Source organism: Fringilla coelebs (assembly GCF_963513975.1).
Source record: "Fringilla coelebs genome assembly, chromosome: 7".
NCBI classification, from domain to species: domain Eukaryota; kingdom Metazoa; phylum Chordata; class Aves; order Passeriformes; family Fringillidae; genus Fringilla; species Fringilla coelebs.
The window spans coordinates 19,003,800-19,147,978 of record NC_140035.1 but is presented as its reverse complement, the minus strand read 5'-3'; the positions used below and the strand labels follow the sequence as shown (position 1 = coordinate 19,147,978).

Here is a 144,179-nt window from a genome sequence, read left to right as displayed (position 1 = left end):
ACTGGAAACTTGTTACTACTGGAGCCCCAATTAGCTGAATTACTGTGATTCTAAATTTGAAAGATTTCTGTAAGCAAATACTTTGTGGTAGGTATGTGTATGTTGGTGCTCCATTGTGCTACAGAGTGAGTGCTCTGCAATACAGAGAGATCTGTGGAACCCTGAATGTATGTAGCTGTCTGCATCAAGCACGCTTGGCCAGCATATGCGAGGCACTAGGCACAGACTGATGCATTTAGGAAGTATCTTAGCCCACTGATAAGGGAAAAAAGGCCTGAAACTGAGAAAGATCTTTCCTGGTGATCTGGGAAGTTGCCACTACCTGCAGTCAAGACTGCACAGTCCTGTGATGCCTCAACTAGCAATCAAGGAAGACTCTGCTGTTCAGGAAACTGCCCTTTCTTAGGTAAGCTGAATGAGTGGAAACAACCCCTCAAATGATGCTGTACATCTGAAGGGACCAAATCTGTCCTAACGTTTGGTGTGCAGACAATTTCAGCAGAGGCCTTTCCTGTGCATGCAGAAGCCCTGCTCTTTCACCCACTGTACCACACACATCAGTGGTGCTGTTGGAGGAGGCCGGGCTTCCCTTGTGTGCACCTGCAGCACTGACACAGCTGTGCCCCTTCAACAAACCAGTCAGTACTTACAAAGGTGGCAGCTCCACAAAAGTAAGGAAAGCAACCAAGGTAAGGAACAGAAGCTGGTGAAGATCATTTCCTAGCCCACCACTCTCCAACTAATACTCATCATTCTAATCAGCTGTCAAAAAGATTTTTGAATAGGAATAAATGCCTTGGTTAAATTAATGTAAAATTCTATGGTTAATCATCAGTTATTTAAACCACTTCTACTGAAATGGTGATGGATATGTTCTTTTTTTCAGAAGGTAATACAATCGCAAGTGGAGGTGGAAAAAAAAGGCATAATTAGTTCTTTGTATTAAATACAGTTGATAAGCAGAGCAACAATATATTCATAAATGACAAAGGTCAGGAAGGAGCTTCTTTTGGGAGAAACTTGTATCTGTCACAGTTTATTGTAACATCTACCACAAGTTTCACTGAAATATGTTCTTGGTTATTGTCTGCGGCACAATAGGACTCCTTCCTTTAGTGACTAGGATCTTGGAGAAAAGCAGATAGAAAGAAAGTATAGATTACAGTTTCAATATTTAAATATTGATTTTAAACAACAGTGTATTAACTGGAGAAGTCATTCTCCATGTCCTAAAATCTGCATCTGGGCTGGGGCGGGGGGGGGGGGGGGGGGGGGTTTGTGGGCAGGCAGGTTTCCATTCACTTTATAAGAAGTCACAACACTTATAAAATACTGCAACAGTAGAAGTACGTAAATAGAGCTGTAAGGGTAAAAAGGTTATCAGGATACATCCCTTAATTCCAGGCAGCAAAACCCAATTTCAACTTTTATACAACTCCATTAACAGAATCACTGCCGCATACCCTATTGAAATCACACAGCCAGCACTGAAATGGCAATTTCTCTAAGGAAGTCTGTATTTTAAACCTTAACTGAAAAGTAAAAGAAAAATCTGCATTATTTGCTTTAATCTTTTTAGCCTTTTTACATTTCAGAGTGATAAGTAGTTGGATGGCTCAGGAAACTATTGACAGAGGGACTATCAATAACCTGCAGACATATGTATATGATATTTAATTAATATTATTATTTAAGGACACAGAAAAAGAATGACTCTTCATTAAAAATTACAATGACTATGTAAACTATTTTATAATTCTTTTTCCTAAATGGCAATACCTTTGTGAGCCAAATTAAACCAATAAATTGTATTTTTTTTACTGGCTCTTGTGTTCTAGCATTTCTTCTCTTACCCTTCAGCTAAGGACATGAGTATGTGGCAGCAGCCAGCAAGTATCATGTCTGTGACAAGGGTTTGCTGTTCAGGACAGAGCTGCTGAGAAGGCCAACTCCTGCCTGCACAGGAGCAGGCTGTCTCCTTGCTGGAGCACAGGGCCCAGCCCAAGCTAGGTGATTGTGCTGCTGCTCTTCAGTGTAACATTATCCTCTTTCCAGGCAGCTAGGAAACACAGAGAGCTAAATTTTGGGAAGGGTGCTACTCCAACAGAATGCACTCACTGTGTATTGGATGTCTTGATGGAATGCTCAGTGCAGAGCTGGACTGGTCTTGCTGCTGCATCTGCCTCACCAGTAAAATGTCCCAGCCCTGGGTCTTGGTGACAATATTCCCGAACCATTCCAAAGTCATTTGCTTACATCTTTCAAGCCAGACCTGAGTTATTAGTCTTGACAGTAGATGGTGTCATTTGGTGTCTCGTGCTGTATGCTTCTCTGCATAGTCCATGGCAGCTGCATTTTCCAGCACCCTATTCCTCTAGGCAGATATAACCACGATACTGTTTTGGGAAAGCACCTGAGTAACTGGTCTGCAAATACAGCTCCTGCTCCAGCTAGACTCCTCTGGGCAGAAGCGTGTCTGGGCCCAGAGTCCCTTCAACAGGAAACAGGAAGGCTAAACAGGGAATGAGGAGGATAAAAAGAAACAGCTGCATAGTAGCATGAGTGTTGTGAGCTGAATGTAATGACAACTTGTCAGCTAGTTTGTATGAGAAGCAAGGGACAGCTTCACTTCATATAACTCCTGCCTCATGAGAATCTTTCTGCAGAGAGGTGGAAGTACTTTCAGAATAGCATTTTCCAAATGCTATTATGGGCTTCTTTAAGTCAGAAATTATTTGGCTTCTCAAAGTCAAGAATAAAAGGTTAAATTTCTCTTAGGATCGTACTAGTGGGAGCAAGGGGATCAGTCCTACGCTTTCTACTCTCTTTATCACATAGGAAAACCTTAATTCAAAAGGTTTGTGGCCCACACTAAGCTGAGTTGCTAGCTCATCCTGCAAGCGTACATTGGTCTGTATCTGTTCCAAATATTAACAATTCACAGGCTGCAAAGACCTGCTGAAATTACAGCTTAAATGTTTAACAATTTGAGCTCTTCGTAAGGTCACACAGTCTATTAAAATAAGGTCTGGACTGTAATTTTCAACTGCAATAAATTTACTGAAGCCTGAGTAAAGGGACATGCAGGTTTATTTCACTGCAACAACTAGATGCCTGGCTCCTGATTTTCAATTCTAATTCTATCAAAATATCATGCTAATCTTGACTCTTTTCTATTCCACCACTCTGGAAAAAGCTAACTCTGTTGGAAGATTTGGGAGCCCTCTTTGGAGATTCTTCAAGCACTTACACAAATCTCCATAACACAACACACTCAGGCATTGCATTATCAGTCAGTTAATTTCTGAAGTTACTAGCAAAATTACACTAAATTTATTAATTTGACATTTTTCATAGTAATATCACCATCCTTTGATTTAGTAATGTTTTAATAGTTGAAGAAGAATTAAGAAGTGGTTCAGAGAGGAAGATGTTCTATGTCGTTTCCCCTGAAGCACTGAAATTACAGAATGAACTAACAAGACACTCCAAGAAAGTGAGTGAGAGCCCACATCTTCCTACATGTCTTTACAGAGCTTAGAAAAATACTGCAGAATGCCAGTTATTCTATCACAACAGAAGGACCAAGATTCTTTGTCAGTGTTGGGAAACACTCTCACGTGATTAGAAACCTAGAAATGTGATCACCACCCGTAACTCCCAGCTTCAAATTGCCACTAAATGCAAATACTACTGTGAGAACCTTGGACGGCTGTGCGTGTATAATGTCCTACTGCTGGCTGGGAGGAGCCAGGAACAGAACAACAACTCAGTCAACCTGCTACTGCTCTGCGATGCCTCTGTAGGTCATCTCACATGGCAGGGAACAACAAAGTACACAGCAACTTGAACACAGCTGAAATCTTTGTCATAGCTGTCTTTGTTCTTCATTGTTTGTGTCTCGTCCCATGAACTTAGTGATTTTGCTTAAGGAGTCACAATTATAGAATAGAGTGGTTTCAGGTCAGCTGCTGTGGGAAAAAGTTTGAGAACCATTAGAGAATGGAGATACATGAAATAGAATACTTCTCAGACTTAAAAGCAGATGATTAATTTTCTTAAGTCATGGTAGTCTTACTAGGCTCTTAATTATGAATGCCTGTTTCATATTTGCTTCTGTAATTTGTATCTTGTTCCTTCCCAAAGGCCAACACCAAACTATTCACCTTGTTTACCCAATAAAATAAGATTCTTTCAATTACCTCCTACCTAATTGGAAGCCTAGAAGCAATATCATGTTTACATCTTCTAAACCTTATTGCTTTCAGATCATATATATGCAGGCCTCATTACTCCTATTATAGCAGACTACTAAGGCTATATATATATAAAAAGAAAGAAAGAGAGAGAGAGAAAGGAAATATACAATAGATGCCAAATAATGAATAAAATGGAAAGTACCTCTTTAGAAAGTCCATTTTATATAGCAAACATATATTCAACATATTAGTTACTTGTGTGCTTAGTTAAACAAATAATAGAAAATTGAAGTGACAGTGTGCAACCATATTTTCATAATTTACACAACTACTAACAGTGATTCAGGCTTGAGACTGTTGATCTGAGAAAATTAGCAGTGAATTACCTTTGCAATACAGGAGCATGAACAACATTCTTGAGATCATATACTGAGATAATTTCATTATTGACAACTTTTTTCATTTGTTGCTCTGTGTAGATGTACACAAACCAAAGATTTTTTACACCATATTAAAGGATTTTTCCCATCGAAGGTGTAATCTGTATCATTCATGATTCATGTGACTACTTTCAGAAAGTAAAAATGACAAAAACCACACAGCAATGCAAAAATATATTCTACAGAGTCCAGTGGAAATAAACATTTTTTTTTCTCATCTGACTTAATCAGAAGCTGGTTTGCTCAGGAAGCTCAATAAATTAAATCTAAAGCCTTGTTTATAACTATGCTGGCCTTTTTCACAGTGCCTGGGTAGAGCTGTACAGTAGGTGGTGTGATACTGTCACACCATTATGAAGCAGTATAACACACAGTATCTATTTATAAAAAATGAAATATTGAGTGTCACTATGTACAACTGATGCTTGAAGCATTATCTAGCCAGAGATGGACAGAACCAAAAGACCACCATATAGCTAAATAAAGATGGTTTGTTATACTTTAAAACTTCATTATGACCCAGAGTATTGGGGCATTTCTAACCATATTGCAGTGTGCTTGCAATATTTCTAGGAATAAAAACATCAGTGAATATTTCTCAGCTGCTTGAGTGTACTGATTTTGGATGTACTGGTTACTTACCAGGAGTACATCAAAGATGCAGTGGCATCCCCTTGGTTTAAATGAATTAGCAAAACTGCCTTTGCAGAGGGTTCACAAACAGTTCACATCCATCCCCACCTTGCTAACCATTTTGAAACTTTACCTAATTAAGTTTCTTTTCAGTTGTCCTCATTAACGAGTGGACACAGTATGGAACCAAGGCAACTACAGTCAGAGGCATAGCTGCGCTCTTACAAAAAGAGAGAACGTAGAACAAATACTCAGTATGAGTAGGTATCTTAACAAAATTATACAGCTGCAGGGTAGCTAAAGAAGCAGCTATACACAATACGCGGAAACTTATCTTGCAGCTATTTTTACCTTTGCAGCTCATGATGAACATTTCAGAATTAATTCCAAGACCTAAACCAAAGAGTGCACCTAAATTCCTCACCAGTCCAGCAAATGGAGTTGTGTCAATGTTTATCCAGTCTGGGTTAGCACACCACTTCTTGGCCTTTGGAACGGACCATAGCAAGTCAATATCAAGAAGCTTGAGGGATAGATAAAAGCCAAGGGCAAAGATGAAAAGAAACAAGTTTGTCTTGATGTACATTCTCAAGCTTGCTGTCTGAATAGCAGGGGTATGCTCAAATGCTTCTGCCACAAGAATGCCTGTGGATTAGAAACTCAATGTTACAGGGAACACACTTTACTTTGAAGAAGCATTTTCTACAGTGTCCCTATAGAATTTGACTTTTAAAGACAGAAGAATATATCAATGTAATAAATATCTACGTGTGTGTCTATATATACATATTTATATATTTATACATACACATATACACACACAATTTACCACTTTTGCAGTACATTACAAAACCTTTCATCCCACTCAAAACTGCCACTTTGGAAAAAAAAAACAAACCAAGCACTACATGGTTTTGATATGAGGCATACCTTAAGGCCTGACTGCATCTCCCAGATGACAACCTATCAAATATTAGATGTAAACTGGAACATTCCTTTTCCAAAAGAGTCCCTCACTCAAAGACTGGCTCCAGCAATGCAGAATTCAACACCAGTTCTCATACAGGCTTTGAGTGTTGAAGGAAAAGACACAGAACACACTTATCTTCTCTTGTACTCATTTTATCCTGGTTGTGAAGAGGGAAAGCTGTTATCCAGGGCTGCCCAGGCTGCACTGCTTTCATGAAAGAGAACATGAGCAGGAAGCCCCTGCTCAATGCACTGGTCACCCTCCTTAAAAACAGATCCATACCACAGATACTGCTTATAGTTTGCACTCCTTGAATACCAATTTATAATACGCTTAAGTAACTCTGAAAAATGTACTTTAGCATCTTAAAGCACCCAGGGGAGTTTGTCCTGCTATTTACACTTATTTTCCATTTTGCCCCAGGTCTCTGTGTTTGTCCACATTGTACACATGCTATTTTGTACCTGGACACCATTTGAAAGGACCCAAATAACTTCCTCCTGAGAGGAAAGGTCAGAGCCATGTAGGAGCAACTTCCTCTCTGATCTCTTCCACAGTTAAAGATCAGATGCAGCCAGTACAAAGCAGTCAGAGCTAATCTGGGGCAGTGTGGACCCAATACAGTCAGCATAAACTGGCAGGTGGACAAGGGCTCACTCCCTTCACTGTGAATTACATTGACAGCAGGTACATTCTACCTCACAAATTTTACCTTTGGACTATTATCAAATCCCTGATTTTCCATAGAGTGGAGAGCACCACCAGGGCTGCAAGATGAGTCCAACTACTAAAAATCTCTTGTCTTCTCTCATATTAAAAAAAAAAAATTGCATATAGGTTAAAAAAAGAAAGAAAAAATAGCAGCATTACCAGCAAATACTCCAAGAACAACTTGATGAGGGAAATGTGTTGCTATGAATACTCTTGAGATGCACACACTGATCTGGATAATCCAAAAAATAATCCAGAGGAATGACCATGTTAGTCTAAGAGGGAAAAGGAAGATGCTTAAAAATTAAAACAAGATATTTCATCTACTTATTTACCCCAAGACCCATCATGTAAGGCTCATGCTTTCACCAGCACAGGTTTACTAAGTAGAGTAGTTTAGAATCAGATGATTAAAAACTTGAAGTCAGTAGTAAAACATTATCAAGTCTGGTTACAGGAGCAGATCTCACAAGTTTCAGGTCCAAGACACCTCTGTGGTTTAAGCGATGAAAGTCATCAATGGCAGATTAAATTAGGACCAATACCTTAAACATATCTCTCATCATGAAGTCATAACTATATGCAAAACTTAATTATTTCATGACAAAATTCACACAGTGCGAAAACAACCTTGCAGCCTTAGAAAGAACATCCACCAAAGTAATTGCAGGACTTTCCCATAGAGCTGAGCAACACATTACAGCAAATTTTGTCAAAATTACATGCACTTGCTTTAAAACGGGTGAAGGATAACCATCAAAGCAGTAAATTTATGTACTAACCAAAAAAAATCCAATGCATAGTGACAATTATAGAATTAAAAATTTCCAGCACTGAAGATTTAGGACTAATTCAGAGATATTGTACGCAATGTCTGTAAGCTGAATGTATGTAATTGTATGCAATGTCTGTAAATAAATACCAGACTATACAAACAGATAAATCCTCTTAATATACTTTTTCTTCAGCTGAAGTAGATCATAATAAAGGGTTGTTTTTTCACAAAATAGACCAAACTGTGAATATTTGTTTAAATTAAGTCCACTCAAAACATAGCATATATTTAAAGAAATATCTGAATATAATGAGTTGGAATCATGGAAAGACACTGACCTGTGAAGGGTAACAGCTGATTTATCTTTCCATCTAACTGTGTAGCTAAGTGCTGCTGTGACCATTACGTACCAAACGCAGGATGATCCCATGGCATGTCCAGATGGACTTCCTAGTAAAATCATAAAGGAAATATTCAACTCAAGAATGAAGACTGTGACATCTGTCATACAGAAAATGTCTACTGGTAGTTACTCAGGCACCTAATAATTTAGAAGGGAAATGGCTAACAAAGGCTGAAAGAATGGGAACTGCTTCTAAAAAGTTTCAGATGGTTCATCTATAGGGAATCCATAGTACTTGTCTGAAATAAAAAAGGTAATAGCTTATTTTATATTGGTGTGAGTTGGAATCTTGATAGGAAAACATATTATTTTCCCATTACTTGTATTTAAAAATTTTAAAAAGCGCCTAGGGCTGTCTTACAGCTGTAGCATGGAATGTAGAAATTATGTATGAATATCACATAAAAAAAGTTCTAAATGAGCCTCCCCATAATCAACAAGAGCAGCAGAAATTTAGCTCTTTGTAACATTCTAAACTAAAGGACCAGTGTAACTTCAGATAGCAGTTCCAAACTGCTTTTTATCTGCTTCTGCAATTACCATGGTGTTAACAATTGTCAGCTGTGTCTCATTAGCAATATTACGATGCAGGTAATTAACATTTTGAGTAGTTTTGTAATAATTTTAGAAATGCATCTGAAACACAGAAAAAAATGTGTGTATGCTTTACTTTGATTAATTTTATAAATTTTAAGGTGCTGTAAAATTAATCAACCAGATGAAAAGCAGATTGTCAATGAAACTGGAACATGATATGATGCTCTAATTGCTGTAGACACAGATAAAGCACGCAGTAGTCTACCTACAGCAGTCTATAATAGGGAACACTCTCTCATATAGAGAACAACACTGAATTCTTTTTAGTCCAGGTTATAATAATATATGTCTAATTTGTTTTAATTTAAAAAGTAAAATTTCAATTTTACTGGAAGCAGTATGAAACCACAGAGAAGTTCCTACAACTGTGAAAATCACTATGAAACAAGGTATGATGACATGATGCAAGGGAAGTGATTCCTAAAATTACTCTGTCACTTCCTTTCTCATGTTCACCAGATTTACATTCAACAAATCAAAATAGGGAAAGAAAAAATTAGATCATTGGAATCTGTAAATATGCGACCTTTACATCTTGGCTTTCTGTGAAGACAAAAGAGAAGGGACAGGGTTATTTCACTATCAGAAGAAATAGTTTTGGCTCAAGAATGTGTCATGAGCCAGCACTATCTAGTAGTGTGTAGAGTAGAAGAATATTTCAGTGAAGTAGCAAAGCAAAAATGTCTAGACAGGACAAGCAATGATTTCTAACTGCCTGCATTCATTTTTGCTATTCTGCTTGGCAGTACATCGAGAGTCACTCTACCAGCTCTTTTGTTAATTTCCTATCAGACGTGCACTCCTAAACCTCACAATGGAACAAATGTCACTGCTGAGGAAACAGTAACATTTTATGTCAGCAATGGAAAAGCTTCTCTTTGTTGTCATCTAGGAATAATATTTCATAGCTTATCCACAAATTACCTACTCAAAACAGCATAAATTCCACCTTAAGGTTTATATTCTTAAAGTTTTACAAATATTAGAAAATAAATGGCTGCTGGGTTTTAGTTCAGTTAATTCCAGAAATACAAACCAAATTCAGGTCCTAAACTGTTTGCCATGTAGTCATATGAACAGCTCCCTCAGCTTTCTCTTTTGCTGAGACATGGAGTCTGGGGTCCAGGCTATAATTCTCCTAGCAGTATTTGGAGCTGCTTTTCTCAGATCTGTGGCTGCTTCTCTTACCTTTTAATAAAAATTGCTATTTTAAAAGTGTGTGAAGTACCATGTAAGCTCATACAATGATTGTGTGCATATAACACTTGCACTGACTATGCCTCCTGTTGCTAATGAGAAACAGGTCAGTGACACTCTTAATGGTCCAGCCTAAGTCTGGAGGGGCGGAAAAATGTGTTCATTATAAGTGCATAGAAGGAATAAATATGACAGTTGTACCGATTGGACAGAAACAGGAATGATCTTTCAGAAAGACAGTAACAAGAAGAAACGCCTTCTGGCTCGATGAATCAAAATGTAACACACTGACTGTCTCCCGAGCGAGGGCTCGGATCTACAGAGCACTGAATGGGCTCAGTTCTTTTGAGAAGATCTGAAGGCTTCAATACTTTGTGTTAGGTCACAAATGAAGTAACTTGAAAGAGACTGCAGACATAAAGACCAGGCATCATTAAACCCCACCTCATACAAGTGCTTAAGCTTCGTGCTCACAATTATAATGGGATGTAATGCAGGGTACTGTTAACAAAATACAGCTATGCAAACTGCTCAAAAGCTTTCAGTGGCATTGACAAGATGAAAAGCACATCATTTCCACAGTCAGTATCTTCTTGCACAACAAATTAGACTAAATTCAGTTAGCTCAATTCAAGTTCATCTTATTGCACATATTAGGGTTGTGCAAGTTCATTTAGCTTCATCAGTATTGCATTTGATTTCCACAGTAAAGATAATGAGACATAAAAAGTGAAAATATATTGAATAGGTACATTTCAAAAAATAAGTTTTCCCCATATATTTGTACACATATTCCCACACACACACATTCAGTGGCAGTGTCTGGTTCTTTTCCACTTGTGATATATTATGTAATCGATTGCTGAGACTATTGTTATTTACACTGAACCATATACTTAGTTTGAATATTTGTTGCAAGCCCACAAACTCAACAGCCCTGGGCTCTGTCCTCGGAACACATTAAACAATGTATTTCACAAGTTTTATGAAAATTTCTTTCCAATATGCCAGGTCATTCTAGTAGTAGTTATTTTTAAAGCAAGTCACCCTCCCTTGCATCTTTTAAAGGCAATGAAGGAAATACTCTTGTCATACAGCAAATTCCTATTGTATTTCTTCCTTTTCCTCTACTTGTTTTTGTGTGCTATTTTATAAATGAGCTCTGAGATTTCTGTATCATGTAAGACTTTCCTAAGTCCCATTCTCTTCCCCTTGAAGCCACTATCCCTACCAACTATACCAAGGAAATCGACAACATTTCTTACCTGGTCCAGTTTCACATGTTATAGGAAACTGTTCAAGGCATGGACTTGACTGATTAGGATAAATCATTGTTTCTTGCACCCACCAGTAAGGGCGATGGCCAAATAAAATCCTGACCCAAAAAAAAAGAAAAAAAAAAAAAAAAAAAAAGAAGAAGAAAGAAAGAAAGAAAAAAAAATAAAAGAAATTAAATGAAAATGTTTTACATAAGAAGGCCTCAGCAAAGCATGATAAATAATCTTACAAAGAATATGAAGAGCTATATTTGCAAAGCTACTCTATAATAGTTCTACAGGTTCTTCTCATCTTATTACAACATTATTTCAAACATATCTTAAATATCTTCATTGTGAATTCCTATTTTATAACTACTAGGGAAAATCTACTAGTACATTATTCACAGAAAGTTTTCTCAACTTGAGATACATCTAGTAATTATTATTAAAAATACCAAATTTTAAAACAAATGCAACTTCTTACCATTTAAATATGAGGTTGAACCAGTCACCAATGACAGCCACCCATATCATTTTAGTACCAACCACTTGGTTGAGCTGAAACCAAAGAGGAAAATAAATTGAAAATATATTCCGCGGATCACCAACATGTGACATAAAATTAAGGAAATCCTGGTAAGCCCTGTAGTCCCTTTGTAAATGCTGAATGATAAGCACTCCATTGCTGTGAAGGAGATCCATCTTAATGGATTAAACTATACTTGAAATATAGTAAAGTTCCTTTAATCTGAAGTTTCTAGTGACAGAGAATGAGAATCATGGAGGGGAGCTATTAAAAAGTGAGAGAAGGTGATTGACGTTGCCTTTATATTATATTGGCGTGGTCTACCCAGCCATTCCTGAAACACGTGGCTCCAAATCTCTGGGAAAGCATATGAGTCTGCTAGCACTGGAAAGCTTTTTTGTTTGCAAATTTTAATTGTAGGAAGCTAAGTGAAGTACATGTTAGTACATGCTGAGCAGTAGCAAATTGTGAGGAAAGTTTTGTGGAAACAAAATGTGTGACTCCTGCAATCCTTTGTAGGAACAGCTGGCACATGTTTGCTTAAACTTTTTCACAGTTCATTTCTCAGCAGGATGGACATCTTACTAATGTGTGTACTTCATTAAGTGTTGCCTGTACAAAGGATAGAAAGAATACACAAATTACTGATCTTCACAGAACTGTCACTGAAGCTGTACATTTCAATTTGAAACAGAACTTGGATGCACTAATACTTTGCACAACACATTTTTTCAGTCAGGGAAAATGCAACCAGCATCCATATATCAACCATGCTGTCGAGCTCTAGATTTATTTTTAAAGCAACAATATTCTTAAAATACTGAAAAACAATTGTTTCCTTCCTACAAGAGACCTGTTAATCCAGGGCCCAATGCAGATGATGCTCAGTCTCTGAGTCATCTTTCAGTACATTCTTGGGCATTGCTTACATGACGCCAGTCCTACGCCCCTCTGCCAGGAGGAGCTGCAGTCCCCCCTTTTTGCTGCCAGCCTGGCAGAATGAGACCTGCTTACAAACCAGAGCAAGGTTGGGAACAGATAATCAGGAGTATTTCCCTGAACTATTCCCAGCTCTCCAGAGCCAACAGCAAACAGATTCTGCCACACAGCAGGAGTTTAAAAGATTACAGCAGACAATATATTAGCATATCAGATTTATCAATATTAGTACTAATAACTGTAGCATAGAATATTATGGTCATTTGAGGTGGCTTCATAAAAAGAACTTTTTCTACAAGAGATTAAATGGATACTAAAAGCCTGATGATATCAGCTTCTGATATCATCAGAGGAAAAATTCAAGCTCTTTATCGGCTCTAATATTATGATGTATTCATATTTTATATCAAATTATTATCTGTGTATCTAAAACAGTGTGAGTCAGAAGACAAAAGCAGCTCTATATATGGACTGCACACTTCCCTAATACTCTTTCCATGCACTTCAAGCTAAACTGCACAAGCTGTGGAGACAAAGATATGAACCACTTAACTGTTTTTGCTGAAGAGGGGCTTAATGGCTTAAGAGGGCTTCATGATGTGTGGTCAGGGAAGTCACATGGAAACATTAAGTAGATTCAACAAATAAGGCGTGACAATTAAATGGACATAGAAGATTTCCTGACACAATCTCACATTTACTTTAACTACTCCCATTTACTTTAGCTAATAATAGTCTGGTTTCAGAATTATTTTAGCAGATTTAAATCCTATGTTTATTGCTACCAATTGCATTAAGCCATATAGAAAACCTTAAAGTTAAAAGTTTCAATGCGCTGCTTCTGAATAACTACAATATTTTTCTATGTACAGACTGAATTATTCACTTTAGTTGAAAATATTTGAGGATGTTTGTTTCTAGCTAAGTTGTATACCTTTACTATTTTCTAGAGTGTGCAGCAGGACAACTGTCATAGAAATTAATGGCTTGAATTAATTTTCTGTCTCCCAGTACTTCCCCAAGACCATACTTGTTTAGAAATCTCTCTCTAATAACTCTTTGTACCTTATTGCTAAAGAAAACATTCTTTTGCTACATTTTTTTACTGCAAAAGTATCTTGCCTTTAAAGATAAGTAAAACTTACTATAACAATAAAAAAAACCACTCTTTTAGACATGTCTGGGTTTAGTATGCAGAAAATCTGAGGTCTTCCTCTGTTTTCCAATCTAGTTTAGCAAGAACAGTTAGCTTCAAACGTGAGTGCAAATGCCAAGTCAGATGGCAGCTGAAGAACAGACATCTTACTTCTAATATTTGGTTGAAAGAGCAACAACTATAATGAGGTTAAGTTTAAATAACTATTTTTCTATTAGGAAAAAATATTTTGCAGTACATAAGTTTCCATCAAATACAATTTAATGTCCTTAGGAGAGTCTACCAAGTAATAAAATAGGTCATTTTACAGTCCCTCTTTAATGGCACCACCGTTAGTCAGTGGTATCCAAAAAATTGCCTCTGACACAGGATGTGCAGAAGCATTGCAATAATTGCAATAACTTTTTGCATGTTTGCTTGATTTATAAATTCAACCCCCCCCCCCCCCCAATATTATCTATGCACTAGGACAGTGATGCATCTGCTCAGGTTGAACTCTCCTTCAGACAGAACCCTTCATTTGGCTCTCCAAAAACTTCATAAATTTAATGTTTGAAGATACATCTTGGCAATGTTTCAGTAAAGTAACCTCTTTTGGTATAAATGCTGAAGACCTCTTGATTAACTTTCAGGATTTTGCTGCTGATTCTTATGCTTAGATAGAGAAAGATAAGCACCTTAGACATAATAAAGACTAACAGCAAGAGAAAAGGCTTTCATTTTCTCCTACATTCTTTCTGAGTCTTTCAGAAGCTCCCACATCCTCACCTTAGAGATATCAGAGGAGTCATGTTTATAAAGGATGTTTAAAACATCTCAACAAATCCACAATATACAAAAGAGACAACAAGGAAGTTTTGGAACAGGTAAATGTGTTTCTGTGGGAAAGGCAGTTCTCACTGTGCCTGGAATCAGCCATGATCCTGCTCCATCCAAGAGGAAATCAATAACTGACATGCTAGTAATCTCTTGTCCTGCCTGTCATGTTACACCACCAATAAAAGTCTGAGACACTAAACACCTTCCAAGCTGTAGTAACCAACAAAAATGGTGAAACATGACTTGAAATACTATATATAATAACTTGTTTGACAAGGGAGAAACACTTCCTCAATAGACTTCCCTGACTCCTCTATGCAAAGCACTGCAAAAAGCTTCTGTAATCCCCCTAGTGCTTCAAACTCACTCAAAATAAAACTATTTGCTGTATTTTAGTATGGGGAATTCCAGGGAAACCTAATGATCTATACCAAATGGTCAGAATGTGTAGGCAACTAAGTTTTTTAATTGAAGCTTTTTCTTGTTTGATATTGTAGAGCCAAGGTTTGGCCTTCACATAGATTAGTTCTTAGCTCAAAGCAAAAACCTTTCAAATGCTATCTGTTCATATATTTTTAAATTTATTGATAATTTCTTGATATACTGTGTTTTCCAAGACACGCAAAACCAGACTTCATATATACATACGTGTGTGTGTGTATATACATATATATATATATATATATATATATATATATATACACACACACACACATAAAATGTAAAAGCAAGAATCATGCTGGTGATCCCCTGAAAGGAGGATAAAATGTTTACAGCTGCCTTGCACCTACATATTAGAGCAAATATTACATAACAGTCAACAGATGCTTTTAAGTAAATGTTTGCAAGGCAAGGAAAAACCACCAAAGCAAACATTTTTTGAAACGCTGTTAATGGAGGCTTATGTAATGGGCCTAACTTTCTGGTACATTATGCTTAGTTAATTGAACAATAACATGAATTTCCACACCAGTATTTCCATTTACACTGGAGCAACTACAAGGATTAACAAGCAATTTGCTAAATTCACCAGCAGACACTGTATGCAACAGCTGACAGGTATTTTCTCAGGTGTGAATGTTTTCCAAGTGGAACACTGAAAAGATACACCTTAAGTTTTGAATTAGGAAGAGAAGAATATTTCAAGAAGCTTGTGTACTGTCTCATTTTTTACTTTGTTTCATATCCCACACCCTCAAGCAATCCTCATTGGACCCAGGCTTTTTTAGGGTCTCCTTCTCTTCATTCTGCCACCTTAATCTGATCTTTTCTAGTTAGTAGAGTCATTACTCCTTGCTATACAGTTAACTGTGCAAGCACACAAAGCCAACAAAACTAATCCGTGCATTATAACAATAACCAGACCTGCCAGATCTTAATATTTGTTTACATTAGTAATGTAAATTAGTAATGTAATTATATTTCATTCTGTTTATAAGTGCAACAGTATAAATTATATAAACAGTGCATGGAATACAATTCTGGCATGCCTATGAAAAAATCACATCTAAGGAATTTTACTTACTTTAAGTATGAAGAACTACCTTTTAGAAATTAGAAGCAACCTAGAGAGGATAAAATTCTTTCAACTTCCATGAACTGCAGGCAGAAATGGAACTGAACCCATTAGGACAACAGTCTCCAACGCATTTTTCCAATTCCCTTTCCAATAAGATTCCTGTCTTACTGTCATTCTCTAATCCCTGAAACTAGCCTGCTCTAATTCTTAAAACTAGCCCTATGCCAACCATAGCCCAGGGAGTCAGAAACCTGCCACAAGTAGCTGAGTCAGTTTATTACTACCAGCTTGTCAATTCTGTGCTCCTTTAGAATGTTGTCATAAGCTGCAGTAGCTCTTCAACCCTGAGCTAGACTTTTCAGCTGCCTCTTACCCAGCACTAAACTGCTCAGGATGGACTTTCTGTTACCAATAAAATGAAGCAGCAGATTTTTGTTGGCAATATTCTGCCCTTCAGTTTGACACCCTGCGGCTGCTGCTGTGCCCCTTGGAACCTTAAGTTGAACCAAGCAGCCTGGGCTAAAAAGGACACCCATGAGAGCTGGAAAATGCAGAAATAGCATAATTAATGTTCTCCAGTCAAGCTCATGGTGTTAAAACTAGGGTAAATCATTGTTGAAACTTTTTTCCATCCATGACTACTGCATGGCTTGCTAGGACAAACATTTAGAAAACAATAATTCAGAACAATTGTCTGGGCTAGAGTTATGGTGTGTTGGCTGCCAGCACTTCTGTCTATGGTGCCTCTTGAATCAGACCCAGAAGAGGACTGAAGAAGAATCTGACCTGCACTAGTTTGGGCCATGAGGCCGCATTCCTGTTTGTAGCTGGCAAAAACCATCAGTTTGAACTGAAAATTAGGACTTGCCAAAATCACTGTGCTTCCCTGAAACACACACTTGGTAAACTGATGGTGGACAGTAGTGGGAAAGGTTGAAGATAGGTTATGGTACAGTTCATGTCTCTCAAAACCTCTAAATTAATCAGAAAAGAGATCAATTAAGGTATGGATTCTGCCAGTAAATGTCACAGGCATTTAGTCTTTGGTGGGTGAAAGGGTAAAACAAAGCAATAGGATTAATGAGTCTAGAAAAACTTCACTGATTAAAAAAAGATACCTAACATTTTGGAGCTAGTGCCAGCTACTGCGGGGTGAACCCATTATCTGTGTTATCCAGTTGTAGAACCCACCAAAAGATTATGGATTAGAAAACAGGACTTGTTTAGATTAGTTTACCTTGTATTTACAAAACTCCAGGGCCTGGGAAAATTGTGTATTCAGAAAGTTATGAGCTCAAATAATATAGGCTAATAATGTCAGGAGCAACACTGAAACTTTATATTAACAGCATGCACCTGGGTAGACAAAAAATGTTCCTTAATAAAAAAAGCCATAAAGTATAGGTCCATAGTGCCCAAAGTCATACGTGGCTAGGTAATCATCCTTGGACCAGCCCAACTTCAGTACATTTAAGTGTGAGGCAGGTACGAAACAGGGGGCTATTAGCATTAGGAACAATGCTGAGGAAATGGTGAAATCTGGAGAACAGTATCTCCAAGTTAAACAAGAAAGGAATTCAGTGGGCTAAACGTGTTTATAAAAGAAGTTTGTACACGAGTAATGGAACTAATGGTTGGAAAATAGTAATTAGTACTTTTAGACATCAATCCTCAAAATGCTAAATATACAATATTATGGGATTATCTAAATAGCACTTGCATAAACTAAAAGTTTAGGAGTAATTCATTAGCTATGGTAACAAAATTATTTTAAAAGTAGCTTTCATAATGAACTGCAGGCTGTTACGTTGGATCACAAACTAGCGCTTATCAAGAGCTAAAAGGGAATATAAACAACTGGAGAAGAACCAGTCACACTGTCATAAAAGAGCAAACTCACTTTGACAGACGTTTATGGCAAATGTTTTACTGCGTACAGGCAGGGATACTGCGTGGTGGCTTTGCTCGCACCAAAAAGGACTGCAATTACCCCTGCAGGTCATTCTCCTGTCAGAACGAGCTTTATGCGCATTTTTGAGAGAATTCAAGCCGGGCGAATTAAAAGGCTATTGGGAAACTCACAAAATTTAAGATCGGTTACCGCAAGCGTGTTCCATGAGTAAACCAGACATTGGGAACAAGCTGTGGCTTCAGAGGAGCGTCAATGAGCCGCGCTGTTCGCTCAGCACCGCACCAGCGGCTCCCCCCACCGGCCCTGCAGGCAGCAGACTCCGACACCGCACCCCAACGAGCAATCCCGAGGGGCAGGGGCGGCACTCCCGGCGGCCGCTCCCTCACGGCACCGCCCCGCCCGGCCCGCCCCATCATGGCGGCCGCGCCCCTCACGCCGGCCACGCCTCGCGCTCGTTACCGCAGCAACGGCCCGGGGCGGGGCTCAGCCAATCAGCGGCGCGCTTGCTGCGGGGCGGGCGGGAGCGGCCGTTGGCGGCGGGAAGCGGCGCGGCTCGGACGCGGTGGGTGCGGGCTGGGGTCGGGGCCGGCGGGCGGTGAGGGGGCGGCGGGAGAACCTCCTCTGGCGCGGGAGCCGAGCGCTGGGAGAGTTGCGAGGGAAACGCGGCTCCCACTGAGCCGATAGTGACAACAAAAAGAACTCGCGCGAAGAGGTTTGAACAAGAAGGCGGGGCGGTAAAACCAGCCCCGGGCGTTTTGCTGTGGGTTACCCCTGCTGCCATTGCCCCCGTGCCCTGACGCTGCGGCTGTTCGCAGGGCTGGTGCAGCGCTATGGGTAATGCGCCGGCGGAAGATGAAGTTGCGCTCTTTGAAAGAGATATGAAAGAGTTTTGGATCCAGTTTAAAATCAGTTATGGCACTGAACAGAACAATCAGACTTCAGCGTTGAGAGATTTGTGCAAGGAGACTTTAGAAGCTCTTTCAGGTACAGAGGCTCTATGCTCCTGTTAACTCTCCTTTTTGCAAGTTGCCATTAAACTTTTTCAGATAACAGAAGTAACTTTCTCTTACAGAGAAATGGTCCAAGAAGCTGAAAGAAGAGGACGTGTTGATTGACAAAATTCACGAGTATAACAACGGTACAGTTATTTATTGTGTCCAACCTTTATAAAATTAACTTCATATAGCTGAATAGTATGTTTAACTTCACATTTTAAAAGGTAAGTAATAACATCAGAATGAAGACAGGATTAAACCCAAACATAATGGGTTGATTACAATATAAATTTACAATGTAAATTTCAAGTCAAAAGCAATTTGTTGAAAAACTTCCTTGATGAGGCAAAAATATAAGTTTTTGCATAGAGCATAAGAATTTCAAACAATAGTGTCAGAATTTTTTGACTGCAGTATGAAAAGTAAATTAAATTGCTTAGTAAAGCTAATTATTGTGAAGTTATGTCTTTTCCATATTAGTAAGAGAATACTGTCAGCTCATCAGTCTAGGATTAACTTGGCTGAATTTTGTAAACTTCAGAATATCAGGTAAAATGATTGCAACTCTCATATCAGTCAGTGTTTCCATTCTTGGCTTTCTGTCATTACCTATGGGCAGGAGCCACCATCTTCATGCTTTGAAGATGTATATAGTGCTGGCACCAGAAACAAATTTCATCTCCTTAGAGTATCAGAGCAGCTCCATACTTTGTAGCTTCTCTTAGGAATAACATTCACTTTAAGTTTCCATTTGATGCTCTTGGTATAGTTAAGCTGACTTCTCTCTGCAGCTATGATAGCATGCATTCCACTGTGTTTTATTAATATAAATAATTTCAAACTAAAGTTTTAAATAGCAGGGACTTACTTAATCAACTGTATATGTTCATATTTTCTTGCCTCCTTTCAGAGGTTCTCCAACAGAGCAAATACATAGCAGAAAAGGAAGAGCAGTTGACAGAAATAAAATCAAAGCTAAATCAAGAACAAGAGCAGCAGAAGAACTTGACTGACAGCATCCAAGAGCTTAAAAAAGAGTTAATGAAGAAAATGGAAAGTAAGTAAGAAAAGGCTAATAAATAAATTTTCTTAATTGAAGGAGGGGTTGTTTTTAACACTTGCTCTTTGTGGCTTTTCTGCTGTTCTAGATGGTTTTTTATGTGCTTGTTTTGCCTTTGATACTTACATGGACTTTTAAATTCTAGTAAAATCTTCCAAAAATAAAGCTGCCAAGGAGAAAGTGGAACAAGTGAGCAAGATTAAAGCATTGTTTAAAGAGCATCTTGCCCTGGAGATGCGTAGAATTCCAGGTAGGTTTCTGTAGCTTCTGTGGTTTCTGTGTGCACTGATAGAATGTGGTTCATGTTGGACTGTGCAGTGAAGAGCACATAGCTTACACACTTGATCAGTTGGATTAGCCCAGCTACTACATTTTTCCCTCAAATGGCAAAATATGTTAAAATGCATTTGTCTTGCAAAGAGGCCAGGGTTGCTTGATTTGCCAGTATTCTAGGAATATTAATTGAAACTTAATTTTGTATTGTGATTTTTAATCATCATTGTGACTCTGCAGCAGAGGTTAATGGTGTTAATTACTTCTGTTTGTATTTATTTTAGATGAGCAATTACAGTTTATATTCAGACACATTGACCACAAAGATCCTGATAAGCCATACGTGTGTACCCTTTCCATAAATGAACAAGGGGACTATGAAGGTATGTGAATTTTGAGTACTTAAATTAGAGGACTGAATCTGACACCTCTATTTGAAAAAAGGAGAGGAGTAAAGTGCTGTTTAATTGTAATCTTTTATCTTCCAATTTCCAAATGAAAAATTTTGCAGTGGTGATATTATTTCTTTAATTATGTTTGTCTTGTTAACTTACATGAAAATACCACTGCTTATATTCACTGCCCTCCATTTGTGGAGATGCTGTTTACTTTGTATCAAGCAAAGCAAGAGAAGGCCCATATATAGAGATGAGGATGCTTCATTTGTAGTTTGTTTCTGCTACAGTTTCTGCCTGTCTATGCTGACAGGCATATTTCAACTTGTTTCAGAAGCCTAGAGGCAGAAAAAGGGTGACATAGGTGAAAGAATAAAACTTGAAATCCAGCATTCCCCTTTTATAAGGGCACAGCCTTTTGGATCTCAGGCTGGTTTGGCTATATGGATCTTACTTCATTTATGGAATTTGAGTGCTGGATAGCTTCTAGACAGATGCTACTGGGGCTCTGCCATGCCTCTAGGTATGAACTGAACATATTTCTGGTTTTACTAATTCAGATTTAAACTGTTGAAGTTAAAAGTCTGTCATATGCTGGGCTACATCAGTCTACAATCTGCTTGCCTGCAGAGCAACAAAATGGTTTAGGAATATGTTTCAGTTTTTGAGCAGGATGTGGATTCCTTGGAATTGCTGTAACAACTCAGGCAGGAGCACAGCACTGAGTGGGAGGTCAGTAAATCAAAAAACCTGTTAAGTTCTTTGAGGCTTTCTCTTTGCTGAAAGAAAATTAGGCTTCTCAAAAATAATACAGGAGGAAGTGAAAACATAAAAAGATAACAAACTACACTAGTATTTTGTAGGTGCAGGGAAACACTGGTATGGATTCATTCTTTTAATATTAGTCTAATCTTTTGCAAATTTGTGTCATTCTAGTGACTTCCTGTACTCCTCCTCTGGACTGTATTGCAGAGTTACAGCTTAAACTGAGAGAAACTAACAATTTTTCTGCATTTATTGCCAACATCAGAAAAGCTTTCACTGCTTTATCATATAAACAGTCTGCATGAAACTGGTTTGTACCTCTCTTTCTGTATGTAGAGCACTCTTACTCCCTTCCTGTTGTTGAAATGGTGTATTTATCCATGTCTGACTCCTAATTTCTAAATAAAGATAATGAAAGCAGTATTTTCAACTACTGTTATCTGGACACATTTTGGATCATTCTTCAGACATTAGTATCACCAACTACTGCCTTAACTGAATGTCTCTGGACATGTAAGTTTTGATCCATTACATGCATTGATGATGCAATGGTTTGTATTTAGCTGCCCCAGGGAGATAATCAAAATAAAGTAGCTTTTGTAGTTTGTGTATCTTTTCCAAAAGCATTGATGTCTCTTTCAAGTTTCTGTGTAGTTGAAATAGGCCTGAAACCTATTTAAAAAAAAAGTGTGCTGAAGCTTAGCACTTACTTCAGTTACTTGTGTCATAGGTCATTGTCTTGATTTTCACCCTAACTTGTATACTCTACAGTGTTAGCATTTCTGTTCATGCATGGTTGTTTTTCTTCTGGTCTGTTAAACTTTGTCATTGGAAATCTTTTGACATGGAAAAGCCTGAAGTATAATGTATTAAAATATGAAATATAGTGGTGACAGATTAATCATGTGTGTGTTTTGCATCTTATCAAGAAGACTATTACTACTACAATGCTCAGCTTTGATTGAAAATATTCTTTTTCTATCCTGTAAACTGTTTGTGTTTTTACAGAATATTTAAAAGGACTGTTGCAACAAGAAAGAAAATGCTTCGTTTAATAATATCCTATAGTTCATATAAAGTCTTGACTTAGTTCAGTCCTAGAAGTTCTAGTGAATCAAAAACTGATATGTATGACCTAGTCATTTAGGCATGTTTAAATCTGGTGATCTGATCTGATCTGATCAGATATTCTTAGTACAGTTCGGAATATTTCCCAGTCACATGTGAACTATATTTTAAATTAGTTTAAACTATAGCTTGATGGATGCACCACAGACTACACCCTCAATTTCTAGGAGTACAACTTCAAAAAAAAAGTAAAAGAGATAATCTTCCATTTCTTCTTCCCTATAGGGCATAATTTACTGTTTTCTAAGTAGTGCATCATTTTCCTTGGTGTGCCCTATTGATTTTTTGTGTTGCAGCCAGTTATACACAAAGAACAGTAAGAAAGGTAGAGGTGCCAACTGATTACACTGCAATTTTGGAACAGAATAACAGCAGAGAATTACTAAGCATTACTATAATGACATCTCAAATAAAACAAATCCTCAGTTTCTGCTTTGTGTCTTCTCTCAGGACAAACCCTATGTCCTGTCTGAGAATTCTGTAACTGGCAATGGTCCAAAGAGATGAGGGATGGGAGCCTGACTTCAGGGGTCTCGTTGTTCATTAGTGGATTTGCTTCCTTATTTCTTTTAACTAATTGCTTCTACCACTAAGAGGTAGGCATTTTTATGGACGTCAGTACACTAGCCAGGACTTTAAAAAAATGTATTGAGCCAGCAGTGCACTTCCCACTTGTGTCATCTCTCCAAGGCATTATGGCTGCTGTTGGCCGCTCTTCCTTGTACAGAAGCCCTTCCCTTCCAGCTTCTCACTAATGGCATTGCCCTCATATCCAGAATGACTATTCATTTTGAAGCATACCCTTGCCCTACTTCACCTGTCTGTGCCGAGCACCTCTGAGCTGCTCTGAAAGGAAACTTCAGCATGTTCAACCAAATAGTTCACAGCTGTAGTATGAAAGCAAAAAGATAGGCAGAACACAGCCTCCTCATTTCCATTATTTCAAATGGAGCTGTTTCATCATTAAGGGTATACAGATTGCTCAGACACCCTCTGAAACGTATGTGATTTGATCATGTTCACAGGAGAAAGAAACTGAAATGCCTTTAGTAATGAAGACAGATGTTCGAACTTAGAGCCATTTTCTTTTCTTGCTAATCCCAGGTATAAATAGTTGGTGACAAAATGAATTTGTCAAGATTGCTATGCACAGAACATAAAATATGTGACAACTACTTTATTGGAATATACATTCTTACAAATTATTTGCTAGAGAATATAATGTGCCTGGTTGTAAATGTCCTGTGCATAAGCCTAAAGCAAGAAGTTTGGAATACTTATTGTGTGTAATAAAACCTTTACAATTCCTTTTGGAGCTAGAATAATGGGCCTACTTATATTTGCCAGAGCAAATCAGACAGAGATCTTACTTCTACTAAAAGAGAGCCGGGTGCTCCAAAAGTGGGTTAAAGCTAGGAAAGTGTACACAATAGATGTGCTTCTTTACTGCTGACTTTAAGTACATTATAAGGACAGGGATAACTGCCACACAATCTTCAAATTTGGACTAATTGAGCAACACATTTAAAAGTTTTTGGAGAGACTGACAGAAGCTAAAAATAGTGTTTAGTCATGCAAGCTTGTGGTGGTTTTTCATATGATGTTTTTATGGATGTATATAAATAGTTATGCACTGAAATGATTAATTGAAATAAGATAAAATTAGCTTCAGTGTGATGTTCCTCCTCTTCAGTCACAGCATGTTGAACAATGCAAATTGCTACTGACTCACCTGTTTTGTGACTGATGGATAACTGTGTGGAAACATGCTCATTGACTGACTTGCACTAGCTACTGGATCATGGGCTCAATTCTTCATTATCCATTATCTTCTACACCACAGCTTCAGCTGGAATAACTGGCTGGGCAGAGAAACAGGTCTGTTAGAACACCAGCTATGTATCACTGTTTTGATTTAGAAGCATGCTACACTTCATACTGATGACAATTGCAACATAGGTAACATAGGAATCCAGGCTTTTAAGAGAAGACTGCATACATTAACCTTTTGGCTAAGTGAGGAATAGGCCAAAGGGATAGGTGACCTCATGGGTGGTTTACTAGCTAAGTTACAGCACAATACATTAATGTAAATGCTTACCTCATAGGCAAACGATTAATACTTCCCATGCAAAGCTAATGAGACAGTTTTGCTTGTTTAATTCACTGTATGACACAACCTCATACTGAAAAGACAATGCAGCAAATTGGTAATTTTAATTTTTTTAGTATTGTATCAGCATGACTTACTGGCCTGTATTTTCCTACACTTATTGCAAAGGTAGATAAGCAAGCCATCTGATAAACTCATGTTTCTAAAGGAAAGAGGAAAATCCTCTTCTGGCATGAAATTCTCAATGCTGTCAACTATAACTCTGCAGCAATTACCCATCATTTTAGGCTCCAGCCCTCTCTAAGGTTAGTCCACAATTCTGACAGTCTGCTTGGGACTGTAGTACACTAGGGATCACCTTTACTAAATGCTGTGCTAATGGCATCCCATTAAATAAAAATATGAAATCCACAATCAATGTGAATGCAATTTACACGAGAAAAATGGTTTACTGTTCCCAACTGCTCCTGCTGTTTCCCTTTGCTGTTAGCAACCCATTCTTCTCCCAGATGATACAGTTAGCAGTCTATAATAGTTACCTGTCAAATCATACAGAGGAGTTCTTCTATGAAAAACAGCTGTGTTTGTGCTGGATGCTTGGACAAGTTGCAAGAGTAGTGCAGACCATCACAGCTTAACTATACACAATCTCAGTGGTTTGCATGCTCCCTAACAAAAAGCCTTAGGAAAAAATGAGATTCAGTTAGTAGGAGATTGGTATTCAAGTGGAACAGTTATTTTAAAAAGTAATGTGAAAAGGCTGCTTCTAGCCTGGACAGCAGTCCTGGCTGTTATTTACATCCACCCAGTCCAGGTGGTGCCACAACTTGGGTCATCACTTCCTCAACATTGCTGAAGGACCAAATGTTAGACCTGTAAGTGAGCTAGACTATTCACATGCAAATTATCATGGGACAGTCTAATCATATTTCAGTTCCTTTTCTGGAACTGAAATACCATTAGACTGTCCCATAAAGTAACAGCTATGGGCAGTGATCTCACTTGGGAGATATTTCCATGAGAAACCACATATAAAACTGAGAACCAGGAACACCTAAATGCTTTGGATGAATTAAGTTTAAATCAAGCCTAAGCAAGGGACTAAACAAAAGTAACTATGAAATAGCAAGCCTTTCTGGTAGGAAGCAACTCTTTCAAAGATACCTTAGGAGACCAACAGTAATTATAATTACCATTACTGTGAATTGAAAGGTGAGGTTATCTTCATAATAGGCTCAGAAATAGGACATAAAATTGCTAGTTAGATTAATGTGAGAAAGCTGACGCAAGTTTAATTAAGGAAGGATCACATTTCATCTTTGGATTTCAGGACTTTTTTTGTGAGGGGAGGTTGCAAAAAGTTGTTGTAAATATGCAAGAAATATGGCAGTTGTACAGGGACTTTACTTGGTTGTTCTGAAAAATTGAGAAATAACCTGCACAGTATTTTCTAGGGAGAGTGCCTTAATGCTTTGAAGTGTTTAAAAAGTAGAAAAAACCCCACCCACTATGGTGTTCTTCACATATCTGTGAAAGAGAATTAATTTAGGAATGTAAATATATGTTGCCAGCCAGTAGCTCAAAAGAGTACATTACCTTTTCATCTGATCAGTGAACTACAGCAGTAACATTACAAGGAGGTCATGTTGCTCTTAAAAAAACCACAATACTCAACTTCTAATACAGTGTAGCACACAACCCTGCATTTAAGAAATCCCTCTACAAGAATCATCATTGGTTTGGCAGACTCAGGGCTGGAAAAGCTGGACATAGAACACAAATTGGTATCCTGTTCTGTGAAACCCACTTAAGCCACTAAAGAAGGTTACTGGCTGACAAGAGTAGACAGTTTAAAATCTGTCCAGGGGCAGGACTAGCTGCAGCAGAATGGATCATCAAAAACCCCAGTACAGCTTAGGGAAACAAGAACCCTCCATCCACACTAGCAGAGCTGAGACTAACTTCCCTCCACACAAGCTCCCAGCCTCTGTCCATCACAGCATGATGAGCTACTGACTCATGCAGAAATTTGCTCATTTGGCACAGATACACAATTTGGATTCCCTTCACTCGCCTTCTAAATCTACAGGAATTAGATGTCACTGCCTTCTAACTCTCCTGAAGCAGCAGACCTCCTGCTGTTCTCTGAGAGCCACTGTTTCCTGTACCAAGGGTCCTTCACAGACTTAGAGACAGAACATAAAGGTCTTGCTCTGTATCACAGATTTTGTTCTGCACACACTGGCTCTCCCTTGTGCTACATAAGTTGAGGAGCATTTGTGGCATAGGGAGCAAAAGACATTAGACATACCACTGGACAATATTCCACATAAGTAAATCTCTTCATAAGTACCTTCAATAAACATGAATTGAAATGCTATATTGAATGTAACAAAAGAGTCTCTATATATTATCACAGAGCTGTATTAACTACAATTGCTAAAGATCTACAGTTCTTTAACACAATGCACATCCTATTTGTAAAAAGGCTTACTTCTCTTCCAGTGACAAAGCTTCCAACTGATGTGTGAAGATCCCTATATGACTGATATTTGTGTTATGAGCACTGTTGCCTAAATTTCGTGCTGAAGTTACCAGAATTTTTTCAGGCATCCCATTTCTAAGTACTTCCTCATCATCTTTTAATGCTGCACCAGAGCCTGCCTGATAATGGTATTTTGTAGTTTTTACTTTGGTGAGCTGCAGCTTTTCCTTTGGAGAGCCACTCCTAAGAGTGGCTCTTTTCTCTCATTTCCACAAGAGGGTAGTAGGTGGTGCTTTGCTGAGTGACAGTTTCTCCTAAAAGAAAACATCTGAATGTGTCTTTCTAAAGAAACTCTGCTCACCTAGACTGAAAAAAGACAGCCTTTCCAAAGTGGGCCCAGCTGGACATTCAGGAGTTATTACCATGCAAAATTTTGATGTTTAAATCCTAGAAAAATATCCATTTTTTGGTAATGAAAATATTTTAGTTTGTATCGAGAGAACTTGATCTTCCAACACTTCCTATTACAAACAGTTTCATACAAGAAATAACATAAAGTACTGCAGTGATGAACACAGCAAAGACATAACAATCTTTGAGCTACAACAAAGGAAAACATTGTCTGCATCTCATAGGAAAAAATCAGAAAACAAAATCTACATTTCTAATACTTATGTTTATTATGAAACAGTCTCCAAATTAAAATAGCCCACAATACTGGTTGGTTCCAGAGATTTTATGAGGAATAATTATTCTCCGTATTAGAAAAAACCCCAAACCCAGTCAAATAAAAGACAAAATAACTTCCAAGGTTCCACACCATAGCTATACATGAAAGGACTTCTAGCTAGTGCATCACTGTATCCAGAACAGAGGAGTTCCTACACATCACCACATTTCTGAAAGAGTTGCTCAAGCACAGGATTGTCATGAAAACACAGGTAAAAATGTGTCTTCTGCCTCACCCTGACTTGCAGCAGTCAACATGCACAGTATGGTATGAGAGCTTGTGTAAACAAGAACAGCAAAAAGCTGAAGCTCAGCAGAAGCCAGAAAATGTGTTTTGTTGCACCCATTTTAAGTCATGTAAGACAATATTTTTTGCCTTTTGTCTGACACGTGATCACTGACATGACTCCAAAACATTCTTTCATGGTATTTCCTTCAGTTTTTTAATTGAAAGCAATTTCAAATATTGAGAAGTCTGTAGAGACACACCCAAACACTGTGTTTTCATTGCAACTACAATCAGAAATCTTAATAGTGTAAAGGCTGTACATGTACACCACCTTTCCAAACCTCCACTAGAGCTTTTTAAAAGAAAAGGGATAAAAAGAATAACGTTATCTTACTGTAGGTCTCTGTTCCAAATCAAAACCAGTCAAAACAAGTAATACAAACTGGTTTTGCTTCATGGTTTAAAGGCAACTGTAGTTTGCAGAACACTGAAGTTAGGCCTAAGAGGGTCTACATTACAGGAAGGGTAAAAAGTATTTAATACTCCTTTCCCACAAATGTCACAGGAAGTAGACAATAGGAGACATACAAAAATGAGTTGTAGCAAAGAGATTAAGAAAATACCAAAGCATCGGCTGTATAAAACCAATGGCAGCCCAAATTTCTCTGAGATACAGAAGGCTGTGGTAAGGAGGAAATGAATGAAATGGGCATTAGGCTTCCCACTGGAGCACTCTGTGTAAACCAGGGAGTGCCCCCATCAACCAGCAGCGATCAGCAGTGGCGTGTGCTGCAGGGTCACAGCTTTCACCCTCATGTCCTGTTCAGAACCAGGAAGTGATTTTCACCTGCATCAGACACAGATTTAAGACAAGAATCACTTCACTGTAAGCAAAGCTTTAGTGCATGTACTTGGTCTCAGAAAAAGCATTTGGCATTGGCAATCACATGGTCACAGAATGGTCACAGGTTGAGGCAGGAGATATGAAGCTGAGACACCTGTACCAATTCTGCTGGAATCATTAAATAAATAACAGATAGAAAAAACTACAAAAGGGCAACAAGGAAACAGCATGGGGCACTTTGGTATTTTAAAACTAGCACTACTTAGCATTGATCAAGACCCAAAAGACTCCAATGTCCACCCTTGTTGTTTGATTAGGAATTTTTACCGTTTTCTGCAATGTTGTTCTTTATGAAAAACAACCAAACAAAACCACCAACCCACCATGTATTTTTCTTTTGATACAAAATATGCCAATATGGGAAACACCACACAAAGGGTAACCTGAATCTTATTTTACGGTAATCTGGGCTGTCCAGGAGAGAAGACAAACTCTTACTAATAAACTCTAATTTTCTCATTTTTCTACTTTAACATCTCAACCACTGTGTCATGTACTGTACTATAAACAAGGAGCATAGAACTCAAAGACAGAGAGGTTATAGAGTACAAAATCCCATTTCCAGAATTACTAAATTACAATTCTACAAAAGGTGTGATTATACAGAACCTTTTAAGGTCTCACATTTACCATGAACCATGCGAATAATTTCAGTCAATCTTCTAAAATATGTGCAATCAACCTCTAAATACTCGATGACCTCCAAATGCACCTTGCAAAGCTCTTAATCAGAAAAGCAATCAAATTCAAATGAAAAAGGAAATAATTGCATGGCATTTTCTCTGCAGAGTGGAAGATGAAGCCAAAGTTTTCGCACCCATTTGTTGAAACGATGAATTAAAGCACACTGCCATGTCTGATGACTAAATCACTTGCTCCTTCACACTAGAGACAGAGAAAAGTGTGAATTCATAATTTTTATAATAAACCTCTAGCTTGAAAGATCAGACATTGTTTAGGAAAGGTTGGTGAAGATCTTAAGGCTTCCTCTTACCCTATTCCCCCAAATGTGTCATTTGAATCTCTCTTACCTCACTTACTTTCCAGACATACCTGTATGAAGTTTATCCTAGACTGCTAAGAACAGACTCCAAAAATCCAGGATTATAGGAGCTAAGTATGTCATTGGGTGTTAGCTGAACCAAGATAACTGCATACATGCTTTAGCATATCACAGATGCAACTGAATTTAAACCTCAAGGGAAGGGTTTCAATCCCAGATGCACCATTTAACAGTGGGGATCAAGGGACCTTGGCAGGCTTGAGAGGGAGGCCGATGGAAAACACATGAAGTTCAAGCAAGCCAAGTGCAAAGTCCTACTCCTGGGTTGTGGCAATCCCAGGCACTCTTACAGGCTGGGTGGAGAAGTGATTGAGAACAACCCTGTGGAGAGACTTGAGGGTGGTGGTTGGTGAAAAACTCAACGTGAGCCATCAGTGTGCACTCACAGCCCAGAAAGCCAAATGTGTCCTGGGCTGCATCCAGAGGAGTGTGGGCAGCAGGGCAGGGGAGGGGATTCTGTCCCTCTGCTTTTAAGAGACCACCCAGAGTACAGCAGCCAGCTCTGGTGTGCCCAACATATGAAGGACATAGAACTGTTGGAGCATATCCAGAGAAGGGCCGTGAAGTTGATAAGAGGATTGGAGCAAAAAGCAGAAAAGTTTAGGTTAGCTATTAGAACAAAATTCTTTACTTCAGGGGTGATAAAATCCTGAACTTGCCCAGGGAAGCTGCGGATACCCCAGCCCTGGCACTGTTCAAGGCCAGGTTTTATAAGGTCGAGCAACCTGGTCTAGTGTGAAGTGTCCCTGCTCATGGCAGGGGGGTTGGGATTAGATGATCTTCAAGGTCCCCTCTAACCCTTAACATTCTATGATTCTGTGATACCCTAACAGCATATGTAGTGATGGTAAATCATCTCAAGGGTTGTAGCCTTGACTCTACATCAGAATGAACATTACAGAGCATTGCTGAAGAGGACCAACAGGGACTAAAGGCCTCTGGCACAGGGATTGTTGTTGGGGACTGCTCCATGCCCTGCTATCACCAACATTGCAGCATGTGGTCTATGTTGTACAGGTTCACAGTTCAGAGCAACATTCTGTTCTCATGTGAGACAAAATATTTTGCCAGAATGCCATTTTTGTAACCATCTTTGCAGAAGGGAAATGGTTCATGAAAGAAGTGTGTTTAAACTGACATTCTCCATTACCATTTTAGCAGGTCAGATTTCACAAATTATAATCTTTATTTAATTGATCCCAGGATGGTTTTATTTTAAAATCTTGGAATCATCTTTGCAGTAACTACTACACAGCTGCAAACACCATGGACAGGATACTTTCCATTGCAATCAGTGCATTTTCACATGTATGACCTGCCCTGCAGAAAACTGCATGAAATCAAATGCACAGGAGACATGAAAAAAATCTGGGGACAAGGAGATTTAAGTAAGGCTCCCTTGCTCCCTCAGATATACTCATGGAAAACTAAGCTATGCAGATGCTGGATTACAGGTTTATCTGGCTTTTTCAAAAGATGCTCTGTGGGTAGTAGAACTGACAGATCTTTTGTGATTTACAATTTCTGAGTTTTCTTACCTTTATTCTTTACTAAGTTGAGGTACTATTTCCATTCATGCCATTCCAACCCTGCTTTTAGCACACCTCCTTTTTCCTAACACACAGGAGTTCCTATGGATAATAAGAGTTTTACAAGTTTTCAAGAGTGACCAGTAGAATAGGACAAATCTCAGTTTTCAAAAGAAAGAAGTGACAACACAACTTTCTTCAATGAAGTCTATATAAAATAATCTTTAAATATATTTTATGGCATCAGAAACCATCTATATTTTACTATTTGCATAGGTGGAAGGAATCAGAAATGACCTCATGGCTCAGGTTTCCAGCTGAACACAGCACTCCAATCCCTTTGTATATAGAAGATATGCTTGAGATTTTTTTCCCCTGTTTTTTTTCCATCCTTTATTTTTTAACTTTAATCTATATATGTGTGTGTCTCTGTGTGTGTGTGTGTGTAAGTCTTTGGTCTATAAGCACATTGGTTCTGTGTGCACACACAATACTGTTGAACAGTAGGTTGCATAGAGCCTGTTACCCAAGAACCCTGCCTACTTTTGGCACTGCTGTCACAAATCACAGAAGAGTGTCCTGCAAGAGCTGTATGATCCTTAGCATCCTACCTCAAACTTTGATCTGGAGACTGGAAGAAGTATGTATATTATGTTTAAAAAGATGTTTACTTAGGGTGTTATTATGTCTTCTTTGGAACACTATTTGTAAATCTTGGATGTAAAAGGAATGCAAAATTATTTTACAAATGCCCCCTAATTTTATTTGTAGAGGTGATGAAATACTGCTGAGCATTCAAAGGTTGCTGTGAATTATGCTAAGTGAATTTTGCTCAAGTTCTCACACATGTAAAATAAACTAATTTTAGTACTGTATGACATTCTGCCTTCTCTCTCTCCACCCTGCCAAGGCAGTGGCAATAATTTTGAGAACAATACCTAGACTGAGCTGAGTCCGAGGAAGAAATGAACTTTTCATCTGCTGTTTTTTCCATTACACCCCTGCTCTCAATCAGGTGAACGTGCAAGAACAATTTCAGGCGTTAAGTCTGGATATAGAATGGTGCATTTGAAGAAACACCTTTTTACATGGAATCTCTGCAAAAAGCTAAAATCTGTAGAGGTCAAAAATTGAAAGGTCAAAAAAATGTAATAATTAATTTATCCAAAGTGCTGACAACGCTTTTGGGTATTTGCACAACAAATCAAGTCTACTTCTAATGCAATTAACCATCAAATTGAATTTTAAATTACACTAAAATAATATCCCACAATTACCACTTCCCCCCCCCCCCAAATTATGTTGGAAGAACAGTAACTGTGATTTGATAGGCAATTTCAAAACCAGTACTTTAAAACACAAAGATAGCAAAAATATCTGAAGCAGATCTAAAATCTATAAAGCTATGTTCTATCTTACTGTAAGTAACAAATCAAGCAACTATTACTTATAGCAGATTCAGCAAAACCAACAGGGATGGACAGAAGAGATCTGAGCATGATGCTCTCCGTTACCGAGAATTCAAGACACAAAGTTTGAGAATGGATATTCCCTTTTGTCCAGAAGTTCCCAAAAGAATAAAAAATAAATAATATTTCAGACAGTACAAGTGAAAATACTGCTCCCATTGTGTCAGTTACATACACATACAGCATGCCTACGTATACAGAATGGTGTGCTGTCTTCGTTCACAAACAGGAAATATGGCAGTGCGCTATCAGAATGCTTTGATACTCCTAATTTTTTCTGATGCTGAAATACATGAATAAACTGCATTCACAACTTATAATTTACTTCCAGTAGCAAACAGTTCATTCTGTTAGTGTCTCACGATTGAAGTGAAGGATTAATGCTCCTCTGAGGAAGTGGCAGCAGTAAGATACCCATTTGTCCCATTGGCACCGCTGGTGCCATTGGTGGCGACCGTGCTGTGCGGGGCCTTTGAGCGAGGTACTGTTTCTTCCTCATCTGAGCTTGACTCAACGTCACTTCGGGCATCCTTTGCTACCTGTAGAATGTGGGAAAGAAGTAGGCAGTAGGTGACTGTAAGGAAGCAACTCAGCTATTTGGTTCAAGAGAATCAGAGAATTCACACATTTTTTCAATTTGAGTTTTGAAGGCAATTTCAGCTCTGGCACACTTCTCTGCCTTTGCCTGCCTGCACTCACTTCAAACACAGATGTCTGCACATACGTGCAAAGGCAGGGTGAGAACTCAGGACTACTGCCAAGTGCTCAAGGCAAAGGGTTTTGCACAGACTGAAGTAAATAACAATCCAAGCTCCCAAATTCAACCTAGGCTCAGCCCCCCTGCCCTCCTACTAACTACAACTGTCCTTCATCTGGAGTGCTGCTCTTCAACCTGGTAATACAAAATGTTCAACCCAACTTCCTGCCCCTTACTTCCCAACTCACTGGAGACCACATGGCTCCAGGGAACAGTGTTGTGTGCTCCCAGGAGGAGACACGAGTACTGCCTGAAATAAAACTCATCAGGTAACTCCAGTCTCTGACTTCAGACAAGTGGTGAGAATGGCACTTGCAATGTGCCTATAATAAATGTGACTATGTCCACATTTATTCCTCTAAAACAGGAATAACAGTTCAACTGTGTGCCCCATTGTGTCACTGGAAAGGTGTTTCAGAAACAGATGGACCTTAGTTGCTAGGGATTTCCTGCTAATTGTCAGTTGACTTCTTTGAAAAATCTTGAAAATCTCAAAAACTAGCAAGAGTCCACCAAATGTAATACAAAAAAAAACCCCCAGCATCAACAGAAAGAGGTCTGAAGTTTAACCTTCATGCAGCTCTAAGGATGCCATTTCATGGCTGCTTCTACTCCTGTTTGTATAGCTGAGCGTCCCAATTTCTTCACGATCGATCCACAATCGATCTGCTGGTTGCCACAATCAGGCAATTACAGCTGACTTCACTACAGCAAATGGACATAAAAGGGGGCAAACACATGGTGAGTCTTTTTCCTGAAGAACTAAAAATACTTGAAGAACAGGGCCACTGTGTAATTTTTTGCTTCAGTAATCCTCCTCTCCTCTGGAAAGTCTTTTCATCTCAGAAAGAGCCATTTGCCTTTGGAGCTCCCAGTGTTGCCCTTGCAATATCACAGTACCTGAGTGACACCATTCTGCTTGGAACCAGCAAAAAAAGATAACAGTTCCCATACAGCTCCCAGTAAGTAAAGTTTTTAATGCCAATGTCTAGCAAGCCCACAATTCGGACACAGTCCTGTGAAACTGGACTTCAGCTGAGGTCAGAAATTTGGTTCCATACTTTACAGAGCTTCGGTTAATAGGTTACTTCAATGTCTTTCATATAAAGGAACTTTTATATTGCAGCAGTTGCTGGTGCAGAAATACAGTTAGAATTATCCCCTTATCAGACAGGAGAGAATGGGCTCAGCACACAGTGCTGAGCACCTGTGATCTATGTGATGGCAGACCAGGTGACTGAACAATTCTGCTTCAACTTAAATTCTCTTAATAGATTCACTGCCAATTTTTCTGCTAGGGTCTTGCCCCAAAGCCAAAAATCAAAATAAGATTCTATGCTGTAGCCAGTTCTGCTAAACATGGGATCCGCTCCCTTTGTTTTTAAAATGCAGCAATGAAGCAAGGTCTTGGCACTTAAAACCTGATATGAATGCAACACATCTTGCAGAACTTAGTACTTATCTGTAAGATATCTGCAATGTGTAGTGAAAACAGTTCTTATTTTTATTGTAGACATAGAAAGAATGGAATTACAAGTAAGGAAGTTAAGATCTGAAGGAAAATTAATCCTCTGTATATATGTCATACGTATCTATCTCTAACCCGGTCACTGTGTTACTCCAAGTGTCTGACTCTGCTTTAACTCTGTACAATCTCAATTTTCTCCTGTGCAATTGTTAAAACTACAAGGTGAAAGAATTACAGTCTCAAGTGTGTATTCTGAATGCTGACACAGCAGATGCTTATCCTGCTGAGGTACATAAATATATATGTGTATACACACACTATCTGTGTCTGTCTGTCTATCTATCTATCTATCTCTGTATGTAAAAAAGGTGAAGCATAACAATACCCAGATACTACAGATAGAAGTGGGTTTGAATGGTTTTAGGTGATGCATAGCCAAGAAGTAAAAAATAGCCTTTCAAAATAGTCTTTACTTAAATATATAAATACAAACAACGGATAAATACCAAGCAGAAACCACAAATTAAAAGAACCAAAGCAACCCAAACCACAAACACCAGTGTTGTCAGAATAAATCTTTTGCATAGTAAATTTAAAGAAACTTACGTGCAAGGGATTCCACTTCCCAGCCTTCCAGCACAGCACAAGGGAAAGGATAAACAAGCAGAGTAAGAGAGAGGAGGAAGCAGTCTTTGAAGGCACTGGTATAATTCAGACAGGACAGCTGAGGCTAATAACTTCTAAAAGCAGAGCAGACTAAAGCGTGCCTTCCAGGCAAAATACAGCTCGTGAATGCACTGTCTTTCCCAGATGGAGTGGCAGATTCTGGGCTCTGCCAGTGCATGGCTGAGCTCCCCAGTGCATTCATAGATAGCAATTTTCTGGAGAGCAATCCCATTCACTTTGGGGTCAGTCACATCAATGTGCTCTGCTCTTTAAGGGCAAAGTGTCTTGACTTTACATGACCCGTAAAGATTACTTCTACCATCTGCTCATAAGCCCTGTGTCTGCACAGCAACTGTAATGTATTTCTGGGGCTGACATCTTCCTGTCAAATGTACCACTGGCAGCAAGACACCAAAGTCTAGCCCAAACAGTCTTACTTTGGGAATACTAGAAAGAAAATACAGAGCTCTTTGCAATACCTCATTAATACCAAAACCCAGCAGAGGCTGCAATCAGTAACTCTGCCAGTAGCAAGCACAGCAGAATTTCATTTTGTATTATTATTGCCATCACTTCCAGCTGTGAAATGAACATTTTGCTAATAGCTACTATAAAGAAGAAAAACAGAACTGGTAGCCCCAAGAAAGCAGTTTACTTGTTGGATTTCTTTGATCTGATTTCCCTGATGTAGTTTAGTTCAGTGTACCACATTGTAAAAAGGAAGTGCAGAAGCACATATAAAGACAATCACTGTACAGAGTATTATTGACCTATCTGACAATCATTAGGAGTGGGAAAAAGTTCTAGGAAAGAAAAGAAGAGTTCATCTAAGACAAGATGTGTCTTCACTAGTATGTTATGGATTAGAAAAAAAAAGAAACGAACCCAAACAAAAAGTGACCTCTATTGATAATAGAAAAATGAAAATCATGAAACAGAACCGTGTTGTCTTACCTTGCCCTTTGAAATAGCTTTGTAGGCTGCCTTTATGATTAGGTAAGACCAAAAACAGTGCAGAATTTGAAGAACCATAAGCAGCACATTGAAGACCCACAAGGCAGGAAAATTGCCCAGAGCTTCATACAGTTCAAACAATGTTGTATTTAATATCCTAGAAAAAAAAAGGGACAGAAAAATAATGACAATTTCCTTAAGCCAACAATCTCAAAGAAGTTATTTTTAAATCAAAATGACAAGTACTCAATTAGATGGGGTCCACATAGCTGGTTTTCAAAGTAATAGTGACTTGGACTGAATCACACAGGTGTCTCCAGAGAGAAACAACATCAAAGTGTTGCTTTCAATATTTAACTTGATTTCTAAACTTTGCATACAGAAAACAAAGGTCTTCAGTGTGCATTACTTCTCTACATCTATAGAGCTAGCAGGTGTTGGTTTACCCAAATAACTCCTTCCCTGATTGATAACAAAAATTACTGCCCCCCATATTAGCCACTGTTTTGCACTAAATTCGATTTGCACACCACTTATGTACAACCAAGAGCGAGGCTTGGCAGTTACATCCAGGACAGGTGGGCAATGGGACAGTGAGGGATGGGAGACCTTATTGCAGCCTTTTAGTACTTAAAGGGGGCTTATAAAAACATGGGGACAAGCTTTTTAGTAGGGCCTGTTGAGATAAAACAATGGCTAATGGTTTTAAGCTAAAAGAGGGTGGATTTAGACTAGATCTAAAGAAGAGGATGCTTACAATGAGAGTGGTAAAACACTGGAACAGATTTCTCAGAGAGGTTGTAGACTGCCTATCCCTGCAAACATTGAAGGTCAAGTTGGACAGGGCTCTGAGAAATCTGATCTATATGGAGATGTCCCTGCGCATTGCAGGGGGGTTAGGCTAAATTACATTTAAAGATCCCTTGCAATCAAAATCATTCTATGACTCTAAAAAATTCAGGCAGTTCTACACATTTGAAACAAATTTTTGAGAATCAGCACTTCAGATGCAGGCAGTAAACTGATGTTATAATGACTTCTGAAGCTTTGTGAATACAGCACTAACTTTCTGCTCAAATACCCTGCCACAGCAGGTGATTTCAATCTATCTTAGCAAACAGCTTGAGAGCAGAGTGGAGAACAGACAATAGAAACAACGGCATTTTTAAAAACACATAACGATCTAGGAATGGCTGTTAATTAGGGGAGAAAAATAAGGCCATATAAGGATTTGTCAAACTTCATCCATTTCCCCTGCGGATGCAGAAATTCATTAAAAACTCCGCTGCCTTTCTGTTCTTTGCTCTCGTTTGAGCTCAGCCACCGCCGGCAGTCCGTCGCTAGAGGGCGCCTTCAGCCCGGCCAGCGCCGCGGGACCGGGAGGGCCCCGGCACCGGCACCGAGCAGCGCACAGCCCCGCGGAGACATTGGGGATATTGCTCTCAGCTTGCTAATAAACAACAACATTTGCCACAGCCCCTTCCAGCAACATACAACATGCTAGTATGAAATATGTACAGACAACAAATCGGGAACACAGCATTTAGCGGTAATGATACACACCGCCCGATGTGTGTCACACCATCGGTCAAAAATCAACCACTGATTTCTGATGCACTGGACTTAATACTGTAGGGGTATTTCATAGTACTTCTACCTTTTCATTTTTGCCTTCTTACAGAAGTTGAATGTTTTATAACCTTCCTATACAGCTGTGTTTTTTACACTGTCTTCTGTTTATGGTGTGAACACCACAAAATGTTTTCCAGTTTGCAAAAGCCCCATCATATTATTGCTTCTGTCAGGTACAATTCTTCAGTCTCAGCTTTGTGCAATGTGTTCTGCCAGTGGCAGCTATATTTATCACACCCCACTTTACAGTTCAAGGGGACAATCTCATCATATCAAAACAGAGGTGGAGTCAGCACTGTTCAACATCACCAATGCTTACTGCAGTTCTAACCATTATATCAAATTCAAACTTGAAATCAACAGCTCCTCTATATAAAGTTACCATTGTTTACACTCAACTGTTTCCTTTTCTAAAATTTTAAATTCTCCAGAATTGGAAATTAAGCTTCTGCAGGTTTTTGTTTTATTAAATGGACCAAATTCTTCTCTGGGGACTTCCACAGAAGTCAAGTTAAAAAAGCAGCATTAGACTTGAGTTAGTCCACTCTTGCAGAGGTCAGGAAGAATGCAAGGCCAAAAAGAGTGCTTGTGGTATCAAAACCAGGTGCATGTGCAGATGACTCAAATATTGTGTGTGTGATAGGAAAATAAGCCTCAATGAAAAAGCAGACTTCTTTCTAATCTGTTATGTCTGGCAAACTAAGGACAGGACTGGAATTCTCCATTAAAGCTGCAAAAAGGATCTCAGTAAATGCCCAGCAATGCTAAGAGGGTTCAGCGGTCTGATGCGCCGGCTAGGTACTCACGTGGAGATAAGGCAATGTCTAAGTACCTACAGAGCAGAAGCTGAGTGGAAAATACAGAAAATTACAGGAAAAATAGAGGTAAGCATATAAACTCTTAAAATAAATAATTATTTCATATTAAAAGTCTGAAACTGGGAAAAAATCATAAGGTTATGAGTCAGAATATAAGGAGAAATTCTACTTGTAGAGACTAAGGAAGAAGGGGAGGAGAGACAGGTTAGACCACTTTCCATCAATTTCACTGCTTCAGGTATTCAATGGAAGCATTTTAATCAACTACACAAGTAATGGGGACTGGAAATAGCACGAAAATAGATGGAGGAGAAAGTGCCTATAAGACGTATATGCAAATAAATATTAGATTCAAATACTCAGAAAAGCACTTAAATCTGTAAACCCACTTGCTAGGACTTTTCAAAGCTCTCCAGTGATTAAATCCCAGCTTTTCATAATGAGTGGTGGAAACCTTGATTCTTGGGTATCTGACTTGAAGAAGCTGGACTTGATCTCACAGGGGAAAATTACTTGAAGCTGCAAATGCTCTACCTTTCTGAAAACTTCTGTCAGCATTTCTCAGATCTTTGCAATCTGAAACAAAATGTTAGCTTCTGCTTTTGAAAGTTATTTCTGGACTTTTTGTTTTCTGAGCCCCTGGAAGATTTTGATAGCTGGAGAACACAACACAATTTCATGGAAGGTATCCTTTCCTGGTTAAATGCATTCCAAGGAGGGTTGTGCACCTGGCTGTGTGAAGCACTCAGTTTAGCATCTTGAATTAAGCAGTATGGCTGATGAAAGCAAATAAAAATAAATTCACCACTTAATCTACTCTTATAGAAATCTGTGGGGTTTTTTTCAGGAATGTTGCCGCAATATCTGAGCCACTGGGAGAGGTAATCCTGTACTTGCTGTACTACCACTCTAATTAAACACTCAGAATAAAATGAACACCTTTTCAACAACTACTAAACAATCACCTGCAACACACCAACAGTAACACAGGTTTTTTCTCTAGTCTCTAGCTCTTTATCTAGCCAGCAAAGCAGTACTTGGGACACTAGAGGTAACAGACCCACACTCATTAACATTACACTCCCTTGCCACAACTTAGTGGGCCCAAATCCAGGCTCTTGGGTATCAGCTGCTAATTCTTGGCAAGTTGACCCCTTGTCTTGCACCAAGGAGGAAAGGAAAACCTGGAGATGAATGGAGATAAGGAAAGAGAGGAACAGGTGAAGAGTAAAATCCTTATCTATATTGTTTGAGAACGGACAAAAATGTTCTATGATTGCTTCTGAAAGGATCCTGAGAGAAACAAAAAGAGCTGAAAAGACAGATCATGTGGAAGGAGCAGGTGTTCTTCCAGACAAGCAAGAAATTAGTGATAAGCTCTGCAGAATGATGCATAGCAGGATAATGGGCACTATTATCACATCTAATGGGAGCAGAAACTGTGCAGCTGAAGCTAGTGCTACTCTAAGTTGCCTTCCTTTCTGCAGCACTGTCCAGGGTCCAACATTCTGCTGCAACATGCTGAATTAAAATCACTTTCTTAACACAGAACAATAGATGGAAGTCTTAGATATGACCAAGGACAGCACAATATGATACCAGCTTGTCTAAATAATTCAGAATAAATGTCTTTATCCCCATTATGTGTATATTAGACAACAGTATTCTATAGTGCACTGTAACACCTGCATTGGCACACCTTTTGGTATTGCATACATTACCAAGAAAATATGTAATTACATTTATGTAATTATGTACTTACATTAATTATCCCATTTAGTGCAAGTAACTCAACAGTATTCCTACAAGCAATGCTTCAAAGTTTCTGCCCCTTTTTAAATTTTTTCCTTAAAAAAACCAAACAATTGCACTTACTTCTGCCACCAAAACATAGTAGTTTATTTTTCATTATATGTGGTAAAAAGTGACTCCGACCAGAGAATAGAGTCAGGAGTTCTAAATTGTGGATTTAACTGTTATATTAACTTATGTGATGTTGGAAATTTTCAAATTTTTTTACACAGTTCATTTTTTGTTAAAGATGGGCACAAGGTATTGGCACACCTTGTTGGCCACATAAAGATGCTGTGAGAATTATTAGCTTGATAAAACACTGTGGACTACTTCCTTAACAGATGCCATAAAACTGATAGGTAGAAAAAAATGCCACTGAGATTCACAGATAAATGAAGAGCAGTGGAGTGTGAGAGTGCATGTATATGCCCATGTTGATCAGCCACAGGCTGATAAATCAGATACCTTTCATCAGTGGTCAAGATTCATCTCTAGGATTTAGACCTTGATTGAAAACTAAGAGGACTTCATATCCCAGTCAGTGCTACACAACAGACCCTACACACAGATGTTTCTGCATGAAACTTCAAATGAGTTTAACAGCTTTTTACCTGAGAAGTGTATGGAATAATACACAAAACAGTCATTAAATTGAGGAAACTTTGGTTTATAGCACTCCATGTACTGGAGTCCTCAAGCTGCAGTGCAGCTAAGTATTTAATTATAGCAAATCCAGTACATTAAGGGCTATACTGCCAAGTTTTTCATCTGAGTTTCAGCTTGGCCAGCTGCTGTGTCTATATCACTGTTCTGCTTCTCGGTTCTTGCTGAGTGGGAGAACAAGCTTGTTTCCCTTTCCAGATCCTGCTGTCTCTTACATTTTCAGCCCTCCAGAGTATCAGTGCATAGCAAATACAAGTAGCAGAGACCCACTGTGAACAGAGAACAGTCAGATGAACCAGTCACCCACACAGAAGCAATGAAGCAGGGAAAGGACTGGGGGGGTGAGAGAGAGAGAGAGAGAGAGAGAGAGAGAGAGAGAGAGATGATCTTTCAACAGCATTTCAGAATGATTCATCAGATTGTTTGGTCGGTGATGCTCATTACCCTCCTTCTTTTAGAGAGCTGATGAAAGATCTCTGCAAAATGCAGTGACAGAAAGAATATAAACTATTGAGTCAGTATTCAGAGCAACATTAATTCCTCACATTTTATCGATTTTATCAGTGAGGTCACCACCACGTGGCATTATGCTCACCCTCTGCAGCCCACATCAGAGGATCTCCTGACATGGAACCAAGACATGCTCAGCTGCTGTGGAGATGGATGGCCCCTGTCCTAATATTAATCAGGAACAATACGTCTTTGCAGAAATTACAGCCCTGCCACTGAGACTGTGTTATTTTAAGTCCTGTGTGCAGATCAATAGGATTTCCAATTACTTAACTAAAATGATGGAGCAGGCAGGAAATTATTCCTGTTTGATGTACTGTAGAAGAGACCTGATCAAGCTGTCACTGCTTTCAGCTGTGCTTTTCACTAAATTTCTTCTCATCAGCAGTTACTGCCCATTAGCTGATTTTACAGCCACTGGTATGAATAGTAGCATTTACACTCTTGTGGACAGAAAAAACAGATACAAGGTCATAGACACTTTCACAATCCAAACTCAAGCCTCAGAAGAGTCCTTCATAGACATCAGGATATGGAGAGAACTCAAGACTCCTAGCAAAATGTAATTATACTCAACAAGATGTTGTATCAGTAATGTGTTATGACAAAATACTTGTCTAAAGGCCCATGATAATCCTCCCAGGTACTGAAGAACTGTGTTATGCTAAGAATGACACTTTCAAATCTGAAAATCTTCAGGCACATATAAAACTTTTATCTGAGCAACAGAGAACATATATCAAGATCCATTTTCCTGGAATGCATGTTATTCTCCAAAGAGGAAAAGCATTTGTTGTAAACTATAGTTTCCAATCTTTGCAAAACAGAGTATCAGAGTATGAAAAAGCCATCCTCCTGCCCCTTTCTGTTGACTAAAAATAATTGCAGTTATGCTTAACTATATGCAACATCAATGTCTGTGAAATCATCTCTAAACAGTTTTCAGTTTAATCCAATTTTCTTAATAATTATTTGTACTTTCAGAGATATTATGGGTCAAGCTCTGCCATTGTGGACACGGATGAAAGCTATGGAATGTGCTCATTTACATGGGGCTGGGTTTCTCCCAGGGTGTTCAGCCTCCTCCTGGTTGAACACAAATGAGGTGCCAGCTCCATCGTGGCTGTTGATCATGGTGCTCAAAAAGTCATTTACTAATTCAAGCTGGTAAGTTAACTTACTCTCCTGCTTTTGCACAGCTATGATTTTTACATCCCACATATGTCAGAAGCTTGCAGGAGCATTGTTCTGCTTTTGTATTGACTCTGTAGCACCACAAAATATGCGCCAGTAACAGCAAACCCTGGTGCTAAAGATATCTCTAAGAGAAAAGGGCTGAGAAGAGGCAGAATGTTTGCACAAGTTCAAACTACCTACCTGAGCCAATTTAAAAGTGGCTAAGATGTCTGGCCACAAGCAAAACAACCATGCTGCTTCCCTTGGCCTGACACATTTATGGCAGAATAATTCTGAGCAAGAGAAGGGCCCTGCACACGTATTTGTCCTGTTTCCAATTGGAGCACAGGTTTTACACAGGACATTTTTCTTAATAAAAGAAGAAGTAAGAATACCGACTGAATAGGCTATCCTTTACAACAGAAAGCATTATTATAGCCACAGAGTACAGTCTATAGAAACTAAAAATGAGGATAAGAATGGCTTTGGAAGTCTGATGAAATCTTTTTTTCATATAATTTCTTCCTGCTGTGATCACATAAAAACTTGAAAAATGGCAACACTGAGCAAATGCCACTTTTTGTTATTTACATTGCAAGCCCATAATGGGGAATAACACCTCTAACCTTTCCATCTCTTATAGCTTCCCTGTAAATAGCTGGATCAGTATTAACCTGGTACTCCAAAGATTTCACCCTTGCTTCTTGTAATATGCCAGAGGCCTGAGTTCACAAATGCTGTAAAAAATTTGAGGAAATAACGAGGCATTAGAAAGGATAACATCTGACAATGTTCAGTCAGAAGCAGATGGGATGACAACACTATATGCACTCTGCTAAAGAGTTGTGAGTAAATTTATGGAGACTTTGTTAATTAAACCTTCTTTTTAATCCATAAATTGAAGTCTATGAGTTCTTTGAATATACTATTGTTAGTTTACCAAAAGCTTGTTATTAAATGCTCTTGATAAAGTGACTGATTATAAGTTGCCTGCTGAAACTACAGACAGAAATGTAAGCACATCAGATAATTTTTGCTCGTTCTACAGCATCCACTCAATGACAGTGTGAATAGCATCAGGAATCAAGGATCAAAATCATAATTTATTCTTTCAGTATCTGCTACCCACAAGCAACATGTGATTATGATTGTGCTATGGTTTAGACAATATTCTGAGCAAAATGAGCTTGAGACAGTGTCAGAAGAGATCATCTTAACAGAAAAGTTATTTTATTATCCTAGCTAGGCTAGGAAGGTTTACAATCCAACAAGAGCAACTAAAACCTTTGCAAAACAATTGTGTTGGGCAGCTGGGATTCATCTAGCTACCTGAATTCTTACTGTGTGAAGTACCTGACCAGGACTCTTGTTTTTACCACTGCCTATGTACTGCTTTGGCACTGTAGGGTGCTTTTAAGGGCAGGTTGGAGCTTTCTGTTTTACCAGTATGTTCAGAGGAGTGAAGCAGGGTGACTCTGCTGGGGTCCACATGCTGTCTTCCCACACAGCACACGTACTCCAAGGGCCAGTCAGGAGAAAACAGGCCAGGAAAGAAAACCAGCATGAAAGACAACAATTCGACTTCACTGCTTGTTAAGAGCTGTACAAACCCAGCCAATATCAGCTAAAGAACAAAACGAGGAAAAAGAGAGGGTCAGCAAATCTTTGTAGCAGCTGCTTCTTATGGGGGTTGTGCACTGCCCTCTTTGCTCAGAGAGAAGCTGATTGCAGGATAAAGGAAATGAAAGAGAGCAGTGCAAACTGGCAGCCCTGTGTCCCTGTCTGGGAGCACAGTGTGTGCACTAAGGACAGGGCTATGCCCCACACTGGGGTTCAGCCAGTGGTGGAACTCAGGAGGAGCTGTTCTGCCAGTCACTCTGAGATGACTGCAGCTCTGGTAATAAGTGACTAGGGGTCATCAGAGCTCACCACAGCGAACAGAAGTTAACTGTAACTCATGAAGAATCACTCCAGGCTTGTCTGGTTCATGCAGATACTCACTGCCATGTACAGGCAACTAGATATCAGCCATGAGCCAGACTGTGTGTACAGTCATGAACAAGCTTTAAAAGCAAAAGAATAGCAAGGAACAAAGTTGTTCTTGTGAGGATTGGCTGACCCATACTTATATAAGGCACAGTGGTACCAAAATCGCATTTAGCAGCCACACATTGCAGTTGATGAAGAGATATACACCTGAAACAGCTTTGAATTTTAACAGTGAGAATTTTTTTTTTTTCCATTTTTTCCCCCATAATATTTCCAAACAGACTCACAAAAAGAAGATCCAGCTAAGATGTACCTACTGTCACGAAACAAGACTATACCTTCTAATCAAAGCAGTTGACTGTCCACCTTCACTGCTTTTAATGTGACACAGTAGTCGGGACACTGACAGTGTACAAAGAGATCAAGAACAGAAGGGCATAATAGGGGCTGCCTGGGTTACACTAAATTTGCCTAGATGAGAACTTGTGGGACAGCATATGCAGAACACGACCTCTGCTCTTTATAATCTGCTTCAATCCGGCTTTCACTTAAATCTGCAGTGTTAAGGCACTATTTTATATTCTCAGGGCATGTATGTAACATGTACATGCTGAGAACTCACAGGTCACATGATTGCCAAGGCTGTTTGCTTGTGTCTTTTGACAGCAGTACTTGTCAGCAACACTTCCCTGAAACACAGGGTTTTACCTCCCAGCCAATATAACTTGTTATAAAAGTAATCAAAAGAAGTGAAAAACTCCAGAAAACTGCATGCTAGTAACTAGTCAGAGCAATTTGAAAGAGCCTCAATTTAACTGGCTTGGTGCCTTAACCTGGTAAATAAATATAAGCCGAGCTTCCCTGAGAGCTTGAAGTAACTGCTTTACCCAGCCTGATTAGGCTAGCCAAGAGCTTGTATAATTTCTACTAATTTTTGTTTGAGATTGCTTTCATTCTCTCTACAATCCTGGTTCACCTGAGAAGGCATCAAGTTCCCCCTGACTCATGGAGAGTTGTGTTCTATGTCGTAATTTGCTAGAACAGTGATTATGTGCAAGTGGGAGAATTTCACAAGCAAAATGTCTTGTCAGTGAAAATAGCAGCTTTACTCCTACATTCACATAGCAGCAGGAGACAGAAAGTATCCTGGGGTTTTTGAATTATGGCTGAAATGAACTCCAGATGCCTGCAGAAAGACTGCTAAATATATACCTAATTGCCAGTTTCTTTTGTCTTAGCCCTGCTGTTAAACACCCTTCAAACAACAGCATTTGATACATTCTGCATTCTCTGTTAGCACCTCTGTGCACAATGAAGTGGCACTTGTGCAGAGGGACAGCACAGCAGCACACCAGGGCTTTGGAAGTGACGTCTCTGCCAGCCTGTCTGGGGTATTCACCTTCCTGTGTGGGGGAAGTTTTCTTATAAATTACAGCCTTGCTTTTACATTACATGCACACTGATTTTATACCTCTCAGCCTTTATGCTAGCAAAATTTGCATATTTATGTAATATTAATCAGGCACCAAATTTTGCTACTTTGAATTTTCAGCAAAGGAGAGCAAAACTATACTTCCTGGCCTGCTGCCACTCCAGTGAGTCATCTTTGCTGACATGCAAACTAATAGAGCTGAAGATTTAGAATTGCTGTTTCATAGAGGAAAAGGATTTGGGAGACACAAGCTCATGTATGCCATGGCTCATCCCTGCCAACTCTGACTCCCACATGCATTGCCTACAGTACAGCTGAGAACAATGAAACTGCCTCTGGCTTTATCTAAGGGTAGCCATCAGGAATAGATGCACAGAATATTCTCAGTTGGAAGGGACCCATAAGGATCATCCAGTCCAGCTCTGAAGTCAATGGCCCATGCAGGGATTGACATACATCAAGGCTTTGGTCTGGAAAGAAAAGGGTCTTAAAAAAATCAAAGTTTTTTTTTAATACCACATTAAACTATTTGCATATTCAAATAAATAAATGTATTTTTCATTGATTAATGGATACACTGGTTTGGGCTTGCACAGACAGTTTTCTTCGTGGTAGGTAGCATAGGGCTATATTCTGGATTTGTGCTGGAAACAGTGTTGGTAATTTCAGGATGTTTCTGTTATTGCTGAGCAGTGCTCACACAGAGCAAAAGCATTTTCTGCTCCTCACACAGTCCTCAGCGAGGAGAATGGAGGTGCAGAAGGAGTTAGAAGGGGACACAGCTGGGACAGCTGCCCCCAGGGATACTCCACACCATACAGTGTCAGGCTCAGCATACAAATCTGGGAGAAGAGGGAGGAAGGTGATCATGTTTAGAGTGTTGGTGTTTGCATTTCCCAGGTCACCACTACAAATAGAGCCCTGCTGTCCTGGAGATGGCTGAACACCTGCCAGCCCACAGGCAGTGGGGGATGTTTGGCTTTGCTTGTGTGCACAGCTCCTGCCTTAACATATTGAACTGTTTTTATCTCAGCTCATGAGTTCTCTCACTTCTACCCTCCTGATTCTCTTCCCCATCTCACTGGTGGGAAGTGAGTGAGCAGCTCCTTGGGGCTTTGTTGGCAGCTGGGGTTAAGCATGACAAAGCAGAGGGATCACCTGGGCACCACTCTGGTTGTGACAGGGAGCACAGAGCACACTGCTGCACGACTGCTGTGTCAGCTGCTGCATTCCAGTCAATGGACAAGCCCTGGCTCAGTTTTCTTTACACTCTCCCTTCATGTATTTCTATATTGATAATACCTGTTTTGAGCTTTCTCTTTTCTGTGCTAAACCATCCTGCCTGTCCCAACCTTTCCTCATGTGAGAGGTGCTCCAGCCCCCTAATCAATCTCAGGGGCTGCTTGCTGGACTGTCTCCAATAGCTTTGTGCCTCTCTGATACTGGGGAGGCCAGAACTGGGCAGTGCTCCACATGTGGCCTCAGCAGGGCTGGTAGAAGGGCAGGGTCACCTGGCTCAGCCCGCTGCCCACACCCCTCCTCAGGCAGCCCAAGGCTCCAGCAGCCTTCGTTACCACTCGGGCACAGAACTGCTCATGTTCACTGGAGCACCCCAGTTCCTGTGGTGCAAGGCTGCTTTCCTGGTGGTTAGCCCCCAGAAAATCCTGGTGCAGGGCTCTGCACTGCTTTTGCTGAACCTCTGAGGTTCCTGTTGGCTGTATCTCCAGCCTGCTGAGGTTCCCTCCCTTTGGATGGCAGCACAACCCTGAGGTGTATCAGCCATTCCTCACAGGCTGGAACATGAAAACTTGCTGAGGGTGCACTCTGCCCAATAATCCAGTAATTATGTAATTACAAGCCAGTAATTTCATCATAGAAGGTTATCAGGTTGGCCAAGTATGATTTCCCCTTTGCAAACCCATCCAGTCCTCATCTGACTGAGCCTTCCCTTAAGCACAGTCATATAATGCAGTCTCCAGCAGCAGAAATGCACTGGTGAAATTGGGTCCTCCCTCCATTTCTCAATATAAAACAGAAAGCAAAGGTCAGGTGAAATCCTATGAGCAGGAATGCCACCATTTTTCCTATCTGAGATCATGGAAGTAGAAAAACCAGCTTATTTCATTTACAGAAATTCAGTGAATGGCCCAGTTGGCTTCAAGGAAGGACTGAGGAAGGGAAGCAAAACTGTTTAAGAAAGAAAAAAATGCTCCTTGAAGAAAAGAACAAGCGTTTCTAAACATGCAGTTTGTGTGTCTATCCATTTTCATGTTTTGTCATGTTTGTTCACCAACTCCCAACACAGCAGGAACCAGGCACTATGACAATATCTTTGGAGTCATCAAATGATAAATGAGACATCTACATTGTAGGGTTAAGCAGAGCTGATGACACAGCTCCCTAAGGGCATCTTGGTCTCACCCTGTTTGCATTAACGAAACCTCCGAGAGAGACCATTAGTGAGGTTTGGGAAGGAAACCGTAGCAGGGAGGTTGACATTGGCATCTGTAAATCCTCTGCATATCTGAATAAGGAGTTTGGTGCTAATCTAAATAAACTCTACAAAGGGTACAATTTCTGGCATTCTTGCTGCTTCCCAAAACCAAAACTGTCATTGTTCTCTTCTGATGCAATGAAAGGCCTCTCTTACTTTCCTAGAAATATAGGTATCTGTGCTAGTTCTGCTTATAAGAAAGAAAAGATTGAGAAAAGAGCCAAGGCCAACACCTTCTCTCAGCCCTCCTCATACATAGTGCACAGGCTGCAGAAAAACCTCAATGCATTTTTACAATGAAGTACATCCGTGTGTTTCCTAATGAGCCATCTGCCCCCTGGATGCAGAAGATCCCAGCTGAAGAACCAAACATCCATGCTCAGTCTGTGTGCATGCATGTCTGCGCACCTGCACGAGTGAGCACACGCAAGCAGCCTGGGAAGCCTGAGATTACAGAGAGAGCTGTGTAACTGCCTTCTAGACATACATGTTACACAGCTGGCCCAGGAACCCCAGTTCAAAGGAGAGGTGGAAAAGGAGTAGCCTTGCAGTATAGCAATCTGCATGGCAGTAACATCCTTATACCAATTTCAGCAGGTCAGACTTTACTTATTCCGCTGTGTTTTTCTTTAAGCTGAAAGTGCTCATGAAGCATGCACTGAAAGCTACTGAGAATATTCTAGCTTCAAGCTTAGCTGCTGGTCGGTTTCTTTGGTGACTAATATTTTAATTTTCCTTTCTTTTCTTGCCAACACAGCCAGCCACCTGCAAGTCTGAAGCTATGCTGTCTCCAACCCACTTTAGCTTAAAAGCAGCAGAAGGCCCAGATGTTTCTCATCTAGCATGCAGTAAACACAATGGCACTCGAGCAAATAGGCTGTTTCAGCACCTGGTTATGGCTGAAACTCTCCCTGGTGCTTTGGGAAACAGAGCAACAGCAATGAATGGTGTTCAATTATAGCACAGTTATTTCTGACCTTGTTTGGTGCCTCAGGCTTGAGGAAAACAATGTCCTTACTCACCATAAGGGATATATGCCAAGCCTACTGACAATGAAGACAACGGCAAATGTAAGGAACAGAAGGTCACTCAGTTTTTGACACTTGCAATAGTTTGCCATTTTGGCAGCCTGCAAAAGAAAAAGATGTCTTTTTACTTCCATGAGGACAACTGAATTCTCTTGTACTGTGTATAAGCTGTAGAAAAAGAAGAAATCAAATTTTTATGAAATTGCTAACATTTTCACTGGGCCACCTCACAGTGATCTTGGAACTCCTCTCCACCAAGCAGCTGGAAAATATCTTCTTTGGAAGAAAAAAAAACCAAACCAGACTACAATAAAAGTAGAGTATGCATTTAATTTCTTTATTTCCCACTCAATTTTATTTTTGAGATTCCACAATTTCAGATTTGCAAAACTCTTCTAAATCTTTTATTGAACCCCAGTATGTTTATGGTGTCTTTGTCCCCAGCCTCTTTACCTGCTTATCTCTCACCTTTCCAGTATGCTCCACTGGCATTTTCAGCATCCATCTACCTTCCATGTGCCCCATGCTCTCTGACCTTCTAGTAGCTGCTATATATAAACTTTGTCTCAATTCCTCCAGTACACCCCATATATTCCATTTTTCTGAAGCATCTCTTCTTCTATTTCTGCCTATACTGAATAGTTTCCACCTCAAAGATTACACCCCTCCCCTTCAAGTATTTTTCCAAGGCCCTCTCTTCAGCTTCTGCTTTCTAACTTGTTGTCTTATGCTCATATTTACATGCTTTTCTCACTTGTCTTCATGAAATCTTCTGACTCTTTCCCAGTGAAGCACACACTAATTCATTACTCTTCTCTGAAACTGCTCATTAAAACACTGATCTTACCAGAACTTTCTTTACCCTTTTATCCCCAAAGAAAATGGTATATAGGGAAGGAAACTTGTTTTAAGATGTCCATGCTGCTTCCACAGTGCTAATGGGTGCAAGCAGTTAGTTATTTTAAAGCAACATCTGCTTTGAGACAGGGTCAGTCTCTCTTCATGTTTTCTGTCAAATGTATTCAGAGAGTCCAGTTAAGTCACTGGGAACTCTTTTGTGTTCATTTAAGCCACAGGGAACCCTTTCAAAGCTCCTTTCTGAGGGGACCTGCATCCAGCTCCCAGTATCCCAGAAGATACTTATGCAGGCTTTTCAGAGTACTAAGAGGGAGCAAAATTACTACAACTATACATACAGAATACAATTCTGAGTGCAGAAATCAGAGAAACAGATAATCTGGATGCCAAAACCAAGGCTGCACTTTTGGATGTTACCCAATTTCTGCAATGTTCCCACTAAAAACCTGAACCTGAAGATTATTCCTCACTAAAGAAACCAAGTTAAGAAGCTCCCAGAACATGAGGAAAGCCATCACTGCTGTGAAGAAAACATGACCCTTCTGGCTCAGTCCTATTTTCTAGAGGACACACACAAATTTCCTAGCAGTTTGAAGGAAATAGCCTAGTTTGAAGGAAAAGAGGATGCTTTGGTGCCAACATACAAAGCAGAAGCATTACCAACTTCCTTGCTTTTCAGAGGATGAAAAATTCAGTCCAGGAATTCTGGATGATTTCCACTGTGGCAGTCTAAAACACTGGTTTCTTAGTGCATGAAGCTGATGATACTATAGCAACTTGCAGTAGTGTCATGTCATTTCTCAAAAACAGCACAGCTATTGGGACATTGGTTCTCAAATAACAAATTACAATAATTCTACAAATTATAGTGATAAAGGAAGACTACAAAAAAGGGGAATGAATATGTTGTTGTTGGATGGAACTTGGCCACCTAAAACAATAGAACACAATTTTCTGAATTTAAAAACCATGACTACAACTGAGGAACACAGCATTATAAATTCTTGAAAATCCTACTATGGCTCTTCCATACTTCCAGATACCTTTAGACCTGTGGAAAAAATCTCACCTTCAGTATTCCCACCAATGTATGCTACATTTTGCAATGAGAATAACAAAAAATGGTGATTTCCAGCTTTCCAGTGGATGTGTTTCAGTATGAAATGGTAGATGGAAAGAGTCTAGTGTCCTTCAGAAACAGCTTTTCATTTTTACAATTATGTAATAGGTAACACAAGTCAGGTGCACAACTGACCCATCATGGCAAGCCATTTAACCAGCTCTTTTTGCAGTTTGATAGTTTTCTCCCTCTACACTGACTTTCCCCTCAGTAATGTCAGCAGTATGCAAGAGTCCATCTTCTCTCATATGGCACCCACTGCCCTGGCAGATTTCCCAGCCAAACCAGACTGAAAGAACTGACTAGAAAGACCCCTTAAGTATGTGCCTCATGAGGAAGCATATCTGATCAATGTTTGCAAGTGGTGAGAATACCAGCAATTCCTCCTTGTCTTAGTTAATGAACAGAGGGTAAAGTTTTAGCTAGCCTAGTACAGCTGCTCTCTAGTGTTTTTATAGTTCTACAGACACTGGTCTGATCTAGAATAAACATCTTTAAGTACTTCTTTCCAGTGGTGACAAAAGAGGAATGAAGAAAGTTTAGGTGAAGTCACAGCTAGCTATACACATTGCTGAAACAGAAAAATAAACTTGCAAAGATGTGATTATTTTTATCACAAAAAAATCCATATTCCGTTTCCCTTTCTATCTCAGGCAGTCATGTGCCTTCTAGATAAAAAAAGATTAAAAAATAAAACCATATTTACCAGCACTACTGAATCAGAATGGCAGGATTTTGATTTTGCAATAGGTGACTCACGCAGTAAGTCTATATTCTTGCATAACAGGTATCCTTGCAGGTACTTGAATAAAAACTCATTTCAGACAAAATAGTTATTAACTTTGGAGGAGAGTTCAGAGTCAGCCAAATTCCAGCATGACCCTGAGCTCTCTAGTAACTGATGCAGATAAAGGATGACAACATCTCTAAGCTGCCACTATGGAAGTTCAGACCATCTTGACTTAAAAGAATTTCAATCATCGTTTGTATTCTTCTCCAAATACAACTGCTGGTACTGGGATCCAGAGGCATGGGAACCTGGAAAGTCAGAGGTCAGCTCACTGGCCATGCCCAAATAAGCCACTAAATTGTCCAACACCCTCTGCCCAGCAAAGCAGAGCAGAAACACACAGTGGCACCTCGATTCTTTCAGAGACCAGGTCATTGCTCCACACACCGTGTCACAGGGGTTAAGAACCAGCTGACCCACTTTCACCACTTTGCAGATATTGCAACTTCAGCTTTTGATTTTCCCATGCTGTATTTGGAATGTGCATGTAACCCTCCCTGGCATGCAAGGCATTACCAGTCTCTGCTCTGTACAAGCAACAGATCAAAGGATAAAACAGTCTGAAATCAGAAATAGGTGGTGCTACAAGTGCAAGGTATTTAAGCAAGGAAATAGACTATATTAATCACCATTACCATCTTGAACTGGCTTAGGAAACGCTTGTTCTGCATAGCAAGAAGGTTCTGCCTAGCGACAGGATGACACAGGACTGATCTCACCTCTAGGACAATATCAGCTGCATCATGGAGACACAAGATCAAGGTTCCCACTCGTGTCAGATTGGTTACGTACGAGAAGGTAATCAGGCTGACTGTTACAATGTGATGTGTAAACATGATTCCAAAGTCCTAGAGAAGGAGAAGCAAGGAAAAGACACAAAAAACCAAAAAGACAATGAAGCAAACACTGATATTCTGTACTCATATACAAAATTGGATGGTTGTTTCTTAAATCCAGTGTTATATTTAAGTTATAAAAATATATACTATAAAAGTGTATTACCCACACCGCTCTATATTTCATTTACACTGAATAAAATAATCATTGTATGTTAACCAAATGCAAAAACATTATTGAAAGCTAGGCAATGACCACACTTCCCAGTTCACAGTAATTTAACCTATTAAAGTAAACATTTGCAGTTAAGTTACTTTGAAAAGGCATATGTATATGCAAATCAAATTTCACCGTACTTTTTATGCATCAAGTAACATGTGATTATAACAATATGCATAACCAAGTACCAAATAATGCACCATTCAGAAGAGAGAAAATAGCTACAAAAGGAGGCACTAGTGCACTAGGACAGCAGGCACCTGCCAAGAACAACTGGGAGAATCCTAGATCCTGGCTTTTATTTGTTTGTTTCAAGGTGCTTTGTCTTCACACTGTAACATGGTCAGGAAAGTCTTCAAGTGAGCTGGAGCATCTCCTCCTAATTGGTTCTAATCCACTGCCTCCCAAATGATGAAGGCTAGCTGGTCTCCACACCAGCAACTCTCAGTTATTGGCATAAAGTAACTGCTACTATTGAAAAATCTGAGAGCAGTGACGCCCCCAGAAGAAACATCACATTCCCAGGTACTCGCCACGGGGCAGATAAAGCAGAGGGAACCACCTGCCTGCCAGGACTAGGCTCCCAGGCTCATTAATGAGAGAACAGGACCTAATGAGACTCTTCTCAGCAAGGCTCAGAGTCAGTCAAAAATAAGTCTTGTTGGCATTTGTCGAGCTACCTGCACAGCTTTGAGGAAGTGATAGTAAAACCCTTAAGAAAAGATCACAGGCAACATTAAATGGGAAGTTTCTCTATGCACCAGATGTAAAATCTGTAGCACAGCTCCCAGCGGATCTAGTGGTTCTCATGCAGAGCTGTCAGAAAGGACAGAGATCCAGGCAGGAGTTCCTTCAGGCAGCCTGCTCACCAAGGGCATTGGGAGGTGGAACTTGGCTTTCTGACAACTTTTGCTGGCCAGTCCTGCTGAGCTGTGGTAGTCTTCAGCTAAGTGGCCCACAACAGAGAAAACCAAAACTGCCTTTAGAGGGGCAGCACCTGGCTTGCAAAGGAACTGAAGGTACCGTGTCGGGCAGGAGGGCCCTATGCAAAGTGCCATGAGCTCCAATTAACACAGGGGCAGCTCTGGAAAAGCAGCAGCTCCAGCCCTGACTGCACTGTCTGCTCAGCCCTGAGAAGCACACCTGCACAGTGCTCCCACAGCTCTCTTTGGGAATGAGCAGGCCCCACTGGTTTTAAGGATGTGCAGTGCCACTGCCTCCCAGTAGCAGCACGTGCCTTCCCTGCAATGTACACCTGCAGTCCATGGAAAAACCTGCAGCTTGAGCAGTCTCACTAACTGAAGAGGGACAGGACCTGCTCCCAGCCTATCACTTATGTTTAAAGCTATCAGGTGCTACAAGATCCTACTTCCCACTCCTCAGTAGGCACTGCCAGTACCTCCAACACAGAAGAAAAAGACAATTAAAGGCTGTTTCCCTTTCTGAGTGTCGTAAGGGAAAACAAGGGTATGGCATCTCAGTCATTTCAGGAACTACAAACACACACATAAAGACCATTTCACCACTTCACAATAATAAAACCAGCAAAGCACCTACCTTATTCCATGGGATTACAAGTAAGCCACTATTATTGCCCTGTGGCCATACTGCAGCCCAGCTCTTTACTTCCTTCACCTGCAGGTACTATGGCACTGATCTTAATTTCCCTTCCAAATGCAATTATGTTAGCACATAGGCAGTCCTAATGGGGCAAAAAGTCAAGTAGAAAATCTCCTCTATTTTCACAGCTGACACATTCATGTTCTACAAATACTAGATTTCTAGTCCCTCTTGGATATTCTTGAAGGCATTCCTGACAATATGGATTATTCCTAAGAAATCCTAATGGTCTTGGGCAGCAGTCTTCTGCAGTTTTGCAGGACTCTTCTGAAAGAAATGTTGTCTGGGGAACTCCTGTAATAATGTTTCTTTAAAAAGACAGTTACTTGCCACTGCCACCTCTGAAACAGAGGTGCTGGACTGACCTATGGAAAACTGTTGGAAAAAAGTAGGAATTATATAAGACTGCTTTGTTATTGGGATTGTTTCTTTCCTCTTTGTGACACTTTTTAATGTCATTAATTAATACTATGCTCTGAAGATGCTACCTGTTAGATTTTAGTTATACACAAGGGTATTGAACACACAGATACCAAGTGGTACCTGTGTTCCCAGCTTACTCCAGCACTTTCACCCATATATAGTGGAAGAGCAGCTGCACAGGAATGGGCTTCTTAATTTTTGTGGGTTTTTTGGGTTTTTTTTAAGTTAATGTATTTCAAATCATAGGTATGTTTGTGAAAGATGTGTTTATTTACAGAAGATTCATAGCCTCCAGTTGTAACTGCTGGAAGATGTCATGTGCCTAGGTTAAGAAATTCTGTGGCTAAGAATATGACAAAGAACATATTCTAGACACCATCAGTGGGAAGAACACAGGGCAGACAGCAGAGAAACCCCATGGGTCTCCACTTGTAGACAAGCCCTCTGGAATTAAGGCCTCTGCCACCCACGTTTGTTTAACATGTCACACTCATTGACTGAACTGCCAAGGGGCCATGGAGCATCAGTGCCACTGAAGGGCAAAATATCAACTTCATGGCTTCTATTAGAGATCAGCAAGGAAAGGGAAAGGTCTGCAAAACACATGCAACCTCATCTGCTTCCACAGAAACAATCAATTTGATTGAAGAAATCAATTCTGTGTGTCTTTCTTTACCAAGAAAAGTTTCTTTGAAGAAAGAAATCTAGTATCCAAATTTAGCAAAATACAGTGGAAATTTTCTAGAATCAAAATTCGGTATTCAAGAAAATCAGCAGCTACAGATCATTTTATTCTTGGAATGAGTGAACTGTCATTAAAAAAAAAAAAAGGTAAAACACAGAAGCTCTAGGAATTGCCAAATGCTTGGAAATAAAAGGCGTGAATACACAGAAAGGTCTCCTAGACCTTCTACAAACCTGTTAAAACTCTGAGTAGAAATTTTATACATTCCTTTAAATGTACCTGTCAAATATTTTTCTATTGAACAATACATCAGGTATCCAGAAAGCCTGTAAATAAGCCTCACTGCTTTTAAGGTTCATCAGGTGCTTTTGAAACTAACAAACTTCCATAATGATTTTTCTCAGTGTTTAACAAAACCAAGAGCATGGGAAGCTGGAAAAAGATGATAAAACACCAATTCATACTAGGTGTCAGTCTTTGAAAATGAACACCCTTAAGGGAGAATATCATTACAGCAACATAGTAGATATTTATGAAGCTAAAAGCATGCCCTTATAAAACTGTAGAAGTTGATACACACAGTTCACTGACTTAATGCCAATAGTAGGTTTGTGCAGCAGCCTAGTTTGCTCACACCTCCAGTCAGGCAAAGACAATCTGGTGGAATTTGTAACACCTAAATAAAGATAAACAAGTATTTGAAAGTTAAAAAAAAAAACCCAAAAAAACAAAAAAACAACCCTGGAAGTAATTTTGGAAGTCATCAGTTTGCTTCAGTATTCTTCTCATCAGAGAAGAATAAAATGGAAATGGAAAACAGTAAGTACATTTCTCTTGATCTACAGTAAATAAAAGACCAGTTCTGGAATAAGGCCAGCGCTGAGGGCTGCTGCTTCCAGCAAGGACACACTGCACCTCTCCTTCAGACAAACCCAGCTACATGGAAAAAAAAACACTTGGCTGAATTCCTGCAGTGCACAAGACTGCCTGGGCACTTCTGACCATCCCAGAATACAACACAGCCACTGCTGCTGAATTTAAAGTACCTAAAATAATAATCAAGATTTAGATAAAAATATTCCTTTCACTGCAACATGAAAACATCAACAGCTTACTCAGGTTGAGAGCTGTTAATCTGCTCCATACAAGCCAATTGTGAAATATTACAATAGCACTCGATATTAGCTGGCAAATTTCCTACTTCCTGTCAAACAGATCCCTGCTCCACGTGGGCACCATTCCACACATTGCATATGGGGTGCATTGCAAGGCTTCCACATTTTTTAAACTCAGCCTTCTTTTAAAGAGAACTACTATGGTGTTGCAAGAACTGGTGTCTCTGTCAAGCTTGCACTCCTTTTTGCCAACTGCTGTAAGTCTCTAGCACTAACATTCTTCAGCTCAGTGGGTTTCCTTGGCAGCTTGCACTCCAAACAGTTTTCCTGTGTGACACCAGGGCACAGCTGCATTTCTTCAATCTGATCTTCCTCGTTATCAGTTCCTCTTACACCACAAAAGGAGCTGTCTCCACAGCCCAAACTGGTGAGTGGTTTAATAGGTCATTTATAAATATGGCATCTCCCCTGCTCCCTGCTGGGTGCTGATAATGAAAGGCTTTTGACTTGCTGTCACTGCACTGCAGATGTGCTCCTGCTCTCTGCTGGACACTGCACATTCTCAGACAGAGCAGGTGCTTGGGACACTGCTTGCATCTGGTGCTCTGGGTTCAGGAGCTGTGGCTGGGGCATCAATAGGCTGTTAGCAATTCCCTTCCCCACCTCCATGTCCCACCCTATTTCCACAGCAGGTTGCCCTAAGGTTTTTCTGGTAACAAGTACAAGTCATTTATCTATAACTAAGAAACAAGACTTGGCCCCTGCAGTGTAACATATTAGTCAATATTACTCTTGATTTAAATTCATCTCCACTATCATACAGCTCCCTTAAGCATTGCCTCTATCTCAGTTTGTGAAACAGGAAAGTTATATTCATTCCAAGCTCATGATTAACAGAATGTTTAGCATCTACAGACAATGCAAGCAATGGATTTATATGTATTCTTCATAAATTGGTTGTTTTATTTACAATTTATCCTCCAATATGGATTTAAATTTTGTGGCTGCTTTCTTGAGATTTCTGCTTCTGGAATAATCTGGAAATGCAAATAGAGGAGTGTGTTTCTATATAGGTAGCTCTGGCATAGGACTCTCAGGAATACACTGTGGTTCTAAGTGACAGATAAGTTTATTCAGGTCATAATGCATCCTTCATTTACTCTTTTCAGGGTTATGCTCCTGTTTATTCTAATAAACAAAAATTTTTCCATTAGCATAGCCCACAATCATTTATTTAAATGACAGCTGAAGGAAGCACATAAAGATATTATAAAATTAAAATCCTTTCAAATGTTTAAAAAATTAATTTTGAAACATTAAAGCCCCTGTGAGAATAGCTCAATGGACTGTTATTACAGAGTCATTGTTGTGCTGCTTGTTCTGCTATGGACTAGGATTCTCCTCAGAGGAGAGAACTCAGAAACTGGAACATGCTGCAACTAATTCTGGAAAAATATTTCTATTTGGATATAGTCTTAGTTTTTTTCATTAACAACTCTCTAATAGTAATGCTCAAGTACGTGACTGGAAGGGTAAAAATTAAATATAACATCACTTTTTAATATTAAATGTTTTTGCTGTCCTTTTGTAGAAAAATCTGAAAGCCCTCACAGACCTTACCTTACAAAGTGATAATGTGAATTTATGAGGCAGTCTTGCCCTTTTCTTGGTATTTCATTGTTTAAGTCTTAGAAGAAACAGTACTTGTAACAGATACTACCCGTTCTATTCCATTCAAGTCACTGCATGAAAGCAGAAGATTCTTTTGGCTTCTGCTATTTGCCCTTCAATATTTTCTCCAGGCTCTTCTTTCCATGTGCAGAAAAGCCTCACATTACAGCAACAAGGAACAGAGTAAGACAATCACAGTTTCTCAGTGATGAATATCTGCAAGAGTTGAATCCTGGAAAGAACTGTATTTCCAGTTCACTGCACGTGTAACACAGCTACTCCTCAAGTAAAGAACATGTTAAAGCTTAAAGCTCTTGTGTTTTTAGTCTCATTGTTCTTACCTTTCTTTTGACGTCAATGAATTGAGAAAACATTAAGGACCAGTAGAATGACAATTCAACTATGTAGTAGTAATGAAGGTCAGGCATCAGGGGCTGAAAGATGGAGATGAGAAGAGGTTAAAAGAGTCTAACTGATGTTACAGGCAGCTGTGGTTTATAGGAAACACATTTAATCACAGGGCATTATTGAATTATACAGAAGCACCCTATATGAAAAAAATTGTGATGGCTGCCTCTTTCAAACTCTGATGGCTCAGGAAAAATAAAGCTCCCCAACATTCACTCTTCTAGTGTTTTAGCCCTGACATTACTGTAATACCAAAAATTATTATATTGTCCATTTGGAACCCAGAGCAAACTAAATTCTGAGTATTGCTAAGTCTGTTTTGAAAGTTTACTTGAAACATCTTGCTGTATATCAGTAATGTGGGTTTAAAGCACAGCAGAAAAACAATGCTAGAGTAGACTAGAAAAAAAGTAATACTTGTATCTTGTCTCATCTGTTCATGATGAAAATGTGGGCTTTGAGCAGGGCTCTTTATAATAGGAATGCCTGCTTTTGAAGAATTTAACCATTTTCTGGGGACATGATAACATTTTGAAAAAAGAAAATAAAATAAATTTATCCAAGCATCTTGTCTGATATACAACGTGGTTACAGAGTTGTTTCAAAGTAAAAGAATTTTAAAAAATCCACAACCAAAACCAAATTGGGGTAACTTCAAAGAAAGTAACTGGTAGCACACATAAACACTTTGACCCTCAGCCTAGGAGAGCCAGTCCTAGGAGCTACTCTAATTTCCATGCAAATGTGCCTCCAGGACAGTCACACCTTCCATGGCAGCGACAGACAGGGACACAGGCAAAGGAGAAGCTCCTGAGGACATCTCCCAAGGGATTAGATAAATCATCTCTAGAGCATCTTGCACCGGCAAAACTATGCACCCAAGCAGGGTATGAGCTGTTTCCATTGGCAAGAGATATTTCAGTTGCACCTTATATCCCCATTCCCTCTGCAGACAAGTTCCCTGCAGCTGAAAGCCAGTCCTTGGATTCCCAGGAAATGTGCTATGGGTGTTAATTTAATATAGACATATGCTTAAGCTTTATGAAAAATGTGTAACTCAAAATTCATCCTTTAAAGCCATCTCTTGGGCCAATATAACTTTTCTGAGTTAGAGAGACTGCCAACAGACTTTTAATTATGTGTAATTTAAAAAGGGAAAGAAAAAAAGAGCTTGGGACAAACTGCAACTATTATACCCATTATTGCAAGGGAACTCACTGGGGAAGATTTCTAGCAAAAAATGAAGATTTTCAGCTGCTTTATTAACAACAGCATTAGTATTTCTAAAGCCATACATAGTGATAGTGTAGGGCAATTCTAAAGATGCCACGGATTCCTTCTCGGATCAATAGTGTTTAATTTAGTCTCTGGTCTGTCAAGGGCTGTTGACTGTCACAGGGATTCATGTGTCTTTGGGATAATATACAGGAAGAAAAAAATATATATATACACACACCCTAGTTAACGTTCTTAAACTGCAAACTCTTCTCTGGAGCTTTTGGAATTTAATGTGTGGCATTCAAGTGTGACAGCTATCTCCATCTTTCCCATCTTGAACTCAAGCAAGATGGGAGGAATTAGCAACATTCTGAAATGCTGAGTAGCCCATTCACACAAACATACTGGCCAGAGCTCTGCAGAAGTGTCATGCTTGTTTTAGACAGCTCTGTAACTGTTACCTGATATGGATACCCGCTCCAGCACTGCCTGGTGTTCCAGAGCCAGGGTGTCTGAAAGGAAGAAAAAGCAAAACAAAGGTCAGTACAGACCACTTTGTGCTATGTTAAGTGTATATATTTAATACTAATGAAGGACAAAAAAAAAATAAGAACAGATTAGAATTCACATTTTTTGATAGAAGCTATGAAAACTGAATAGCAAGGAGACTTCTCAGAGTTTCACAACATGAATTTTAGCAATTTGCCTGTTTTTGTTGGTACCCCATGAGGTCACTTTTGCAAGAGTGCAGACTGAAAGTAACCAGCTGGTGTTTGGATGGTCAGATCTCATACTATATTCTCAATAGCACAGGAAATTTTGACCTCAGCCAGCTTAAATATTTCAAAGAAGATTCCTCGCATGTGCCATTATATATAGGTATTCTTCTATACAGGATCCATCCTTCATCCTTACATAGCCTTATCTACTCTACATTCAAGTGCAAAGGGGACAGGACATCATTAGCCAGTCTCCTGGATTAAGGCAGCACACAGCATACACTTCCAGCATTAAATGCTTCCCCTAGACCACAGCTTTTCAAATAAATCCTCACTGCCTGAGAGGAGGCCTGCTCCTGTTTTCACCATCAGGTGGAGCAGCTCAGCTCAGGCAAACCATCATATCAGACTCATCCAAAATACAATGGGTGAGCATCAAAGCAACAGACACTAGGCAGAATATTAAATCCCCCATGCTGAGAATCAGGCTAGGTAGGAAGGATTTTTGAATACATCCTTTAATGAAAAAGAAGACAAAATAAAATTTTCAAACCAATACCACCAATGCTCCTGAAATGACAAAGAATAGTTCTTACAGTAGCCTGAAAGGTATGCCAGCATTTGAAGTAACAGACCTCCTGGAGTTTCTGATATGCCTTTCTTGAGGATGCTGTAAGGATGCTTAAAGCCCATCCAAACTTATCCCTCCCTCCATAAGAAATAACTTCTTCATGGAACCAATTAATTGGTTTGAATGTCTCCATAGTATTTACTGTGCTATACAGGTTCCCCCCATTTCATACACTAAAAAAAAAAAGTCTTTGGAAACAGCCACAGTATCTCTGCAAGACAATATAAAGAATCTAAAATATTTCTGTCTGACAGTTGCCAAAATTAGATCCACACAAGTATTCTAGGATAATTCATAGTTTCAGCCAGGTTTGAAAAGCTGTAACTGTCTTTCATATCATATTCATCAAAAGATAAGAGATACTTCCTACCCAATTATTTTGCTGCCTAAATTACAGGTCCCAGCAAAAAAGCATATTTTTCTCTTTCAAATATTATGACATCTTAAGCCTTTTTCGTAGAGATGCTTACTTCAGGAGCTACAGATACAGAGGTTTATGAGCAATTAAAATGCTGATTGCTAAATAAAATAGGCCTTTCTTGATGAACCTATAACCACAAAGCCCTACAGGGTATCACAAGTGACAAATAATGGAATGTATGCATTAAGCCTCAAAGACCAATACAGCAGAATATATGCCCCTTCTGAGCCACATAAGGCTCACAAAGCCATGCTGCCATCTCAGACAAAATGCTTCTGAGTAGCTGTTTGGAAACCTAATGGATCCTTTGTGGGCAAGAGCACTTAAAATACCAGGGCTCCTGCAGCACCTTCTTACCCTTCTTTCCTCCCCAGTCTCCCTTCCCCTTGACTTGCCTTGGCATCTCTGAGTTGCTCTTATTAGCTGTAGCAGCAGGGCACTTTGGTTATGCTTGTCCTGGGGGGTTTTAGGGAAGAGGTGGAGGAAGAGCTTGCTTTAAGCACAACCTTCCTCTCTGACCTCCACGATGAGCACAGCCCTAGACTGCCCTCAACACCTAAATGTAAACCACGGTTACAGTTGGACCAAGAAGCATCTTATTTTGTCCTCTGTGAACCTCTCAACTGTGGAATACTGTGTAGGGGCTTCAGCACCCAGCAACAACCTAAAAAAAAGCTCACACAGTCTGCAGTGTGAGACCTAGTCCCACTAGAGAAAGGTGGATTAATCATAAGGGATCCAAGACCAACATTCCAGGGCTCAAGTGAGTCCTGTGTGTGCTCCTAGGACATGTCTGCAAACCTCCTCATAATAGCCAAGTTCACTGTGAAGCAGAGCACAGTTCTGCCTGAAAGTCCCATGTTGGATGAGAAGAAAAGGTCAGTGACTTGGCTCCACAACAAATCCTTTTTTGAGGAACATGCATCTGTTTCTGCTGCCTGCTGAATACCCAATTTTCATTTTACTTCCTATTCTTGGTATATAATGTCTGAGGAAGGGAGGGACACAAGGGGATTGGAGAAGAGAGGAAATGCAAAGATCCTGATAACAAAAATCCCCCCCCTTAAGCTGGAAACAGAATATTAAAAAACTTCAGGACCAACTATGCTAGGCACAGAGCACCAGCCCTACAATGCTGACACCCTGCCTTACAGAACATCAAGGAGCTCAGATGGAAACTGAAGTTTTACCACACTTAGGTGCAGTGCCAAATGAATGCAATGTCAGTGACAGGGGATGTAAACAACTGTTCAATCTGTTGAGATTTACAATATTAAGGAACAAATCACCATAATTCCTTTACAGGAATATCAAATCTCTCTCCATCTCTGTGATTAAATAGAGTAATTTTAAAGAATTCCTTCAGAAAAAAAAACTTCTCTTGAGACAAGGAAATAACTGAGGATTTTGAAATAAAAAAAAAAAACAAAACAAAAATACCCTTCCAAAATTTTCTCTGATGCTTGCATGTTTAGCCAAGAGCCTTGGGTTGTTTTGTATCCATTGCCTCATTCAGAGAAAGCATCTAATTGGCCCCAGGCTTTTAGAAAGCCCTAAGAAGCTAAAATCTCCAGATCTTGCTCAAAATGCTGCCCCATGCCCCACAGGCTCTGAGGGCACAGCCTTGGCAGCCAACGCTGCCTAGAGCACAGGCTGAGCTGTGCAATAAACTGACACTCTGCAACACCACTGCAAGTCACCTACACATCAAAATTCTGTTTGCTCCCCTCTATCCCCAAAATCACCGAGTTCTGACAAGACACCGTGCTGGGAACAAGGAGAACTCAGCAAAACAACAAAACCCATGGCTACTATTTTGCATCCATTTGTGCAGGCTCTTCCTTCAGTGACTGTTAATTTGGTTTAGGATGCAGTTGCTTCTCACACCAGGAATAGAATTTTCATAAATCCTCCACAGATCCAAGCAGTTGTTCGTATTTCTTGGCAGAGCTAACTACAGAAGTGAAGACAATATGACACATTGTCAATGAACCTCCTGAGGTTCTTTTTTCATGTATTGTGACTAAGCAAGCTGTTTTAAGTTTCTGCACAACTGGGGGTTTTCTCCCTCTGGAGTTTAGTGCTTTGTGTCTGTAGAAAAAAGGTTTTAGGGGAAAAAGTGCTTCTGCAATGAAGAGTGCTCAGTTTTTCCTCTCAGCAATCTGCACTGTTGACTCCCAAACATAATTAAAAATTATACTTCTGCTAATGGGAAACAGTAAAATATGGAAGAACTTATAAAGGCCAAGATTAATAACAATCACTGCACGATGCACTTGACATTCAAATGCAAATATACGTGTGTTCAAAAGGTTTTAGAAAAAAATGAATTGAAGTTTTAATGTATTATATAAAAATGATATTTGGAAAGGCAGAGTAAGCTCCACGCACACATCCACTCCTCTCTTTAAAAATATTATGTACAGAGATCTGGAGCTTAGGTCTTGTGTTGATAAAAGTTTACTTCCAACTTACAGCTTATGAGGAAAATGAAGCTGGCAAAAGGAACTGATAATTAGAATTTGGAGAGGTCCTAATGTTAAGGCAATGCTTGAACAGAGTTGAAGAACACTCCAGACAGAATTTGGTGACTGCAGCATCTCCTCTCCCTCCTCTCCCAGACAGCCATCAGTGCCCTTACCAAGCACAGCCATCAAAATATTTCCTCTCTTTTGTGTACCTTCTTCCTCTGACACTTGCTCTGCTGGTTGCTTTGTAGTAAACAAAACTTGTAAAAACTTTTGCCTTCATGTGTAATGGCAACGTTTTCAAGGCCTGCTTGGTCATGAGCAAGCTGAGTATCCAGTGGTGCTACGACATTTTAGAGCAGCTGGATGTCTACATAAATATTGCAGGAGCTAGGCTAAAGTTCCCAGAAACACTACTCAATGTATTTTGTAGTTCCTCAATCTACACTGTAAGAACTGTGCATAGAAAGTAGTGGACACATTCACCCAAGCACTCCAGATGCCTGATAACCCTTTGATGAAGCAAAGCAGTTGCACATTAGCTTTGCAGCTGCCTTCTATTTTTGATCACAATGCCAGACCACATCAATTAGCCTAGCATTTGCATCTAAGAGGATATTTATGGATTTACTTTATTTAAAAAGACAACACATAACTGCATGCCTGGAATTAGTTAAGAGAGAGTACTGAAGTTTACACTTGGGAAACCTTACCTTGGTAGGAGGGAGACCTGCATAAAATTAAACCTTTAAGAGACCAGGAAAAATCCCAAGAAAAAATCATTAAAAAAATAAAATAGGGCACTTCAACCCTTATTGATCACTGCAGAGTAGCATGATTTCAGACTGCTCCTAATTTTCCTACAGCATGCAGCTTCAACAAAGGGTTTCCAGTTTCTGATACTATGGTTACTCAAAGGCATACAGGAAAGTGGTGAATAATTAAACTCATCATTACACATCTACTTTCTGTAATTATGTTCCTATTTGTGGCTGCTCTGCCAGAAGAGTGCATGTGTCTGATTCTGCCAGCCACTACCTTCCAATACCATGTGTTGATGGCAAGTGTTTACCAGATTCATTGGACTCCTGATGCTGAGTTTTGGAAATCCTCAGGCAGCTGCTTTCCTATGCAGGATTCACCGTGGCTTGCTTCACTGACATAGAACATGTCCACTATTGCATGCAGCCCATGAAGGGAGAGTCAAATTTTAATAAGAACAACTCCATACAAGGCAAATATCAAATAAAATTTCATGCCTAAACCCCAATCTTTAGGATTGGGGTATTTATGAACCTACACTACCTACTGGAACACACTGTATAGAGAAAAGCCAAACAAAAGCCCCAGCTGATGTGTTTTGCTGTACTTTCATATAGGCACATTGTAGCAAGGTCTCAGGACCATCCCTGACAGTATGAAAATTAGGAAGTTCCCACAACTGCAGAATTTTTAATAGGAAATAGAGGTTTTCTCTAGTTCACAGGGCCAATATTCTTTAGTTCACGGGGCCTCGGAGAGGCAAGACTGTATTTGAATCACATAGTGCCATTATGGGCAGGTGGTGAAGAAGACCCTTCAATAGTGAACTCTCCACTCTCAGGTATTGCCACTAAAACCCTGGCAGCAGGAGCTGACTGTTTCTCAGCACAGACACACCAGGTCCCAGCTGACTGGGAGAGCAGAATTCCTTCAGACAGGCGCTGGAGCAGGCGGGCCAAAATCCACCCCACTGGGTGGGCACTGCACAGGAGCCTCTCTGAGCCCTCTGGCCACTGAGCACAGCTAAACAAGGCACAGCCCTAAGCAACACTGAGTAAGGACACTCTGAAGTAGCTGCTCCCCCTTCCACTCCTGCAACCACTGCATTTTTTCATTACAATTGAAATACTAAGAATCACAGGAAATGCTGAGTTGGAAGGAACCCACCAGGATCAAGTCCAACTCCTGGCCCTGCAGAGAACACCCCAAGAATCACATTTCTTGGTGTAGGTAATAATGCTGCAAGTATGAAGTACTAAATGAAAAATATGCCAGTGAGAGAATCTCTCTCATACTGTGTTTTCCTCTAACAGAAAGACAGAAGGGGAAATGTTAATTAATTTAAATATAAAAAAAACAGTTTGCAAGGAATTTTTTCCAGCTCAGTTCTGAGTCAGTGACCATAATAACATTTCCTTCTCTAAAACAAATGAAGACAGCCAAAATAATTTCCCAGAATGTCAAAACTTACATAAAATGTTATATTCATTTCCCTCTGTCTTTCACCTTCCCCTCCTGCTGAGGAAGTGCAAAGACACAAGTCTTCTGATGTTTCCATTTGTCATCTGCTGATGGATCTATTGACATAACTTGCAGTTTGCTGCAATTGATCTATTAAAACAACTAACAATAAGACTTGCTGGTAGGGATGACAACAGGGGAACTATCATAAATTGCATATGATTTTGTTTCATAAATGGCAAATTTGTATTAAGTTTTAGTATAAAACCATAAATAGTAAATTTGTGCCACAGCAAAAAAACCTAAAGTAACTGGGCAAGAGGAAAGAGTTTTCTCTTCCTCCTCTTCTTGAGCCTACAATTCCTGGGGACAGGACAAAAATCCCTGTAGAAACTCCTTTAGTTACCTGTGAGATAACAGCAGTTAAAAAATAGAAGCAAAACTCTGAATTAGTTTCAAATTTACAGCAGTACTTCCCCATGCCGACCTGGCACTGTTCAACAGCCAGTAACCAAGAGCATCAGTAGGCAGAAGAAATGATAAAGCTCTGAGAGGTGTGACAGGTTAACATTAGAAGGGAATATAATAGGAAAAAACACAAAATATCATCAATGATGTATTTATTCATTGTCAAGATTTTTTTCCTCTACTACTGAAAGATAAAACAAAGCAGCTTAATGACTTGAAGCACTTATGGTATAAGAATTCATATTGTTCTACAGGTTTTACTAATTTAATTGAGCATACAGTTATCCTCCTCCAAGTCATTCCCTCAGCAGTGAGCGCAACTGAACAAGGGCAATGCAAAGCACCAGTTACATTAGTAATGACCTGTTCTTCTATCCAAACATGTACTCTTTGCTCAGGTTTAATTAGATGTGAAAAACAGGACTGCTTCATTAATTTGAATAAAAAAATATGAAAAGCTCATGGCAATAGTGCTGAGCTAATGCTTTACTACAGGTATGAATGAGTCACCTTAGTTTATAGATGAATTAAAACTACTTTTATCATAAAATTGCCCAAATATAACACTTTGTGAAGTATTTCTTCTATATCTGCCATTTTAATGATATGACCATGAAGAAATGTCAGTCTTTCAGAAAGCTGGGCTGCCAAGAAAATGAATACTGTTCTGAAAGCACAATTAGCAACCAGCCCACAGGGGATATGAGGTGTGGCAGCCCCTCCTTCACTGCCCCAAACACCAGTGCAATGCACCAGCAGCAGAGATGCTGGATGTGGCTCAGTACCAGCTTAACTTGCCAATTTGATGATTACATAGCATTTACTTACTACTCTGATGTTATTAAATACCCCCAGCTGGATTCAAAACAGATAAAGTGAAATTCAATTCTGGATGCGTTTTTCGAATTAGTGTGTTGCTTTTCCTTCCCATGATTATGTAAAATTTGTCCCTGTTGTACACATTTGAAAGTCCTGTTGCCATCCTATTTCTGAATTAGGATACCATTGATATTCTCCTTTTATTTTTCTTTCAAAACCCTTCAGTTTCCTTTCAGCCACAAATAAATTCTGCCAGCTTGCTTAGCTTTGTCCTCTTTTGCCTGATCCAGTTATTATCTTACCTTCCAACAGCTCACACAGTGAGTTACTTGCTATGCTGACTTGCCTTCTCTTACAAAGCCTCATTGTCCAAAATGCATTCAGTCTCCTTGTTGATGTACACCGAGGTGCTGCAGTCATTTAAAACTAAGTTTCTTCAGTAGCTTTGATCTTTCTCATAGCATGACTCATGATTTATATCTCAAGCATCCAAAACACTCTATTAATCTCTCCTAAACACCCTCAACAATTTTTATGCCTTTCTGAAGATAAATCTGAAACAAATTCCTTTTCCATGAGATGGCATCTAACTATGGCCTTCCTGGAAACCTTCTCCACTGTGATGCTTATTTAAAAATGTAATATGGCATTTCCCCTTTCTCACAATGCATTCTTCAAAAGACTCCAGAGCACGGGTATTCTTTCTTGCTCACTCAGTGAATTAGAAATTGTTTTATTTATCACCTAATGTTCAGCCCTGCTTTCACAGAAAGGAAAAAGATTATAATTCAATTTTAACATCCAAAATGATTTCAGCTTAAAAATTTTCATCACTTACAGAAACTCAGCAATTGGTTTTACAAGTAAAAAATAAAAAAGGCAATCAAACCCTCCTGAGAATCCAAATCAATTTTAAAGCAAGCACAATCTACCAAGTGCAGGTTTCATTTCCTCCCTTAGTGGCCTATGTATCACATTATCCCTCTGCTAATAGCACAGTAAAATATCAAATATCAGCCCTGTGTTAAAAGGGCTCCACAGTGGCCTCTGGCATTCTTCATTTAAATGAGAATATTTATCCAGCATTGGGCAAATAAGCTCACTGAACAAAAGGAATTACAAGGCTTCAGTAACAGATAATATAACAACCTTTCGGGAAGAACGTGGGAAGGAAACATCACAACAGAGGCAGACTAGAGCAGATAAAGTGCCCAGCAGAATGCCTGCTTCAATTGATTCAAGAGTCAAAGAGACACCAAGAGCTCTGGAAGTAAACCCCCTGCTTCCCAGCTTTTGCCACAGTGATGTTTGCTAGAGTCAGTTCTGATCTAAACCAAGGTAGTAGATATTTTCCAAACTCACGCTTTGGTATTTCAGCACTAAAACCAGAAAAAAAATCATCCTGCTTCAAGGTGTCTTATTCTATGAGTTAGACAATCAGACATAATCCAAACAGTGGTATGCCTTTTTCCAAGATGCTGCATTTCTTTTATTGTTCTGTTCCACAAAATATGCAGCAGCATTAGTTTCTTGAAAAAGTAGATGCAGCAGTTACAGCAGGTAGGTACAACAATAAATGAAATACTGAATATTCTGATGCAGGTCATTTTTTTCTGCTCCAAATGATATAACATGCAATGTGTTCTGCAAATAGCTTTCCAATAGCTGAGGAAATTTCATGACATAATCAAGTCTGTCCTACTGCTACAAAGACTGAAAATTGTCTAGAGCACCAGTATATTTTTTAATATGAAAATTTAATTTTATGAAGTGGCTGTGCATAACAGCCATTATTTTCTTCATCAAAGGTTAACAATCTGAATAGTAGGTGAACTGTAATACAGAAACAATGTCAATAACCACTTTATTCCCAAGTTCTTTTAATGTATTTCAGATGAAGGTAGTCTGACTTTAGGCTCTAAAATTCTGGAGTACAAGCAATCTGAAATGGCATTTACAAATTCTACACTCCTCTCTCTGGGCTGCAGCATGTGCATGTATCACTGCTGCTATTTCATTCCAAAAAGGCAAAGAATCAGCCAACTCAGCTGAGCAACAGAATGCAACACTCTCTCTCACAAAAAAGCATGAAGCCAATTTCTCTGCACTCACAGAAACTGTGGGGCACTAACAGAACATCTCCTGCTGTCACACAGAAGCTCACTGGCTCAGTGGTTCGTGCACACATGAGGATAAGCACTTCCATTTCTTAAGTTGAAACATCCTGTAGTTTCAAGAAAGGGGAACTTTGGTAACAGAACAAGTGGAGCTCTACCTGTCGGGTTTTTTCCCTTCATACCACCCTGCTATTTTCTATTTGCCTTCGATACATTTATGTCCCTCGACTATGCTTTTGGAGTCAAATTTACACTTCAACATGGCTTTCCCTGTTCTTTTGAAAGCTAGATGTACCACTAGAAATTGTACCTACCCACCAGACAGCTCTCAGCAGCCAGTTCTCAGTTCTCCTGTAGGGGATGACTCATTAGGAAGGACACTCCATCGGCTGCATACACACAGAAGCTTGTTGCACCCAGCATTTTTTAAATATAGCCACAGCATACTCGTATCATCTGCCTTGCTGCAACACTGAATTTGAAAAATAGCAAGATTTGTTTATCCAGGCAGATGATTCTTTTCCCAGTAGAATACCTACATGCAACTTCAGGTTTCCAAATCTCAGTACAGACTTCAGAAGACTCACAGAAAATTCATCCTCTTCTGTGAGTTTGGAATTCTCATGGGCAATTAAGGGAAGGAAATTAAATGTGAAAAGTCTCTATATGTCACCTGGAAGCTTTGCTTCCATATGCTTGTAAAGATTTTTCAATCTACAGCATTACACAGGCACTGCTTAGCGCCAAGGATGAGCAAGCAAGAAACAAGCCAATCCTGAACTCTTTGCTCTGTTTCTCTATCACCAAAGATAATGATATTTTTTCCATTTAATTGGAGCACAGTCAGACCATTAACTCTTAATGAGCAAAGCCACCATTTATTTAACTACAAATATTACTGAGGAAAACAAAAACATTATCTCGTTCCTGTGTTAATGATAAGCAAAGCAGTCAGTTTAATGCCACCGGCACTCACTGGAACTTAATGTTTTGTTGACATGACTACTGGTGTGGTACTCTGCAAAGAAGTGTTTTGTAGACATGCAAATGAAACAAATGGTAGAGCTGAAAAATCTCAGTTCCATTCAGAAAGGAAAGAATTTGTATATACATGATCAAAGTGGAAATACAATTGGTTACTTATCTTTTATGCTTCAAATTGTAGTGATTTACAAACACACAAAGAATGCTTTAGTGAATGCTGGCTTCAGTCCTTCAGTGCTAAAACAGCTCATTCAGAAGTCTGAAAATGAAGATGGGGATGGTCACCTCTAGCATTTGCCATTTTGCCAAGAATGGGGGCAGTGAGGATTAGATGGAAAGGTGAATGCATCACATTAAATGATTTTGTGGGCCACCCATCCACTGCAGTCACAAATAATTTAAACCTGACCTAGAAAACAGTGACGACTGGAGCTGGCAGCTAGTAACAAAGAAAGCTTCATCTTCTCTTTCAAAGTTGGTACATTGGTCCTTTTCATCACACAGAACACTCACTGCCAAATCTGCTCTTGGAAAAAGTATTTGAGGTAGAAGGCGGACAACTTGAACACTTAACCTACCATTACACTGATTCCCTCTTCTCATAAAGTATCAGAAATGACACAGGTGAGTTCCAATCCTGATTATGATGACCTATTTCAACCCCTCAGTGCATTAGCCATCACACTGCAGGGCATGTCTGAAACACACAGTGCTATGGACCAAGCAAGCATACAGCATGTTATAATGGATGAAGTGCACATAAAATGTAAGTGTTCAAGGAGACAGAGGGAGCGTGCAACTGCATGCTGCTCTGGCCCACACTTCCCCTGGGGCTGACTACTGCTAAATAGCTCTGATGTGCCCTCCCTGCACAGGAACATCACTATTCCCGCTCACACCAGGCTGCCTTGCACCTGAGACAGCCTCCAGAACTACAGACATAAAAAAGATTAGTAAACTTCTTTTCCTTACAAAGCACCAGAGACATTCAGGATACATTTTCTTGCGTCAAATTTTTCACCAAAAAAAAAAAAGATTTCATGAACACACTGAGTGCACCATTCCCCTAATTTCACCTCCTAGAATTACAGAAATATGGCCCAACTTGCACAGAAGCTCTGAGAACTAGTCCCACTGGAAAAACAGTTTGCACCACAAATCCATATTACTCTCTGCTGCAGGGTTAACAGACCTATTCAGAGTGCTTAGAAGCTTTCAATACCCTTCTCTTTATAAACCAGGTGAAACACATCACTGATGGGAAACTCCACAAAAACCTCCTTCCACAGTACATTAGACAAAGCATAGGCAAAAAAGGTATTTTTCCTAAAACACTAATGCATTTTCTTTGTTAATAAAAAGTAACCTCTGTCAGAGGAATTTAAGTAAGGATGATGGTGAAATTGAGATTAATACTTTGGTAAGCCTTACTGCCAGTTTAATACCTATAATGAAAAGTAATCAAGTGAACTAGGCATGTTGCTATGCCTTTTTTTCTTTTAAAACCCCACTGAATATTGATAAGAACTTACATTCCTTGCCAATGCTAGTAGCAAAGCATTTTTTGAATGCAAATTAAATTTTAATTTTCACTCCTCATGAACATAGACTTTATGCCTGGGCTTTATATTATGCCTGTACAAGACTTCAAGTCTGTGATATGTTATGAAAGCATAATAATATAAGTGCCTACCTTTTTCAGGAACCGTACTCCATAGGTAAATATATAAAGGTAAAATGTAAATCTCCACCTGCAAAAGGTACAAGAGATTAACTCTAGGATACCAGGTTTACATATTTTACAGTTCAACACATGATTTCTTATTTCACCACCAAACCACCACACCCTGGTTACATTAACAGAAGTTGAAGCAAAATTTTGATCTGGTTTTCTCCAACTTCTGTTTTCAAGCATTGCGCTCATTTGCCTGCTTTTCCTGGCCTCTCATTAGCTCTCTGAAAATACTTGCTAATTTTATCTAAACAGGAGAAGAAAATCCTCACACATTTTCAAGGATATTAGGTTTTTAAAAGTTTAATGAAGACTATCAGGACATTGGAGGAGAGAGGACAATTTACCCATCTGTTGCAGGAAAGTTCATATCTTATTAGACACCAGGAAAAAGATGATAAGAAATTTTATTAAGAATTCAACAGGTGACTTGGGAGTGCTGCATGTCAGACTCTTAAGTAATGAAAAGTGTCATTCACAATGAGCTGGAAATTCACTTGGCAGATTCCAGCACTCCACATTTGGTTTTAGGGAGTGCATTTGCGTCAGATAGATATGCTGGATACAGATATATATAATTTACATCCACTTCCCAGGCATCCCTTGATAAATAGGATCTACATTTTCCCAAATGCACTCAGCATAATTGCTCAGCTTCTGGTTTTTCTTTTCAGAGAGATGCAAACTAGAAGTTAACAACAGGATTCCATGGAAAATAAGAGAAAATACCAGGAGATTTAATACAAAAATCATCCTCTCCTCTGTCTTTCTCCAGTCTTCAAGAAGACAGACACAGAAACTTCCTATCTTTTGGACCCATTACTCACTTATGAAAGAGCTACTGGAAGTCAAAGAAAATAAAATCATAACCTTGTGCAGTATAAATTCTTAGAGGAATTCCTCATTTGTTTTTTTTCCCAAGGGTTGGACTGACTACACACACATGCTTAATATAAACACCAGACAAGTAATAATCATAATGTTTATAGCAGGATGAGATTTAGCTACCTTAGTGTGAAGCAATGCTGCAATGTGAATCGTCTTTAATGACACATTTTACAGCACTTAAAACTTTCTCTCCGCTGGCAAAACTATTAGCTTCCAGTTAATTGGCACTGGAGTGCCTTCAAACATTACTGGAATGGTTACAAAACTGAAAATGTTCCTATGTTAGAGATTAATCCAAACCTTTGTCTTCAAAGCTACTTTTACAAGTATTTAGAAAGACAGTTGTGTCACACATAAATAACCCTCGGACAATTTGAGGAGAGTGTAAGAACATCAATGAGATTTAAAGTGCGACACTTCAGTTGAACAGAAGCTCTATTTTACACTGTAGTCTCACTGTAAATAGCTGAGTTTAGCTGGTGGGTATCAGGGATTTTCCAGTCTGCATGGACATTTGAAAAACTCTGATTGCAGAATTTCCTACAGCTACCACCCGTCAAAAAATAAAAAGAACCTTTCCCAATAAGAGGCAAATTAAGAAACACCAATATCCCCACTAACTCTCCACCCACCTCCCAAAGCACTGACACTGCTATAGATTTGTGCTAAAGCCATGGATTACCCTGGAGGAGAGTTTCTGGAGCTTCAGAAAACCCTCAGAGCCAAGAGCCACAGGGTATTATTGGTGCCTGCTGAAAGCAGTCAACTTGCTTCAACTGTTCAACGTCTACAGAAGTGATAGATACACACAAGGATATGATATGTTCTTCTTTCTGAGTCTGCCAGGCAAGTGGCAGTCTAACTTCTTTAAGAAGTTAGTCTGCCACTAACTTCTTTAAGAAAAAAAAAGTATTGATAGAAAAAAAAAAGCTCATTCCTGTTGAACAGCAAACACAAAAGCTATTCTACAAACTTCTGGCTTGGTCAAACTCCAATAAACAAAAATTTGAAACAAAGCAAAGTTGGAATTAGCCCCTGGCATGTTTATCACCATTAACCAGCTAACTCTGGTGGTAGTAGATCAACAAAGGACTTTCACTGCTCTGTAGCTGGCAGATTTTAAAGGGCTTTAAAGGACTCTCTCTTTTTCTGCAGACTTTAAAGGGCGATTCTCCCCGCTCAATATCCCAAAAGGAATCTCAGTCTCATACAACAAAGTCCAAGGAGTCCAAGCAGATATAAAAAATGTTAATTAAAAATAATACATGGGTAAATAAATGAATGAATAAAATCTTCTGGTCACTTTTGGCATGGCATTGCTGTTGAGTCAGCCTGGACCATGCAAACGGTAAATAGCTCCTGCACTGTGGTTAAGCAGGTGCTATATGAGGAAGAAGGCAGTTATGCACAACTCCCTAAGATGTACAAAATAGCAGGTACGATAAACTGAGAACACTGTATTGCTCTCCTCTTACATTTTCTGGATTAACATTTGAGTGTCATCTGATTTTCCTCTTGGTTGCAGTTTGAATCAGTTATTTAATATTAAGTATTAAAGTGCCACTTGAGACCAGTCCTATCCTAAATCTGTATGCTCAAAATGCAGCTCTGAAAGTCTTAAGAGCAAAATTTAGTAGTGTAGAAAAGAGGAAAGGAAACACAGTACTAAATTTTAAAGTGATGCAGTTTTATAAATAATAAAGTGTGTTTTTATAATTAGGCCAGAAAATATGTATAATACAAAAGCTGTTTTGATAACTCATTCTAGGTTACATAGTTTCTGTTCAATGATTATGCAACTGTTCTCTTCTGAGTACTTTAAGGGCTACATAAAATAAAAATAAGACCTCAGAGATCTATGACCCTAGCCAAATCCTGCCCTACAAAGAGATATTGTCTGGAAAGCTCATGGGAAGCACACACAGAAAAACCAGAGGTCGCTGCCATTCACCATCCCCTGTGGTCTGACCAGCAGACCTGTTTTCTCATCAGTGACGCTCAATGCAAACAGCTGATGAGTCTTGGAGAGAGAAACCAACTCCAAAACCTTTCTAACATGGATCTCTACTCTCCATTCTCACAACGATCTCCCAAGTCACCTGTTTGCAGACACAACAGCTGCTCACCGTCCCACAGCTTTACAGCTCTAGAGGAATGAAAACTTGAATCTTCCAGACTGCATTTGAATTTCCCCTAGCAATGCTGTGCTAGCCCTGATGGCCAATACTCGTATGCAGAAGGCACCTTTGTGTCAGGTAACCACCTCCTCTGACCAACTTGCACCACCTGTTTTCTTTAGTCCCCATGCTGAAGGTTACTGTCCTGTAGCATTAAGTGCCCCAGAGTGGTTTCTAGCCTGCTGAAGCAGGACCTTAGGAGTATGATCTGTGTGGAGGCAGGCTGGGGGTCAGTGCTGTGTCCCCATTTCCCGGAGGAAGCTGCTGGCTGTGCTCGATCCACGCAACACATCCCAAGGCTGTGCACAGCAGCCACGCAGCCTTGGTGACACGGGTGCAGGAGACCAGCCTGCCAGGGAGGGCCTGCTTTGCCTCACATTCTGTACTTCCATTGCAGAAGATAAACCTCCCCAACTCCCAAGTGGGAGGTGCAGGGCTATTATAGCTAAGATTGGAGGATAAGCAATGTTTTTAACAGCATATTCAAACCTCATCTTGTCAATTTTGTTTTCCCTTTTTACATTCCAAAGAAGTATATTTACTTTGTCATTTATGCTCCTTCCCTTTCCATGTCTCCCATTCATTGCTTGTTGGATCATTGAAAGCTTCAGAAAAACCTCTACGAGTTGCTCATTACAGTGAAGGCTTTTTTTGGTCCATTTTTCTTTTTTAAAGATTTCTTTTCCCTCAGTATTCCAAGCACTGTACAAAGAAAGAGGGACAGGAAATTTTTGTACTATTTTTCTTGCAAAAGTGCTCTTATCAGAGCAGATAAAGAAGATAGAAACCAAATTTACCAGGAAGCACCATCTAACCAAACTATATTCATTAGTCTCAAAGCATTTAAATAACTAACCATAAGGGATAGCATTAAGAATTTCAAAGCACACTTTCTGCAGCACCTTATACCGAATATTTCCTGTCTGACAGTCACAATTTCAGGCGGTTTCAGAGCCTGATCTTAGAAGATTTACTCTGCCAGTAACTAGGACTACATGAGCTGATGCACTACTTGAACCCTCTGAAAAAATGAGTGAAGAATTTTAATCTCACATACCCTTTTTTTAATCTGCTAGCTTCTTGAACTTCAGGGAAGTGAAAAATAAACATGCCTGTGTGAGCAAGTCCTGGTCACCAGTCAATACAAGCAGAAGGGCCTGTCACACTGATAGTACCAGTAAAATGCAATGAGTTCATGGATTTACATACAATGCAAAACAGGAGCAAAGAGATGAAGTTACCAGAAAGGTCCCCAGTGCAGCCTGGGCTCTGTGTGCCTTCACAGCAGGTCTGTGGTGAGACACCAAAGCAGAAGACAGAAGCTGTATCAAACACTAGGTTACCAAATGCCTGTAGCTACATTACCTGCCATCATCAAAAAGATGAGCTAGCAAGTTTCTCATCTCCATCAGCATCACGAGCATGTTCTCACAGAGACCACCACCACTACGTAAATTCAGCTCCAGGCCACTGCAAGCCCCTTTCCACTGGCAGACAAGTTGCTAACACAGAGAGCAGTGTAGTTATTGGCCTAGTTATACGCAAGTGAAAAGTGCTAAACAATGTGAAAGCTAATTCTCCTCTTAACTCTGGGTCTCTGTGAAGAGGCACAGTCCATGGGTCGATAAAATGAAAGGCAATCAGATATGAAACAAAACATAAACACAAGGAAGAAGAGAGAAGTGAGGATTTGCAGTGTATAAAATAAAATTCATTCAGTGCAGTGTATAAAATAATTTCTTACTGCCACTTCCCTTTTCAGTGTTTCAAGGCACTTGTCTCCAGTGTTTGCCAACTTCATTTAAAGCTGAGGCTGACTGAGGGTGGCAGCTTGTCTCTGCCACAATGAAGAGCTAGACAGTTCAAGGTGCACAGAACACAAGAAGGCAGCAGCTACTGCAGTTTTTTCAGTTTTCCTTTAGTTGTCTTAAATTGTTCTGTTGTGACTGTAATTTTGGATTTGTGTTCACATTAACTAGAACTTAGGAAGGAATTATTTAATTTCCATAATATAAGATAATGGTGAGCCCATGCAACCCACAAGAGAATGGAAACCTAGTTAATTATAACCTTACTTAATGTACAATGATAATGTTAAGTGATGGTGTCTTTGCAGGATGAGCACATGAGTTAATTTAAATTTATTAATTGTGTTAAAAACTGTGTCACAGAAGGCAGTAAGGGCAGGGAATTCAGACTTTTAAGTAATTCAATTTGAGGGAAGAGGGAATTTCACAAGATGCAAAATAATAAGTGCTTAAAGCACTAAAGCCTTAAAACACAGTGAGCATATTATGAGGACATGGCACGGACATCTTTGCCTGTCTGCTCCAGCAAACTAGCAGGGAAAGAGGGCTGGCAACTCCTGACACGAAAGCAATGTTGTAACTTCCCCCTAGTGCCACGTTTGGGCACTGAGAAGTCCTGAGGCCCAGCCTAAAAAGACAGAATGGTGATCACAGACCAGATTCATTTGTGGGTATGGCAGACAAGGGGGAGAGGAATCATGAGGGATACTGCCAACCTTGCCCAAGGCTGGGGTCTGTTTCATATGAGCCCTGAGCTAACTGGAGCCTTCTGAGCAGCATAATATGGAGTTGCAAGAAGTCTACTTCCATCTTCCTCTTCTCCTGATGATTCCAGTTTTTAATGCGGCAGGACAGGAGCAGACTCAGATCCAGTATTTTACTATTCCAAATTTAAAAATGATAGGAAGAATGTGATAAAGGGTACACACAGAGTCACAGGCACAGCTATTCAGTAGGAAAGCATTCATTCACTCAGCCTGTGTTAATCTAAGCCCTTGTATTAGAGCTGGCAGAAGGAGGAGATCCGCTCAGAGGACCACATGGCACAACACGCCCTGCTCCACCACCATGTCCTCCCACCCTCTCCCATCAGGAGGGGCCAGGGGGCTGAAGCTGCTTCTTTCCCTGCTTCTCTCCTCCATCACACCAAACCCTGAGCTTTCACCATGGATGCAAGAACTGCCCATGCTTCCCTGGTTATCTTCTGTTACTTGCCTGCACACACACTCTCCACAACCACAAGAAACAGAACTCCAGCAAGCTCATGACCCACAGGAGGGCCCTGTGTTTGCATGCAGGGTAACCTCTAACCCCAGAGAGGATGGTGGGTCACCCTACAAAGCAGCTGTACAGCCAGCTTGGCAGGGCAGGGCAAATCAGAGGGCAAGGATGCAGAGCCCAAGGAGGTGGCCTTTACTGCTTATTTGATCTACAATGGTAGCCTGTGCTGCTGAACTACAGCTTGAGCCAGCCTGTGCAAGTATGCCTAATACAGATGTTCCAAAGGCAAAGCTGAAGGCATGAAGCCACAGCAAACCCCGCTGTAGCAGCTGGGCTTGATTGCCCAGAGTGTGCCTTTGGAAGTGTGAGTGCTGGCAAGCTGTGTAGGTACATGGAAGATGGTTAATATAGATTTATCAGAGAACAAGTGGTAGCGAAGAATTAAAATTGCTGACATGGCTGCACTGTGTTCTCACAACTTTAAAATTAGGACAACTTGCCAGCCATTCACTTCTTTGTGTGTCCAGGGACTCAAGCTACAAATTACTATGTACTATATAACTCAAGGCAACCAGTACTGTCTCAGCCTCTTTCTCTTGGAGCAGGAGGCCATCAGTGAACCAGGGCTGAAGGATCATACAAAAACATACATTCACACAAAATAAAAGGCTCCATCTATACTTTTCCACACTGACTTCATATACAGCTTAGAGAGTAGCAGACAAATGAATCAGTAACATGCAGAACTCTTGAGTGCTACTCTTGTGGAGCAGCATCTTAATCTGATGTAAAACAGATCAGGAATTCTGTCTTGGTTTTTACATAGTCAAACATGACTCCAGGCCTTTTTGCATACCTCTAGCTTCCCTGACATGAGTCTCAGTATAATTGCCTCATTCCATTTTACTTTCTACAGAGGTCTTGCATTCAGGCACATCTCTCTTCAGTAATGTTACTATATATAATTCTTTTAAGAGAGTAATAGGTCTTTGAATGTGTTAACTCCAGAGTCTAAATGTAACTCTTCCAGTATTTTGTAAAATGGCAATATTTTACATGCTTAGTACAGACAAAAATTACCAGATCATCTTTGTTACTCTGCACTTCAATTACCACTTACTAGCAATTAAGAGTCTCCTTTCTCAACTCCCCTATCACCTGAAGCCATAATAAACACCTCTTGCACTCAGCAAAGTCAAATTTTCGCTGTTCTGGAACAATTTCACAGACTCCATCTCCCTTCACACTTCATTGAACACCATGTCCTTCATCCACAAGCTGCCTCACAAATCTGACTCTGCCAACACCTGAGCCTACTTGCCCCTCATGTCATAATCCACTTTTCAACACAATACCAAATATCTGATTGCCCAAGTAACAGCAATTCCCATTCCATGGAAAACAGCAAAGGAAAACAAGGGAGATAGCGCAGTTCTGTGGCCACTGAAGAGCAGCTGCCACACTCGCTGCAGAGCGTGTTGTGTGTCATCACAGACTCATCCCCTCTTTGCTTTTCTAGTTATGAAACACTGGTTAGTCCTTCATTCCACCTAGCACTGGAGCAGTTGTCAAATCAGAATTACATGGACCCAAGTATCATCTACCACAAATCTTTGCTCAGATCAGAAGTGTGTTAGAAGCTGGCTTAGGAGAGCCTGATGCTATTAAACACTCAGAGCTAAAAGCCTATTTATTTTCTAATGCTTTACTGCTCAACACAAAGCACAGACTGATGAATTCTTTCACACATTCTGTTATCATGTGCATCAGCACAGTCCAGAATTTCAACAACCAAACAGCTGTCTTCATTTCTTTCCCTTGCACAGTTATTTTTCCAGTACAACTTGGTAGGAGAGAATTGCTCTGCTAGTTGAGAAAAGCAGTATGCCCAAGAAGTTGCAAACTGCCCACAGAATTTTCACACAAATGTGTGTAACAAGCAAAAAAAAAAAACCCAGTTGTTATTCCTCTACATCTCTACACATACATGTGCACACACAGACACAGACACACATATATACAGGCATAGACAGATAAAATCTTCCTCCAAAGCAACGTGCATAAACAAAATTTCAATTCCTTAGGAAAAAGAATGCCTAGCTAGGATATGAGACAGAGGCTCTTCTCTCCCCTACATCAAAACTAAAAGACATCCTACTTACAGACAATTTAGTATCCAATCTTCTTCTAGAGAATTAAGGGGAGGAAAAAAATAGATCTTTGGCTCTTCAGTCTGCACATTTCCATGTTTTCACACGCAGAATGTTGCATAAACTCAAAACATCTCTCTTGGCCATATGTTTCTTCCAGACACTCCTTAGAAACCACATAAATATGTCTAATAAACAGCTTGCTTAAATGTACATAGCTGTAGGACAGGCAAGTCATTGACCTGATGACATTCCAAAATCCCACGCTAGTAACTTATGGCATTGCAGGTTCTCTCCCTTTGCACCAAACAAGGGGAGAGGACAGCATGCTCTCTCTCTATGCTACTAAGTCTTTGAGAAAACCAGGCATGCCTACAAACTGGTAGTATGAGCAGAAACAACTCACTGAAACTGAGAATACACTGGAAGTGGTTTGGGAGTCACTACTGCATTGGCTTTCTGACACATCAAACATTGACAAAGACATTATTGGATCCTGTATTCTGTGTGGCAATAAGCAAAGCAATATTCCTGATGTTAGGCTGTGCCATAGGGACAGAGAGAAAAGAATAATAAAAACCCAACAGAAACACATGGAAATAGAAAAGCCCATTTTGCACAATAAGTTAACCACTTTTTTTCCTCCTTTATGCATCTTGCATCTTTCAAGTTGAAGAAAAGAGTGCAAATGGTCTAAATTCACAAAATAGAAAGAAAAGCTACAGACAGGCTATCCCCTGCAGCTAATATAGTAGGCTAGGTGCCTGAGCTTTGCAATCTGAGGTTATACTAGCTGGATACCTTTCCTAGTGACTACAAACTGTCACTTGAACTCCAGGTTTCATGCCAGTATCACCAAATCCTTGGGGTACGAGGACTGACTTGCTAGTAAAATAATACTCAGTGCTGCATTTATTACTTTCTGACTGGATCATTTATCACCACCTGGTGATTATATACATTAATCACCACCTAGTGAAATTATCTATTTCATATTTCATACAAATACTTATCACCATAACATATGAAAGCTTAAGCAGGTATGTAACACCACTAGGTTCTCACCATTAGGATCTCTGTGGTTCCAATAATCAAATTACACCTTCTCTTTCAGATTGACAGACAAAAGTCTATGGCATGAATACTGGTTAAGGTTCCTGAAAAAGTAATTTATTTTCACTATAATGCTGTGACACAAGCAGTATCTATAAACAGGAGATTTTATTACTGTGTTTTTCTTCAGATAAACATCATCTGCCCATGGCCTGAATATCTGACAAAGACTGGCAGCAAAGGAATTATTCCATCTGGGAAAAAACCCAACAAAATGAACAAAAAATACCCACCACAAAACAAAAACAAAAAACCCCTAATGAAACAAACCTACAAACAAACCACAAAACACAACACAACAAAAAAACAAACCCACAGAACAAAACAACAAAAACCCCACAAAAACAAAGAAACAAACACAAAACAAAAAACCCCACCAAACACCCCTTTCCCCGGAAGAAGCAGTGAGCAGTGTAGGTTTTGGGGTTTCTCTGCACTCTGATCATGACCAGAACTGTAATTGCTTGAAAAGAAGGGAAGGGTTAGAGAAAGTGAGAAATCTGTGACAATAAGAACCTAGTAATGAAATTACTGGCACAGTGTGTTTGGGGCTGGATCTTTGGCATCATTCATCTCAGGCAAGTGTGTTTATCATTAAATTTCACTCTCAGCTTTTGTCACATTGAAGCTACTCTACCTTAGATAGTGCCCACGCTGTTCATTTGCAAGAAAGATAAGGCAGTCAAAAATGGCCTACAGCTCTTCTGGCACAGCTCCTCTTCCCTTTCATCATGGAAAAGCCACTCTGGGCCCAAGGAACACTTTGTCTAGCAGTAAATTAAATCATCTCCAAGTAAAAAGAGTTGGCGTTCTTTTTAGGCAGGTCCACGTTTGCTGTGGGTTCTTTCACTTCTCTTCCCATGCCACAGTCAATCAGTGCTGCTCCCAGCAAAACTGAAGCCTTCTCTGGAGGGGCAACAGCAGCTCAGCAGTATGAAGGTGTAGACAGAGATCACTGTCATTCTGCTTGCTCTGTTCTTGCTCTTTGTTCTGTCGAAACTCTCCACTGGCACCCGAATTACTGAAGACTTGAGTGCTCCCCTTCCCATGACTGCCATGGGAACATGTACTTCAGGTAGCTCAGAGCTTCAAAGCACCTGTCACACACAGTCACTACATCTCTGAAAAGCCACCCCAACAGCTATGAAAAACTAACTCAATGGCTATGAAAAGGCTGCAGACACCATACCAAAGGATTTCTTTGGTCAAAATTTCCTGCAGTACCTCACTTAGTGCTCTGATGGAGATTTAACGAAACAACACTTTAATGCCCACACTGAAGGGATGGGTTCCCTGGGTTCCCAGTAGTAGTCTGACTACACGCCAACAACTTTGTCCAAGATGTGTCAGGTCAGCTGGTGGCCCACAGTCCATCACTGGAAATGCTGCCAGGGCAAGGCACACACAGTTGGCTGGATAACACCATATTCCCACAGCACTAGGCACACATAGAAATGGAGAGGCAGCTCCCACTGCACCTCTTGCAAACCATGAACAGAACCTGAAGTATAGACCTATTATGTATGTCATCTTGTCTCTTTTTGATCAAGTTTTATCATTACTATTAAATATACATATTGCAGAAATGCCAATTGCTCCCTCTAAACAAAGCTGGCACTACATTCTGTCAGCACTTCACTACAGCTTGACCTTACCTTCCAGTCTGCATTCATAGCTGTCATTTGTGTCCTATTTTGATAATGCATGCCACAAATTCAGCACCCATTACTATCCTAACCATGCCAGTATTTCATGGTATGCCTAAATTTTTCTATCTGTAGGTTCACCCAAATGCCCTGGCACCAGCTCAAGAGAGTGAGGTTTTTGAGCTGAGTTACAGAGGAAGCAAAATATGCCACTCAAATATGCTAGCTCTAAGGTTAATAAAGCAATAATTTTTCTCAAGACTCCACAGCCGACAAATTAACAACTACCACCCTTGCAGAAAAAAAGGTAGTTCTTCACTGACCTCAAAAATTAGTAACTCTCAGGCCAGCAGCTGCTGGCAACAAAATGACCAAGTCTATACATAATCTCATCATGCCTTGATTTATTAAACATTAAGGAAGGAGGATTTTAGCTGTAAATACCAAAGAACAGACTTAAACATTCTGACACTTAAGTTTTTCTGTTTAATAAAGGGCAATCATCTTCAGACAATCTATCTTTTTTTATATGTAACAACCCAGCTGCCTACTATCTTTACTCCTCCATCTCAGATGTCCATCAGCTTGTATGGCTAAATGTAGTGCTGTAAGGACAGCACACTAACACCAGGTGATTTGGTGTTAGCTGGTGCCCTGATAGTATAGGATCACAACAACGTGATTTCTGCAAGCTTTTGACCACTGAAAATAACCGCAAAGTAGAATCTGACTCCTTCAGGAAAATAAAGATTATTTTTCTCATTAGTTATATTCTACCAATTTGTATAATTTTCTACTTTTCTACAAAAGCACCTGTGAAAAACAAAGGGGGAAACTGATGAGAATACAGGCTCAACAAGATTCAAGAAGAGAACATGCATCCTTACATGCTCTCACAGAACTTCCTAAGGGTGCTGGGCTTTTCCTGGTTGCGCCTTTGTCGAAACCAACGTTGAATGCTGCGTACGTCCCAGTCCAGCTGCTTGGAGAGCCCTTCCAGCCTCTTCTCATCTGGATGCTACAAAACAGAGAAGCACAAAAATTATTTTCTAGCTCAACTGCATTAACACTTTAAATTCAGAACCACTGAAATTGACTCTTGCCTTCTTACCAAGGCTGTCAGACACACGGATACACAGAGATACGTTCACAGAAATCTCTACTGGCAGATGCCCGTCAGAATACATTTACAATGAAAACTAATCTAGAAGGACAGATGCTGTAACATGACATGCAGGTCCATTACTGATAAAAAATTTTAAAGGGACAATGAGACTGAAACTTGCTTGAAATTTGGAAGTGAAGTTTAGCAGCCATAAAATGCCATGCATTTCTGGAGCAGGGGCCCTTACAAACACCACACTGCCTGCCAGACACTAATACCTGTTCCACTCTCCTACATCAGGATCTTTGTCCTATGGATTGTTGCACTAGGGAAGATGGTTTGGCTGACACACAAAGAAGATAAATCCCATGCTTCTGGCATGATAATGTTAAAAAATGAGGTCGCTAAACAAAGTGACAACTTCAAAAGGAAAATCACCTTGACAACAGGGAGACATTTTCTGGAATTGTTTTCTGTAAGACTAAATACACACAAATATTCTCCAAAGCAGAATGTGGAAGTCTCACACCATTAGCGTGGGTGCAGACCAGTGTAGATGTAAGACAAAAGAAAATGAATCTGTCTTTAATCTGAACAGCAGTACAGGACGAATCTCCAATTATACAGCAATTCTACACGTACAGTGAAGCATATCTATCACTTTTGTATTTTCCCTGATCACATAGTTTTTAAAATAAACAGAAAAATGCACAATCTGTTTTCTGGAACTTCAGCTTTATTTCTGCAAACCAGTTATGTATATTGAATGAAGTACAAGACCTGTTACAACAAAGAGCATTAAATTTTTAATTGTTGCAAGACACAAACCAGCAAAACTTCTGTTAGGCTGAAGTTTTGTCTATCAGCCTCCAAGAAAACACAGGAAAGAGAGGGAAATTAAAGGATGAGACAAGAGAAGGTTCAAGTATTTGCCATCCATCTCAATAAAGTTTTTTAGTTAACCAAAGTATCTACTAGTTTTTCAATAGAAGGTTAAAAAAATCAATTTCTGTAACCTTAGAAAAATGAAATGTTTGATGCAGCTCTTGGAAGTTTGACTGCTGTATAGGATTCAAAAAAGGCAGGTAGCTAAAAGACAGCAGCTACAAGATTCTTGCAGGAAAACAGATACTTTTCTTTGGAGCTCTTCACACTCACAGGTATTTCAGGCTCTGTGTCAGACTACCAGATTTTATGACAAAATATTAAAAACAAACAAATAAACAACCCCACAGCTAACAAAACCTAACCATTCTTCCTTCAGCTGAGTCTGTGTGAGAGTATATCCTGCAGCTTTCAGAAACAAGGCACTTGCAATTCCCTCCCTGAAAACAGGACAAAAGTCACAGCAAGTGCCATGGTCAACTCTGGATAGTGCAGGACACACAAGCAAGAAGATCCATAGCCTATTTCACTGTCTGTGACACTGAGCCCAGTTTTGACCTTTATGACTTTAATACTCTCTGAAGTTTACCCTGGTGCCCAGCTGTAGTCTGGAGCCAAGGTGGGAATAGAAAGCTCCTGCAGAAAAATTTGGGATGCTTGAAAAGCATGGACAGAACAACAAACAGGTTGAGATGTCATATGGTGAGAGATGTAGAGACAGATATGTAGGTTGTGGGGGGAAAATCTTGTACAAGAAAGATATGCAAGCTGTAAAGAGAACATTTTTCAGTCAGCTTCTCCCACTTTTGTATGTTGTACTCCCTTAGCTGGAACACCAGCAAGACAGGGCTTTCCCTAGAAGGAGTAGCTTTGAAGTTTCATGGAAAACTCAGCATCAATATTACTGGCTTATAATGAGCCCTTTTTTTTCTAAAAATCCCAACAATTTTGCAAAAATTGATACAAAATAGATAAGGAGCAAAAACAAATAAGAAGCAAAAAAAAAGTAGGTGGCCATATGGCATCTACAAAGTGTTTCTGCGACAATTTTTAATTGAAAACTTGCAGGAGACATCACAAAGGGATACACAACTGCTCAAGCTGGCATATTAATGACATCCCCAATATCTGAATTTCTGATTTGAGGTGCAAAATGCAGCGCTGCATTTATCTGTTAGCTTTGCTTTGTTCAGACATAGCTTACAGTGCCCCATCCCACTTCACAAGGTAAATATTTTAGTCACACTACCTTTGTAATAGCTGTGAAAACCTTCTCCAGGATAGCATTAGGTTGAGCTTTCTGTGGTCCATTGGCTTGGACTTTAAGGCCTAAGGCACATGGTTTAGCAATGAACCTGTGAGAAACAGAAAAATGAGAGAAGAAAACATTCAGTTATTTACTTCTTTACTGTTACCAATCAATGGCATGTGGTAAATGGGCAAACATTATAACCCTGCCAACAAAAACAATACTTAGGTTTTACAGCTCAAAAGCAAGCTCATATAGGCAATTACATCACAAAGTAAGGAACACCACTTGGAAGGATGAAAGGAACTCCTGGAACACATGAAACAGAGGATTTTCTTTCATGTTGTGAAGAAAGAGATTAGAACAAAAGCATGAGAGGAATGCCTCCTAGAGAAGCACCAACTAAAGAGAAGGGCACGGCAGCTTGAGAAGCATACATTATTATCCTCCAAACACAGCCTTTCAAAAAATCAGTTTCCAAAGTAGCTACTGCCTCAGGACTCCTTTGGCACAATGGAATTTCTGAATCCTGAAAGGCAGCAAGCACTTAAGCTGCCCAGTTAATACAATTAACAGTTAATACAGTAAATACAATTTTCAAAAAGCATAAAATGTACATGGTACAGAGACACAAGTAATACTCTTCAGCTGAAAAATGAGGTTGTCCAAAATCCTAACACCAATCCATAAGTTTTCTGAGACATTTTAGAGTTTAATAGCATAGCTTACATTATATATAGTCAAAGCTGGGTTTGCTTAAATTATATTCTTAAAATTACATGTGATGTTACAGCCTAGGTAAATCCAGGACAAAGCACAGACCCAGTAGGTTTTGGGGTTTTTTTAAACCTTAAAATTGTCATATAGATGTTATATCCATTACCTAAAACAAAACACATTTTCTAAACACAAACATGAGCTTTTCTGCCTTTGTTGCTTATGTCTGTCACACGCATGGGAGGAATGGGCACGTGACTTAAAGCAGAGCTTGTCCACAGCACACAGCTGCAAGACCCAGGATTATCTTGGCCAGCTATGTCAGTAATGAAGAGACAGGGAAAGCTACAAAAAACCTACAAAGGTCCCACCAGGACACTCAAGAAAGAGCAGTTTTAACTGAAACATTTTATACACCTGCAATACTGAGCAGGTTTGCATGAGCCAAGCTTTGTCCATGGGACTGCTTTTGGTAGAACTTGTAAAATGTGAGATTTTGGTCTTTTTACAGAAAAATTCAACCAAATCAAGATATACCTTAGAGTATAAAAAATGTTTTTCAAGGCTACAGTAGCAGAGTTCAAAGTTTTTTAAAGTACAGTTCATTTAAAATAGGGTCCCAAATTTCACAGGTGTCATAAAAAGCTTCATTAACATTATACTCTTCCGTAATAATTTAAATTTATTCACAAATAGAAAAACAGAATAAATGTTTGATACATGTACAAACTGTTTTGCCAAATGCTGCACTTCTTAAAAGCACTGTTCATTTTTTCCATTTCTGCTAACACTGTGGGATTCAATTCCCTAAACAGTCTTGGTGAATCCCATGGGACTATTTATTGCAGAAGGTACTGCAATTAAGAGGGAGCAACTATTGTGAAAGAGTAAGGAGAGTGGAATTGAGTATATTGCCTTTTCTCTTTAAAGCATGGAAACGTGAACAAACATCACACTAAGATCTCTTTTTCAATGGATTTCAGTACAGCTGAATTGAAAGCTGGTACTCAATTACACAGAAATTTAGGGACAAACACATTTTGCTGAATATAGCCCCATTTATTCTGGATCTAGAAAGGAAAGACTAACACAAACAAGGGAATTAAAATCAGAATTCAATAACCTTTTTAAAGGCAGATTCCTCACTCACAGACAGAAGCCCCATTTGAACCCCCAGCCCAAGGCAGGAAGCCCCATGAGGCAGCTCAGAGGAGCTGGGTTACAGCGGAGCTCCAGAGGAGAGCCCTGAGCTCTGCAGCCCCCCGAGCCCAGCGTGTGCCCAAACCCCTGGGCAGAACCTGGCCAGCATCTCCCCTCCCATCCTTCTCCACCCACTGCTTTACAACAGCAAAGACTCCTAGCCCAAGCTTCAGAGATCAGTGTTTCTCTACAAAGGGGTCCAAAACCCTTTGCACAATGATCCCCCACCTTCTCCAGGGTATAAAAGAAACCCCACCTTCACCACGAGTGTGTCAATTTAATCAAGTACCATTTTGTTTCCCCAAGCAGGTGCAATTACTCCATGAGGGAGAAAATGACCCCACCTGACCACCAATGCTGGGGGAAAAAAACCCCAAACCTGCCAGAATTAATTTGAAGTGTTACCCCTCGCAATCCTTGGAGGATGATGTGCATTTGCAATTGCAAAGTCTGTGTTAAATACATAAGATTTTTTAAGTATCACATGAAGGATGAGAAGAAAAGTAAAATTATTTTAAAATTTTTCTTACTATAAATCAAGCAGTCCTACTTGTAACATGTCATCTTTGCCCTGAATCTGGCCAGACACAGATCCAGAGCTCTTTAGTCATCTGGGGCACTGGGAATGTGCCTGTAGGGCCCTCTGACAGGATGTGAATGTAGTGTTCTCACACCAGCAGGTCATCTGCCATTTCCCAGCTGACCAGAGTAGCTGCCCTTTAGCAAATTCATGTCTGACAGTTTCTCAGCAGCTCTGCAGATGTTTAAACCACCACAGAGCCCACAGCAGGTAAACAGGGATTACAGGTTTGGGATTTTTTAAACAGCCTTAAAGGTCTGCAAGAATTAATGAGGCTTTCCAAAGAGGGCCAAAAAACCCAGAAAAGCCAACCAAACAAACAAAAATTAGGCTAACAGGGCTAATGAATATTAGATTCATGTAACTCACACTATTTTCAATGTATGGAAAGAAAATAATGCTTCTTCTAAACCATCAATTTAAGAAACACTAGTCTAAACATAATTGACAGTGTTAGGTAAGTGGTACACATTAACCAATTATTTTTGCAAAAGGATAAGATTACCCATTCAACAGAACCAAAATCAAAACAAGGGTGGTTGATACAGAGGAAAAAGGGTGTTTTATACTTCTGCACTTAAAATTGGCATGTCTAAAAGTCATCATCAGAGGGAAGGATCTGCAAGGGTCTTAGCAGCTCCCAAACCCAGCAATAACTGGCAAAGTACGTTTAGACTTTCATTATTATTATTATTATTATTATTATTATTATTATTATTATTATTATTCAGGTACACATCATCCCACACACTAGTAAACCTTTTTTTTTCCTTGCAGTATTTTAAGCACATGAAGTTTCTTCCCTTACTTAAGTAACTTTATTTTGTGGCCAACTCCAATACAGAAGCCCACTCAGAAATTTTCATTAGTGCAAGTGAGAAAAGCTAAGCCAGTGCATATTTCACACTTTCCTAAAATATCTTGGTTAATCACAGCTTAAATCAGTCACTTTTGTCATTCATTTTTATCAAAAGTAGGTCACATTATGGACCAAGAGACATGACTAATGGCCTGTTATTACATACCATCCATCCCTTAACTAGCAATCTATTTTCTGAGAAGATACCTCAGCATGGCACAAAGGATCTGCACAAAATCACCCTGGAGACTGCTCCTACGTGACCTCTGCTAACAGATGAAAAATATCATGAAGCAAACAGGCAGGACCTTAGCTATGATGTGCCCATGTACCCTGAGAAAATGCAGGGTTTTTTAGCCTTTCATGTCCACAAAAACATTTGAGGTAATTACTTGTCAATGCACGATGAGAGCTGAGTCTCTCTTTCTGTGCTGAGGATGCTGAGGATCTATGTACAGTAATCAGAAAAACCTGTGGTGAATGTTAAGGTGTGCAGCACATCTCTGAGTCACCCCAAGTACAACTAGGGGATCTCCCTTCCCACTGCAATCATTCTGGGATTCCAAACTCTAGCTAAGAGGAAGGCTCTGATTACATACATTCAGTATCTCTGTGAAACAGGTAAAAACCCTCAGCATTGGCATAGTTCAAGTGATGCTTGCATGAAAGGCTGCTCATGCTGCTAACACCAGCCAGCTGTGAGCTCCAAAAATCCCCAAAAAACAAACAAGCAAACTATTCCTTGCCAATCAAATATGTCCAGAAAATCTCAGTTTCCTATCAGTACACCTAAAGAAATCAGGGAAGGCAGTTAAACCAGCAAAAATTCCTCACTGTGCTAAAGATGCACACAGATCTGTTTAGAGCAGTCTGGCTCCTTTTTTGAAAGAGTGATGCAGAGCAAATTTTCCCAGCTCATCTACTTTATGCTCACTCAACACAGATTATTCCAGGGATTTATGATTACAATTGTCTAACTTGTTGGACATTGCTTGCTGGTTTTAAACAGAAACAATCTAAATTTGCTCAAAGGATGAGTAAAAGCAGAAGAGGCTTGTTTCTGAGCAGATGCTCAACCAATTTACTGCCACAACACTCAAAAACAATTACTGAATTTGTTTTTTTGGTATAGCTGACCTACTTAACTCAGAAGATACTTGTATTAGCAATAATTAAAATAAAACAAACAACACCCCCTCAAAACCCAGAAAAATCTAAATAGTTCTAGAACAAAATCAGTAGATAAACAGGGTTGTCACTTCAGCATACCTATCCCAGCAGCTGTTTTGCCTCTATGTTTCACAACTTATGTTACAGAAGATCCAATAGGACACAATGTCTGAAGCACAGGCAGGGCTCTGCAGGGAGGAAATCTCATCCAAGATGTACGTACACAGGAAAGTTAACTTCACTGAAACTTTTTGGATGTGCTGAGAAATAGGTCAGAACTCCCACAATGAAACCCTTTCAAAGGAAAGAACCTGTCTGCCCAAGCAAAAAGCCAAGCACACAACTCTGTATGTCAGCAAGAGCCTTCTCCCCCAGAGCATCCCAAGCAGTGTCTCAGAGGGCAGTGTAAAGGCCAGCACAGAGCCAAGCCTTCCAGGGAGACCTATTCCAAACCCTGCTGCAATGACTTCAGAAAAGCACACATGTACACCTGCCTTTCACCTGAGAGATTCAGTGCTTTTCCTCCTCTCCTCTCCCTCTCCCTCTCCCTCTCCTCTCCTCTCCTCCCCGTGAGGTATAATTCCATACCTCACATTAAATTATGCTAACTAAAAACTATACAGTGCAATCCACACGTTTCCAAAAAACAAAAGCTAAGGTTAAAGGCAGCTGTGTAAAAAAACAGATTTGGTATCTGTATTTCAGCTTTCAGACTTACTGGTTAGTACATAGCAAAACCACATAATTTTAAGTAAATAAAACAAATTATCCTTATTATTTGACAGCAATATTAGGAAAAGCTTTGTCCTAACAGAATTACTCTTAAGAAACACAACTGATATGACTGACCCCATACCTTTCTTTCAATCACTGTAAAACTGTTTCATCTTTGCAATGGATTTCTCACATTTACATTTTCCTGCCTTTTTGACTGAAAATACACATCTCAAAGACACATTTCCTCATGGTGCAAAGTTAAAAATACTCCCAGTTTCTGAAGTTTTGACCAATAACACTAACTATAACCAGTAACATTTGGTTTGAGCTACCTTTGCATACCTGCCAGCTCCCATCACAAGCTGCAGGCCAGACCCCATTGATCACTGATCCAATTACAGACCCTGTTCACACATGGTGCTAACCCTTTGTGCCCCCCACAGTGCTGGAAAATCTATTTCATCCTTTCTGCAGGTTAGTTCATATGGGACTGATTCATGCCACCAATATGGGACTACTCCAGCCCAGCCTCTACCAGCATTTTCCAGTCCAGTTGCTTTTCCAGTCCAGATGTTACTACAAAAAATGGGAAACAAATAAGGTCAGCACTTTACAAACAGAAGTGGTTCTTTTTTCCAAATATGGAAGCATTTTTTTTAAATATACATATGCATAAAGTTTTAAGCATTTCAGTTTCTCCTTAAACTCCAAGACTGCAATCAAGGGAAACTACATGCTCCAGAATAGCAACAAGCACTGCACAAATGTAGACAAAGGTCACAAATAAATATTTTTGCAGCCAGCTGTCTAATGCTTTCTTTCTTTGTAATCTCTAAAAATAAAGTTTAGTCACTCTGTAACTTTCCAAGCACAGATGGGGGAGAGGGAGAAGGAATGAAAAGGGTGATAGACTCCAGTCCCCCCACGTCTAACACACGGTGCCTTCTCTCAGCTGCCCTCCACCAGCATCACCAAGGCAGTAGATGGTATGGACAACACAATTCTGAAGGTATCACTCTAACCCTTTTTGCACTAAAATCAGGACACACAAGTCAGGGTCAGTGATAAAATTCAGGCTCCAAAATTGTAGCCCACTGCTAAAGGTCAGTGAAGACAAAAATATTCTCCCAAATTCTAGAAAGTTGTGGCTTAGGGACTTTTTAGACCAAAAAAGGCATCTTTGCACATAGCAGTCCCCAAAGAGCTGACCCTTCCTCCCCAGGCTGCACTAGTAGCTCATTGAGCTTGTGAAAACTTTCCACAGTCTATGGCAGAGCTCTCCAATGTAAATTCAGACTCTGTGAGGATAACCATCCCACTTCATTTTGAACTCATTGCTGGCCAGTTTTAGTTTTGCTTTTTCATTTTTTGCACTGGGTAAAAATGAACAGTCAATCCAAAAGCACCCTTTGTCACTCCTGACACTATAGATTTCATACTCTCCTCTGCCACTTCTAAAATACAGAGCTGATAACTCGCTTCATTTCGGCAAGTGTGGGACAACCAAAGCAAAGAACAACCATAAAACATCTACATATGAAAAGACAAATGGGTTGTGATGCTGGACAGGGAAAAGGGCAGTAAGAAATTAAAGACTGACAAATTGATTTTTAAATTGCAGTAGGTTACCCCAACACAATGACACTGTTCTAATGCTCCGGGCTCTGCAGCATTACTTTATCTTTTAATTTGGTCACATCTTTAACATGTGAGCAAAAAAACCCAATTTTTAATTGTGACTGATCCCCATGTCTTCAGTAAAGGAACAGCCAAGGCATGCCATCCACTGGCCTCTTGATAGGTGCACGCTCTTGTACTGCAGTTCTCCTGTATCTACCAAGGCAGATTCCAAGGTGGAAAAGAAACTGCAATTACCTGCCACCTGGGCAAGACCCAAAAGTTGCTAAGTGGCTTACAGCAACTGTTTAAAGCAAAAGTCTCAGCAATCATTTCGATAAATAACATAGCTCTGCCCACTGGAAAGTCAATGCTACTCCTCCAGGTTCCCCCATGGTAGGTTTCAGCCTGATCTGCATGTGATAACTTGTCTCATCAACGTCCCCTTACATTCTAATGTATTTGCCTTCTGATCTATTTACTGATCTATTTACTACCAGAAGGCCAAATAATGAAAGATGTTGCTAAAAACCCCTAGCAATCACTAACAACAAACAGTTTATCTGATATTATTACTAAAGACCTTACCAAGTCACAGAACAGAACTTGGAGAGTTCAGCAACAACTTCCTGGAAAATATTAACAAGCATCTGAAATGTTGGGAAATTATACTGTTCACCAAAACCAGAAACTTTTTAAGTAAGGTCAGGTTAGAAAACATTTTTTGAAAGCAGAGAAGATAAAGAATGCTTTATATTTAATGGAACATTAAAAAAAATTTAAGTCTCTAAAATATTTCAGGGCTTGAGGGGCGCAAGGATCCTACCTCCTGCCCTGCTCCATGGGCTATGCAACCAGGCCCTGAGCAAGGGCAGCAGCTGCAAGAAAAGTAAAGTCCAAACCTCTGTCTGTCTGCTCCAATTGTGCATTTGTGTTTGAGCAAATGACCCAGCCTGCCCACGTGACTTTGAAGGCATGCTCTGCTCCTGAACGTTGTCATTACACTACCTGGGAGTGGCACAAACTTAAGAAAAGCACACACAACAAAGGATTTCAATATTTTCAAGCTTTCTGTTTGCCCTTGTGTGAGTTCAGCTTCTGTACTGTTGGTGGGCTGTCATGGCATAAGACAGAGAATTTCAATACGCACCTCAAAACCACTACCTCTGGTGCAAATCCTATTTCTCCCCACCTCAGGAGGTAGGGCATGTTTCAGGAACTTTCCTGCTCTGAGTAGAGTGCTCACACTAAATCTTTATTCTGCTCCCTTTGAAGAGGGAATAGGTCATGGATACCTCCCTGCAGGATGGTTGTACTTCTGTAAGTACTGGAAATAGGGATGGTTGGTTTGACTTGGAGGTTAAGCTTTGATTCCAAGAGCTAGGTCAAAAATCATCAAATCTTTTGCAGGAGCTTCAAGAGGAACCAATTTTCATTCTGGCTGGCGGGTATTAGCCACAAAAAATGATCACAATAGTATTCATTCTCTGTATTTCTGTATGTATATGAACACAAATACATATGTACACTGAAACAAGCACACATACATAAAACATACATAATAACATATATTTTTATATGTTCGTGTGTGCATACATTTAATATATGTGCGTCTATACAATCAAACTTCAGCATAGTGGCTTGTACTAAAATACAAGAATTAGAGCCTTATTTCTTTCCAGACACTTTACACAAACTCAGAACAAAACCCAGTTCCTATCTGGTACGAAAATCTAGTTCTTCAGTTTATTTCTAATTAGCTACCAATACAAAAAGATAAGAGACATGTGTAGATATTCAGGAAACCTATTCCTAAAGAAGCATATAGCCAAACAACAAATAAATTATTTTCTGTGTTTTATCCTTAAATTGGTATTCCATAAGAAAATAAGGACTGTTCCGAATTCGCAGACAGAATGGGGCAGGCTGGTCTGACCCATTCCTACCTGCCCAGGTACCACACCCTAAGCAAGGGCAGCCTGAAGTGCTTGGGCTCCCTCTCCTCCACTTGTCCCTTTCTGCCTCTTTGACTGCAGCCACAGAAGAAGCGGATTTGGGCTTCAAGAAACTGAAGACTATCACTGCACACCAGCCCAGAAGAGCATGGAGTTTTCAGCTGGATCAGTGATCTGATCCCATTCCCTCTATCAACACAGCATCACTAAACTGAGACACTGGCAAACTTGAAGGTGAACTCTCTAGATGCTCAAGTTAAGCCATCACAGGACCGTATTCAGATTCTGCTTTGGAAATTTGATTTTGTATTTCTTACAATGTATTCTCTTCTGAGAAAAAGGACTTTAAAAATATGTTAAGATACCTATAATTCAAAAGATTTATTCTATTTTTTTGTCCAAAATAAGTGCTTCAGCAAATGATTTATTAAAATACCTATACAAGTGCTCACACCTAAAATCTCAAAAGCCAGCTCAGATGGACCCCTTTTAAGAAGTAGTTTGTACCTGCATTGTATGATCATTAAATACCATTTGGACCCATCAAAACATCCAACAAAGACAAAAAGCAAGGCCTCACTAGCTTCCAAGTCTTCTTGTACATTTTCACCTCTCTATTCTATTACTGAATATTCTTAAAGCTTTCTTGTTTAATTGCCAGCTCAACAGGACACAGTTTCAGAAAGGCAGGGAAGCAATCTGGAAGGCAGCTGCAGCTCTGCATGCAGAAGTGCAGAACACCCAGCCCCCCAAATGAGTTTACTGACCCTCTGACCCTATCCTGGGGAGTTGGGGAAACCAGCGCCCACCAGAGTGCAGGAAACACTACACTTCAGTGTTTGAAATGCAGAGCCTTATGTTTTCTGCCTTCCACTCTAAGGCAGTCCCAAAGCAAAACCTGCCATCACAGGCAAACAATGGGCCTTGCACACAAAAAGCTCAAAACACAGCTGACGGGCACCTCATTGTAGTCCCAACGCGCGATAAACAATTAGTGATCGGACCAAAGAGTGCAAGAACAAATCCTACTAACAAATAACGGGATCTGTTAGCAGATCACCCAAACGACACTTTGGACACCCAAACTCCCAGGCTGCTGCAGCCAGAAAGCTCAGCCAGGGAAGGGAGCCAGGGGCAGGATGCAGTGGTGAGCTGCATGCACAGCTACCAGCCACCTAGAGGAGCTCACCCTGCAGCAACAATGCTGGCCCGCCGGTTCTGACCGCATTTGAACATGCTGCAGCATGTGTCAAGTGAAAGAGAAGAAGTCATCTCACATCTTGGGTATTTCTGAGTGACTTACACGTTGGATCCATAAGCAAGTGTATTTTCTACATCAAAACACACAAGAAACTGTAGCAATCATATTTTATTTTAGCTCGTGACAAGATTTTTGTCGGCAACTTTGCACGCTATAATTTCAAACGACACCTGGCTACAGGACACCTGACTAAAACATGGTTCCCTAATAGTACTGCAATATAAACACCCACCTCTGCCAGCAGAAGTTGATGGAAAAAAAAAATAAAATTGGGCAGGTGGATACTTGAAGAAGCCTGAGCTGACACTGTAACATTGATCCCCAGTGGTTGCTATTAGGTCCCTCAAATAAGTGATGCTAAGACAGTAACAGAAAAGATGGCTTTTTATTATTAAGAATTTGAAAAAAATAATGAGAAGAAGGGGGCCTCATGCTGAAAACTAGACAGAGCACCTATCTGCCCTGGCTGGTCACAGACTATGTGTAAGATAAATAGTTACTCAAACCTTCGAGCAGCAAGTATTTGTTACTCTTTGTATTCCTGTTTAGGGTGCCATAACCTTTTTCATCTCCTTTGGATCATTAGAACTGTCTTGCTTATTTATTTGTTTTTAAACACACCACAAGGCATGCTGCTTGGGAAGCAAACCAAAACTGGGAACCCATATGAGTTATATAATTCTAAAGGATTTTTACACAATTGTAGATTGTCAGTTACATTTTTTTTAATGGCAAGAAACATAATTCCCAAGGTGAGTCACTGAATAATTCCTGTTTAAGATTATAACTAAAAAAGAAAAAAAATTCCCTTACAACAACTCTGATGGCAGTGCCTGGGTGCAGTTTGAGCAAAGCAGCAGTGTGTACATGCTTCTGAAAGCTCCAACCATCAAAACCCTCCCAGCAGAATGACAAACACACTGCCTTGTTGGGGAGCAGCTCTTCCACAGGTCTTCAGAGCTCTTCCCATTGCTCTGGGTACAGCAGTAAACCGAGCATTCTGGCGCACATGGACAATTATGAGGCAGCTCTGCCAAAAAAGCACAAAGTCTATCCAGAATGTTATCTACTTTGTTCATCTGACAACTCAAATGGAAGCGACAGCCAGTCTCTCACCCAGCTGGGTTAGAGATCAGCCATGTGGAATATTGCTGCACTTGAACTGTGGAGTGCCGTACACTTGGCAAGAGGACAAAGGAAGGAGAAGACGGAATAGGGAGGAGAAATGACGAGGCAGGAGTTGCTGCAGGACTCCCTTGGAAGCCTTGCCCATAACAGTCTATTTGCCCAGGCAAGCACAGATGTTGTAGCCCACCACACACACCTGGCCAGCGTGCTGCCGAGACCCTCACACTTGCCTGTGGCATACACTCCAAAACACTCAGCATGCACATCAGTTAAGTATCTGCACAGTGTCTGAACTGCAGCAAGGCTTTGCAAGCACTGAGGACATGGTAATTAGCAACTTTACAGAGAATCACAGACCAAACTCTGTCTTCCCTTGAGAACAAATTAGACATGATGTCTATATCCAAGATACACGACCAAGTACCTCAGCCCAAGACCACTGCTCAGAGTGGGACTGGGAATGTCAGGCCAGCAGATATGGTGCCAAAGAAGGACACTCAGAGCAGCTCCTGTGAGCACCTCCCTTCAGCTCCTGGGGCTGACGTTCACTTTCTTGACGTGCATGTTAGCCACGATCCCCTAGAGAAACATTACTGGCATAGCCTGGCCCCCAAAAAGCATGACTGCTGACTCCACCAGCTACAGCCAGGCACACAAAGAAAAGCAAAAGTCTTCAGAATACCCTGGACTATGGCATAACTCCAAATTTTCCTTTAGAATAGGAAACAGTGACGAAATTATTCCATTGCAAGATCAGCTTCTACGCACAGGGATATCCTTCCAGCTTCAGAGAGAAGCACTGGCAAACCAAAGAGGGCAGGAAGAAGGAAGTGTGATGAATGGTGTTCCACCAAGGGCACAGCTGCATGTATCCAGTTCTAAGTCTAATGCAGGGCAATATTTTTGACTGACACATACAGGCTGGCTAAGGGAGGAGTCCCCATGAAGCCTACAGAACCTCCCCTGACCCAAGCACCACCTTTGCTTTGCTCTTTCCCCATCACTGTGGTCCTCTCCTTGCCAGCTAAGAGCTGCAAACTCTTGCCCTTTCAAGAGCCTCTCCAGCTGGCACAAACCAACACTGGAGCCACAGCCAGTGCCAAAAGAGAGCAGAGATCACAAGCAAACAGGGAGAAGCTGCAAAGCAGCATAAAGCCATATTCCAAGGCCATTGCCTGCAGCACAATGAACAAAAGCCTCCAGGCAGAGAGCTAAGAAGCCAGGCTGTAACCAGGTTTATGCAGCCTCCTGATACCATTTCAGCTGTATCTCACAGCAGCTTCAGGAACACAGGTCAGTTTCCTGGTTTTCAGTTGGTTATGGTTTTCCTGTAGCAGATGCAAACAGCCCAAGAACAAAACTAGTTATTAAGAAATGCAGGACAGGTAAAAATCCCTTGTTGGGCTGGCCAACCCCAGAGCCATGTGTTCAGTTAACCAAGTGCTCTAGAAGGAATCTGTAATCAAAAGGAAGAAAAACATTATCCACAAATCTATTCAGCAACTGAATATCCCCCTTCAAATGTCTGTTGTCATGTTTATTCAGAGCATCTGGAGGATCAAAGCTCTGGTCAAAGCCTGTCATGAATCCCCATGCTGCTGCAGAATTTAGTACTAATCCCTGGTGCTTCACTGCTAAATAAGGAAAGAAAAATAAACAAACAAGCAAACCAAGCAAAGGCCAGGGCAAGAGGTATAAACAGATAGGCCAAAATTAGAAGGCCAAATTATTAGTTTAGAGAGGCTATCAAAAATTTAAAACAGAAGTCTTTCAGCCACCTTTAGCTTTGTGTGCAAAGCAGTACCACACAGCTCCTATGCAAAGCAAATAGTGAGTGTATTTCACATACACAGTAATACTGCAGGCAGGACAAAAAGCCAAGCATGGAATGTCACACAGGAAAAAATCGAGGAGCAGGGTAGAAAGCAGCCAACTCCACAGCAATCCACCAAAAGTAGGTGACTTCCCTTACTTCCTCCCCACACATTCATATTTCATGACACTATATACGATGATGACAAAATTTTATGTTTTAACACACCAAATTTGAACAGTCAAAATCAATGCAGCTGTTCACATAGGGGAAAAAAAAAAGGCTCTCCTAAAGCAGCAGATTTATAATTGAGTCTGTCTGCACAGCCATGCAGATTGAAAAAACTAGGTCAAATCTTTTGCTAGTCAACCTCACTGCCATTCCTCCCCAGCCCTTCTCCCCCTTCAGATTTCAGCAGTTATTGAAGGAATCAATTAACAGACCTGTCATGCAGGTCTCAAATTGCTTCTGCCTGGTACACATCAGGGGGGGTCTTCTGTGCAACTACAGATGGAAGGGGGAAAAATGAAATCATTATAGTCTTTCCTATTCACAAATCCTAATTCTAGAGCACATGTACTCAACGCTACTAAGGTCCATTAGCAATCAAATAAATGATGCATGTCAGAAAATAGATGTAGAAGGGCAAGAGACAGACAAATATAGGCTAGAAAGAAGCAAAAATAGAGGAATTACTGTGCTGCCACTTTTGCTGTGCTTGCAGCAAAACCATAATAGCATCTGCTGCTTTTAATGACATCTTGCTAGTGTATTTTGTACAGCTTCCTGGTGAACAGTTTTAGAAATCTCATAAATATCTCCATTTTGACACAAGATTTCAAAGAGAAACTATAATACTAGGTTTATATCTACTCATCACCCTCTCTATGTTTAAACAATTCTTGTCTGGAAAAAAGGACTCACACACTGGAATTCATATATTCACTGTCACAAAGGCATTAAGTGGGTTTTTAAATCTTCACAAAATGTAGGGACTAAGTCAGTCCAATTGCAGCTTACTCATTTTTACTCATTTCTCTCCTTCTGTTGCAGAGACAGAAGGGACTCTATTTCATTATCATAAAAAAAATTCCATTTTGTATCAGGCAAATACTAAAACAAATCACTCTTGAACCCTATTTCCACCAGATGCAATATGCTACCGGACAAGTTTGTGCAAGAAGGTGAAGAAATCAACTTCCTGACTTACTGCAGTGATGGCCAACCTGACTGGTTTGGCAAGCCTCATACCACAGCCTGCACATGGCTGAATGCCACAGGGCCACAGGACTGTTGACTGACAGCAATCAAGGGACTCCAGTGCTGGGGGCAGAGGGGTGGGTGCTGCTGCTAGGCAGGAGTTCATTTCCTTTGGTGGGAAAGAAGGACCGTTGTGGAGTGTGACATGTGCAGATCCAGCTGGCAAAATTCACAACCAGTCCTGAGCCCTTTTAGTTCAAATCAATGGAAATCATCATCATTTCACTTTCCACACAGGTGCTATGCAGAGTTTCTACTGTGCTGCTAAAGCCATTCTCTCTCACCAGCAAGCCCAGGACTATCACAGACCACCCAGAAGAGCCATTTGGAGCACAGTATACAGCTGAGTAGCAGACTACACAGACTGCATCCTAAATTCTAGAATGTGCACGGGAAGCCTTTATCTTTGATATTTTTTTTAAATTTTACCATTCCTGCCTTTGGCCAAATTCCTTTGAAGCTAAAGCTATGCTCATCACATAACTCATCTAAACCAGCCCAATTTTGGCCTTCATTTCTGAGTAGTATCTTATCTATAGCAGTTACAGCTGAACTTTCATTGTCTTGAATAATTTGTCACCCTTAACTCAGCAAGCCATAACAACTGCTGCCTCAGTACCTTAGATAAACAACTATGGAAATCCTGAGGAAAACGTTTGGGCTCTCTTTTGGGCTGATTGGTTCATGTTTGTTTCATCAGGTTTTTTTGACAGTGACATATTTAGAAGGGGGAAGCATCTTGGACCTGAACCCAGAAAGACATTCAGAATTTGAACACTCTGTTGAATGTATACTGGAGTAGAGGGTAAGCAAAGAAATGGCAAGGATGGAATTCTTGACCTAGATATGAGGAGTTAACGAAGTAAAGTAGGAAAAACAAGCATTTACAAGAGAATTGCCAAACTAAAAACATTCTGGAACCACTACCTTGTCAGGCAGCAACATTTGAAGCCTGTACTTTAATGCTCAGTTTTTCTCCTTGAGCTGTGTTCATGCATGATGGTCTAAACCAGATCTTTTGCTGCTAGAAAAATGCAAAGATCATTTTGTGTTGATCTCATCACTTTGAACAGTGGTGAGATAGTATGTCTGCAGTCACCTAAATGCTTCCTTCATTTATCTTTCATTTTAAATACTGGCCCACAATGAGAAACACTGAGATTCAAAAAGGTGTTTTTTCACTATCCTATTCAATAGATAACTTGTACAATAACTTGTGAAACTTCATTTGCATTGATATGGGGGTTTTTTCCCACAAATCAAGCAGAAACTGGTGCTGTTCTTTACTGATGTCTAGCAGATCAACACTGTCAGCTAGGTTTGCTTCCTATATGATGCCAAGTTTATTTTTGCTTCTAAAATACTGGCTGAAATTACAAAAATTCAGCTGGAAATTAATTTCTCCTTCATTTATTAAAAAAGCTACTCCAATAATGTTTTATACAATTTACAATAGCTCTCAAGAACATTCAAACTATATAAAGAAAGTGAATTTTTTCAACTGTTTAAATTCCTTGTGTTAGATCATTAATGTATCTTATGACTGATAGTCTAATGACAAGCTTAACAGAAGATCTCCTTTACGAAATAGGTGTTTCTCAATAAGGAAATAAAGTTTGCAGATTTTTTCCCCCTAAGCCTCAGTTATTGGGAAAGTACCTCTGAGTCTTTCAGAGAACAGCTCTAGTCCTTTATTGGGTTCTTGCCATAATGAACATCTGCTCAGTCTATAAATTAATTGCTGAAAACATCTTGTGCTTCTAGATGATCCAGGCAATCATAACTGTTCTGGGTTACTAGAGAACATTACCATTTTTCTCACACACACAGGCACACATGCCCCCTTACAGCACACCATAAAACAAGGACAATTCTTTGGCATTATTCTTAATGCCATAACAGAAACTTGCATTTCAAGTCATAGGAGTAGCACGCTGTTAGGTTGCCCGGATGATTTAAGCAGTACTTTTGTACTGTGATAGCTTAAGAACATTAAAGATGCCTTGTCTAGCTGATTGGAAATGTTCTTTATCTTAGAATCAAGAATCCTTTTATCAGTCCTGATTTGCCAACAGCAGAGTCTGTCAGGCAGCTGCAATGGGCAAAGCAAAGTCCCCTTTAGACAACCAACAACAGCAATATTTCTCTTTCTCACTAAAGGCCCACCAGACTCAAATTTCACCTACTTGCTCCGTGCTCAAGGTCTCCCATTGTTCTTGGCTATATTGAGGTTTGCCACCTCAGCTGTAACTCTTCTCTTTTTGGAACTCTCAGCTCACCAATCAGAAACTGTCTAATTTTGATACTATTTTTAACCTCTACAGATGTAAATCACTTTCCCCAATGACACTTAAGATAAATCTCCTTTACTTCCTTTCAGACCACTTCTTGGTCTCACTGACCATCCAGGGTTCTGCTGAATGACACGGATCCAATCTACCACTAAGATCTTCCAGAAGTAACAGTACCTACATTTTCCAACCAAACTGGGAAGGTTATTAATTGACTTATTTTGGAAACAGAAGAAAGTGTTCTGTCCCTCCCAAATAACAGATCTCTAGATGTCATCAGAAGAGCTAAATATATACCAGTCCATAATCATTTTGACCCAGCTGGCATCTCTTAGTTGTCATCTGTCTTCATTAATGATATTGCAAGAAGGTGGGTGTGGTGCCTGGGCATGCTACACCTTTCCACGTGGGACCAGACTGCAATGATACAAATGCTTTCTTACTGCCCAAAAAAAAAAAAAAAAAAGGTAAAATTTGAATTCTTCTGAAGAATTGTCAGGTCTGTTTCATTAACAACTTGAGGAAGTCAAGACATACATACATCAAGCCTCTTCCTTGCCTAGGATATAAGTGTTCTCATTACCCTTGAATTTAGAAGTGTATCTGAAGGAATAGTTGCAAACACGTTGTTTCTGGTGACACAAACAAACAGGCATGCCTGGTTACACCACATTCCACCAGGTGCACAGACTTACATCAGCCATGTTTTCCCCACACACAATGTATCTTTAGTCCCACTCTCCTCTCCCACACTCCAGAAGACACCTGTGTGCTCCTTCCAGTTCCTTCTTCTCTGCCCCATTCCTACCTCTGGTCCTCAACCTCTTTCATTAACGATTTTTACCTAGCAAGTACGGGAAGAGTTTGGTGAGTAATTAGTTCTCTAAACTTTAAATTCCAAGTAAGCAACAGAAGTGTCAAGATATTGAAGAGCAGCAGATTGTCACGCCACAAGTCATGTGGCTGCTGCACTGCATCTCCACAAAAATTATCTACATTACTCACACTCATGAGGGGGTTGACTTGTCGTGATCTGTCATCTGAGATGCAAATATTTATTGATGGCACAGTATTCCAACTTCTGCATTTATAACTCATTCTTTTAATGCTGTTAAGAGGCTTTGGAGTGCCAAATTCACTCAGCTTGTTCTGCAGTAGGACCAAAAAAACTTACATTTTATCATTATTTTGTTTATACCATAAATAATCCAGCTGCAGAAGAAAGATCTAAACCTAGAACTACAAATTCAGAGCTGAAGCACACTCCACTAGTGTGCTATTGTCATAAATAAACCCTAAGAGTAAAAAGCCCTTCATTAAAATTACAAGAGAATAACTTTTTAAGTATTTTTTCTTTTGTGTCCTAGATAACATTCAGGTGTCCAAAAGCATTATTACAATCCATATTTTTAGTGAATTATAAAAATTTATTTCTTTCTAGCCAAATAAAGAGGACACTTCCCTTTGGTATAGAGCACTGCCACACACAGCAGCCCTCCCCACTCACAGGTCTTCATGCCAAGCTTTTTCCTGTGCTTAATGTAGAACAGCATCAGCATTTCCTTCTGCTGGTTTTTCACTTTTACACAGCCTTATTAGACACAGGCAGTGATGCAACCACCACATTATTGTTCAGACAATAACCTTCTCAACTGTTCACGTGCATTAAGTTCCCTTTATAGACCAGAAAAACCCCTTAAAAACAGGCAAATAATCAACTCTACTATTACTACTGTTGTTATTACTATGCTTTCAATACAATTTCTGAGGTAAGAGATGAGAAAGGAAAATGAGTATGACTCTTATGGGCACACTGCAAATGGATAAGCAGGGTGATACCATTAAAATTAAGATAGCCTGACAGCTCGCATTTTGCAGCCATGAAGAGTTTCTTTTGTTTCTTTTAAGTAATAAGCTACAAAATTTCCGGGCAAGACAATATTCAAGAAGGTGTTAAGAATTTTAAAAAATTACCTCTTCAGTGGCTGTTAGAGTTTAGAGCTGCAAGTGCCTTTTTTCAAGATCTGAATTCTCCAAAACAGATCTCTGGTAAGGACTCCCACGAACCCTGCATGTTTTGTAGTTAATTTCATCTTCCAGCTCTGCCCTTTCAAACCATGAATGGGACTGATTAATGGTGCCCCTTTAGAAGTAGATGCTTCATACATTTGAGGGCCACTGCCAATCACTGAGACTTTATACATGTAAGTCCTATTTAAGAGGGCAGGAGAAAATTGTCCCATAAAACTGCACTGTGAAGGTGAAATTTTCCATCTTCTTGCTTCAGCTCTATCCTCATGTACCCCAGACACATTCTGAAACTATTCTAGGACAGAAGCAACTGCACCTGTAAGAAGACTAGAGTAAACTGTCCAAGGGTAAAGGAGCCTAGGAGTTCAGCAGGATGGCTCACTTTGCATTAAGTTCTAAAAACTTCTTGCTATCTTTGATAGTTCTCACTAAAAATTTTTAGAAGCAATAAGCAGTTACTGTAGTTATGGCCATATCATACCAAAAGGATCCCAGGCCCCATGATAGATTACTCCAAATAATCAGAAAACACAAGCACACTAAGTTTTAGTCCTCTACTTGACTACAATATTCAAATTTAGACTTCCTGGATCAGGAGCCTCACTCTTTCAACACGAACAGCAAAACCAGACCAAAATACTTTTCATTACCCTCCCACAGGCCAGAAGTGTGGAGGGTCAGAAGGATCCAAGTCTCACTCCTGTGATTAAATTTTCTGGTTGGTAACCACTCTCCTGTAGGCAAAGCTGAGAGGGAACATTGGCCAAGCCTTCAACTGAAGGAAGCTCAGTGAATGGAAGCTGGAAGAAAATGCAGGGTGGATCCAATGAATGCACGGTTCATTATGCAAGTGTACTCATTATGTCATTCAGTTTAAACAAATACCTGCAGCAGTACCAGGCAAGGCAAAAAAAGCCTTGTTGTGAAGCAGAGTGGCAGACTTATTGAGGCAGTCATGGAGGTCATCATTACAAACTACTTTAATATCAGCATGTGCACACACACCGTTGTACTCTCCAATTCACACAATCATCGCATGTGGAACAAATGTCATCATCATAAGGATGACACTTCTCTTTTACTGTTTGTATTCAGAGCTCTCAATAGCTGCTAATACTGTTACTCTGGCAGTGAGTACAGTTTACACAGAATGCCTGGGTTCACATTAAGCTGCCTGTCACATGGACTGACAGCAATGCAGTCACAGCACACTGCCTGCTAGGGAAACACCTGAATACTGCTTCCAGGCTGCCCTACACCATGTGTAGACAGGAGCTACAACCACTGCACAGATGTTCCAGACCTTCTTCTCCACCATAAAGCAGCTTTGTGCAAGGGCAGAACTGAGGCAGGACACAGAAAAGCTGTCCACAAGGTGGGTACCAGCAGGCAGTCACCGAGCAGCAGGCTCAGTCTTCAGTCACTGTTAGAGCTGTTCTTGTTAAAGGGAAAAGAGTAGCAAGGCCAGCATGTGCCCCCTTTCACTGTTCCAACATCCTACAGAATGCAGGAGCACTTCCTACTCTGTGAAAAAAGAACAAGTCATTCTAGTTGACATGAAATGTTAACTAACCTTCTATGTGTGAGGATTTTTCAGACAAAATTAATACTTTTTGGCTGCACACATAGTACTGGTCCTGAAAAAATGGAAGGGGGGGGAAATTTGGCATTTCGTCAAGAAAAGAAAAATGCAATGCAAAAAATTAATGTTTTTACATATTTATATATACATATGTATAGAGATAGAATTGTTTCTGCTTCATAATTACTAAAACAGCAACCTAATTACTAGATTATATTACTATATGGATACACATGACCATGCATAATGTCATAAAACTTCTGGTCTTTCACAGAAGTTGTATGCTGATAAAACACCAGAACTCAGCAAAAGCTGATTTCTAATTGATATTGGCAGAAGATTAGACTCGGGACATTTGAGTAAATAAATGATATTCAAGTGTAATTCAGATCCTCAAATCAGTTCAACCACCCTCGAAGACATCGTAATTTACACCTGCCACAGACCTTCCTGTTTGCAAATAACCTGCTAAGACTGTGTGACAAACTCTTCATGCATGTAATACAGCTTCACAAAATTAATGCTCTCTTTACATTAAAATTCATTTAGGAAAACAAACGTTGGAAGACCAACAACTAGCCTGATGTATGGAATCCAGGATGTTTCACAGCAAACTCTATGAAGTCACTGGGATGGGAGAATGAAAACCCCTGTGCCTGATTTTTTCATGTATGACTTAGGATTTACCAGTCCATGTGCACCAGGCAGGCCTAAAGCTCTGCAAGAGATTCACAGGAGCCCCAGGTGAAGTTAATACAAGTCTGAAAAAGAAGACAAGATGCAAGTGGTAATATCTGGAGTCTAAGGACTGTTTTTATATATGAAGATGAACTAATGTCACTTTGTATTTGAAATTCCCACATGTCAACAAGAAGGCAAGATGTTGGATGCCAATGCCTTGGCTCTTCATTTCAACAAGCCTTCCCCAAGACAGAAATCCACCACCACAAATAAACAAAAAAGTCAAACAAAATCCATAATATCACCTTCCTATTGTGGTCAAGGTCTCAAGTCAGCCACGGGTATTCAAGGGAAGCAGAGGTCCTGTGCATATTGTACACAAAACTGGACATGGAGGACTGAAATCAAAGAATCACTTCAGGGACCACATAGCTGGCAGTGTCCTTGCTTTGACAGATACCTCCTCTCTGTATATAGTTTCTCAATGTGCTGTGCTCTACTCTGAGAGCTGGAAGAGGATGGCAGATTATTTAGCAGATGTCATTTTCTTAGTCAATGCACTTGGGTTATTTTCAAACCATTTAAAAAAAATATTTCCTGGTATAGATACAGGACTCTACAGAAAGAAAATGTGAAAGAAACTATGGTTTCTTCCTGATAAACACACGAGGGGTTTTGAGATGAGGATGACCAACGCCTTGTTTTTCCACCAAACTGAGAAAGATCCTTGATAAAATTAGGATCAGCTTGAAACCCTTGAGAACACTTAAAAATAAGTGTAAAAGCAGATCCTTCAAGGTCAACTTGAAGGATCTTTCCATTGAGGCAACTTACTTAAGAGGTTTGTTATTAGTATTTAAAGCTCTAAACCACTCTAGCGTTACACCTGAATTATTTGGGAGACAAGGAAAACACAAGGAATACCCATGTGATGGATACAAGCAGCTGGGCTCTCTTCAAACCTCGGAGGCAGCTCTCGGTGGAAGAGTAAGCAAGATGAAGTAGTGTCCTATTTCTGCCAGCACACTCTTCATCTCCACAACTGAAGGTAAATGTCAGGCTACAGATTCAAACTCTTGCCACGACTCTAACAAACCATCAACCTATTTTCAAAAAAATGAACCTGTTAAGAGACAATTCTACACGTTACATGTTAAGGGGTAACGTTTACCTCTGCTAAAACACAAAACAAACAAACAGAAAAACACAATGAAACTTCCTGTGTATCATGCATGATACAAACTGGTTAACTCTGGTGAAGAATGTGTGATTCTGGAGGCTGGTAATGCTATAGAGATCTCATTTTTATCTCTACATCCTTGTCTTGTAACCAAACACATTTATCATGTTGGCTGAAAGTCAGGACATCTGCTCCTGATGAAATTTTGACATTTCTAACTTTCCATTTCATTCCAAATTGGAAGAAAATCAAGTATTTTTCATGTTTCCTGTAAATGCTCTAGAAAATAACAATTCCAGATCAGCACACATGACAGTTCCTCTAATTCAGAGAAAAGATATGTTTCTTTGTCAAATATCAAACTGTTTCATTATCACCCCAAAAAGTGACATTTCAAAATATCTCATTTTCTAGAGCAGTCAATATTTTACATCCACACCTTACAACTATTTTTTGATGTAAGGATATTAAAAACAAAACAGAAAAAAACACATTGCATCAGGGTGATATGCTGCCACTGTGGCATATAAATTACTCTCTGTCATACACATATGCAAATATATTTTCAACTACACATTTTATTACCAATATAAAGAATTAGTGAATGTGAGACTAAAGACTGCCTTCTCTCTTTTTTTTTTCCTAAGTCTGATTTACTCTTATTATCCTGAGCACAAAGGGAATAAAAGCTTTTCCAGTAAGGCATGTGATTTCTGTTTTCTGTTATCTAAGCACATCTTTCCATGAATTTTTTCAAACCCAAAATTATCTTAAAGATATTGCAGTGTTGAGAAGAAACAACTTAAGTGGAAGTTAAATGGTTAGTAATAATTTATGCTGTAGGAGACTCAAAGCATTGATCCTAGAAGGGGAACAGAATGTGTTTATTTCAAAGCAACTCAGACTTCATTCTGGGTACCCGTAAAGTAATTCCTGTCTTAGGTAGTGGAGGTCCACATCTGTTTCTCAATTTACATCCCATCTGCTGACACACCAGACTACAATAAAAATCAAAAGATCCATCATACAGAAAATTGAAAATCCAGATGTCTATTCAACCAAATGTTACATGCTCTGCCCTAATTTTCTTCTGTAAGCTTCCAGTAAACTTCAACTTAATCCTCTCCTATTCCATTTTCCAACACAGTTTACAAACTTCATCCAGACATAGGTCTCAGGAGCACCCTGGAGGCTTGCACCTGTGAGGTTTTATGATTTCACACAATCACCAAGGTTGGAAGAGACCTCTGGCACCACCAAGTCTGCTGGATGGTCAATCAGTGCAGGACTATGCCCACGTTCTCCAAGTACGTCCACAGCTGGAGACTGCACAGCCTCTCTGGGTAACCTGTCACAGTGTTTCACCACCATCCCAAGGAAAAGTCTGTTTAAACAGAATTTCCTGCATATCAACTGCTTGTTGTCTCTTGTCCTTTCACTGTACACCACTAAGAAGAATCTGTGTCCACCAGCACCCCCAGGACTCCATCTACAGTTCAATTTGCCATCATCACAACAATGCAATCACAGTTAATTTAGTACAAGTGTTGTAACACTGGGAAACATTTGGCGCTGGAACTACTGAAATATTTTCAGGCTACTCTCTTATCATATCAGTTCTCACCCTCCTCTCATACTGCTGTGTGGGAAAAATTGACAGATAAGAATCAACCACTCAATTACCACTCAATTATTGCTTCAATATATGCACAACACACTTCTGCTTGTGGTCTAACCACCCGCTTTTCTTTTTCTCAACAGTTTCTTTCCAACATGATGCCCAGAACAGGAATTAATTATACCCAACTGGACCTGATCATCTCATCCAGCAGCATGCTTTGGACAACCACAAGTACTGAAGTGGGAAAAGCTAATGGACAAGTGCAGAAAAGCTTTGAGAAAAGCTAATGGAAAAATGCAGAAAAGCTTGTCAACAAGCACATATTCATGAGCCACTCATTTCCTAGAACTTTGTTTTCATTAGAAACAACTGGTCTTACAGTTGTAAGGGGGATTCTGGTCCTGACAAAGCACTGGTCTCCTCTGCTATAGCAGAGCTCAGGAGAGTTGCAGCCCTGATAGCTGATGAGAGACTGGAGCCCTCCAGCTCCCCAGCTGCACAGTCTCCCCCTGGTTGAGAAGTGCTACCTGAGTTCACCCACCACCCCAAAACTTTCCGAGCTCACTTTCATTTCATGTAGATTTAATTTTGTCTGCTTTTTCACACTGTAATGCCCACTGGTTTACACTAGCATTCCAAATTTACACTGCCCATTTACAATGTTTCAGCAGTTGCCATATCAAAGCTAATTTCTGTGCACCTTAAGGAGCATACCTTGTTTGAGCAGTCCCCTTAAAAAAAGCCCACCGAGCAGTCCATCTCTAGCTATGGAGGCAACTGTGTCTCAGCAGTACATACATCACACCGTCACAACAGACACAAGGAAGAGCAAGCACAAGGGATATTACAGCACACCACTCTGATCTTCCTTTCACTCAATTTCTGTGATCAGGGACTGCTTTTGAGTAAGCTCTTTGCTTTGAGCTGTAGAGCATAGTCTTATTTCCAAATAAGCAATTTCCTGCCACTGCAGGAAAGCATCTCTCATTAGTCTAGGCAGTTTAGCTCGTTTGTACCATTTCAAGGTAGACAGTATTGGTACAAAAGCAGTTTTCACAGTTTAAAGTTCTGTCAAACACCTTAGGAAAGTATAAACTGAGAGTAGTCTTCACTTCCACTGTCTTCTCAGTGAAAAGACAGGAGTCCCACAGACATGGTAAACAGCTGTCCCAATTAAAGTTCAGGTATCTGAACTCTCTCAATGCCATATAGAACTGAAATAAGTCAGGAGCAGAGATGAAAAGGGAGTGAAGTAATCCCAATGCTGAAGTGAGAATTTCAGCATCATTTCTATTAAGCCTTTTTCTGCTTGGGGAACTAAAAAATACACTAAGTGTACCTCAGAGGACGGCAAATGGGCAGTGAGTAGATTTGATGACACCACAAGTTATTTCACTACTGATAAAAAATAGAGCTACTAGCTTTTGCAAATGATAAACACTACTGCGAGCACAAATACTCAAATAGCCTCAAGACCGCAAGATTTTATGCCAATGAACACATTCCAAGCTCTGACCTCTCTTTGCGCACCACTGTTCACTATGTCAGCTAGATTTACTTCTTTTAATATAGTACTATAGGCTATTGCCCTCATCCATACAGGAGAAACCAATACAGTGAAGATATTATTAAAAGGAAGCTTCTACTGCACTTGCACTCCAAAAAAATACAAGTGATTTAGGTATTTTGCTTTAACTATCCTAATGTGACTTGTGAGCACAGAGAAGGCTTTTCATCACTTCAGATCAAACTTTAATGTGCATCATTTATAATATTAAAATGAGTTTTAGGTAAGTGAACCTGAAAGATACTTCATTAATACAAGGTAGTCTGGAGACCCTTAGCATTTCATTCCTCCCTGTACAAAATATAACTTGGATTAATAGCCAATATACATGACATGGTTAACGGGATGTTACACTCCTTTACAATTCTTAAATTTTCTTAGTAATTGTACAATTACCTTGAGAGTTCAAGTTTGATTGTGCTACATCAGTAATAGTTACATGAGGCTTTACAATTGCTCAGAAACATTAAAGCTTAACAACAGTAGAATTTGCTATTAAGAGAGGTATTAACTACATAGAGGAAAAAAATACAGCTTACTCTCCGTTTTACATGCAGAAGTCACAACTTTGCATTACAGTTGCACCTGAAAACCATCTCTAAGATTTCAGCTGTCTGTGCTAAATACTCTAGTTCTCTCACCCTGGCTGCAGTTTGACTGCTTCAGAATAACCACAAAGGCATTGTCAGAAACTGATGGACACCACATGGTGCAGAGTTAGTCTTCTGTAAGGACTATGTGCTAAAAACATTTCCTCCCAGAGGACAGAAGTTCTCAGCCCATCTGATTGTCAGAAACTTGGCTTGCCTTAAAGCAAGACATTAGTGATTCCTCCTGTTCCAAATAATCAGAGACCCACATGTTTCATGAGCAGAGACCCTTCCTTTCCCTTGGCTGTCCCCCAAAATCTATAAGTGCCCAGGGAGTGAAGGAAGTCACTCTGGGGGGAGACACAAAGCAAACCAGGTGTTAGATGAACAACTCCAAGGAACTGTTGATACACAGCATATGTATCTGATTGTCCATCAGGTGTCTACCACAGTTTTAAGCATACAACTGGATATTATACAAGGTTACATCACTTACAAAAGCTATATAGTTTTATGCCGTAATTTTAACTCTCTTCTCAAAATGCCAAGACCATCTTGAGACAGGCATGGAAACACCACATGCTGATGAACTGTCAACCCACAGCAGGCATGGGATATTTAACAACTTGAGAAAAAAAGAACAAACTTCCCCCCCAAAATATAGTCAAATAAACACTGTTCAGCCCAGGCATCAACCCTGTTGACAGGAACAGAGATAGATTTAAGGGAACAGAATGTCCCAAATGTTAATTTACTAAATATTTTGTATGGACTAATAAGACACTGGTCTGCAGATGTGTTGAAAGGGGCACAACACCAGAAGCTCTTCTTTTTCCAAAAAACAAATCCTTAATCAGTGACAGAGGCAGAAGTGGGGCAGCAGAAAGAGACGCAACACAGATAAATTTGATCCAACTGCATGGCTGCAGGAATCCAGGCAGGAACCAAACTGGAGATGCTGCCAGTACCTGGAACCTGCTCTCAGACAAACCCCACTAACCGTGGCTCTGCCTCACAAATAGGCTCCCAGCACCCACTAGTGACCTGTCACTGAAACCTTTCCATTGGCAGAGCTGTGGTTTAGCTGTCACACTTCTCTCACATGGATATTTTAGGAATCACTTGTAGTGGCATTCTCTTCTGGAGCTCAGCACGTATTTCCCATTTAACTCTTACTCTTAAGACAGATACTAATGCACATCTGTAAATGGCCTTACATGAAGGACATTCAAATAGTGTGCATTTTATCCATGCCACCTTCTTTTAAAGGAACACTCTAAGCCTATGTGTGAAGACACAACCACATTATTACACAACAGAGATGTGTACCAGCCAGCACTGGCAGGACCAGCATACACTGCACTGGTCTGGGCTGGTAAGAGACAGGCCAAGATAGACAACAGCTCTCCAGGTAAAACAATCCTTTTGTTGGGAAGTGTCAGTCTGCACGTGTTAGTGGCCAAAGCTCAGCCCTGCAACCCTAGGAAACAAAACCTGGTTGTATAACGAAAAAGATAAATGACAGAAAACTAGTAACTTAAAGAAACACAGAGAAATGAATAGTACAATCAGCAAGATATAAATGCATTTTAAAGCTATTTACTGGTAAGGATCTATTGTTACATTTTAAAATGAAATGGATTTAAAGTTGAAAAGAAATAGTTTTTTAGTTATTTTATTTCCAGGGTCTGTCTTTTCATACAAGTTAGCAATTTCAATATCCTATTCAATTTCAACAGAATTAAGCATTTAATAAATAGCAATCAAACAAAAAGAAAAAGCCCTATATGTCATCTTATGAAAAAAAAAATTATAAAATAGGTAAAGAAAGAACTAGAAAGTTATCGTCAGAACACATGCACCCAATAACATACAAATGAATTACACCTGAGTGATCAGATTTTGCCTAACACAGAGGGAAGTAAGCAAAAAAATCTATAAATATTACAGCCTAGAAAAAGGTTTTGACAGAAATAACCATCAGTGCCCCACCCAACCTCTCCAGAAGAGATTTTGGGCTGCTGGAAGATAGTACACTCACTTCCAAGATTTGTATCCTGTCTAGCCTCTTTTTTGTTGTAAAAAACCACTGATACTAGATGTCCTAGGGAGTACAAAAATAAAATTTGTATGTGTACACTACACACCAGAAACACTCATAAGACTGTATGTATTGTCATCTGAATGATTTTTTATAGTTAGCAAAAAGAAATATATATATATATATATATATATATATATATATATATATATGGACACATGTCCATACAGTCATTGTATCATGTCATACAGATCCACTAGGTATTCTACTGTGGCATACTAAATGAAAATCAGCTGAGGTTACCTTTGAGACTGAATTATCATTACAAAAGCAGTTTCAAATAAAAGCCACGAATTTCCATATGCTCAGTGTCTACAGTATCTTGATTGGAGTAATAGTAAATGATGTGGCTGGCTCAGCTCAAGTCAGTGCAGCTGGAGGGCTGTTGCTATATATAATCAAACTATCTCTGACCTTATGAGCCATTCCATCAACTGCAGAATATCAGCATCACCTTGAGAACTGCTCCCCATCAAGGCCAGATTACAATATAAGCAGTATAAGCAGTCTGCTGATCCACTGAGTGATTTCATTAGATCTGAGCCCAAACTGCTGCTTACAAAATGAGGGAAATAAAATACAGCACAACTACAGCGCAAAGATAAAGTATGAGTAACTTCAGTAGATGAGCCAAGTGTAAAGAAAGCAGTAATATCAAACTACTTGACTCAGAGGATTGCTGGACCACATCAGAAATCTCTTTCCCCAGGAATCCTTTTGGAGGATTCAGTCAATTTCTGCCTTGAGAGAAATCTCTAAAACAGAAGTGTTACCTTCTTGCTTTGTGTCCAACAAGCACACTGACTGCTGGGTGAATAGTTTTTGTATAAGCACACACTCCTCACAGAGGACACACTTTGGAGTTTAGGAAAGGATGCTGCTTCTGAGCAGTGAGGTCTAGCACAGAGGGAGAAGAGCCATGTAACCCCATAAACAAAAGAAGAAAAATTGTATTTACCCAGAACAACAGGTGTTTATTTATCTTTTTTAGGCCAATCAAAACTACAACACCCTGCTCTTAGTAAGACCAGTTTCAATTCATCTTTAAGCTGTCTTTGCCACACTAGAACTTGAAAGGATACAGGGAGACTGAGACTTACTATTGAGCACTTACATTATCTTAAGGCATTGTATAGTACAGGAGGTATCCTTAATTGTTACATGCCTTTAAAAAACATAGTAAGACACACAGAATGGATACATACTCTGGGGAAATATGTTCCCACTCTACTCACTGCATTGCTAAACTCCTGCCATCTTCCAAACTACTAGGTAACACTATCCTTGTGCTTAGTTATTGTAATTTTCTAAAATGTACTTTGTGTTTTAAGAAAGATGAATGAGAAGGAAGGGAAAAAAGGCTGTTAAAGTATTTTAACACCTCATCCATAACTATTACAACCTCAGCAGACACATCCACTAAATCTCACGGCTATGAGATTGTACCTCACACCAAAGCTTATTTCAGGAGCACTCATCATCATCATCAGACCCACTTGCTGAGGCAACTGAACATACCATTAATGTTCTAATCTACCTTCGCAATTCATTCAAGAGGATTGGTCAGGAATAGCAGGACAAGGAAAACAATAAAAAAGTAACCCACTTGAAAGGAGAAAAAAAAATGAAGAAGTGTCTAGCTTATTTTCTTGGCTTGGTTAGCTGATTCACCAAACCAGTAACAAACAACAACAATAGCAATCCCCCTAGAATTAACTCTGTAAATAATACGTGTTTATGTAGAGAACAAAATTTCCAAGTTCTATCATTTCAATTCCACTGCAAATATGTACACACAGATACATATGTATATAGAATTTAAACATTATATCAACTTTCAACACTGCAAGTTGCATCCCCCAAACACGTCAAGAACTTTGTAAGCAAAGACATGTAAAGTCCAACTCCCCCAAACCGTATTTCTTACTATTGTGAGGATTCATGAACTTAGTAACCCTTCCTATGAAGCAGAGGAACAAACAATACTACTACAGCAGCCGAGCAGTCAGCTGCTGTGAAGCAGTCTGAAAATAATGAAACACATAATCAGATTCTTAACACCTTGTGTCTGCTTACCTACCAGTGTACAGAATTACGAGAGCACCTGTACTAGTTAGGGTATCTTGCAAAGCAAAATAGACAATACATTGATGTTACAAATACCACAGTACAGTCATAGATCTAAAATAAATCTGCACGTTTTTTAAAATGCGTTACAGAATCTGTTTTATTTCTTCTTTAGCTACTATCATTGCAACTGCTAAACATCTGTAGAGTATGTTGCAGGATGCAGCATGTACATCAGTCATCCACAACTTGAGTTTAAAAAAACCCCTATGTCTTAATACAAAGAAGAAAGAAAAAAAAATCAGTTTTGAAGATATTCCTATCTTCCCCCTTCTAAACTGTGCATAATTTCAGACCTTTAATTGATGTGCATGAAGGATTTCTGTAGCTCCCACAAACCAAAGCACAGAAATCTGAAAAAAACAATTAATAATAAGCAATAATAAAGCTTGATCGTTCCCCCATTCAAAGTCATACACAATCCCCCTGCTTTCATCAGGGGAATTCATCAACTGGAAACAGGTCCAGTTGCTTTTGCTCAGCCTGTTTAATAAAATGCTCTACATGAAAAATCACTGTTGTACCATGCCATGTGGATTAATCCCACACAAAACAGCCTGATCCTACTCTCACAGGGGAGTTATGAAATCAATTTTAATTTTAAAAGAAAAAAATCACATACCTAAGTAATTGTTAATAAAACATCTTTAGAGGTCTCTCACCTACAATCAGGTTAGCAGAACACATTTCTAGATATAAATTTCAAAATCTGCCTAATGAATACAAGAGAATTTTAAAAAATACTAGTATTCTCATCTATATGTATAACTAACTTTAAAATATAACGCATTGCAAAATTAAACATTACTTTAAATGAATGAAGAAAAATAACCAGAGTAAGCGGATACAAACCACTGCATAATCAGAGTAGCTTCTACAATGCAAACAACAGCCACATCAGGCTTAGCAGAAATGTGAGTTAAACTTGAGGCTGAAACTATCTCTCTGACTAGCTGTTCCTCCATCAAAACACAGTCCTGCTGTGATGCTTATTGCAGTTCAGATGATATGAGATGCAATATCATGCACCCGCTTTCAACACTTAAAAGTACATATCATACAGACTGCAAAAAAATTAATTATTTGACATAATCCAAATACTTGTAATTATACTCATTACTCCACTTGTAACTATATTGCAGTATTTAACTCAATTGCTTCAATTAACTTTTCACAACTTCAGATTTTCAGGCAGGTAACAATTTTTGCTGTTCAGTAAATCTGTAAAGCAACACAGAAGATAACAACAGCCCGTGACAGCTTATTTTTCAAAACAAATATGGTCCTCTCAATCAAGCTAGGAATACAGGCAAGTTCTAACCAGGGAGATGGAATGCTTAGGAGATTTGAAGTAGTACCTGGCAGATAAGCTCTTTTATCATTTTTAAAGTATCTTTACAGCCCTTCTCTGGCATGTAGTAACTACCGGTCTTCCTTTATCTTCCTTGACTACCCTAACAGCGTGCCTAAGAAAACAACACTGGAAACACGTAGGTGTTGGCATAAGGAATCGCTCTTTTGTTCTCTGCTGTTGAGGGAGCACCACCTTTGTCAGGCGGCGCAGCAGCGTGCGCAAGTGAGCCCCCGCTTGGCTTCAGCTGCCTCCCCGTGACAGGCGGCCCCTGCTCAGCACCCGCTCGGCAGCACTCACAGAAAATACAGTCCCTGCTGACCGATCGCTAGTCTGACGCCTTATGTTGAAGTATCCGTATATACGTATTTATGTCTTTGTGAAACGTGGTTTATGAGTTCAGCAGTCTCGAAGAACGGTGAGTTTGGTTCAGAGACGAACAGCGTCTGGCGCGTTTCATCACTGAGCTTCCACATTCTGACAGCCCCAGGAGTGTTCCGTCACTCGGCACGGACCGCTCACCGACACCATCTGCACGGGCTACGCACAGCTCTGCTCAGCTCACCAGGAACTGCCCCTTCCCACCCGAGGCCCCGCGCTGAACAGCCGAACAGCCCCCGGCCCCCAGCCCCGCCGCCGCTCCCGTCCGCGCAGCGGACCCAGCGCGGGCTCCGCTGCGGCGAGCGGCCCTGCGGCGGGGCGCGGGCAAACTCTCCTGCCGGGACCACTTCCCGCCGTGCCCGGCCGCCAGTCTCCTGAGGGGGGAGGACAGGACCCCGCCGCAGCCCGTGGGTGGCGGACAGGCGCCCCGATCCGCACAGGTGCCGGAGGGCCCTTCTCCCCCGGCCGGCGCAGGTGGCATCCCCGGGCAGACCTCGCCTCCTAGCGCCCGCGCCGGGCCGCGCTGCAGGCAGCAGGAACGGCGCGCCGGCAGCCTCTCGAACCCCTCCACCTTCCTGCATCGGGCCCGCTACGTGACCGGCCGAGGGGGCAGGGATAACGCAAGGGCCCGGTAAGGCCGGCAGCGAAGCAGCGGCGGGGGCTGACAAAGCTCCTCGGCTGCCCTTGGGCCCGCCCAGCCCGGGGCAACGCGAGGGGCTCGGCGTTACCTTTCGAAGAGCAGCCGGATCATGAAGATGCAGAAGGCCAGGGGGAAGGCGAGGTAGAGGTCCTCCGCCTGCGGGAAGGCGGCTTCCTCCGTGCTCTGCAGGTCCGCCCAGGTGACGTTGTGCGGCAGCCAGAACCGCTCGTTCCAGAACCAGGCGAGGATCCCTGCCATCTTTGCTTTGTCTGCCGCGGCGCCCCTCGCTCCGCTCCGCCCGCGGCGAGGCGCGTGTGAGCGGCTGCCGGGAGAGAGGAGGATGGAGGCGTGTGTCAGCCCCGCAGCCGCGGATGATGCTGCCAAGCGCTGCCGTGCAGGTTCCCCGCCCGGCGGGGGCAGCGGCCGCCCCGCCTGTCACACGGCCGCGCCCGCACCCATTGGCTGCCGCCGCTGCTCGGGGCCCCCCGGGCGGTCCGGAGCCGCCTTCCCCCGCCCCTTTCCCCTGCCGAAAAACCGCACCGAAGCTCGAAACCGAAGTGACGCGGCCCGAGCGAGAGGGACCCCATCCCACGGGCGCTGCCCGCGGCCGAGGCTGGCGGCAGCAGCGCTGTACCCACCGGGGCAGCCTCCGCCTCAGCGCCGGCCCGGAGCCCGCCGCCCTGGCGGCTCCGCGCCGTGTCACCCACCCGCCCCTTCGCCGCCCAGCCCGGGTACCGGCGAGCCTGGAAAGGCTGTCGCCCGGTAGAAGTAGGCAGGTGGCAGCAGTGAAAAGCCCTCTATGAATTCTGTACAGCCACGTGGGCCGGGGTCGGCTTTCGCAGTCCGGTCCCCGAGAGTGACCCCTGCCCGGAGCGCTGCTCCCCGCCCTCTCGGCTGAGGTGTTTAACCGGGAACGGGACTGTCCCGGCTGGAAGGACTCTCAAACATGCAGTGACTTTACTCTGAACGCGGGTACAGAAAACACGTGTAAATGTGGCATGAAAAAGCACACGACTCATCAGCAACAAGATTGAGGTTAGGACTTTAGCTTTGCATTCCTGGCTAAAAAAAAACCTTTTTCGTTTTACGTAGATTTTTACCTCTGATTCCTTATCTCATTGCTATGTCTTGCTAGAGACAAGAGGAAAACTACAATTGATTTGACTGAACTTTACAGCAGGCTTTACTATAGCTATAGCCACAGGATTGTACGTATGGTGGTCCTGGCACACCCAAAATAACTTGAAGTAGTAGCTCCTGTAACATCACTGTTTTTCTGCCCTGCCTCAGTTTATTTTATATGCCTGCTGTTTTTTTCACTGTATCATCACTCATTCCATCAGGCTATTGAATACTGACGCCCAGACCTCTGTACATAGTTCAGAGTTCTATCATCCCACTTTTATGTATTATGCTAACTTGCTCTTTTTACCCCACTGGCTCTATTTGCCCTTCCTGAAAAATTAATTGCACAGCTCCTCATGTCTGTGCTGACATTTCTGTGCTGAATAAAATCATAAGTCAAGCATAATGCTGTGGGAAATGCCGCATCAATTTAAAGGAAGCAAACAACTTCTGTATATGGAGCTAATTTCCATCTAGGACATTTCAGGGAAGTTTCAGGAAATGCTTTGGCAGGATGGCTGACAAGCCATGCAGGTAAACCTGCCAGTGAATGTTTCTGTTTTATTGATGAGACAATTTCCTAAGTGGCTGTATTATTATTCCAATTCCGCTCTTGTGGTTGCTTCTGGGGGAGAGAGTACAGTCTCTCCTTCAAATTGTCTGGAAAAAAGTGTGAGTTCTAGCACCACTGCCAAATCTGCCTGGTCCCAGCTCTTCCTTCACTTTGTCTCAGAATTCTTCTCTGACATGACCTGTCAAAAACCGGGGCTTTGCTGGAATTTCAGTTCAGAGGGAAAGCAGAACATAGTGAAGTTTTCCTCAGATAAAAATAAGATTTTCTGAGCATAAAAAAACGTTTATTCACTCAAAACAGCAAGAGTCCTTTTATCCAGTACCAAAAAATTGCTTATTCTTCTTCCTTCCGACTTCTCTGCCTTGTTGTCACAGTCAGATTTCACCTCTCTTCCAGCTGACCTAGAACTTTCCTAGAATTTCCCCTGGGAACTTATCTTTCAGCACATTCTCACATACACCTGAGCTGGCTCCTGCACATACACATACACCTCTCAAATCATCCAGATCACTCCATTTTCTGAATGGACGTGCATAAGTGAGTTTTAAATGGAGGTATGAGGGCACATCCTCAGAACGACCTCAGAAGCATCAACTTTGATTGAAAGTTCTTTAGGTATTGTTTTAATATCTGTCAACACACAGATAACCATTCACTTTGTTAATAATTGTGTTTATGGCAAAGCTATTTTTAACCAGAGTATCGGTGTCATTATCCCATAGCTGAAGGTGACCTCTCTTTTTGCAGCGTATTTTGATATTCCAATCAGTTTTAGAAGTACATTTAATATACATGTCTGTTCTCATTCCAGTAAAGTAGTTATTTCCCAGTCAGTACTGAGAATCACAAGTGCTGGTGCATAGCTTTGCTTATGTACAGATAAAGGAAAGATCATTGCAAAATGAACCTGGCAACAGTAATAATCTGAGGATGCATAAGAGGTTAATTCCTGCTGAACAATTAGTGTAATTGACTTCTGTGTCAGACTAAAATTATCTTAGGACAATAGATCTCTAGGCATATCTGAAAGTGAATGACAGTTTGGAAATGTTTGGAAGGATGACCAATTAGAAGGGAGATATTACCATGGTGTTTTTCTTTCCTGCCCCCCACAAAATGGAGCCCAGTAGAACTTAAAAAACTGCGGTCCCATATCTTGAAGGAACTTACTCCAAGATAGTGCTAAAACTTGGCTGTCCTAAAAGAAGGTAAAGGGCTGAAACTACGACTGGTTCCTCAAAAGCCTAGCCTGGGCACTTTGTAATTACTAACTAGACTTATTAATAACTAAACAAAAACAGATACATGGATTCTGCAAAAATTACTAAACTTATATTACCATTCCAAAAAAGGAAAAAGAAAACTGATATCCTACACATTGCTAGTTCAAGACCTTGAGCAATATTGCTGGCCACCTGGAGGAGTTTGTCCACTAAAAGAGGAGAAACTGCAGAAAAACCTCTTGATTTTAAAGGATTGCTGAAGATTTGAAAGCAATCAGCCAATTTTTCAAACAATCTCATTTAGTCTACTGTATTTCTGGAGTAGCATCAGGCTTCCACATAGGCAACTGTGATAAGACTCTGGACCAGTCCCTTTAATGAACTGGGTAGTACAGGTGCCAATAACACAATCCCTTGAGACTTCTTGTTACCCAAATCTGAACGGCATTGTCCCTAAGCAGAGGAGATGGCTGTGGTTGATACTTATAAAAGCATTGGTGCCAGTCCCATTTCCATCTGTCAATGTCATTAGACTGCTAAAGATGTGCCAAGCAGAAGGGCCAAGGACTGCCTGGGTGTTGTGTGACTGCTCTGTGCCCTCCTGGGGAAGATGAAGGACCCTGGGCTCAGGGGAAGTGGCAGTGCAAGTCATGGCAATGAGCTGCCACTCTTCTAACATGTCTTCTACCTGCTGGTCCCGGCAGCTTTGTGCTCCCTTCTAGTTTCTTGTGCTACTAGTTTTGCCAGCTTTTCTAATAATTTCACCTAAGAATCACACTAACAGAACAGCAGTCTTCATTACAAAACCTATGCCAGGCCAGTCACATCAGTGCTGACTCCTGTGTCAGTATTGTATTAGTCTGAAGAGACCAGTCTGGCTTCTCCCAGTTACCAAACAGCATGCCCTGAATTCAAATCACTAACAGAGCTCTGTATAATAGCACTTAAAACACAGCAATACAGAGGTGTACCCAGGTTACATCACTTCACAGCCTTCCAAATGTTTTATCTTGGCAGACAAGCAAGTTTTGTCACTTGGAAAGACATGCCATGGTAATTAGTTTGGCTGCCACAGAAAGATACATGGACAAATAGCTCTAGCTGAAAGAAAGGTTTACAATTCTTGGGATGATTTTTGCTTTGTGCTGGGCTCCAACTAAAGTCAAGAGCTGAAGTAGAACTCCCCTGTGAGGACAGTTCAGAAGGAGAGTAGAAAGCAGGGATTGCCTGAGTCAGTATGTCTCCATGCTTCATTTGTCTTCATTGTTTACTTTGGTTTGGCTTCCTGCTCTAGATTTCTAAAGAAAGTGTGTGAAAATGTATGTCCTAATTATGATACCATCATAGCTCACTTGATTGCAATGTTGCTTAACTACCCAAATGTATTCTACACTGAACTAGGCCCACTCAAACTACAGTAAGAGTAGTCAGAGTCTTCCATACCAATTTTAAATAAATTATTGTGAAAAAAAAACTTGTAATGAGGTTTGTCCAACTCAGAGCAAAGACAGGACACTGGAAAAAGTTCTGGTTTTATCTTAAACTAGATATACTGTGTCACACTTCAACTGGCCCTTCAGAAACATCTGCTTCATGCCTATTCTTGTGGCCAGGTTTGGGCTATAGAGTCACATTAGAATTTACTTAGTAAAGGGACTTTTCAAACCTGCATGACACCAAAATTTATTGTACACTGTATGTATCTTGTTTCCCCAGCATCCAGACACGCTCCACGGGGCTGCAGACTTCCAGTAGCCAGCCTTGTCTCCAGTGCTCGGTGAAATCTGGGCTCTGACCAGCCACGCTGGTGTGCCCGACTTGCCAACGAACATGCAATCTGCAGTCTCTGCCAGCTTTGTGTCAGCTATGAGGGGACAGACAATACCTGGCTCTCCATGCAATGGGAGCTCTAATCTAGCATAAAAAGTCAGCTACGACAATGCTGACCTGTCATATCATTTACAGGGAGTTTGCATTGTCAGAGTGAGCTTCTGCGGGATCAGTGCCTCCCATCTCGTGGCTGCAAGCTGGGTTCCAATCCTGTCAGCCTGGGAGTCATTTGCTGTCTTATTAAACCCAAAAAATCCAGAAATTACTGTCAGAAGTAAATTTTCTTATTCTCTAGTCATTTTCAGGCAGCTTCCAAGGTAATTACATTCTGCTGCGAAGAACATTCACCTGGTCATCTCAGATTTTTCTTCAAAGCTCATTTAACATCACTGTCACAATGTCATCTGGTGGTTACTTGGTAATACTTTGTGTTCGTATCTGAATGAAGACAATGCTATTTAGTACTTGATTTTAAGACCCCATCTAGATGTAAATTACTATTTTCCTAGGAGCTAGGGGACACTTAGCAGGCTAGCAATAAATTTGTATTTTCTTATCACAGTTTTAAATATCTTCCTTATGAATTTCACTATACTTTTGTCACAGCTGTACAGAATTTTATTTTCACCCAAAATATGCATTCGGGATGAAAATATTGCTAAATTGAGGCTGAAATTATTAAATTAACATTTTAATTTCCACAAATTATCATGTATATATTCTGACATTTTTAAGCCAAAACAACCAATTTTTTATTTCATAATGAAATAGCAAGAATAAGGTTATTTCATCTTTTAAATGTGACTTGGAAGTAAAATATAAATCAAAGGACTGGGTAAAATCAGACACACAATAATTGTTTGATACAAGTTTATCTTTAAAGCTCTAGATAGTAATTAAAGAATCCCTTAGCTTTACTGACTGTGTCAAAATTCTCAAGATTATAGGTCACGCATTATTGCACTGAAATCAGTTGAGTGGAAAAGATACCAGAAAACTGAAGTGATAACTCAATGGGCCACACTCCCAGTGGGGTAACTACCACTGTTTCTGCTCTGTAGTGAACGTGACAACTTACTGTGTCCTGTAAATACAGTCCTGACTCCAAAATGGAAGCTGACTATCTTACCTCCTCCCTCTGATACAGGCCACATCTATTATGGGCACTGACACAGTAGATTAGTTAGGCATGGCTTTAAGCATTTTCTGAGTTGGAAATGTAATACTCCATTTATGTTTTTTCTGGACTTGTGGAGAGGTAAAACCAGAGAACAACATTTCAAGTTTTCCCAGCATGTGTTCTCTCTTTTACAAGTTTAGGGGGGATAATTAATCAAGAGAAAAATGAGAGTACCTTCATCCCAGCTATGAAAAAGGGGTTGTTTTTATTCCTCCTATGGAAACAAAAAGCACCAAAACACTTTGTCTGCCAGGTTACATGCATAGGTACTATATTATTACACAAAACATTATATTTACACCTTGATTTAATTTTTGTATTCAGTCTTTGACCAGTGTCATCATTTTACCTCTTCTTATGGGTAACACCCCTCCAGTTAGTGGCTGCAGCCCATTTGTATTCTTCAGAGCCTTTGTCTCCCTCTTGATACCCAAAGCTGCCATCCACCCTCCAAATCAACTGGTCAACCCAGGCTAAGAGCTGCTTTGTGTCCAGGCACAGCAGCATGGACACAGAAGCAAAATCTGTTCAGGGATTTTTCTCTCCTTCGATTTATTCTCATCCACAGTGCCTTTTTCTGGGGATAAATAGTGGCTTAGCTGTTTACTAACTGTGTTTTTGATAAAAAGTGTTAAGATCTATAAATGTCAGCTCCAGCATCGAGGAGACAAGATGAGGGGGGTTTTCACCCTCACATGGTCTTGCTGTGTACAGAAATAGGAAGCCTGCATGGATAATGTAATATGAGTAAAAATGAGTACATTGCTTTGTGCAATAGCCCAATAACCACCTCATCTGGAAGTAGAGATCTAGAGGGATCCAAATGAATTTATCCTGAGGTGTGCTAGACAAAGAGGGAGTAGCCTCAACCATTCCCCCTGTACCCACTGACCATGACACATGTGACCTACATAGCATCAGAGCTGCCCTTACTGTTGTTTTGTTTGCTGAAAGGGAAAGAATTTGTCCAGAATTTAATGCAGTTAGTATAATTCATGCTGGATGTGTCTAAAAAAATCCATGCAGTTGCTACTACCTCAGTGTTTGATGTATAAACTGAATACTGAAGAACCAAATGAGTACAAAAGGTCCTCACTGCCAGTGTGATACCAGACTACAGAAATTCACAGTAAATAAGCTGGTATACTCTTGCTGGTGCTGCACAACATCTCAGCACTACCATTTCCAATGGCTCAAGAATAGCACCATAATGATGTTTGGGGGATATTTACTGGAAAGACAAGGCAAAGCTGAAGAAGTTTCTTCAAGGATTTTACATTTCACAGGGCTCCAAAGGACTCACTAAGATTGTTTTATGGCAAGTTCATTAAGAATAAATTTATCAAAATCATATGTGCAATGCTGGCTTTTTAAATGCTTGAAACATTAATTTATAAAAAAGATTCAGAGAAGATCAACCAAGAGGAATAATTTTTTCCTGGATCCTTGTTACCAAAACTTTTCTTACTTGTAGGAATGACTATATTTTCTGAAGTAATACTTCTTCAATAAGACCTTCTTGAAAAGGTAGAATTTACGTCATTGTTGAGCATTGTCAAAGATGTTGTTGAAGTGGGTGGTGTTCATTCCAGACTAACCAAATTCAGGTATTACACTACATCCTGATCAGCACTGCTGCAAAACACTGCTCGTGCTAATGTGGCCTCCTTACACTTTGGCTTTTGTTGCAGTGCTGAGGAAGCTTTTCCTTCTGCACAATGAAGGGGGCCTGGCTGGAATTTGGGTACTTTGCAAACATAAACTGTACATTGAAAACTACTTTCTGTTAGCTAACCCACTTCATAAATACATATATACAGAATAAATACAGCTGCAAAAGTTCGGTAGTTTCCCTGTGGATGAGGTCCACATCAAGAGAGCTAAATTAAATAGGAGTACTCTAAACCAAGCAAATGAAGGTAGCTGAATAAAATCAACATTGGCAGACTTTTCTTTAGAAAAAAAATTCCTTGGAGTTTCAGTCAATACAATGAATTTTTCTTGGAAAGCATATTCCATAGGGAAAAAATGGTGTAATTTCATTTTAATCATAATCTTTTAACTAGCATTCTCATCACTGTCATTATTTGCTATTGTTTATCAATAAAAGATGCTATTGTTTATCAATAAAAGATACTTTCATTTACTAAAACCCTAAGTAATTAAACCTCAGGAAGAAAATGCTGCTTCTAGAAATAACAACTCATCACAGAAACAAATGAAATCATGCAAACCACAATGCACTCATTTCTAACTGTGCACTTAGGATATCAGCAGAGGATGAAGATGCAGCTGACTTGGCACTACAGCGTTGGCAGGGGGAGTAGGAAAGGGAGTTACAGGGACATAGTTTAAGAAAGGTAAAAACTATCTTTCTTTATGCTGTTGCACCTTCTCGTGGATTTGATCACCAAGTACAACTTACTTTTGTTCTGCTCTCAGCAAGAGAAGCGCTCTGACATTATTACAGCTTAACCCACATCTCTTCAACGAGGTCAGTTCTCTCCAGTCTTGCCACAACCAGTTCAGGTTCTTCAGTCTTCTTTTTCAGAACTCACTTTGTGCTGCTCGTGACATGCTGTGGCCCTTACAAATGGGGAATAGAGCTGCTGCTGCCTCACTTTTGAAATAAGATGTGCCAGCACCATAGCAAACTTTTCCAGGAAATTATCAAGCAAGACATGCTATATAATTTCAATAAAATCCTGTAGCTATATAATTTCAAACACAAAAACTCTTCACATGAGCTGTGGTTAAGCAGAGACAGGCACACAGAGCTGCATTGAATTCCAAAATATACCAACCAAACCTGCCCCCGCCCCGGCAATTTGCCTGTCTTTAAATAAATGCCACTTCCTTGAAACACACTGATGTTGTTTTATGTTTCTCAAGTCCTCTAGAGGACGTCTTAGAGGGCAGGCTATTGCATGATGGGCAGAGGATGGGCACAGTTTTACCATTTTAATGAAAATATTGTGTCGTTTCTCGCTTGAGTTTTCACTGAAAAGCAAAATAAAACTCTCTGGCATGTTATTTTGGGTGATATGCTGTGCCTTCCTGCTCCATGAGTGTTTACATCCTGTTGGAAGTTAGTCAGCAGGTACAGTCCTAATACAACTGCTGTAACCTTCCGCTTGTTCCAGTATGTATGCAGGATTTTCCATGCACCATAACAGCATGTTTGATGTCTTTATTTCACTACAATAATATTCCATAAATCACTCTGAAAGCAGAGGGTCCAAACAAAATTTTGGGATTAAACTCTCAACCTACATCTTGCAAGAGTTATACGCTACAGTATATTGACTCAGGCTCTGTAATATTATAAAATGTTGAAAAATCCCACTTCATAAATACAAGTATTTTGTCAGTATCTATATACTTAAGTTTTAATGACTTTTAAAATTAAAGGAAATATAGTAAAATAGGAAAATCTTTCCTGCTTTTCCTTTGGTATATTTAGTTTATTCGCCAGACCTATTGTATGGTATAGAACAAACTGAGGAGGAATTGAGGGATCATAACACTGAGCACTAAACAAAGTGCAAGCATCTGCAAGGATGTGCTGAGTTAATAGCAGTGTGGATACTCACCATGTGAGGGAGGACTTAATGTCAATTTGTCAACTCCTTTTAACCACACTTGGCAGTGACAATTTTCTCCTTTTATTTTTACTCCACCAATCAGTAACTGTAAAAAGACCAGCTGCCAGTGCTTTGCAGGTGTTCTTTTGTAACAAGATAACATTAATTAGGTATTTAAATCTGTAATTGCTATTTATTTCCTTGACTTTCTGCATCAACAATTTCTTAATGCTTTCTTTCTGCAGCCTTTTTATTAGGTTCTATGCCATTTGTTCCTTCTCACTTGCCTGCCTCTCTTCTGTTCTTTCCTGTGTATGTGGTCATTTTCCCACTTGCTTATTATTCAAACACAATGTTCAGTAAATTTAAGCCATGAAAATATGTATCTTTTTACTGAAGTATTATTTGAGACATTTACTGTGTTTATTAGTGCAGTCATAGAATGATGATGTTCTGTTTTACTTCATGCTGATTTGATTACTAGATTATCCTAGGAACCAAAAGAAACCAGCAAAGAGTATAGAGGTAGAGACTGATTTAAATAGGAATTAAGAGGGTGCTAAAATATGCTTTTAAAATCACTAACCCAGAAATATTGAAGATAGTTGTCGTGTTTACCAAAACATTTTCAGCATGTTTAGTCATCCCCTAAGCCAGCAAGCAAATACGAGTAAGGATGCATCTAATACCAATTGGATGTGAAACAATATTACCAGATTTTCAATTTTAGTATGGAAAAAGGTACCAGCCATAAGAAATTAATTTTGCCAAGGAGATAAATGGATCTGTGTTTTTTAAAATCTCATCTTTCATTCTTTGTCTTCCTCAGCATTTTCTGTTAATTCTGCAAAAAGCTGAGGTAACAGAAAAAAAGAGTGAGTGAAAGGTGCATGAGAAACACTCCCAGCAGCAGGATTTTGTTACCACTGACTTCAGAGGAGCAGGAAGCAGCAGTAGCAGAACCCTGAGCTCTGATGGCAACTCAGATGGACTCAAGGATCAGGTGAAGAAGATATGAAGGGAACTGCACCTGACAATTAATTATTAAAGGGTAAGAAGGTTCCTGTCTGCCTGGCAGGAGTAGAGATCAGTGGCTTGCCCACAGCACTTACCTTAAGGGACACTTCATATGCTATTTCCCAATCTAGGAGCTAAAAGCACTACAAAAATACCTCACGGAGCCATGACCCATGAATGAGATTTGCTAGTAGAGCAACCACTGAGTGCCCCTCTTTGGGTTGGCCACATCATGACATGGGGTGACAGCTGACAGTGTGTCTGTGTTACCTGTATAGAAGTGCTGTAATTGGAAAGCAGATCTACCTTTTGTTACCAGCGAACTCTTCCACTATCATTACAGAAATGACCATGAGCACCATGGTATTTTCCAGCAATTAATAGCAAGTTTCTTTTCATCTTGTCTGCTGCTGTTGACACATATCAGGATGGATACTGAAGAATAGATTCTTAACAATCTTTGCCTTCCCAGGCTAGCCATTAAAGGCCCTTAAAAAAAGTATGCATAACTTATAGATACTTTGGTGGTTTTACAAGCAGGACAAATGCATGTCTTTACATGGCTCAAACTACATATCTATGCCAATTAAATGCCACTATTCTTTCCCTGGTGCAGTAACTGACACTGTGCCAAAAACCAACTGTCTAGCAGCTTTGACTTCTGAGTTTACCATTTTTCTAAGCTTAATATTCCAAATCCTTAAATCCTCTGACCTTCTACTTTTAATGTAATTCCATCTTATACATATGACTCTACAGCTGCTTCTCAGCACTGATCTAATCCTATCAATTTTGCCTATTAAGCCACTAGATGTATTTCCTTCCATAGACCTACTACAGGATTGTGAGATGGTGACTAAGAGGTCCTTTTGTCACCATGACTCTTGGCTTGTTTCCCAACACATTGATTCATGCCTTCTCCATAATTTCATTTCGCTATAGATTTCTAGTTCTCCTTGATTTCAGAGCTTCTTAAAGGAATATTTTATCAATTTTAAGACCCCCTCCTTCTTAAAAAATGAGCTATATATAAGGACATGCATAAGGGAGTGTAATGTTATAAATAACTCAGCTGATGGGACAAGCTTTCTAAACCAAAACACAGCTTAGCCTTCCTGCCACTCTAAGCAGCAGGATTACTATTACTTCTGAAATTCTATTGTCTCAGTGAAGTCCTGCTACCTCCCTCAACCTTAATTTTTACATTTGTAAAATAGCAGAAACAGTATACAGCATGTTTTGTCTTCAAGGACAAACAAGGGACTGCATTTCTCTTATTTTGAGACTAAATCTTAACTAATTTCACAGGGGGAAAAGGAATACTGTAATGAACTTCTTTGCCAACCTGAAATCTGAATTACCTCACAGCATTCACCACAGCTGGTCTCTCAGAGACTGTTAGTTATGCCTTTTTTTCTGATATCCTGACTTGTGTGGCTGATAGCCACGTCAGGATTTGAACAGTTTCAAATATTCTCTGAGTCAGCTAACCACATGCATCTACAGCTCTACTCATTTCCCTGGTTCCAGTGACAGCTGTGTAGCTCTGAAATGCAAACCAGAAACAATGTGTGAAAATGTGTGCAATCCACAGCAACTGGAGTCAGAACAGTAGGGTTTTACTCTCCCCATGTGCCTCTGGAAACGAGGGGGGACAGCATGGAAGCAGTAACTTCTGCTCCCTATTAAAATATTTTGGTCATCCTACCCTGATCCATGCCTCTGTGACTGCAGACAAGGTCAGGAGTCTTCATTCTCAGCTTCTGCTCCAGGCCCAAAAGAACATCCTCCATAGCCCTGCACTGATTGTTTTACTTGTGGGCCAGCAGAGAGCAACGAACAAAATTTAATGGGGAAGGGATGACACCGAGTAAAGAGGAGACAAAATGCATATTCAGAGATGTGCAAGGAAGACAAATGTGCAAAATATAGGAGCTGGAGAGCTGGCTGGTTACATGCCTTGGCATTTTCTGCATAACTGGAAATTTATTGCACATATCCAGGATGGCTGTATCCTGTTCCCAAGCTCCCAGCTTATCAAGCCTGGCTGTGCAGCCCTTGCAAGTCTGAAGTCAGATCTGAAGAATCAAGAAAACATATGCCATCTGTCCTAACTGCTTGAACAACAGAGATCCAGGACTGTAGAGAAGGGATTAATGAAAAGAGGAAAGGCACTTCACTGGTGAATTTATATTAATTACAGGCAAAGGAACTAAGGACACAATTTTCAGGTCATTGCCTCTCTTCTATTACAGTGGCTGTAGGGGCTTAATCCTCATCTATCTTGACTGCACATTGTGTGGGTTAATTGGCATTTCTGCATAAAATATAATATATGAAGTGTGCTGGTAAATTTTAAGAGTCCTTATAAAAGTATTAACTGCTTAGAAAATTAGTAATATATTAATAACTTAGTTCTGAAAGTCATGCTACATTTAATCATTCATTTTAAATCACTTCAAATTCCAGCAATAAACACCTACAAATCACCCTTTCTGAGAATCAGCAAAAAGACAGCCAGAAGCTAAGGAAGATTAGCACTTGGAAGAAAAATAATTGACTCGCCACTCTATTATGCTTCAGGCTTCTAGACTGGGATTTACTCAGAGAAAAATCTGTTTAATGGACCTTCTGAAGTCTTTGTCGGATGCCATAACCTGGGGGAGAGCAGGCTGTGGCTCATCAGGCAGCTGGGGGGACAGGAATGATTGACTCCTTGGTTGACTTCTAGCACTGCTGCTAGGGTGTCTGGTGCCCCAGCACAGGGGTGGCCTTGGTGGAGCACCCAGCTTTGGTGCAGCACAGCCCATGCTGCCCAGTCCTCCCACATAGCCCTGGGCTCCCACAGGTGCTGCCTTCCTGCCTCCCGTGCTAATGGGCCAGCAGGGCAAGGGGCAGGGGTTCCACTCCCTTTTGCAACTGATGATAAATGAGGGATGCACTAATTAAACATAAACAAGTGGAGTCACATACTTCCAAAGAAAACTGCACATGGCAATGCCACCTGTGAGAACATGCCAGGAGGGAGAGATGCCACAGGGATGAGCAACAGCTGCAGCCCATATGCTGCCCACGTGCCCGGGGTTCTGGAAGGCACAGTGGGGCTGTCCCACAGTCATTCACTTTGGTGGACCCTCGTAGGTGTCATCACATATTGAAGTTCTTTTCTGTGACAGATCTCCCCAGGGGAGAAGTCATTTTACTCCAATTGCTTTGCATACATTCACATAGCAAAGACTTATTCCTCCTGACTTCACAATAGCAGACAATTTACAGAAGAATGTGCTACATCTACCATACCTTAAAGTTAACCCAAGGGCTAGATGTCCAGGAGAGCATTATGCAAAATTGAGGGCACGACTAAAAAGAAGCCAAGCCATCAACCCTAGGGAGTCTGGAGACCATGTTCTGGCAGGAAGGTAGGAGGCTGGTATGATATTGTGTAACTCCTTGGAAGTCTGAGTGATGTGGCCTCACCTGTAAGGCAAACTCTGCTGTGTGGAAATCTGGCCTCCTTGTGCACATGCTGTGTGGAAACCGAGTGTTGCAAATAGTCAGCATTCTGGCATGCGAGAGTTTCGGGCAGTGGCATTTGCTGGCAGCAAGATCATATCCATCTTGCCAGGCTGGGAATGGGGAGAAAGGAATACCCCATCATGAAAAATCCTTCATTCACTTGGCAGCTGTTCTCCTTATGTACCCTGTGGCTATGCTTACCCTACTGACACTCTGCTAGAGAACGCTTCAGTTTAACATGCACTGTTTATTAACACCTTTTCAAATCCTAGTGTAAACCAAGCTGTGAAAAGTTTGCAGTCATGAGCTGGTTAAAATTAACCCTAGCATAAGGTCTAGGGTTTAGCTTGAAAAGCTAACAGCATATAAATCAGACTGTCATTGTACCAGCACAAAAGCAGGTGCTGGGTGATTGCTCACCATTTAAACACTGCGTTAGGTATCTGGATAAAGTGTATTCATTTTTCAACAAGTGCTTTGTTTGGAAATACTAATATAAGCTAAGCAATTTGTAATCTGATGTGTTTTAATTGGACACCTCTGATACACAAATAGTTTCAAACTACTTCCTTCTACCCACACCTAGCCTGCTCCTCACTTAAAGGAAGACTGTCCCAGCACCCCACCCTTGTCCCAAATACAAAGCAATATCCCTGCAGAAAAAGAGCAAAGTTACCTCAAAAATTCAAGCAGCTGCCACCAGAGGACACTTCCCTTTGGCATAGTTTTACAAAGGCCTCTCCTGTTTGAGGCTTTAAGATACCTACTGCACAAGAAATCCTGCTTTGCTGGGAGAACCTCTCGTAATCCTTTGGCCTGCTCCGCTAGGAAGCCTGCAGGAGGGCAGAGCAGGGGCTCTTGAGCTGAGGGCTGCAGGAGGCTGAAGAAAAACATCATGTCAGAGAGAGCCACGCGGTGAGAATGCAGCCCAGAGGGTTCAGGGCAGATCCAGCCTTTGCAGATGGCCTGGGACAAGGCTCTGCAGCTCTTCTGACACATAGTGCAGGCCATTGCAAACAGACTTAAAGGGGCATTCCAGCCTTCTAAATTAGGGCCTGAAATTCATCATCAGGCACATGCTACATGCTGCTTTAGTATTTTGTATCATCGTGATTGATTGTCAGTGCAGTTAAAGCAATTAATACATTTCTGAAAGGTAAGGTCAAAAACTTAATATTTTGATGTGTCCCAGTACAAATCAAGAACTTGGCAGCTGAAGCAGAGGATTTTTTTTGTCTGCCAGCAGTCAGTACAAGGTGTTTCAGAAGAGTATATAAGACCTTTGCAGCCAGCATATGAAGGAAACATTGTGTCTTCTATTCTCACCCTGCACAGGCTTTAGATTTCTTCCTGATCTAATGGAGATTTTTTTAAATACCTAAAAATACCTTTCAGAGAGCTTTGACCATAGTTAAAACTCTGGCTATTTGTTCTTTAGAGAAACTCTGACTATCACTTGTCAGTCTTCATCATTTTCCTCATGCTGGAGGAATACAAAGATTTTATTAGCTGCCCAGTGTAGAGCCTCATTACTTTTGTGTGCCCATTCTTCAATGTAATTGAATGCCACCTTGTTCTTTCCTGTAAAGTACTGCAGACAGAAAGCTTCAAGTAAGTTCATAATATTATTTTTATCTACCATATTCTTATTTATGTTCACATTAAAGCAAATATATCTTGCATTTTTAACTTGACTCCACGTAAGAGTTTTTTTCCATTCCCTTCATTCTATTCCCATCTTTTTTCGATTTACCTTTTTTTCTGAAACTGCTCTAACTCCCTTTGTGATATCATTTTTGAAATGTAGTTACGGAGACTATGCTGCTGATGCTGGAGTGTCAATACAAACAATGACAGATTTTTTTCCATCTCAGTGAATTTCCTATTCTTTTCTTCCCCTTTAGTGACTTGTTTGCTCTTCTGGCCACCAATGCCCATTGAGAAACCTGCAGTGATGCTTCATTTTAAGTTGTAAATTAGTTTGGACTCCTATGAAACATATGGTTAGTTTAATTTTTCACTTCCAATCTACAGTAGATCACATATCTCAGCACTGAAAAATCTATTCTGTCTCATCTGAACAACTTCAAAGAGACCATTTTAAAATATTCCACTCTCTTTTCATAAGCTATGCTTTCTCCTAGATAATTTCCTATATGATGATTTCCTAGATAATTTCAGCTTCTTTTCTGTTGTGGAAGTAAACTGGGGTGATAGAAAGGAAACATAATTTTTAAAAATACCTCTTTATTTACCCTTATATTACAATTTCACAATATAAATATGCAAGAAAAGGATGAGTTTGGGGGAATTGTAGAGTAAGTCTTTAAAGCTATTTCAATACTAATACTGTCTTTTTTGGCAATTATGGAACAAGCCTGCTTGCAGTAAGAATTTTCAAACCTTACTTAAACATTTATTTAGGAACCCCACTAAGTCAAGTGTATTCAATTAATATGCTTTTAAAAAAAATCTGGCAAATAACTTCTTATAAGTTACCTAAATTTAGCATAATGATGCTGTTTTATTAATATATTACTGGGAAAATTCTGATAGCTTCAGTGATACCAGAGCATATGTGCTTACCCTCCTTGTTTGATACTTTCTGGCCATGTCAGCTATGACAAGCCTTCAATAACACTTGTGTGAACAATCTGATCAAAGATTTCCTTGAAGCTGAGAATTAAGTGCTTTGCTCTACACAAAATGAACTGCTCAGCAGCACTTCTCATCATGAGTACACTATGCAATTCTTTTGTGGAGCCAGTTTAGCAGAGCTGCCTAACTGGCCACAAAAGTACTTCTATCAGATGACTGAGCTCCTCCTATATCTTAATTTCAGCTTTCAAAAATTGATTCTGGCCTTTATTTCAAGTACATTCCACTGATGTCTCAAAACAGAAGGTTAGCAAGCTACTTAAATGCTTACAACCATTTATCATTGTGTCAGGAGGAGAAATCTGTAAAAAACATTAAAAAATTATCACTTGATTAAGATGTAAGAATAAGAATGGGAACGAGAACTAGCTTGAGAGCCAAGGAATATGAATTCATGTTTTTATGTCTGTGAAAGGAACACAACATGACCTTAGACAAATTGCTTCATATCACTGTAGTTCTGCTTCCTCTCCAGCTGTCAAACAGGGATAATTTTAGTCTGCAGAACAGGAAAAAATGTAATTTCCACAGTAAATAGGTAGTGTGGTAGTGTATGATATTACTGGCAGAGTCCTAAAGTCCACTAGGACTCTTGGTAATTCGTCCTGAAATTTGGATCTGTTGTGCCTCCAAATCTTTTTGGTCTGTGCAGAATTCAGGCACCATTTCTAGCTTGATCTTGCATTTTCAGTGGAGGCAGGATCTGGATCTGCTCTTCAGTGTTCCTAAACTATCCCTGGGACCTGCCTGTATGGCCCTTAGAAGTGTTTCACTGGCTGGCACACTGCTTGATAGACTCTGCCTCCTGAGCTCCCCTGGCATGCTTGTTAGAAGCACCATTACAACCAAGAGAAATCTATTCAAATAAAGCCCCATGTGCCTCCAGAAGCATTTACTCTGGTCAGTCTGTGCCACTCCAAAAGACTGTATTCCAAAACCAAAATGCAGACAAATGGCAAGAGACAGGTTTTAAATAACCTTGGGCCAAATTGCAGCAATACTGATTAAAATAAATACATGCCTTAGAAACACAGAATTGTTAAGGGTGGAAAAGACCTTTAAGATCATGGAGTCCAACTATGATTAACTACAATTCATTAACTATGATTTTGGAAAGTGAAGTGACTTCCATTTTCTCTTCTTTTCTTCACTCTCTCCAACACTTGAGTTATAATAATGATGATTGGAACATAAAGGAAAGTATTTTTACTTTTAAATTTTTAAATGGTCACTTAAGTTGCCATAATGACACAGTAGAGAGATTGCCTGGTTGATTCTAAGATTTGTGGAACATGAGAATTCTGTTGAGGCAGTTCTTACAGTAGAAGCTGTGAACAGACTTAAAACATACACTGCAACGAAAAACTGGGGACAGAATTTTCAGAGTTGGTAATTAATTAAAAGTTGCTCTTCCTTCTCAGCTCCTATTTAAGTAATTTATCAGTTTAAGTGTTGCATGACCCATGATTTCTGCTTTTTGATAGAAGATTTTATTAAATCAAGAATGAAATAGATATAAATTTCAGCTCCCTAATCCCAATTTAATTTGGTACAATCAGAGAAAACCACAGCCCTTCTGTGTTCCACAGTGCCAGGCTGGAAGTGCTCGCAGCTCTCAGCAGTGCCTGGTGCAGAGCAGATGCCCTGACTCAAGGAGATGGAACGAGCTCCTCCGGGAAGCAAAATGCGGCTTCCCCGGGCCTGAGCAGCAACTCCCACAGCCCCTGGCACATCTCAGCAAGCATGCCACAGGATGGTGGGAATGGAAGGGCTTTGCTTTTTGTGAATCTGTTTTATATTTGTCTCATTTGCCTGTGTCTAATCTTACCCCTTCCCCACAGAGGCAGGAGGACTGGGCTTTTCTGGGAGAGCCTGGTGTCTCTGTTCTCCTATCCCTCTGGACTCTGGGGAGTGTTTAAAGTCCAATGGTAAACTCTAGACTGGCGTATCTTTTGAAGGAAAAAATCAAAGCATTAGTAGATTAAACAAAGCATTTAATGCCAAATACTGTATTTGAAGGAAGGTAAACTGTGTAAGGATTTATCTTTTTGGTATGCTGACATGATGGTGGGATGGATTTTTACACACTTCCAAAGAGCTTTGCAAAACAACTATTTAACCCTCCAAGGAACAGAAGGTGGTAGTGTAATTCCAGTAGCTTACAACTTCTCTGAGTATCCTCACATTAGCAATCCATCCGGTTTTGTAGGTCTTTTACAAAGAGCTTTGTTAACTGCACCAGATACCAACAAAATTATGTTGCACATTCCTTATGCATGCATGTATCCACCAGGGAATAAAGCTGCTGCAAACAAATACTCTGAAAACTTTCTTGAACAAGCAAACCTGCAGCAATTCTTTCTCCCTCTGTTAACCCAATACAGACTTTTATAAGACTTGTTTCAGGCATGTCAGTGTAGATGTCCTTTCTGATGAAAGGAAAATATTTTAGATGGTAGTTCTCAGCATTCAAATTCTGCTGTTAATTTATAACTCTTATTTTTTTTTCTAAAGACAAGGAAAAGATAAGGAAGAGACATGGAAAGATGGCTTAAAAATCAGGTGACATGATGAGAATAGGATAAAGAGCATTATTAAATAAATAAAGCAGCAGTGGACTGATATACATTGGGGGAAACATGTTGACACACATTTTCTGACCAGTGTTAGGGAGTGCTAGAAAGAGCCAGGCACAGCTGTGAACTTTCTGGATCCCCACGCATTAATGGAATTCTGAAAATTTTACTGTAGTTACACAGATGGCCACTGAATTTTTTTGTTTGGTAACCATTAAGCACAATATAACTAGTACAGAATGCTAACCTGCATCAGCTTCTATTCAACATTACTGCACTTGTGAGACCCTAAACTTTAGAGCTCTGTTAGACCTGATGGACCCAAGTCAAGGAGCACTGCCTCTTTACCCATAGGTTCCACCAGCAGGCCCTGTCCTTCGCAAACCTCAACTCCCAACAGACAGACCTGAGCTGAAACAAAGCCATGACTGTAAAGCCTTGAGTCCCCCACCACTCAGTGTTACCTTTCAGGGACTGCTCTGCCTGTGCTCAAGGCCCACTCTGACACAGCATGGCTTGGTGACCTGAACCAGCCTGCTGTGACAGCTCTAAGACCTGCCCTCCTCCCCTGGCTGGGGACGTGCCAGACTGCCCCTGCCACTGGCCCTGCTGGCACCCAGAGCTCCCAGATCACCCTTTCCTTGCTGCACCCTGATTGATGCAGATGTACACAGTCACCTTCCAGAAAGTTTCAAGTCTGGGAATACAGCCAATGCTAAACAAAACCAGAAAATATATTCTCCCTTGTATGCACCTAAATGCTGCGTGCTCACCCTACGGTCTGTGATAAGTTCCAGGAATAAGCCCATGAGTAAAAATAATCAGGGTTTATGGAAGAGTAAGGAATGGTATTGTAAAGCTATGGTGGGACAAATATGAGAGATTACATCTTTTATAGAGCATGGATCCACCTTCAAACTAGAAACTGGCAGTCTGCAAGTGAGGTAGGTCTATTTGCCTCTGATTACAGAGTGTCCCTGGCCCTGCCACCTGGCTGAGAGAAATCAGTTCCTTCTCTCCTTGCAGTCTGGGGGCACTGCTAAATGATGCTGTGTGCCAGTCTCTGCAGAGATCTTGAAGATTGATGGGGTGATGGAGCCTGGAACGGAGTTGATTCTGCAACCATAGGAAGCCTGTCTGCCTGCCTGCAGTATTACTTTTCCTCCATTAAGTGGTTCTAGCATCCAGGCTAGCCAGCTTGGCAACTTTCAGGCCACAAGGTTAAAATGCTTCAAAACTTGAGAAAACATTAGCTCTTTCTGTTTTGAAACCTCTCATTTGAAAGTGATAGTTCTTTGTGTCTGTCTGACTTGTCTCTACAAGAAATATCAACTTATAATTCATCAAGAGAGAGAAAATGTGACCTGAAACTTGCTGAGGAATATAAGATCAGCACTATTACAAATCAATACAAGTTACTTTCCTGATTCATAATGTGTGCCAGGTTACAATCCCCATGGCTGAAGGCAGCCTGCCTAATATATTTGTCTAGTACTTGAATCCGTGCCCAGCTCTGCAGAATATAAGATTTAAAGTTAAAAGTAATAGTGAGTTTTGAGGCTTGTTGAGAGATTTCATATTGTCATTGAAGTACACAGGTTTTTAAATGTGTTTGGATGTGTGCCCTAGGAAAAGTCCTAGTGATGATGGTGAATGAGCAGTACTGTTTCCAGCTCGGGCTCATCATGGTCAGCAGGGAGCGTTTCCTGAAGGGTTCATATCTGGTGCATCACTTGCACTGTGCCCGGTGTGCCTTAGACAGGAGGACTGAGTCCTGCACCTCTCATGAGTCAGTCACCTTTACATTCCCTGCAAATACAGCTGACAGATTTTTTTTTTCCTTTTTTTTCCTTTTTTTTTTCAATCTGTATTATTGGTAGGTTTGGGATAAAAAATATTTAAACTGATTTAAGACCTTCCTTCTGATTTTTGACTAGTTCATACATCAATGCTTCACAGAAGTTACATAGTTGGATAAAGAATTTACCAGAGTCTCTAGGCAGCTTTGAAGAGGACTAGTATTTTGAGCAGTCCAAATGTTAATTCAACAAATCTAACCAAAACAATTTTACTCTTATTACAGGAAAATCTTGCATAAGCCTAGAGCAGTTAATTTTTTATTATATTTTTTACTTTACAGCCCAGAATTTAAGGCACTAATTAAAAGTGTAAATCTTTATTATTTGATTTAAGACATTTGGGGGACAAGATCCAAATCTAAAATTAAACATATTTTCTCAACATTCTCTTCTTCTAATTGTTCAATATAGCATTTGTACTGCATAATCTGTCAGGAAATATCAATAAATATGCACACAATTTGTATGACAAGAAAGCTTTTGTGCTGTTTGTTTATTTTATTAAAAATAGTAGCATTTTACTGCAGCAGAATAAAGAATTCTTGCAAATGTTAGAACTCCTGCATATTTTGAATTTACATATTGTACTGTTTCAAGCAGTGAAATATATTAATACTTAACTTCAGAAGTGCATCAAAGAGACAACATAAACTTGTCCCTTTAAGTGGGAGACAACAAAAAGCCCTTTATGTATTGTCACTTGCTGGGAGACATGGAAGCATTAACAAGACCAAACTCATATTTTATTCTTTGCTTGACAAGGCAGCAAAGGAAATATTAAATTTTTTTGCCATTTTTAAAGGCTACCGCATTTCTGCCTCTTAGAGAAATCTATCCTATTTAAAGCAAATACAAAACCCACTGAGCTTCCTTAACCACAGTATTAATAAATTCTTGGAATACATTCAAACATCTGCTTGCTAAAAAGCTTGTGGCAGAGAAAGGAGTTTCTAGCCTTCAGCTGGGGTGGTGTAAATGACCACAGGGAAGTCCTTAGCTGTTTTTAATGCTTCAAATTTCTTTGTGGGCAGATTAAAAAAATATATGAATATTTTTAAATTTTCATGTTATAAATGGAGTCTACTTAGATGTCTAACAACTTTGAAATGACAGTGATTCTCAGCTGAAATACCACTGCCACTACTGGTACAGAAAAATCATTTGTTCTGCTTGTTTTATATCAGGAGATTTTGTGGTTTTGCCTCAATTCTGCAGCAAGCCATTATTCTTACATCTCAATTGTTAGGGTGGGAAGGGACCTCTGAAGATCATTATCTAGATATTCAGTAGTACCAGAGCTTCCAGATACCCCATTCTTCCCTTTAAATATCATTCTTGCCTTTTGGTTGTTACCCCTCAGTATTCTTTCTGGACCTTACACATCCCAGAGCAAGCTGTGCCTGCTGCCCGGGCTTGTAGCATCCTCTTCCCATACAGCTCTCTCTGGTGCCACTCAAAGATCACATCCCAGAACTACACCTCTCCAGCTGATGCTCTGCCTAAGTGCTATGACCTAGATCAGTGAGTACTTTCATACCAACACTAAGCCACGTGTTGGTGGTGTAATCACTGGTAAAAAAAAAGCTGTGCCTATGCTAGGACATGTTTACCAACAGAGATAATTTGCATTTTACTGGCACCATTTCCTAGTATGTTTTTCAGTATATTGGCAAAATCTGGCTTTTATATCAATACAATAAGCACCCTTACATAAGCACAACAAACAGAACTAGTCAAAGCGTGGCTTCTGCAGCTATACCTAGTTCTGTGGGTGCAATTGTACTGGCCAGAATGCCAGGTCAGAGTGAGGGCTTTGCTGTATTTGCAGGGGATGCGTTACAGGATGTAACAGCAAAGCCTGCTTAAACTAGAGTAGCACAGTTGATTCTTCTCTTGGTGAAGCAGGAAACAAAATTAACAAATTCTGTCTTGGCATGTTATACCTAGTGGTGCATACTAAAAGTAAGGCTTTTATGGGCACATCATCTGTGAATAATGATGTCTGTTGAGTGTACTGTGTATATTTTGATGATATGCCAGTACAACTTAAAAAAATGTTGTGCCTAACCTGCCTAATTTCTGTTTCTCATCTATTAAAAACACAATGTTGATTAGTTTAGGTTTCTATTCTTCTTGGATAAATTAGATTTTTAAAGAAATCATAAAAACAATAAGAGATGAGTTAGGAAAAATTGTTATTTTTAATTCTACATTTAAATTCCTTTTCTGGATTACACATATTATGCACGATACACA

General features: G+C 40.1%; 4 protein-coding genes across 4 annotated transcripts in view; 2 read left to right on the top strand and 2 right to left on the bottom strand.

The window, feature by feature from the left end:
- ABCB11 (ATP binding cassette subfamily B member 11) overlaps positions 1 to 526 on the top strand; it is a gene marked incomplete at its 5' end in the record, with an annotated part of 33,323 nt that extends 32,797 nt beyond the window's left edge. The window contains one exon of the mRNA XM_084209052.1: positions 1 to 526. This exon is cut by the window's left edge and continues 163 nt beyond it. Within this exon, the coding sequence (XP_084065178.1) occupies positions 1 to 38 (38 nt within the window). The 3' untranslated portion in view covers positions 39 to 526.
- A 4,879-nt stretch (positions 527 to 5,405) lies between these two features.
- Positions 5,406 to 11,886, bottom strand: G6PC2 (glucose-6-phosphatase catalytic subunit 2; the record flags this gene model as incomplete). The annotated part of the gene is made up of 5 exons (XM_084209004.1): positions 5,406 to 5,917; positions 7,113 to 7,228; positions 8,067 to 8,178; positions 11,191 to 11,300; positions 11,669 to 11,886. The coding sequence occupies 5 exons, from the start codon at positions 11,884 to 11,886 to the stop codon at positions 5,406 to 5,408; spliced, it is 1,068 nt and encodes a 355-aa protein (XP_084065130.1).
- Positions 11,887 to 18,587: 6,701 nt separating this feature from the next.
- Positions 18,588 to 22,348, top strand: SPC25 (SPC25 component of NDC80 kinetochore complex). Its single transcript, XM_084209214.1, has 7 exons — positions 18,588 to 18,617; positions 18,871 to 19,039; positions 19,128 to 19,193; positions 19,961 to 20,107; positions 20,256 to 20,360; positions 20,668 to 20,766; positions 21,715 to 22,348. Exons 2-7 carry the CDS (start codon positions 18,886 to 18,888, stop codon positions 21,846 to 21,848), a joined length of 705 nt encoding a protein of 234 aa, XP_084065340.1. The 5' UTR covers positions 18,588 to 18,617; positions 18,871 to 18,885; the 3' UTR covers positions 21,849 to 22,348.
- Positions 22,349 to 33,569: 11,221 nt separating this feature from the next.
- On the bottom strand, positions 33,570 to 121,137 carry CERS6 (ceramide synthase 6; the record flags this gene model as incomplete). Its single annotated transcript, XM_084209352.1, has 11 exons — positions 120,870 to 121,137; positions 88,362 to 88,467; positions 86,010 to 86,140; positions 74,081 to 74,138; positions 61,999 to 62,049; positions 60,253 to 60,345; positions 54,061 to 54,189; positions 50,568 to 50,674; positions 37,038 to 37,194; positions 36,024 to 36,047; positions 33,570 to 33,731 (listed from the first exon to the last, which is right to left on the bottom strand). Exons 1-11 carry the CDS (start codon positions 121,037 to 121,039, stop codon positions 33,570 to 33,572), a joined length of 1,188 nt encoding a protein of 395 aa, XP_084065478.1. The 5' UTR covers positions 121,040 to 121,137.
- Positions 121,138 to 144,179: the final 23,042 nt, after the last annotated feature.

What these genes read in the sequence shown, in the direction of transcription:
- SPC25 (XM_084209214.1), top strand. Translation starts at nt 18,886, where the DNA reads ATGGGTAATGCGCCGGCGGAAGATGAAGTTGCGCTCTTTGAAAGAGAT. An exon ending in AATTCACGAGTATAACAACG is followed by an intron (nt 19,194 to 19,960) that starts GTACAGTTATTT and finishes GCCTCCTTTCAG; the next exon opens with AGGTTCTCCAACAGAGCAAA. An exon ending in GTTAATGAAGAAAATGGAAA is followed by an intron (nt 20,108 to 20,255) that starts GTAAGTAAGAAA and finishes TTTAAATTCTAG; the next exon opens with TAAAATCTTCCAAAAATAAA.